Source organism: Pogona vitticeps, chromosome 3 (assembly GCF_051106095.1).
Source record: "Pogona vitticeps strain Pit_001003342236 chromosome 3, PviZW2.1, whole genome shotgun sequence".
Taxonomy (NCBI): Eukaryota; Metazoa; Chordata; class Lepidosauria; order Squamata; family Agamidae; genus Pogona; species Pogona vitticeps.
Window position 1 is genome coordinate 260,712,849 of NC_135785.1, and position 107,200 is coordinate 260,820,048.

General features: G+C 45.0%; 2 protein-coding genes across 2 annotated transcripts; both read right to left on the reverse strand.

Moving 5' to 3' along the window:
- Positions 1-1,002: 1,002 nt before the first annotated feature.
- CAPN5 (calpain 5) lies at positions 1,003-77,930 on the reverse strand. Its single transcript, XM_072993465.2, has 13 exons — positions 77,799-77,930; positions 54,640-54,817; positions 40,448-40,579; positions 18,896-19,104; positions 17,620-17,812; positions 14,776-14,969; positions 13,633-13,710; positions 11,664-11,859; positions 10,498-10,620; positions 8,974-9,170; positions 7,538-7,653; positions 6,242-6,378; positions 1,003-3,344 (listed from the first exon to the last, which is right to left on the reverse strand). The coding sequence occupies exons 2-13, from the start codon at positions 54,799-54,801 to the stop codon at positions 3,162-3,164; spliced, it is 1,920 nt and encodes a 639-aa protein (XP_072849566.2). The 5' UTR covers positions 54,802-54,817; positions 77,799-77,930; the 3' UTR covers positions 1,003-3,161.
- Positions 26,325-27,478, reverse strand: OMP (olfactory marker protein). The gene has a single exon (XM_020777845.3). It carries the CDS (start codon positions 27,364-27,366, stop codon positions 26,785-26,787), a length of 582 nt encoding a protein of 193 aa, XP_020633504.3. The 5' UTR covers positions 27,367-27,478; the 3' UTR covers positions 26,325-26,784.
- Positions 77,931-107,200: the final 29,270 nt, after the last annotated feature.

Consider the following 107,200-nt stretch of genomic DNA (forward strand, 5'->3'; position numbering starts at 1 on the left):
TAAGCCTTTGTGGCTCTTTCTGAAAGAGATGTAAACAAAATGACTGAAGACATTTTGGTCCCCCGAAACCACGATGAAGGCGAATGCCTTCTACGTCTTTGCTGTATGGCTTATTTTCCCTGGGCTTAGTTCCACAAATGGACATACAAGACAGGGCTGGGTCAAGATGCTTGCAGGCTCCTCCTGCTTCCTGTTCCACAGAGAGCAGATGAGAAACCTGGTGGCTGAACTGCAAAAGCACAGGGTCCCGCCACCAAAGCAGAGGGCCAAAGGCTACGTGGGGAGTGCCAGCATCCCTGTGGAGGGGCGTATGAAGTCCCGCTCCAACAGAAGGCAATGCCAGGGGGCTCAGGAGAAACAGAGCCCTAATGTGGCTCCCCTTTCAGCCGCCTAAGTTGGTTGCTTCACTCTCCCCAGGGGTATGGCTGGATCTTGAAAAACAGACTTTAAAAAGCAAAGTGTGCTACTTGTATACCGTCCCATAGTGCTTCAAGCTCTCTCTGGGTGGTTTACAAGTTAATTATACAGGATAGACATCCCCCCCCCCCAGCAAGCTGGGTACTCAACTTATCGATCTCAGAAGGATGGAAGGCTGAGTGAACCTTGAGCCAGCTACCTGGGCTTGAACCCGGGTTGTGAGCACCGTCTTGACTGCAGTTTAACCACTGCGCCACAAGGCTCCATTCTGTGTGCACACCCATGCCCTGGCGTGTAGTGCTTCCCTTTTAAGTGTGAGGCAGCCTTAAAGATCCAACTCTTTCCCACTTCAATTTGGAGCTGCCTGGTGGGAGAAAGATGCGATTGTGCCCCCTTGTGGGAATGGACAGTACTTGGAATCCTGGGTAAAATAACTGAGGGCAAGAAAACACAGAAGCTGCAATCCTGTTGCGCAGCTTCATGTGGGCTACAATGATGATGTCATCAGCAGCCACAGCAACATGGATTAAAGACTTCCTTTGGCAATTGCGGAGTGCACACAGATTTGAGTACGAGTCACACACACACACACCCCAACGTGGCCTTTATTCAATGGTGATTTGCCACTGATTGTTGACATCATCGCTGTTGGGCATGGGGAGCTACGCAACAGGATTCTGGCTACTATATTGGACATTAACCCACCCACACACAATGAATTCACACTGCGTTAACTTGCTTATGTTTCTCAGCACAGACATTCATTCCTAGCACAAGGGACACAAAAGGTACCCCCACAAAAAAGAATGGGAGGACGGTTGACATTTTTGGGCACACACACCACCAAGTGGTGACAGGATCCTGTTGGCTGATCCTTCCATTCCAGAAGCACCACTGGATTGCTTCTAACATGAACGAAGGACAAGATTCTTAGCACCGCGGGTGGAGCTGACAACCGACATCATTATGTGGTAGAGCCCTTCTCTGATGATACAGCTTCAGCTTTCAGGTGGAAGAATTGCATTTTGTTAATACTTTTCCAAAAAAAATAATAATCCTTTGCCCTGAACCCTAATGCTTTTTTTTGGGGGGGGACACCAATCCTCGCATGTAGAAATCTAGCACATAGAACATTGAGAGGAAAGTCTAGAAGATCTTCTCTCCCGTGGAACCTGTTTCCTGCATACACAAATTTCATATACTGGAGGAAAACGTTAAAAATATCACCCTCCTCTCCCACTAGAGATAAGAGGGCTACATCCATGGGACCATCCCTCACTTGAAATGCTTGCAAAGCTACTTTGGCCCAATGCAGCAGCAAATTAAAAACAATTATACAGTAGGTGTTCATTCCAATTTTGGGGGGCTTGGTCTACTAAATTTCTATGGCATGGTTTGGAGGAGCAGTTCAAAAAAAAAATGCAGTGGCCATAAAGGGTTCAAGGATCACATGTAGCCCACCCTGATCTTGGTGGGACATTTCTCGTGCCTTAGGGATTCAGCCCAAACTTCTGGTTTCCCTGAATTCATACAAGATATGCTGAAATCCATAACCCTAACTGTCTAGGGAAGAGGGTGTAAAGGGGCATCTCCCATAATATGGCCTGATCCAAGGCCCAGAACGCATGCGATTCCACGACAGTCCATGTTGCTAAACTTTGCAGACTATATATACTGTGGGACCCCTTGTATCCACGGGATCAGTATCCACTGATTCACTTATCCACTGTCTCAAAATATTAAAAGAAAAATCTCCAATACGTCTATTTCTAATGACGAAGTTACCAGAATGGTTCAGGAAAAGAGGCGAACATCTCAGGAAAAAAAGCCTTTGTCTCCGATCAATATTGTCTCAGTGATTCCTGGGAGAGAATTTAATGAGCCATCGTCATCTTTCGTCCTCCCTTTTAACTTGCTGTTATGCAGCTTAATTCTGTTTCTTGCTACTCAAGAGGAAGGAAGAGAGGGCCGCACCGAGAATGGTTGTCTCTCTGCCACCCAAACGTGATATTCTGAAATGTTTGTTTTTTGCATTAATGAGGACTAGAAGCTTGATCCGTTGAAAAACAAAACAAGAAATCCAGGGTTGAGACATCACATTTCTGCACCCAGGGAATGGGACATTTCATCCTTTCCTGTACTGATATAAAAATCACAGCCATGCCCACATTCCTAAGCAAAAGTATGTCAGCTGTCAATCATTTATACAGAAAGGTAGCATCTAATCAACAGGATCCAGAGATTTTTGTCTAAGCTCCCGCAGGCCGGAGTTCCTCTCCCGTCCCTCTTCTCTCCTCGTCAAGAACTGGCAAGATCAGAGAAATTAAGAAAGAGCCCTTTCTTGAATTTGGCAATACGGTTTTCTGGGCCAGGGATAAACCTCATCCTGCCCATTTGTGCGCACTTGAGAGACCTCTCTCGCGGTAAACCTACACCCTTGAGATGCAGAAATTGCAAACTTTTGCTCTTCTCTCGGTACCATCCCTTCTTCCCCCCCCCCTTTTAAAACTCACCAACCACAAACATTTCCGCTTCTTCAAAAAAAGGCACATTTGTATAAAAGTTTAAAAACAATCCAAAGGTTTGAACACACGAGGGCTGGTCCCCTTTTTGCATGCACAAGACATATTAATGTTGGCAGGCAAATATATATATATATACATGGGTCTATATATATACTGCATACTGCAAGATTATATAAACATGTGCATATATGGCACCAGTGGGATTGTCCTTTGTGTCATTCAGATGTTCGTGAGGATGTTGCTGGTGAGCAGGCGCACCGTGAGAATTCCTGGGAGTTCATTGGCACGTTTCTGCCCTTTGTCTTGGAGGTGCAGGACATGCATGGGCTGAAGGTCATTGGGGTCCCCCGCCAGACGGACCTGGCCCAGAAACTCATCCGTTATAAGGTTATGGTTCCAGACCTACACGAGGGGGAAAAAGGCAGAAAAAACATGAAACACCCAAATGAAAAGTACATTCTCAGCACATTAGCTTAGACGCGGAGATGAATTAGGCTACATACTGTTTGTGACCACACATTTATCCACCTGCCATGCCTCCTAAGAATTACGGTTTTCCTTCAAATCTACACTCTTAAGTTTCCAGTCCTCATATAAAGTTTAAGAACTTGTGTGGAATAAAAGAGGAACTGTTTTAGGGATAAATCAGATTGTCCGTCCTAGCTAGAGCGGAATGAGGCTGAAAGAATGGGAGGTCTCAATTCAATGCTTACGTAAGTCCCACTGATTCAATGGGTTTACTCCATTTGGGGCTAAAAGTGGGGTTTAGCCCATCGTTTGTAGCAGCAAAAAGCAAAGGTGCATTTTGAAGGGGAGAAAAAATAAATTTTAAGAAGCTGAGTTTATTGAGACTGAGCTCTTACTAGGTGATCAAAATTTCATAAATATCTGCAAGGTTTCAAAACCTCTATTTGTCTGGTAAATCATAAAATAGGAAAGCAGAGAAGGGGTTATATGGTTGCATCTCAAGTTACGGAATCTGCATCTTAGATGAGGCATCCTCAGTCTCGAGAGACTATGGTAACGTGTTCTGTATGGAGGACTTTGAACAGCGTCTGGTGTGGCTGAAAAGGCCTATTCGAGAGTGACCATCCCTTCCACACTGAAGACAAACACAGTCTGTCCCCTGTCCAGCTCCCTAGATTTTGCTGGTTTCTCGACTGCCTCTTTCCTCGGCTTGCTGGAAAATTGTTTCTTCAAAATGGGAGAGGCTGTGATGCACCGCCTGCCTCCAGGCTGAACGCTCAGAGGTCAAGGTCTCCCATCTGTTGAGGTCCATACCTAAGGCCTTCAGAGGCCACTTGCAGATGTCCTTGTATCGCAGTTGTGGTCTCCCTCTGGGGCGATTTCCCTGCACCAATTCTCCATACAGGAGATCTTTTGGAATCCGACCATCAGCCATTCTCACGACATGCCCAAGCCAACGTAGATGGCGCTGTTTCAGTAATGTATGCATACTGAAAATTCCAGCTCATTCTACAACTACTCTATTTGGAACTTTGTCCTGCCAGGTGATACTAAAAAATGTGTCAGAGGCAACACATATGGACCATGTTCAGCTTCCTCTCCTGCCATGCACAAAGGGTCCAGGACTCACTGCAGTACAGGAGTATACTCAGGACACAGGCTCTATAGACCTGGATCTTGGTCTATGCTATCAGCTTCTTATTGAGCCATACAGTACTCTCTTTGTGAGTCTAGAGAACATGGTAGCTGCTTTGCCAATGCGTTTATCCAGCTCAACATCTAGAGAGGGTGTCAGAGATAGTTGAGCCAAGGTACCCAAAGTCATGAACAACCTCCAATTCTTGTGTGGAGATGGTAATAGAAGGAGGTGAGTCCACGCCCTGGCCCATGACTTGTGTTTTCTTCAGGTTGATTGTTAGTCCAAAGTCTTGGCAGGCCTTGCTGAAACGATTCATGAGTTGTTGGAGGTCAGCAGAGTGGGCAACAATGGCTGCATCATCTGCAAAGAGGAAGTCCCGCATGCATTTCAACTGGACGTTGGTCCTCGATCTCAATCTAGAGAGATTAAAAAGCTTTCCGTCTGATCTAGTCTGGAGATAAGACACCTTCTGTTGCAGTTCCAAAGGCCTGCTTCAGCATGACAGCAAAAAAGATCCCAAACAGGGTCGGCGTGAGGACACAGCCTTGTTTTACTCTGCTTCGAATGTCAAAGGGATCCGATGTTGAGCCAGTGACCTTCATATCCTCATAAAAGGACCTGATGATGTTAAGGAGTTGAGGTGGACATCCAATCTTGGGAAGTATTTTAAAAAGGCCATCCCTGCTAACTAAATCAAAGGCCTTTGTGAGATCTATGAAGGCCACAAAGAGTGGCTGCTGTTGTTCCCTACATTTCTCCTGCAGCTGTCTGAGAGAGAATACCATGTCAGCGGTGGATCTATTAGCTCGAAATCCACACTGAATCCTATCTCAAAATAATAATGCCAAGGAAGGATACAGAAACTCTCCCACTGGGCTTCTCCGATAGGTAGCTTTTATTCTTCAAAGCAAGCGAAAAGCTAAGTGTGCTGCTTATGTACCACTCCATAGTACTTCAATCATTCCTCTAGGCAGTTAAGAATTTAATTATGCAGGCTATGCATTATAATTCACCAACATCAGGAGGGGGAAGGCTGAGTCAACCTTGAGACAGGTCATGAGGAGAGTCTTCACTGTAGTTCTGCAATTTAACCACTGTGCCATTAGTTCCCTTGCACAAATGTCAGATACAAGATAATAATATGTGCAACAGAACACAAGATTTTGGACCTGAAAGGCAGAAAGCTAGAACAATTTGGCCACATAATGAGAAATGCAAAGAAGGCTGAGTCAACACTTTAAGCTGGCTACCTGAGTCCACTGGGATCAAACTCAGGACATGAGCAGAGCCTTGACTGCAGAATTGCAGTTTAACCACCTTACCACAAGGCTCCAATATGAGTTATTTATGCTGCTTTTATTTATAGCCCATCTCCAGTTCTGAGCAAATGTGTTCCAACAGAACAACACCGATTGTAGTCTCACGGTCCCAAGAATATTCCGGAAGGGATCTGAGGCAGGTCTCTGTTGCTCACTTATAATCAATGTTCCCTCTCATCTTAAGCCCTGCTGGGTTGAGGCTACAACCCTCAGGCACGCAACTCCATTCCCCCCCCCCACAGCGTACCCCTGCGACCAGAACCCAAGTTTAGAGGGAAACCTTATAATTCATCAATTTTTGTTAAAGACCCCGTTTTCAATCCTGGGGCAAACCCGCCCATCCGTCCCTCAGCACCAGCCAAAGAAGGCTTCACCTGAATCAGGATGGGCTGGCCGAGCTTCTTGCGGTAGAACAGGCCTTTCACGTCAAATTCCGGGGAGACCGTGTTCTTCATCACGGGCGAGCGGATTTTCTCGCCTTCGCACTTAATGATCACGTAGGGATCCACTCCTGGAGAAAGCAAACGTCGTTGCTGAAACTTCTGAAAATGTAGTTGCCGGAACTCTTAACACCCCAAGGTTCCCTGATTTCTTAAGGCATTGTCATCTCTCTGACCCTGCTGTTCCTCAATCTTGGAATTCCCTTCCAGGAAAATATACAGTACAAGGTCTGTCCTTTCATCCGTCCGTCCGTCCATTCATTCATTTATTTATTCGTTCGATCATTCATTCGTTTGTCCATCCATCCATCCATCCATCCATCCATCCATCCATCCATCCATCCATCCATCCATCCATCCATCCATCCATCCATCCATCCATCCATCCATCCATTCATTCATTCCCACCTTTCACCCCAAAAGGACCCAAGGTTCTTCAAAACTCTCCTAAATTTCTCCCACAATCTTCAAACCCCTCACATCATCCTAAGCAAGAAAGAGGGTTCCCCAGCTTATGCAAAATTCTCAGTATCTCTTGCTGACCCCCTTTTAGATGTGGTCCATCCATCTTCTTCAGTCTCAGAACATAAGCCTCCATCATGCTTCCGTCCCCTCAAGGCAGAAGAAAGGGCTTAAAAGATCAACAAGGGCCTCTAAGGAAGTGGGGTTTGGCCATAGGACAGGCTCTGATACCTTGCATCAAGGCTTCTGATTGGAGATGGGTGCGAATCTCGGTTTGCCCCACTCACCAGCCAGTGCATGCAACTGTTCAGCCAGTCTCTGGCAGGAGCACAGGCTTTTTTGCCCCGCCTCCTGGGCTGACTGCCCAACTGGACAAGGAGGTAGGACAGGCCACCCCATGTGCTCCAGAAACTTTGTGCTATGTGGTCAGTAAAGATGCTTAGGCTCTCTTAAGGGGCAAAAGTTCTCTGCCTAGCACAAGCTCAAGGGGCTGAAGCTACAAGAAGCCAGATTTAGGTTGAATATCAGGGAAAAAAACTTCTTAGCTGTTCGAGCAGTACAACAATGGATCCCATGACCTTGGGAGGTGGTGAACGCTCCAACCCTGGAGGCATTCAAGAGACGGATGTGTATCAGATATACTTTAATTTGCATTCCTGCCTTGAGCTGGGGGTTGAACGCAGTGGCTTCACAGGCCACTTCCAACGCCACGATTCTACCCTTTTGGCTGCGCTGGGTGAGAAAGACGCCTAAGCAAAGGCCACTTACCTTCTTCGGAGTTCTTCAGTCCTGCAGCCGAGATGACGTGGACCTGCGACACCAGCTGCGGATAGCCGCACATCCCACTCCAGCAGGTGTGGGCGGGTTCATCTAAGGCCAGCTCTCTTTTTTAAAAAAAGAAAAAAGGAAAGAAAAACAAAATCAGCAAGAGGTATCCGGATGAACAAGACCTGACCACCTAGGAAGGGTGCTCTTTTTTATCTGCTGCTAATCTGAAACAGAAAATCATGGAAGGGTTGGAAGGGACCTTGAAGGTCATCTAGTCCAACCCCCTGCCCAAGGCAGGAGACCTCATTCCACCCCCACGGAGTCCATGGGTCTACTCTAGTGTGACTTACTATGCTCAGCAACAGGATTTCAGCCTACAGGCTTCATGGAAAACGACCCGGTGATTAAAGTTCTGCCTTCAGGCTCTTGTAAGGAATGGCTCTGCTCTGCCCCTGGTTTTACTGCATGAGCCAGATTTTAATAATCAGGTTGTTTCCTCGCTTGGATTGTTTTTATTGCGTCTTTAATGTTTCATGAATTATTTTGTAAACTGCTCTGAGAGGACTAGGGAAGAGATATAAAAGCAAAAGAGTGCAGCATTCGTAAGGTATACATGATGATCATCATCATGCTCCTAGAACTGCAGAGGTGGACAGTTCGAGCCTCTTGTCAAGATTTCTATGGTTTTACCTATCAGAACATAATAAAAAGCATCTGGTCCTTAGCAGGTCTGAAAATCATGACATGGTGTAATACGTCATGTGTCTTGTTGTTCATCTGAGGTTGTATTTGCCTCATTTTCAGACCTGTTGAGGACCAGATGCTTTTTATTATGTCCTGATAGGTAAAACCATAGAATTCGAAGAAGGTGTACTTTCTTTTTTCAGTGACTGTATATTCTCAATTCTACTGCATGGCACGAAATCCCACACTTCAACTTAAGACAACGATCAAAAACACAGAAGCACTTGATATGTGGATTTATTTTGGGATGCTAAGGATTTTTTTTTTTGATTGAGAGGGTGACCCACAAAGAAGTACTAAAGTGAATGACTCAAGGTCAAGAAATCATAAGACACAGAAAGTGCAGAAAGCTTAGTCTGGCAAGAGACCAAAAGTACAGATTGTCAAGGCTGATCATTCAAGGTGCAAAAAATACATGGGAACAAATATCTTGACTGAAGGACCCAGGGGACTGCCATCTTGAATCATATGAATGTTGTCATTTTATTTTATACTGTTATTGTATTATGAAATTGTTGCTAGCCGCCCAGTTTCCATGGATTTACTCAAGGTAAAGACATCTTTGTTGTCCGTATCTTGAGACAGTGAACTACATAGGTTAATTCTGTGCTGTGTGATAAAAGCACTTCCTTTTCTCTGCCTTAAGTTCCCTGCATATCAGTATCCTGGGCAAGGAGGGAGGTGTCCCTTACTGGCAGTCGGAAGGCACATCCGCGAACTGTCTGAGCAAGAACTCTGCCACATGGCCTGGCTCAAAGGTGGTTGGGATGATGACATAGCGGCCTTCTTTCAGGTCCGTCCTCAGGAAGACGCTGCGGGAATTGATGTAGATGGAGGCGGCTACTTTGGTCTGCAGGCTGTGCATGCGGTACGCCCGATTCAGCTCCACCTGAGAAGGGAGTTATGGGCAATGTCTTCTGTTACCAAACTTATCTCTTTCCCCAGACCAACCAACCAACTAACCAACCAACCAACCAACCAACCGCTTTTCTCTTTTTTGGGACCTAAGGCAGCTCGCCACACATGTTTTTAAAAAAGGTACAGCTAAAAACACTCAATATGCCAGCAAGTTTAGAAAACTCAGCAGTGGCCAGAAGACTGGAAAAGATCAGTTTACATCCCAATCCCAAAGAAGGGCAGTGCCAAAGAATGCTCCAACTACTGCACAATTGCACTCATTTCACATGATAGCAAGGTTATGCTCAAAATCCTACAAGGTAGGCTTCAGCAGTATGTGGACTGAGAACTCCCAGAAGTACAAGCTGGATTTCGAAGGGGCAGAGGAACTAGCGACCAAATTGCGAACACGCGCTGGATTATGAAGAGAGTTCCAGAAAACCATCTACTTCATTGACTACGCAAAAGCCTTCGACTGTGTGGACCACAATAAACTATGGCAAGTTCTTAAAGAAATGGGAGTGCCTGACCATCTTATCCATCTCCTGAGAAACCTATATGTGGGACAGGAAGCAACAGTTTGGCCATCTCAGGAGAAGAGAAGACTCCCTGGAAAAGACCCTGATATTGGCGTGCTCTGGTCCATGGGGTCCCAATGGTTTCATTGCTGTTGTTGTTTAGTTGTGTCCGACTCTTTGTGACTCCACGGACCAGAGCACGCCAGGCCCACCTGTCTTCCACGGCCTCCCGTGTTTGGTCAAATTCATGTTGGTAGCTATAGTGACACTTTCCAACCATCTCATCCTCTGACGTCCCCTTCTCTTCCCTTCACACTTTCCCAACATCAGGGGCTTTTCCAGGGAGTCTCCTCTTCTCATGAGATGGCCAAAGTATTGGAGCCTCAGCTTCAGGATCTGTCCTTCCAGTGAGCACTCAGGGTGGATTTCCTTCAGAACGGATAGGTTTGTTCTCCTTGCAGTCCAGGGGACTCTCAAGTAGTTTTAAAAGTCACAACTTTTAAAACTTTGACTTGACTATTTTGAAAGAGAAAAGTCCAAACTAGTGACATTTTTTTCTTTATAAAAAACATGTTTTGGAGGAGAGAACCAGTCTACTCCTCCAAATTACTGCCAAATTGCCGCCCGCCCCCCCCCATATGATCTTGTACAAGAGAACTTTTTGGCGAAACAAATATTTTTTTAAATTTTTTTTAAAGAGGAGGGGAAGAGATGCTGCTGGTGGGCGGCTTTAAGCCCCAAAGGAGTCCCATGGAGAGCACTCACCATCTGCTTCACGGGGCGACCGTCTGTGCAGCTTACCTTAAAGATGTCAAATCCAATGGCTAGATTCTCTCCCTTGCCTTCCTTCCGACTCGTCCGTTTGGGCTTCTGTTGGATACAGACGAGTACTTCATCTTCCGTTTTCTTCACATCAAAAACGTACTAGCAGAAGGAGGACAGACAAAAGGACAAGTTGAAGGGCGGGAAGAATCCAGCTCCTCCTCCTCCTCCTCCTCTTCCCACTGCAGAATGTGGTCAGAGATTTGGAAAAGGGCAATTAAAAATGGGGGGAAAGGGCAGGTAAAGGTGAAGTCATGTTTTTTGGGGGCCAAGAGTTCCGGTCCTGTGTCATCGCCATCCCTTTGACATGAGTGTGAAGGCTAATCTCTGGACAGAGAAATGCGTGTAGATGTGTTATGTGTTACAGATGTGCACATTTCAGTTGTGTCCCAAAACATAACTATGCACACCTCTGGATTATGTGTACACACACACACACACACACACACACACACACACACACACACACACAGACACACACACACACACACACACACACACACACACACACACACACTCTGAACCATGGAGTTGGAAGGGGCCTCGAAGGGCATCAAATCCAAACCCCTGCTCAGCGCAGGAATCCAAATCAAAGCAGATCTGACAGAGGGTTACCCCGTTTTCTCTTGAAGGCCTCCAGTGTTGGGGCGCTCACCGCCTCCCAAGTTAATTGGTTCCATTGTTGTACTGATCCAACAGTTAAGGATATTTTCTTGATCTGCCTAAATCCGGCTTCCTGTAGTTGGAGCCCATTATTACATGCCCTGTACTCCAGGATGACTGAAATCAGATCCTGCCCCTCCACTGTATGACAGCCTTTCAATTATTTGAAAAGTGCTATCCTATCTCCCCCAGTCTTCTATTCTCAAAGCTAAACAAGCCTAGATCTTTCCATCTTTCCTTGGTTTCCAGCCCCCGATCATCCTTGTCACCCTCCTCTGAACTTCCTCCAGTTGGTCAGCATCCTTCTTGAAATGTGGTGTCCAGAACTGGACACAAGACTCAAGATGAGGCCTAACCAGTGCTGAATCTAAGGGGACTTCTACTTCAAAGGATCTGGAGATCGAGCGTGTGGCAGATGCCACGTTCCCCCTACGCTGTGTTGTTGAATGGCCCGGCCTTTCACGCTCCCCTTGATTCCTCACCTGGGGGTTCTGCAGGAAGGTGTCTCTGTGGTTGATGCAGCCTCCGGAGCGGTTCTTCAAAGGGTCTTCGTGTCTCGTCCACTCTCCTCTCAAGACTGCCTCTTCCCATGTCTTGTGGATGCTCAAGTAGGACGTGTTGATGAGGCGGCACTTGATGATATCGGTGAAGTATCTGCAGAAGTCCTCAAACGCCATCCTAGGAGAGAAAAGAGGAACCCCGGTGAATACAGAGTTTACAAGCACAACTTCTTGATTTCTAGCTGCTGGCAGGAGGAATCTGTGGAGGTCTTCAGGAGCAAATAGCGGAACGGACAGAGCAATGAGCTGCTGACGTTTTGTATGCAATGACTCTCAGCTCTCATTTCATGTCTTAGCCTTGGGCTGTTTTTCAGACTGAGCCATCTCTTCATGGAGGACAGTTAGGTAGACCCCTTGGAGCCACCAAGCGATGCTGCATCCAGAATGCTTGTTTGCTGGATTTGGCCCTCTGTCACACTATTGGATGGCAAGCATTCATACAGAAGCAGCTGGCTTCAGGATTTACCCATTTCTTAGCCCTTGGAGAAGTTACCGTATTTGCCGGCGCACAAGGCGACTGGCTGTATAAGATGACCCCCTCCAACGAGGAGGAGGAAGAGGGGAAACGGGTGGGTGGTGGATGAGCGAGTGTCCGGGTGGCTCAGTGGCGCGGGGCAGCGGGCAGCCCGGCGGCGGCTCAGGCATGGCAGCAAGAGAGCGAGGAAGAGCAGAAGAGGCTGAGTGGGCGGCGGCAAGAGGAGGAGGAAGAGAGAAAGGGAAACGGGCGGGTGGCAGGCGAGTGCGCACGTGGCTGGCTCAGCGGGGCGGCGGGCAGCCCAGTGGCAGGCTCTGGCCGCTCAGGCATGGCAGGATGTGCTTCCCTCCCTCCATCCAGACCGCCTGCCTGCCTGCCTTCCTCCCCAGCCAACGCGGCCCCGCGTCATTCAGTGCACCCAGCATACAAGACGACCCCTCCACTTGGAGGCATGTTTTTTGGGCCCAAAAAGTCGTCTTGTACACCGGCAAATACGGTACTTTTTGAGACTACAGTACCTTTCCACAGTTACCACAGCCCCTGGTTTATAGTAACAATTCAAAAGCCCACATTTAAAAGCTTTCCTCCTCATCTATTTATCCATCATGGTGGTCTTCCCTCCTGCCAGTTCCCTAGCCTGGACCCACACTCCCATCCCATCATCATTTCAGTACTCTCCTTCCTTTTGGGATTTTTCACCTTCACCCTTTACGTCTGCCACCCAAGTGAAGATCCATCACAAGGTCTCAACCGTACACTTTTCGTGGAAAAGCTTTGGGAGCCTTAAAATGGGGGCAGGGTGGGGCTTTAATAGTTAAAAATCACCAGCAGGTTTACTGATGCCAGGACTGAGACCACCGCCACCAAACTGGTAGTGATTTTGGACTTTTAAAAATTCCCCAACGCTTCCTTTGGGCAAAACGGAGCCTTAAGAGAGCCTCAAAACCTAAAGTGTGGGTACAGGAAGCTTTTAAGTATTGTAAATTACAGTACAACCCCCTTATGCAAGGGATCCATATCCACTGATTCATTTATCCACAGTCTGAAAATACTGAAAATATTAAAAGAAAAATCCTAGAAATATGTATTTGTAAAGATGAAGTTACCAGAAGTGTCCACTAGAGGGTGAAATAGACCATGCTATGCGCAACATTCACTAGAGAAATAGATTTCTATGATGTCAATATCAGAACAGACCACTAGAGGGAGCCCGAGACCATGTTACGCATAGCGTTCACGATAACCCGCCTTTTTCAGCATCAACAGGGCGGGGCCTGGAACCAATCCTTTGCACTGGGTGCAAAATTACACAGTCAATTTTACTGAATGCATTTAATTACTGTTAAGACACTTTGGGTGTTTTATTGGGTGGGAAATTCAGGGCTATGTAAAAATTCATTTGCACACCATACTCACCAGAATTCCCCATCATCCTGCACAGTCATTCCCAGTTTTTCTCTCTCGCTGTTGCTGACCTTCTGCCACTCTTCAGAGCTACAGGAGTCAACAAAGGAACATTCTCAATTGATGCGGGGGAAATGCAAAGAACATATAGAAGAATCATCATTAGAATTTTCAAATATTTGAAAGGCTGTCATACAGAGGAGGAGCAAGATCTGTTCTCAGTCATCCCAGAGTGCAGGACATGCAAAACACTGGGCTCAAGTTAAAGGAAGTCAGATTTTGGTTGACTATCAGGAAAAACCGCCTAATAGAGCAGGAGGACAGTGGAAACCGTGACCTCAGGAGTTGTTGAGCGCTTCAACCCTGGAGGCCTTCAAGAGAAAACTTAGCTATTTTTTGATTATACTCCTGCACTGAGCAAGGGGTTGGACTAGATGGCCTCGTAGGCCCCTTCCCACTTCACTTTTCTATGATTCTGTCTGATTTTTGGAGGCAGTGACAGATTTTATCTTCCTGGGCTCCATGATCACTGCAGATGGAGACAGCAGCCACGAAATTAAAAGACGTCTGCTTCTTGGGAGGAAAGCGATGACAAACCTAGACAGCATCTTAAAAAGCAGAGACCTCACCTTGCCAACAAAGGTCTGCATAGTCAAATCTATGGTTTTTCCAGTAGTGATATATGGAAGTGAGAGCTGGACCATAAAGAAGGCTGACCGCCGAAGAATTGATGCTTTTGAATTGTGGTGCTGGAGGAGGCTCTTGAGAGTCCTCTGGAATGCAAGGAGAACAAACCTATCCATTCTGAAGGAAATCAACCCTGAGTGCTCATTGGAAGGACAGATCCTGAAGCTGAGGCTCCAATACTTGGGCCATCTCATGAGAAGAGAAGACTCCCTAGAAAAGACCCTGATGTTGGGAAAGTGTGAAGGCAAGAGGAGAAGGGGACGACAGAGGAGGAGATGGTTGGACAGTGTCATCGAAGCGACCAACATGAATTTGACCCAACTCCGGGAGGCAATGGAAGACAGGAGGGCCTGGCGTGTTCTGGTCCATGAGGTCACGAAAAGTCGGACACGACTTAATGACTAGACGACAATTACTGGAACAGTAAAAAAAATCAAACAAATGGCAAGCTTTCACACCCTTACTCACGTGTCGCTCCATGGGCCATTCCATTCTCTCTCCCCCCAGGGGTTCCTCAGCCGGATCATGTCGAGCTTTTCCGATTTGAAAAAGGAGAGCAGGCCGTGGCCGAGGCGAACTTTCCTCACGTCGGTGACCGCGTAGGCGTGTCCCTTGACGAGACCGCAATCCAGGCGGGCTTCCATGTCGGCCGCGGAGGTGGCCTTTCCGAGGAAAGAAAGAGAGCAGAACAAAACGAGGATACCATGAGAAAAGAAATGAAGAGCTTTTAGCAATGTGTCCCCCCCCCCCAGTGATCCCATCACTTAACCACTGGAGCAAACGAAACTTTCCCCAGAATAGTATCCCCCCTACACCTTTCCAAACCTTCTCCTTCTGGTGTTGGGAGGATCGCTCTGTTTGGGTCCATTTCCAGTATGTAATCGCTGGGAATGGATCAAAATCAAACGTTCCCAGCTGTCAAGGTTCCTTCCAGTTAGAATTTCCAATATGGTGAAGGGGCTTAATAAGTGAGCCACTTCAGGATACTAGCTAATTGAACGTTTCCTCTGCTCCTCGGTGGAGGGGCGGAGGAAGTAAGAGTTCTTTTAAGAATTTGGTAGACTACTGCTGATGTTAAGAAAAGAAAAAATAATATACTGTATATATTTGCTTCTTTTAAAGGACAAGTCAAGAAATTGGTCACAATTTCCTGTCCGGCCCTTTAGACAAACCAAAGAAAATATTATTATTATTTTTTAAATTTATTATTTATTTTATTTATTTATTTGATTTATACCCCGCCTTTCTGGACTACCAGACCACTCTAGGTGGCTAGAGCTTCACTTATTGGTCTACCAAAACCTTAAAAGACATTTCATCTCCCTGCCCTTCTAACTGAGAAGCAGAGGATGTGTTCAGTTTGCCAGTATCCTGAAGTGGCTATCTTATTAAGCCACTTCACGAGATCAGAAGGAGCTGGACCAATAAGGATTGCTTGAACTCTGATACAGCCTTTGGACCTCAAAACAACCTCAAAAGAGCACTTGCAGATGAGCCCTAAGTTTTTCCTCTGAGGAGTTGCCCGTTTTTTGGCTATTGAGTACACAATGAAGTTACACTGCCAAAGTAATTCAGTAGTCATGAAATCATTACTTTAACTAGCAATCTTTTTCTTGAACAGCTAGCAATTTTTAAGAGTGTTTTCAGAGCCCTTTGGAAAAGAATTGCTCACAGGGTATACCATTCTCATATCTATTTTATGAAATGTTTTTCAACATAAAGCCCCAACAAAAATTTGCAAAAAAAAAAGCAATGATTAATGAAATAAATCATTTTGCAGACGTTATAATGGGGGATGGCTGGAATGGTCCAGATCTATTTTTATGGGACTACACTACTCAGAATCCCCAAAATCCACAACTCTGTGTACTTCTAATAGCACTGAACTACTTCTCAGATCCTATAGTGGGAGAGTCGAGTGAGAACAAGTTATTTCTCGAAAGTAACTTTCCAAGTTCCAAGTTCCAAGACGAAAAAGCAATGGATGGCCACCATTTGTGGCTCAGTATCAAAGACAGTTTTGCATCTAGTATTCTGAATAAACGAGGCAGAGGGCCTATTTGGTGGTAGCACCAATTCCACAAAATGTCCTCTCTGGTCTTGTCACACAGGATGGCTCCGGGCACCCAGCAATGTGCTTGTTCTTCTAAGGAGCCTCGTTGGTGTAGTGGTGAAATTGCAGTGCTGCGATCAAGACTCTGCTCACGAGCTGAGTTCGATTGGGACGGGCTTGGGTAGCCAGCTCAAGGCTCACTCGGCCTTCTATCCTTCTGAAGTTGGTAAATTGAGTACCCAGCTTGGGCGGGGGAGCAAGGTGTAGCCTTTCTAATTAAATTATAAACTGCCCAGAGAGTGCTTTAAGTGCTATGGAGTGGTATATAAGCAGCACACTTTGATTTATGCTCTACTTTTTTTTGAGAGGCATTTAAGGGAAACACAGATTAAGCAAACGGTATTTGAATAACAAACACTATCCACTGCATGGTCTCTGGCTCCCTCTAGTGGCCAGTTCTGGTAACATTCTCTTTAAAAATATATACAGTGATGCCTTGCAAGACGAAAATAATTTGTTCTGCAAGTCATTTCGTATTGCAAAAATTTCATCTAGCAAATTTTCCCATATGAATGCATTTCAATACATTTTCCATAGGGATACATTGAAAAAATAATTTGTCTTGCGAAGCACGGCCACAGAAAAATTCATCTCGCGAGTCACCCAAAAAATTGCAAAACGCTTTCGTCTTGTGAGTTTTTTGTTGCACGAGGCATTCGTCTTGCAAGGCGTCACTGTACAGGCACTCCTCACTTAACAATCTACCTGTTAAGCAACAGCTATTTCTGATCCTTGACAACCCTCATCAACGCGGGTTTGCGTCTTCGCCCTGCCCCCTTCTCCACAGCTCGTGATTTATTCCTCTTGCATACAGTTGATTGCTCCTCACTTATTGACCAATTTGCTTAACGACCTGGTCGTAGGTATGGAACTCGGTTGTTAAATGAGGAGTGCCTGGATTTCTTGGATTTTTTCTTTTAATATTTTCAGACGGTGGATAAGTCAATCCGTGGATACCGATTCTGCGGATAAGGGGATCCGACTTTATAGGATGTCTTTATCAGAAGATTTGGGGGATTAAGACCTTTTAAAGGAGCCGGTGATGGGGAAGCTCCGGGCCATATATGCCTGGCCTGTGGTCTCTAGGGTTTCCTTGTCTTTTACCGAGATCAAGGTGCCAATCGTGACTCTTTTAACCCATGCATGCACCCACCCACGCCCCTGCTGCAACGGTATAGCAACACCTGCGGGTTTCTTACTTTGATGGAGCAGCTGATGAGGCCCCCCCGATTATGGACTTTGAGAACCCGCTCAAAGAGGAGGTTCCGTTTGGCTTCGTCCTCGGCGTAGCCGCCCTCGACCAGATCGATGGGTTCCGAGACACCGCCGGTGAAATCCACCAAGGCATCGCCCGTGTTGCCTCCGTCTAAGGCTTCGTAGCATCCTGAGAGTCTAAAAAGAATGGGGCGAAACAGATGCGGTTATTACAGATGGAGCCGGAACAGCCAATATACCCTCTAGCTAAGGGTAGGGTGCGATGCCTTCTCTAACAGAGGAAGAAAGCGTGCCATGAAGCCAATATTCTGAGTCTCGATCTGCATCCTAGTAGAGACACCCTTCAGTTTTGCAGGTGAGTGTCAATAGGCCTGCAGGTAATCGAGAAAGCTGCAGAGAAAGAGATTCAGCAAGCTCAGGGGAAGAAGGAAACTGAAAGTTTTGCAGAAATACAAATGACCAATGGTAGGGAAAATTAAGAGGCTATACTACCCTCCCAATAGATTAATGAATCTTTAGCATATTCAGCAGATACAGAATGACGAGGGTCTGTGGGTTGGGGGGAAAAACAGGATGGGGGAGCAAATGGAACAGGGTGTCCCTCCAAATGTGCAGGGCTGAACTCTGGCTAGCTGGAAAAGTGAACAGAAGCCTCTCACGCTGCAACTGTTTGTTGCAGTTCACACTTATTTACTGCAAAGGGCTTTGTGCCACTTTATAAAGTATGTCCACAAAACATATGCCTGTCTGTAACGTATGAGTGGTTATGAGGAGCTCATCCCATAACGGACGGATGGATAAGCATGATCAGCAGATTAATTGACTTTTTTTCTCTGGTCATGGACAGCCTCAGTATTTTCCCTGAGGGTTTTATTTTATTCTATTTCATTTCTATCCCGTCTTTCTCCCGGTTATATGGGACTCAAGCCACTCTAAATCCAAGAGTTTAGAGCCAAGTGCTTACCATCTCCCCAATGAAACCCTGGAAAATGGATTTCAGCAGGAGGGGGAGTGATCCCTAATAGCCAGAGAGCTCTGAAGCCGGAGTGGGTGGCCATGGGACCCCCATCTTCATGGGCCGCCCCGATTCCTTCAAAGGATTCTTCTCGAATTTAGCTCCAGGTTTGGAAAAAAGAGAGATTCTTGCAGACTTGAACTAGGTCATCATCATCATCATCATCCTAGAACTGCAGAGCTTACTTTAAGGGAGAACCCACAACATGCCACCGTGCTGGTCTCACACCCGGCAAGTCTACTCACTTGGCATAGGCTTTCTCTACCAGGGCGCACCATAACTCATTCTTCGAGTTTGAGTGGCAGTAGATGAGCTGGTTGTGGAGGGTGGGCAGGCGGTCGTCAATCACCACGTCCACCCACTCCCCAAATCGCCAGAACTGGAAATGGAAAATGCCCGCATAGTTTTCCGGCTTCTCCGCAGACCACTCTTGCTCCTTCCAGTCTGGGATGACCTGCAACAGGAAACGGGAAAAGAAAAAACTGCATCAGTCACCACCGCAACGCGGCCAAATTATTAATATATATATTTTTTAAACTACATAGTAGGACCCCCTGATCCCATGGGATTGGTATCCATGGATTCATTGATCTACTGTCTGAAAATATTAAAAGAAAAATCCTAGAAATATGCAGATGAAGTTAACAGAACTGGCCACTAGGGGGAATCCAAGAGATCACGCTATATGTATAGTGTTCATTATTAAAATGGCATTCAGTATAATCCACGATTTTTAGAATCCGGGGACAGGCCTTGGAACAAATCCCTAGCAGATACAGGGGCCTGATCAAGTTCTTTGAGAGTTCCTGTTCAATGGTTTGAAGAATAAAAACAGTGAAATATTTTAACCAGGGGAAAATAAGTTACAAGATCAGGGTGGACGGATGGAGGGGGATAAAGAAGGGGGGGCAGACACACTGGTTTCTAAACATACATATACATTTAGTATATATTTTACTTTATCTATAGGCTGCCTTTCTCTACATTAGGCAATCACAATCAGTTAAAACAACACCATAATCATAATCAAAAACACCATGAGAAATATTAAAAAATATTTAGCACACAACAATATCAAAAACCATCATTAAAAATAATTTTTTTAAAAAATAATTAATTTTCTGAATTTGATACATGGAGCATTCCTAAAACCTCCACTTAAGAAAATTAGACATAAGACATAAGACATAGACATAAGAAATTTATTTGTCATTGCGCTCACAAGTGGGTGCAACGAAATGAGGTGCTCTTCCCCAAGGTAAAACTGGACAACACTACAAAAAAAAAAGTTAAAATATACACAACTTTCACCATCCAAATATAGATACCCCGTTTTCTCTCAGCAATTAAAAAGTCCACCAAAAACTTATGGCCCCGCATTTAAACTCAATACTGCACTTGGGTAAAAACTGTTCTTGAATCTGCTTGTCCTTGCTTTCAATACCCTGAATCTCCTTCCTGATGGTAATAGTTTAAAGAGCTGATATCCCGGATGAGAGGAGTCTTTCAGTATGTTAGATATCTTCCTCTTACATCTGTTCTCATACAATTCTTCCAAAGAGGGGAGTGAACAGCCAATGATGTTTTGGGCCGTCTTGATCACCCCTTGAATTGCCTTTTTCTCTGCCACTGTGCAGCTCGTGAACCATACACAGAGACAGTAGGATAATATGCTCTCAATCGAACTCCGATAGAAGGTGATTAACAAACTCTCAGTCAATTGTTGCTTTCTAAGAATCCTTAGAAAATACAACCGTTGTTGTGCCTTCCTGATTAACGCAGCGGTGTTAATAATAATAATAATAATACTAACAAAATTAGCTAAAGTTTGCCTAAAAAAGAAAGGTTTTTGCTTGCGGGCAGAAGGATAAGAGAGAAGAAACCAATGTGTTTTCTTGGCCATTCCACAACATGGGAGCAGCCACCGAAAAAGTCCACAGAAAATCTGTCCGTCCGTCCGTCTGTCCGTCCGTCCATCCATCCATCCATCCATCCATCCATCCATTCTCACCTCATGTGAAAAAAATGAAGAGTCACAGGGCTTCTGCTGGTCGCAGTGGGAGTAGACCTACTGCCTCAATAGGATTTACATGAGTACGACTTCCCATCCAGCAGTTGAGTCAATGGGTTTACTCGTAGCTGGCACGAATGATAGGATAGTAGCCCAGGAAGAGTACCAGGGTGTACAGTCAAGACCAGCCCTAGAGCAGCTGTCTCGGGTGGACACTCATATCCCACCATCCTTCCTGAGCTGAAGGTTTCAGCATAAACATATGTGGCATCCACATGTAGGATGGAAACACATTTTTGGAGAAATGACGGCTGTCATTCAAAATAGCAAGAACAGTCAATACTTCAATGAACTCTCAAGGCAAACTGGACAGAAAACAAGGCTAACCACAATGATATATCACCACTGACCACATGGATGATACACGAGGGACTACAGCCATCCTTTATTTTAATAAAATGCCTTTTAATGCTCGGCCTTATAAATCACAAAACGACAACAGAGATGTTTTTGTTTATGAGTAGCAGGGATGGAACACGGGGGCTGCGTTCTCCCCTCCTCCCGTTCTCTCTCCTCTCAAAAATCTGAGACCGATCACACTCAAGGCTATCTGAAGAACAGTGTCTCCCCACCACGGTCCTTAAGATGTTCAGCGGAGGCCCTCCTCTCTGGCCCCATGGCCATGCCGAGAATGTTTGGTGGGACACGAGATGGAGCCTTCTCAGTGGCAGCTCCCGGGTTGTGACGATGCTCTCCCTCGGGAGAAACGGCTGGTCCCCTCCCTGCTCTCCTTCCACCCGACAGGTGAAGACCCACCTTTTCAGGCAGGCTTTTAGCAATCACAATAGAGTCCCCAAACAGTGGTTTTCCGCCGGGTGTGTTTTTAAAGTTTTTAATGATTTTGAGAAGAGATGGGCACAAACCACTTTCCTGCCCCGCCTCCTCTGTGCGCCGCCTCTGAGTGGGTGCCCGCTAGAGGAGGCAGGGCTTCAAAATGTGAAACACCCCCATTCGGCCACTCAACGAACTGGCACGAACTGCTGGATCGGGGATTCCTGCCCCGTCTATTTTTGATCATTCAGTGTATTTGGAATTGCTATTCGTGTGTCATTGTTTTAAAGGTACAATCCATTGCGGTTTTAATTTAATTTTTTTTTTAACAGGGTCAGCTGCCTTGAGTATTTCCCCATCAGGAGAAAGATGGCCTATAAAGGAGTCAAACAAATAAATAAATAAAGCCAACTTTGCTCTTGGCCACTGCCAGATGTAATATAGCAAAGATCATCTTGAAATGTCTCCAACGTTCTCCTTTTTCCCCCCCCCCCAGATAAAAGCTACTCAGAAATCAGGAATGGCTTTCCTGCGGTCTTTGGAAAAGGGCAAACTCATCTGTCAGATAACCCTGAAAGTCCATTAGCGGCTGACTCATCATAAAGGCAGATAAAATATATTCACTCAGTGCAACAGAGTGGCATATAAAATACAAAATCATCTAATATTTATCCCCTTCTTTGCCTCCAAGAGCCATATATTAGTAAAAGGGGTCAAAGAGGGTTACATCCCGCCTCCAGACAAAGTCAAACAGAACTATTAAGATTTGCTTTTCTCAGTCTGCAAGCCCTCAAGTAAAGGGAGAGAGGCCCATTTTCCTCTCAAATGAAGAGTTTCCACAGACAGCCTCTCGTAAGATGTAGAAAAGTCGGGATTTTAACAAGACCCACCTGAGTCAGTCTTTAAAAAGGGAATAAACCAAGCCCTGGTTTTAAATGCTTTTTTTTAAAAAAAAACAAGATCAAACTTGGAAAGTTTCCATTTTTAAAAACGACTGGATGACCCATAGGATCCTTTCCAGATTTGAGGTTCACAGATTAACAGAACAGCTGGATAGCTGAGTGGTTTAGGAGAGAGGCTGGGAGTTCGAATCCCACCCCCCTGGGGCCTCCATGACAGGGGCCGGACTCGATGGCCCCTTGCAGGTCTTGCAGTTCAAAATGATTATTGTGATTATCCGACGATTTGCTAAAAATGTGTTTATAGACACTATTAATTCTTTTTTTTTTTCCTGGATGAAAGTTGGAGGGAAGGAGAGATGAATATAATCTGGGGACATGATTCTCCTGAAAAACAAAACATGGGGCCAAAATCTGTTCTCCCCCTCCCGTGCAAAAATGCCCCCCCAAACCAGAAATTATCTGTGTCAGGAGCTGTTACAGCCTCTGGTGGGCTGCAGACCGTGCTATAAATGAACAGATTGAGTCTTTCTCTAAAAGTCTCTGTCCTAAGTGGTGCCTAGCCCTGACCTGCAAAAATCTCCTGTACCTAAAGCGAGACACCACATGGAACTGGTAAGACTCACTGAAAAAGACAATAAGGTTAGGAAAAGTCGAAGGCAGCAGGAAAGGAGGAAGACCAAATATGAGACGGATCGGCTCCCCTGAGGAAGAAAGCTTTGCAAGAGCTGAACGGGGCTGTTAATAGGCTCTTTTGGAGGTCACTCATTCATAGAGTCGCTATAAATCTGAAGTGACTTGACGGACAGGAAACAACAACAAGGAAATGAAGGGTATTTTACTGTCCAGGGAGTTGTTGCTGGAGTTTTTTACAACCTCGCATGCTGCTGGACGACACGGTTCTTGGCCAGCCTTCCCCCCAACTTGGGGCCTTCCAGGTTCCGACTTCCCAAAATTCTTCACCTCCCCCTCTGACTGCATTTTATACCATAATAATAATGATACCACTCTGATGGCAGAAAGTGAGGAGGAATTAAGGAAGCTTGTAATGAGGGTGAAAGAGGAGAGTGCAAAAAACGGTTTAAAGCTCAACATCAAAAAAACTAAGATCATGGCCACTGGTCCCATCACCTCCTGGCAAATAGAAGGGGAAGATATGGAGGTAGTGACAGATTTTACTTTTTTGGGCTCCATGATAACTGCAGATGGAGACAGCAGCCATGAAATTAAAAGACGCCTTCTTCTTGGGAGGAAAGCGATGACAAACCTCGACAGCATCTTAAAAAGCAGAGACCTCACCTTGCCGACAAAGGTCTGCATAGTCAAAGCGATGGTTTTTCCTGTACTGATGTATGGAAGTGAGAGCTGGACCATAAAGAAGGCTGACCGCCGAAGAATTGATGCTTTTGAACTGTGGTGCTGGAGGAGGCTCTTGAGAATCCCCTGGACTGCAAGGAGAACAAACCTATCAATTCTAAAGGAAATCAACCCTGAGTGCTCACTGGAAGAACAGATCCTGAAGCTGAGGCTCCAGTACTTTGGCCATCTAATGAGAAGAGAAGACTCCCTGGAAAAGACCTTGATGTTGGGAAAGTGTGAGGGCAGGAGGAGAAGAGGATGACAGAGGACGAGATGGATGGACAAGGTCATTGAAGCGACCAACATGAATTTGACCCAACTCCGGGAGGGAGTGGAAGACAGGAGGGCCTGGCGTGCTCTGATCCATGGGGTCATGAAGAGTCGGACACGACTAAATGACTAAACAACAACAATAATTTTTTTTAAAAATCACAAGGACCATTTCAATTTTTTTCTGCTTTTAATTTTTTTTATTATAACACTTTTTATACAGAAGACACTTTAGCTTTAAGAGTGCAGGGGGTCACCCTCGTTTTTACGTCCCTTGACAGAGGAAGACGATTTTAAGCCCGAAGCGCCAAAAGTGGGTGGTAACAAAAGGGACACAACGCGGTGCGCTAAGGAGTAGCGGTTACTACAGAAGGTACAGCGGAAACCAGGCCACATCAGTGGAAAATTACAGCGTTATGCCTGAGCCACCTTCAGGTTATGTGGGAGGCCATGGCCATAAGACCGGCAGTTTCCAACCTTGGGTCACATCCAGATGTTTTCTTGGACTGCAGCTACCAAAAGCGCTAACCCACACAGCTGGTGGTGAAGGCTTGTGGGAATTGCAGTCCAAAAATACCAGGGTCACTCCAGGCTGGGAACCACTGTGAGAGATACTGGTACCGACAACCAGCTTCAGAGCACAAGATCTGCAGAATTTTTGCTTGCCGGACGGAGGGTTTCCCAGGAATCAGGGGCCGCTGGCTCCTGAACCTCCCTAACACAGCTGTTTTTGCATGCAGTGAAGGCCAGCTCAAAAGGTTGAACCTTTAATCCCTCAAAAGGTTCTGGAGAACTTTGTCACAGTTTGGACGAAAACCCGGAGTGGATTCACACCCTCCCAAGGATTCATTGCCACCCACCCATAGTGTGCAGACACAAATATGGGCAGACACCAAGGTGCACAGGTGCGTGGAGATAAAGCAGCATTAGGACCAAGGGTGCGTACAATGTAGTCAGCTGGTGGGTGCTTCTGTAGCTATGGATTAGCAATGCAGTGAATCCAGGATTCCTGGGGTCAAAGCTGTGGGACATTCCGAATGATAGAGATAATGATTTCATATTCCCCACCACCACCATTTCACTCCAAGCTTAATTGTGATCCTCACAGGATCTTTGCCATGGAAATCCTAAAAATAATAACCGTACACCATCAAATCAATTCTGACTTATGGTAACCCATTTCGGGTAGAGAACATACAGAAGCAGTTTGGCATTTCCTTCTTTTGAGATGTGACGGCAAGAGGAGAAGGGGACGACAGAGGAGGAGATGGTTGGACAGTGTCATCGAAGCGACCAGCATGACTTTGACCCAACTCCGGGGGTCACTGGAAGACAGGAGGGCCTGGAGTGCTCTGGTCCATGATTATTAATTGCTGTAAATTGTGGTTAAATTGTTTTATATGTCAATTGTTTTTGCTTTGATTGTTGTGAGCCGCCCAGAGTAGACCAAGTCTAGATGGCCAGCATATATGCCGCCCATCTAGACTTGGTCTACTCTGGGCGGCTCACAACAATTAAAGTAAAAACAATAGATAAACACAGATAATTTATTTATAAATAAATAAATAAATAAATAAATATATACAGTATATATATACAGTGTGTGTGTATGTGTGTGTGTATACACACACAGAGTGTATATATATACATACATATACATACACACACACACTATACACACACACTAGATAGATAGACAGACCGACCGACCGACCGACCGACCGATCGATCGATCGATCGATCGATAGATAGATAGATAGATAGATAGATAGATAGATAGATAGATAGATAGATAGATAGATAGATAGATAGATAGATAGATAGATAGATAAAAAAACCTTAGATTAACATGCACACCTGGGGGAAGTTTTTTCTTTATCTGAAGGTGGGAAAATACTAACTGGGTTGGAACAAAGGGAGGAGAACAAAGCAGGAATGGATTTGATTCTGCGACCTGAGTTCAAATTCAACCCCATCAACAGAGACCCAAAGGAAAGCAAATTGTGTCCAATCCTCAGTTCCCAATATACTAAACCTCTTTTACAAAGATGGTGTGTGTGGGGAGGGCAAGGGATTCAGGTAAAAGAGCCCCTCAAGCCTAATCTTTGCTTTGCTTTCTAATTTAATGGTTAACAAAATATCTCCATGTTTCCTTTGGCATTCATAAGGATTAGACGCTTGCTTTGAAAAGGCAAACAGACATTTAAATCCTTAAGGTCCCAGGAAAAGGTATCACAGAGAATGGATTCCATGCTCATCGCTGAGTAAACAACCAGGCTCCTGTTGTAAAGCATCGGGTGGGAGAGATAAGGTTCCCTCGGTTTGTTGCATTTCTTTACATCCAGCCACGCTGCGTAGGCTTCTGGGGTTGTCGGAGGATCTTGTCCACAGGAAAGGAATGGCTCTTCTCTTTCACCAGGATGTTGGTCACAGAGGAAGTGTTGCCCGTTGCCTTTCAGAATTCTCCGGATGGCTGCAATTAAGCACAGCTAAAATCGCAAGTCTGCCTCCTAAGCTAAACAAAGATTCAGCCTTCCCGGTTCTCTGACATTGGGGAGACTTCGCCTTCATGGAAGCAGCTCTTAAAATGAGGCCAGGCGTCTAATTTCGGAAGGACGAGGGAGACTGGAATCCATCCTACATCAGGTACGGCTTCTAAAGCACCAAACCCTACCCCAAGAAGCAGGACCCGCAGAGCTGAAAAGCGGAAGACAAAAGCTGCCAACATAGGTGGACTGCCATGGAAATCAGGATGGGTCCCACGTCAGACTGTGAACACCACCGAGCACTTCAGGTGCGCCGGATCCAGGCCGTCCGCATAGACCAGGAGAAAATACATCACCTTCCGGATCCTGGCTAACTCTGCCAGCCGTTCTCCAAACTCCAGGGCATCGGCTTCATTGCATTCCACTTCTTCGGAGCCTGGCTTCTTCCAGAAGACGCCCACGGGCTCCAGCAGCTGCCTCCGCATGAGGTTTGTGAGATCCGGCGTCCAGTGCTGAGAGGTGCCGATGACCGTCACCTTACCCGGTTTCCCCAGGGCGACGTGCCAGCGCAGGAACCGGAGACCCCGCTGGCGGGCGAAGTCTACCCGGTAGACAAACTCATTGGGCTGCAGAAGCTTTTCGCCCTCTTGGGCTTTCTCGTTCTTCTGCTGGAGGCTCTGCGCCCGCAGCCTCATGCACCGGGTCAGCGGAACGTCCTGCACCAAAGGGAGCTCCAGCTCGGAGGCCCCCGAAGCCATGACGAGGCTCAGACCAGCAGAGAAGTCAAGCCTCTCTGGGCAGCCGGCCGGAACAGAGCGGGGAAAAAAAACAGTTTCAAATTCGCTCTCTTTCTCCCCCATCCTCTCTTCCTGTCCCAGCAATGCTAGGCAACCCAGGCTGGTGACGTGGAAGGCCTTTGGGGGGGGGGGTGGTGTCTTTTTCCTCTGGGTGCCCTCCTCTCATTTACAGGGAAGAAAAGTGTCGGATAATCTATAGGGATGTACTCTCTGCAGTCAATGCTCCTGACAACCTGCCTGACAACGGTGCCAGGGCAACGCAACACACACACACACACACACACACACACACACACACACACACACACACACACACACACACACACACACACACACACACACACACACGGCACTCTCCGTGGGTTGCAAACGAGGCCTCTGATCTGCAGGGAGTCTATTTCTGATGTATGTGCAAGTGTGCCTCAAAAGCCGGCCCTTTGGGAAGCCGTGGCAGTTGTGGGTATGGGCTGCGAGGGATGAGAGAAGGACATTTCCCCCCCCTTTTTTTTTAAATCCCCAACTGCAACAGAACCTATGATCCACCAAAACACACATCGCCAACCCTTTTACGCTAGCTGCTTTCCTGCACTTCCGCTGTCTGATCTTGCTGTTTCCTTCTCTGGTGAATTTCAAAAACTGGAAGCTCCTTGCAGGCAGGGACCTGTGAGTTCACTCTGTAAACACATCATGGTTATGGCCGTGGCAAACGAGAGGTTGAGAATGGCTGCTCTGGATCTTGCCGGTCTCCATCCGCCCTGACCCCTAGACCTCGCTGACAGGACTACAAGCCCCATCAGCTCCTAATCAGCGACTGGTTCTCCACCCTTGTTACCAAGGCACCTCAAACGTTCTGGAGGCATTTGGTTAGCCACTATGGCAAAGAGGAGGCTAAACTAGTTGGCCTTTTTTTGGTTTGTTAAGTTACAATAAGAATAATAATCTTAAAATGGCAGAGCTGGAAGGGGCCCGATGGATCATCACGTCCAGCCGCCGCCAAGGAGACGCAGCGGGGAATCGAACTCCCAGCCCTCTGGCTCCGCAGCCGAGCTCTCCAGCAGATTCTCAAAAAGTTCACAGAATTATTCTAATCCACGGGACAGTTTGGTGGGTTATCGCTCCCATATTTCTTAGCTGCTTTTTCACAACTGCCTGGAAATAATATTCCATTGTACTCATTTTTGTGTTGTATTTTCAGATTTTTCAAAAAAAACAACTACAAATTTTCACTATGTATTTTTTTTTAAATAATTGCTCAGGCCCTCGGGCACTTAACTCAAAGATATAATAAATCATTTTAAAAATCTGTTTGAAATTTAAAGTTTACAAATTAATTGCTTTAAGTTTGCAGGTTCCAAATAAGGAATCATAACAACAAAATAAGTTCCAAGGAATTTTCCCTAGGCCCCATTTACTCCTGCTAGGGTTGCTGCCATGCTGTTTACTTCAACCTCTTCGCTGGCTAAAAGCCACTGGAAACAATGCCCAAATCAACCCAGGTTTTTTTAAAAAAGAATTTACAAATGCATGCAATTACCCTGAGGAGCAAAGCCCTTTCTGACATAGGAAACACACAGACCCGGGAGAGACACTCCTTTGTATCAAGAAAACACACTGAAGGATGAGCGAGGAAAATGAGCGAAGGCGGAAAAGAGGTTAAGTGAACAAAACATACAACGACAATGTAGTTAGCATGCCATTCGTAATCCTAAAGATGACACAATGTGTTTTCCTTGTTGAAAACTTTGACTTTTATTGTTTTATCAAAGTTTTTACATGGAAGCTAAACCTGTGAAGTTTTTAAAGCTCATTCAGTTTATTTGACCGGAATTGGTCCTCTTTTTCTAAAACGGCAGTGCTTGATTGTACACTTGTACTATGAGAGACAGACTTGTACACTACAACTCCCATAATCCTGCAACCCACATGGGGGCAGTCATCTGAGAAAGTTAACTTTTCTCAGCGCTTGAAGCTACAGTGGTGAAGTTCAGCTTCCTAGCTTTCTCATAGGAAAATACTCCCCTCCGCACATCTCCTGCATGACTCCTTTCTCCGGATCCCATCCCTTTCCACCTGTTCAAAGAATACTTTTTTTCTGTTTATAAGACTATACTTTTGTCTGTAAGCTTTAGGCTAAAAATTGAGGGTCATCTTCGGAAGTAAGCTGAGGAGAGAACAAAAACAAGTGGAGGGGAAAGCAGGGATCAAAGCGATCCTGCAGCGCTTTGATCCCTGTTTCTCTACACTTGCTAAGCCCCACTTATTTTTCTTAATTTTGGATTAGAAAAATGGGGGGGGCGTCTTATACATGGGGGCGTCTTATACATGGGAAAATATGGTAATCATCATCATGTCCCATTAAATCAATTCTGACTTATGGCAATGCTTTCCAGGGTTTTCAATGTAGAGAAGTGGCTTTCTATGCTCCCTCTAAGCGGCGCACGCAAGCTCCGTCGGTTGCTACCCGTTTAGTTCTGGTTGTATCTGAAACCCTGCACACCTGCACATGGGACAAGGCAGAAAATCAGAGGGAATGTTGGACTGGTTTCCTATTCCCTTCTTCTTCTGGGGGCACCCAAGACTGTGCAGTTGGCCCAAGGCCACCCAGGCTGGTTCTACTCTCAGGAGGCACCGTGAGAATTCACACTCCTATCCTCTGGCACCCCAGTCAGAGACCTAAACCCCTCAGCTACCCAGGCAAAGTAAACAAGCTCCCCTTGTACACATCTTGAGCTAAGCCTTTGGAAAATTAGCAGGGAACAAACAAACGAAGACGTACAGGCTGAGAGATAATGAGGCTCCCCGGGGGGGACTCCTCTTCCGCTTAAAAGGAGACTCTCAGGAGCAGAACGGAAGGCAGGTTGCAAAATGCTTCCCCGGCAAGTTCAGTTGTCCTTACGTCACCGTGTGGTGCATTGGTCCTGCCTTGGAAATTTGGAGAGAGCTTAGAAAAGCTATATATATATTTTTAGACATCTCCTCTCAGAGGCTCACAGGCAATCCAACCTGGGGAAATCTGGGAATTGCAGTCCAAAGTATCTTTTTTCAAACCTCTGGACTCTGAATAATGCCGGTTCAAGGCATCTGGTGGATAAGCTGTTCTCTCTAAGCTTGGCCTTCCTCACAAGACCGGGGTTGAAAAGAAAATGGGGAGAAGGAAAAGAGTCACGCGTGCTGCCTCGAGCTTGCTGATAAAAATCACAGGTTATTAATGTGAACAAGCAATGTTTTGTTGTTGTTGTTTAGTCGTCCGGATCTTCGTGACCCCATGGACCAGAGCACGCCAGGCCCTCTAGTCTCCCACTGCGTCCCGTAGCTGGGTTAAATTCATGTTGGTCGCTTTGATGACCCTGTCCATCCATCTCGTCCTCTGTCGTCCCCTTCTCCTCTTGCCTTCACACTTTCCCAACATCAGGGTCTTTTCCAAGGAGTCTTCTCTTCTCATGAGACAGCCAAAGTATTGGAGCCTCAGCTTCAGGATCTGTCCTTCCAAGGAGCACTCAGGGTTGATTTCCTTCAGAATGGATAGGTTTGTTCTCCTTGCAGTCCAGGGGACTCTCAAGAGTCTCTCTTCCAGCACCACAATTCAAAGGCATCAATTCAATTACAACAATTAACATTAGTGTCAAATAAAGATGGAAGAAGGGGAATCGGGTTTGCCCTCACAGACTACTGGAATAGAAATGGGGTGGGGGTGGGGGGTTACACAGTGTTCCTTAAGTAACCTTACTTAAGAATTGCCAGGTCTCTGGCCACTGGCCAGAGCCTCAGAGGATTGCTTTTCTCCTCCGAATATCTGAGACACGTCTCGGAGAGAATAGCATAAAAGGATGACCAATTAGCTTTTTGCAAGCAAGGCGGCTTTAAATCCAGGACACTCATCATGCCAGCATCAGAGCCCTGATGCTGGATGGCCATGAAACCTCTTGTCACATTTCATTCAGATCTTGAGCCCATTCACGGCATTGCCTTCATCGTCTCCTCACCTAGAATCAATGAAACATCAGTGGCATCCTTCAGTCTCGAGAGACGATGGTCACCAGCTCTGCATGGAGGACTCGGGAAAGTGTCTAGCACGGCTGAGAAGGCCAATTCGAGAGTGACCCCATCCCTTCCACAGTAAAAACAAATACAATCTGCCCTAGAATCAGCTGGCCCAGAAATGATTCTCCACCTTTGCCTTCCCAGATTCTGTGACATCACAAGGATTTCCCCATGATATCGCAAGACCCCACCCCCTGGTCTCATGTCTAGGCCCTGGCATGCAGCGGTCCTATACAATGCTTCCTCCATCAGATCATAATAACCACACACTAACATACAAGGCATCTCTGTACTGAATCGCTCAGGGTTGCTCCTAGCCGGTGGAACTCCCTGACAAGGGAAATTAGCCTGGTCCCCCCCTCCCCCGATGTCTTTCTGCCAGCAGGCAAATACTTTTCTAATTGGGCAAGATTTAGGCAATGCACTGGCTGCGACAGAAGGCTTAGGTAACTGACCGGGGAGCCAGAGGTTGGGAGTTCAATTCCCCACTATAGCTCCAGGGAGAAGAACCAGCCTGGGTAGCCTCGGGGAAGCTGCACGGTCCCAGAAGGGAATGGGAAACCATTTCTGAGTACCCTCTACCTTGAAACCCCTGAAAAGGGTCGCCAGAAATTGGAATCAACTGGACGCCACACAATACACGCATGCATTTAAAAAGAATAAGCACCAAAGTTCTTCCAAACTGTTTTTCATTCTGTTATGTCATACTATGATAAATTAATTTAATTGTTTTTTAGTTTGCAGCTTATTGTGATTTCATCTGCACCTGGTTTAAATCTTGTTGTATGCTGGCTTGAGTCCCAGTTCTGGGATAAAGGCCAGTGAGAAACCAAATAAATAAATAAAACACACTGGCGGCAGCAGCTACTCTGCATGGTTTTAAGCAGACGGCAATCTTCCCAAGCCCTGTTTGCTAAGATTTTCAACTCCCCAAATAATTTTTACCCGGAACTCCTGTCCACCTATGTGAAGACAAAGCTGTTTTATAACAGGTAAAACCCTCCATCAAACTGGCCCGTGACACCTACGCTAAACAGTGGCAGCTTTCTGAAATAATCTTAACCAGTGATGTGGCTTTTTTCCCCTGCTACCTAAATATCTTTTCCTTAAAAAATAAAAAAGCCAGTTAAAAGAAGCAGATCCTTTTAAAAGAGAATGGGGAGTTTTTTTTTACCGAGTCCTAATTTAAAGCCTCTCGCTGTGAGATGACTCAGGATCCATCATTTTGAAAAAGCAATGAAGTCTCTAGTCCTTTTTGTTACAGGAAAGATGAGTGTGCAGAAAATGAAGCCAGGATTTCTGGCTCATCAGAGTCTAGGCACTAGGCAACTACCTGCTGGCCTGCATGTTTTATTAAAAACTGCATTTTAAAATTAAATTATAAAGGTTTAAATTTGGGTGGTCCCTCGTCCCCTTTCACATGTGCCCCCACAATTCTGCACCTTCACAAATCCTCTGGTTATGGGTGTGGTTTTTGCCACGTCCTCAGAGCATGTACAGAGTTCATACAGGCCATTGGATCCTAAGAAATCAAATTTGTGGGTAGACAGAAATTCAGGCAGTCTCCACCAGAGGGCAGCATCTGCCATTAGCGGCCATCTCTTGAGCCAGCATTCTGCTTGCTAATGACTCAGCTTTTTAATTGAGTGGTTCAATATATAAAACAAAAAGACAGGACATTAAGTATTTTATGTATATAGAAATATATTTAACATAAATAAATACATATATGCATTGCATAGTTTCTCTGATTCACAATCTCTCCGTAAAACAGGATTACTCAAACAGTTATTTAGTTTTTAAAATATTTTTAATGACACCAGTAGACTCGAGTTCTTTTTAAGGAGAAAGGCGGGATAAAAATATTTTAAATAAATAAATTGAAAAAAAATATCTTTAGAAGCCATTTACTCTTGCTACATGTTACTGTGATTAGCAAGTGATCTGTTGTTGCTACTTATCGCAATATTTGAAAAGCAGCCTGCTGGTTTCCTCTGTTTTTGTCCAATCAGAAAAAAATGGTAGAAACGAAAGAGAATGTGTGTCCCCCCCCCCAAAAAAAACCTATTAAATTGCCTTTTAAAATAACTTTGGAGAGTAATTTGCAATAGTATTCATTACAGTAGCTCCATTCCCATTTGTTACGTCACATTTGAAATGTGCGGCTTTGTGCAAGACAGTAACGCACGACAAAGTCAACGACACTATTTATAAATCATGCTGACCAAGCTCTACAAAGTATCATCCGCTTTTGATTTTGTATTTTCCCTTTTCTCTAGGAGTGACGTGAGATTTAACAGAGGAAAACTCAGCTTCCTGAGTGGATTCCTACAGTTTTATTTTATTTATTTATTTATTTATTTATTTATTTATTTATTTATTTATTTATTTATTTATTTATTTATTTATTTATTTATTTATTTATTCATTTATTCATTTATTTAATTATTTAATTATTTAATTTATTAATTTAATTTAATTTAATTTATACCCCGCCTATCTGCCCCACCGGACCACTCTAGGCGGCTTCCAAATATAAAATCAAATAATAAAACATAGACAAATACATAATAATCAAACAAGAACAGCAGCAAAAATAAAAAGGAAAAGTAAGAAAAAATCAAGAGTTGGCTGGAGGGAAGGCCTGAATAAACAGCCATGTTTTTAATTGGGTTTTAAAGGTGCCCAGCGTGGGGGCTGCGCGAATCGCCAGAGGGAGATTGTTCCAGAGGCGAGGAGCCACCGCCGAGAAGGCCCGGTTTCGTGTCTTCTTCTTCCGGGCCTCTCTCGGCGTCAGGCTCCTTAGCCTCACCTCCTGACTCACGCGGGTGATCCGGGTAGACCTTGGTGGGAGCAGGCGTTCCGCCAAATATCGAGGACCTAAACCGTTTAGGGCCTTATAAGTAGGCATTAAAACTTTGAAGTCGACACGGAAACAGATGGGCAGCCAATGCAATGCGGCCAGCGTTGCAGCAGCTACAGCGGGTGAAGCTGGCTAGATCGCTTGGTGGTGAATAGAGCCAGCCTGGGTAGCCTTGGGCCAGCTGCACACTGTCCCAGGGCACCCCTAGTGGAAAGGAGTGGTAATACACTTCTGAGTCTTCTGTACTCAGTTAAAATCACCGTAAGTCAGAGGTCTCAAACTCAATTTACCTGGGGGCCACTGGAGGCAGAGTCTGGGTGAGGCTGGGCCGCATCAGATTTTCCGCCAAGCAGAGCAAGAGCCCGAGGAAGCCACCCAGGAGTTTCCTTAGCCCGGCTGGGGCTCCGAGGAGGAGGAGGAGTGTGTGAGCCCTTGTCACTGGCCACGGCCCCCTCCGGCTCCTTCTTCACTACCACCACCAGCAGCAAGATGAAGAAGCAGAGAAGGCGACCGCCTAGCCGGGGAGGGGGAGGGCACAACATAAATTTTTTTTAAAACCGCTCAAAGAATCAGTTTGCCAAAGGAGAAAAACCCCCATCTGTACCCATGAAATTAAACAGAACAGGGCGCCCCCCACAGGTGCTTGCAGGCACACGCACACACAGGCACACACACAAAGAGGTCCAGCAACCTTCCTCTGAGGGCCCCCTCAAAAAAAGGCGCATGCAGCAGCTACCCCCACAACGACAGAGGACCAAACTTTGCAAGGTGAGCCCAGGCAGCCTCCAAAGCTGAGGCAGCTGAAGCATGAGGAGGAGGAGGAAGCACCACCGGATGCTGAGGCGGCCGCTGGCTGGGCTGGTGCTAGGGGTGCCGAGAGAGAAAGAGCCAGAGCGCTGCTTCCCTGGAAGAGGTGGTGGCGGCAGCTGCTGTTGGCGGCTTGGAGGCACTTTTCGAGGACGGGACGGGAGCGAGCTCCACTCTCAGGCATCGCTTGGCGGCAGCTCGGGGAAAAGGGCTGGCAGCGCGCCTCGCTCGGTGGCTCTCCTCCTAGACAGCGCCTCTTGCACCCTCTATCCAGTGCAGGCTGCCAGCCAGCAGACAGGCGGGCTGGCTGGCAAGCTGCAGTTCCGGATGGAGAGTAAAAGAGGCGCTGTCTTGGGAGAGAACCGGCGAGCAAGGTGAGGCTTTTTTTTTTACTCTTGACAGCAGAGGGCGCTTGGATGCTTCGGGGGCAGGCAAGGTGGGGGCCGCAATCTATCACCTGTCGGGCCGCAAATGGCCCCCGGGCCGCATGTTTGAGACCCCTGCCGTAGGTTAAAATCAATGGCATCCCATTATTATTATTCTGAAGGCCAAGGTAAAGGTAAAGATTCCCCTTGACATTTAGTCCAGTCGTGTCTGATTCTAGGGCGTGGTGCTCATCCCCATTTCCAAGCCATAGATTGAGTGTTATGTCCGTAAGACAGTTTCTGTGGTCACATGGCCAGTGCGACTAGACACGGAACTCCGTGACCTTCCCACCGTGGTGGTACCTATTTTATTTACTTGCATTTTTACATGCTTTTGAACGGCTAGGTTGGCAGGAGCTGGGACAAGCGACGGAAGCTCCCTCCGTCGCATGGATTTGATCTTACGATAATGGGTCTTCCAACCTTGCAGCCCAGAGGCTTCTGCGGTTTAACCTGCAGCGCCACCATGTCCCCATTAGGCCAAGGGAGAGATCAAATCAGAATTATGAAAGAAAGCTTCCTTGCTTTCCCTCTCTACTGCTTTCTTTATTAAAACACCCTTCCATCAAACTTCCATTCCTGCCCCCCTCGCTCCAAGGAAAGAACACAGGGCGTTCTCAGTATGGGGTTAAAGTGTTTGTTTTTTGTTTTGTTTATCACAGTTTTTTTTTGCAGGATTATAGATATCTTTGAAATGACATTTCTTTCAATCTTCACGGCTGTCTGCACATCTGTTTTAAAATCTGATGTGTTCAGGTTTTAGGGTTTGCTGCTTTGCAAATTTATGATTCTTTTCTGCTATCCCTTTGCTATGTTTTTCCCCATTTACTGTACTGAATTCCAACACACACTGTTTTCTGTATCAGTAAGATCCTACGGCGACCACGCACAAGTCTGCCTGTATCGCCCACATTGCAAATAGCATCTTTAGTTGAGGATGTACAGTATGTGCACACAATTTTCAACTGGAGAATAACACAGATAAACAGTTGACTTCCCATCCCATCTAAAGGCAACTTTCCCACTCCAAGGATGCAATTATCATTATTTTTTAATAAAAAGCAGGAGAACAACCCTGTCAGATCTCGGTACATCGTGCTTTCCCCATTGGCCCACAGTATTCAGAATGGAGCATAGCTTTGGAAGCTGGCCATGCTCCCTGGGGATTCTGGAAGTTGTATTCATAAAAAACCGACTTGCAGGGATGATGGCAGATGATGGCAAGTCCTTGGGTCCCAAGTCCCAAGTGCAAGACTGAGGTCTTCAGCATCAAGTTCTGAATCCTAAGCCCCAAGTCTGAGTCCTCATCAAAAAAATTAATTAATCAATCAATCAATCAATCAATCATTCCCACTCTTCTAGACATATGTCTACTCAAAGAGGCTCACTATAAAATTATTCATAAAAACTATTAAAACAACCATTTACATTGACAATATTAGCATTAATCAAGATGGAAAACATGAAACAAAAGATTAAGTAGAAAGTCAAAGTCAAGTATTGACAGGAGTTAAAGCCTGCTGAAAGAGTCAAGTCCTTAAAAACTTTAAAAAGTAAAAAGAGAGAGGTAGGTCGGATCAAGTCCAAATCACTGGGGGAAAAAATGCAAGTTGAATTTGAATCGAGTCGCTAGGCTTAAGTCTGACTTGACAGCCTGTCCCGCGAAGCGTGTCCCCATCGGTGGGAAATTCTCCAACTTTCCCGCAGAGGTCCGTCGCTTGAGATCTAGGATCTGTACGGTCCATGAGGATGATGATGTAACACATGGCAGCTGTTCTGACTAACTAGTTCATCCTCCATGATGGTGCTGAATCCCTCTTAAAGCCTTGAAGTTCACAACCGGGATGTGACAAATTCTCACCAAGACAGCCTGCCCAGAAACCACAGAAGCTCTCGAGACGTCTCGCCTCAAGCGTGAGAATCAAGCAAAGAGTTCTCACATTAGGTTTCCACTATTTGCATGAAAACCTTGCATTTTATCAAAGGGCAAAACCAAGCAAACACACATGCTTATGGTAAGCTGGTTGATTGATCAAAAAGACCCAACTAACCCATCTGAGGCTTCTGATGTTTTTTTAAAGTCCAGGCAAATAGTCCATGTGTAATTTGTTCAGAAGTCACTGTTGCAAAGGCAGAAAAATTCTTACCAATATAACAGGATCCCCATATCTGCAGGGGAATCAGTTCCAACTCCCCCCCCCCCGAGGCTGAAAAAGACGAATTACAGCAAACAGTATAATAGCAAATGTTATAGACAACATGGTCTCTTGCTCCCTCTCATGGTCAGTTCTGGTAATGACAACATGAAAACCTATTTCTGTAGTGAACACTATACCTACCATGGCCTGTGACTCCCTCTAGTGGAGAGGTCTGGTAACATCACCCTTAAAGTATATATTTCTAAGATTTTTCTTTTAATATTTTTGGACCACGGAGAAAGGGGTTCCACTGTATTGGCAGAAAATATATCACTGTCTTGCAGGCAGGCTTTTTGGGGAGGACAGTTTGTCATTCTCTCTCTCCCCATCTCACATATGTATGCAAGAGCAGGAAGAATTTACATCACTTTACACCCTACCTCAAAAGACCTGCAGAGACTTAATTTAATGGTGAAGCTGAAGTTTTCTGTGAGCATTTCTCCCACGAGCATATACAGCAGCCGGCTACCCCTAATGTTCTGCAAATCAGCCGGCCTTGAAAATTCATCATCTGATGCTTATCGCCGGCTACAGGAAAGCCGTGTTTATAGAGTACATTAAAACAATGAGATTAGTCCATCTACATGTGTGCACATGAATCAGCGTGCACCCACTCGGCACCTACTTGACTTCCCTATTCATTCAGAAAGAGGCTGGTTAGCCAGGAGGGAAAGCCAGGTGCCAAGATAAAACTCAAGTGATTCAGACAGATCCTGCAGGGAACGAGCCGAGAGGAAATGCCGGCATGGGCTCCACAGGAGCAAAAGTGAAAGTGGAAATACAGGAACAGCAGGAGATGGGATCATAACTCACTTTCCTTTTTTTAAAAAAGACATTTAAGGGAAGCACAGTGATAAATCAGATTTAACTATGACTGGGGATGGCTTGGTGCATCAACCATTTCAGCTACAACTTCAGACCCTGATTATAAGACTTCTCTAGATACCATGAACAGTCTTGTGGCATCTTAAAGGCTAACAGGTTTTACCGAGCATAAGCTGCTGTGGATCAGACAAAGCGGCCTCTGATTCATGGACGCTTATGCCAAACAATGCCTGCTTGCCTTTAAGATGTTATCAAACTCTGGGTGGTAACGTTGACTCAGCCAACCCCTCCGTCCGCAGAAATCTCAATAAAACAACTACTGCCTCCTCAAATGTTGTAGTAGTAGTAGTAGGCATCTGTCTCGAGAGATGATGGTAATGTGCTCTGTATGGAGGACTTGGAACAGCGTCTAGTGTGGCTGAGAAGGCCAATTCGAGAGTGACCGTCCCTTCCACCCTGAAGACAAACACCATCTGTCCCCTGTCCAGCTCCCTGGTTTTGCTGCTTTCGGGACTGCCTCTTGGCCTCGGCCTGCTGGACAAGGGTCTCTTCAAATTGGGAGAGGCCGAGATACACCGCCTGCCTCCAGGCTGAACGCTCAGAGGTCAAGGTTTCCCCTCTGTGGAGGTCCTTTAGATCCCGCTTGCAGATCTCCTTGTATCGCAGCAATGGTCTCCTTCTGGGGCGATTTCCCTGTACTCATTCTCCATACAGAGAAAACCTTTATTTTTTCACATACACTCTCTTAGCGTCCTTTCTCATTCTCTCCTCTAAATCCACTCCGTAATTATTCATTTGTTGAAGCCGCTTTCCCCTCTGCATTGGTTTATTCTGTATTCCTTTGTCATGTGCTGGGTTTGGAAGCACAATGCGCAATGTTTGCAGGAATAACAGTGAAAATAAAATTTAGGTGAGATCTTGGTCAAGCTAAATTCTGCATTCAGTTATGCAATGTGTATTCATTCGGACTATGGAGTAAATATAAGTTAACTTAAATTGGTCAGCATATTTTTCCAGCAAGAAAAATCAACTGCCAACAAGTTTCTAGAACTGAATTTTCTACATTAAAAAAACTGATGGGATGGCAAATTCAAAATAATTTAGCAAATTCTGGAGGTAGCAAATGCGGAGACTTAAAACCTGCACTCCAAATGAAAGGTGAAGAAATTGAAGGTGCGTTAGGTTTCTTTTCTTCTTAAAAAAACAATAATAGAGAGGAGGAGGAGCATTTGAGCAAAAGATTAATGGAATAAAAGACTAGAAGAAAGGTGGGATCAGAAAACTATAAAAAGTGCACAGGTCCTGTTTTGACACGTACACCAAACAACATTTGTTAGCATTTTGAAGCATCACGAGATCTTTTCCTTTTTCAAACTCTGTTTTTCTGCCCTGTAACATTTTCCTAGCATGGGGACCCTTTCAACAGTTCTACAGTTTCCATTGTGAGGCCTAGGGGATAATTTTCAAGAAAAGATCTGTGGGAGATCATCTTCCACAAGATGGTCAACTGGCACTTTCTCCTACCTGGATCACAATGGCTTGCAAGTAGCTGAAAACGCAGCATGCTACCTAGAAACTATACACTCCTGGGAGGAAGGGATCTGTAATTCCCTATACGAGCCACTAGGGGAAGGAATGGATCTGTAATTCCCTATAAGAGCCACTAGGGGGAGGAAGGGATCTGTAATTCCCTATAAGAGCCAGTAGGGGGAGGAAGGGATCTATAATTCCTTATATGCTCCACTAGGGGGAGGAAGAGATCTGTAATTCCCTATAAGAGCCACTAGAGGGAGGAAGGGATCTGTAATTCCCTATATGAGCCACTAGAGGGAGGAAGGGATCTGTAATTCTCTAAAAGAGCCACTAGGGGGAGGAAGGGATCTGTAATTCCTTATATGCTCCACTAGGGGGAGGAAGGGATCTGTAATTCCATATAAGAGCCACTAGGAGGCGGAAAGGATCTATAATTTCCACCAATTCATTACCTTTTGCCAGAGGGACTCCCTGGACGCCAGGGAGGAGCAAGCCGCCACGAACCAGCAGTTCCCCACCTGCCCCTGGTGCAAATCGTGGCAGCTGATGCCATCCACAAAGAGGTGGGGGTCATCGCAGATCTCCTGCAGGGAGAGAGGAAACAGTAAATCACCCAGTGAGCATAATCATGGGAGGTAAGGCAGGTGGGGTGGGGGCATCCAAATACGACATATTTTGGAAACAAAGGCATTCTTAGCATCTTTCCTCTTGGCTTTCCTTAGGATGATTATGAACAGCCCTGGCGTACCAGAAGGATGCTACACAACGAACCAGAACACATAAAATAAGCAAACGTAATTTGCTAGTTCAATTAAAAAAACAGAGACAGTCGGACACAAAATAATCTGCCCCTTATACTGCCAAGACAAAAGCTTTGTGGACAATTTGGGTCTTGGTCTCCAGGGAAACTTGACGATATTTTCTAATTCCTTCATTGTTGCCCTTCCGAGTTAACCATCTCCTTCTGATTTCTTGGCTCCAGTCCCCCTTTGGTCTGATGATCGAACCAAGCTATACAAAATCTTTTAACTATTGTATTTTGCAAGAATAAAACTTATTTTATTTTGTAGCAATATTTTTTCTTTCTTTCTTTCCAACTCTGGGCGTTTTACAACGTTAGGACATAATATAACATAATCAACAGCAATATAAAAAACAGCGAACGTAAGAACTATAGAATTAAATCACGTACACAACCGACACAATATTAACCAAAAAAAATTTAAAATAGTATAAAGGCAAGGCGGTGGAACTGATCATATACAGTATAAACATGGAAACCACTTCTGTGTTAAGATGTCAGAAGGTCTTGGAAGGCCTGTCTGAAAAGCAACATTTTCAACAATGGCTTAAAAATTTCCAGGGAAGGGGCAAGGCAAATTTCTAGCGGGAGATTATTCCAAAGCTGGGGAGAGATCGGGTCTTCTCTTTCCGGGCCTCTCTCGGGGTCAAGATTCTCAACCTCCCAGGCCTAAGAAGATTGTGTAGGGCGAGCAAATCTCATTGGAAAGAGGCATTTTGTTACAGTAGTCATTTTGTTTTGTCAGCAGGAATCCTAAATTGCAATTAAATATATTATTTTATTAGCGATGACAAACCTAGACAGCATCTTAAAACACAGAGACATCACCTTGCCGACAAAGGTCTGCATAGTCAAAGCGATGGTTTTTCCTGTAGTGATGTATGGAAGTGAGAGTTTGGACCATAAAGAAAGCAGCCCGCCGAAGAATGGATGCTTTTGAACTGTGGTGCTGGAGGAGACTCTTGAGAATCCCCTGGACTGCAAAGAGAACAAACCTATCCATTCTGAAGGAAATCAACCCTGAGTGCTCCCTGGAAGGACAGATCCTGAAGCTGAGGCTCCAATACTTTGGCCATCTCATGAGAAGAGAAGACTCCCTGGGAAAGACCCTGATGTAAGGAAAGTGTGAAGGCAAGAGGAGAAGGGAACGACAGAGGACGAGATGGATGGACAGGGTCACTGAAGCTACCAGCATGAATTTGGTACCAAACTCCGGGAGGCAATGGAAGACAGGAGGGCCTGGCGTGCTCTGATCCATGGGGTCACGAAAAGTCGGACACGGCTTAACAACTGAACAACAACAAGAAGCTCCAACTCAACTCTTCTATGATTCTATCTACAGTTACCTCTCGGTATTGGAAATGGAGGATGCAAGAGTAGATTTATTTTACCCTTGGACATAAGTTTCCCTTGCCTACTTTAGGACAGGACTGTGGAACCTATGGTCCACCAGCTCCTTTGGACTGTAACTCCCATAACCCTCTACCACTGGTAGTGGAGGCCAAGGTTTCTCAGAGGTAACATCAAAAACCTTTAAATCATGCTTCGGGAACACTCTGCAATGCCTCCTCTGCCCTCTACCAAGCAGCGTGAACGCATGGACTCATTCCAGCCCTTTTTTTCCCCTGGTCGCCCATGCATGAAAGCACCCAAATTAACACCGTGCCCAGCCCTTTGCTGAACCACATGGCTTGGCTGATAAGGCTGCTCTGCTTTCATGTCAAGGGAGCTCACCTTGGCTTCCCTCTCTCGGGCAAAGCGCAGCGTGCTCAACAGCCGAAAGAGAGGAACTCAGTGCTCAGAATCCAGAACTTGTCTCCCCAGGAAAAACAGCAGCAGCTAGGGGTGGTTAAAACACCTAATCAGGCCCAGATCAGGTCAAAATAGAGCGGTCTGTAACACCTCCCAGAAGAGCCAGCCTGGGTGGCCTTGGGCAAGCTGCACAAAGACCTAGAGTGCCCCCAGTGGAAGGGAAGGGTAAAGCAGTTCTAAGTCCTCTCTACCTGAAAAGGGTCACCATAAATCAAAATTGACTTGATGGCACATAATTGCTATTTATTTGTTCCTTTTACTATTTACACAACTATTATTTCAGCTTTAATACTGTCTTTTCATGACTTAAGTCTCATTTGTACTCATTCTTAGTTTTAAATATTGTCTTTTAATGATGTAAACCATCTTGGGTCCTTTTTAAGGAGAAAGGCAGGGTAAAAGTATTTTAAATTTATTATTATTATTATTATTATTATTATTATTATTATTATTATTATTATTATTATTATTATTATTATTATTATTATTATTATTATTATTATTATTATTATTATTATTAGGCTGGCTAGATATCCCAGGAGTTTAGGTCTCTGACGGGGGAGTTGGAGGTTGTGAGTTCGATTCCTCACTGGACCTCCTGGGAGAAGAACCAGCCTGGGTAGCCCTGGGCCAGCTGCACAACAGTCCCAGGGCGTACCACGGAAAAGCCTGAAAAGGTTTGTTGTGAGTCAGAATTGAGTTGAGTACATCATCATCATCATTTAGCATATTTAAATATGGTGCAATCAAGCTGGCTTTTTATGGGCAAGTGCTACATGGATCCCGCTCTTTATAAAAATAACTGAAGATGCGGGCCTCTAGCCACTTCAAAAGTGGCAGGTGATGAGTAAACCTGGACTTCACTGACGTCTATAAATGACTGAAATTGAGTAAGCTTGTGTAACTTTCTCTCTCTCTTTAGTTTTGCTGCTTTGCATAACTTATGCTGATTTTTCAGTGGATGATCAAGGACAGGCCCCTGGGGAAACGGGTTTTAAGCTTTCTCTCTTTCCTGTTTCGATTGACAAGTTTCTCCTGCCTCTTTCAAAATAAAATTTGAGAGACACAGGCATCTAGTTTGCAAGCATCTATGGTCTGGTCCAGCTTCGGGATTCGGCGAGAACTGATCTAAGCAGCAAAAAACTGCATCGCAGGCTGGCTCTTCGCTCGCTTCCCCACTCGTCATATCTAAGTTTTATATTAACCCAGTCCCTACCCGAATCACCTTCCGGAAAAACATCAGCCAACAAGAGACTCATCATCTTGAATTTCCCTTCCCTAGAAGCTCCTGCCCCAGAAATAACCTTGAAAAGATAGTGTTTTAAAATAAAAATAATCAACGGCGTGCGGTTACTGTAGGCGGGGAGGCTATAAGAGAGAAGAACGCAGAAAGAACCCAACGGTCTTATTTTGAGATAAAAGCTAAACTGTCGCCCTGGCAGTCTCCACATAGACCTTGGAGAAACCGGTTATTTGTCTCTTAGTCTCAGACACAACCCTGTTTATAAAATAAGAAGATTCAGCAGGATGCAGATCACACCAGCTCTCCCTCTTGTTATCTCCTAGCTTAAACCCAGGCCGAACTTTAGGGCCGAAAGAGAGCTGCGTGGAAATTAAAAGGCTCTGGAGGGCAAAAAGAAGCGAACAGTTTCTGTCGAGGAGAAGGAAGATGTGGTATCCTACACCGCAGACACTCGGAAAGTTACTGTTTTTGGACTACGATGCTCAGCAGTCACGTTAGCTGGGGAGTGCTGGGAGTTGCATTCCAAAAAAAGTAACGTTCCCAACAACATAGGCCATAAGGGCTTAGGGATTCTCAGAGCCGAAGTCCAAAAAAAGTAACTGTTCTACAGTAGCAGCTATGGTGACTGAAAGAGACACAATCAAGGGTGTGACTATACTGGAAACCTGCACCACAGCGATTTGATTCACAGCCTGTATTGATTTTGGCATGGCCATCAGCGCTCACACAAGGGCTGCGAATTGGTCCAGGCGTTCATCATTCATACTGGATGTGATTCACATTCCTTCCTTCCTTCCTTCCTTCCTTCCTTCCTTCCTTCCTTCCTTCCTTCCTTCCTTCCTTCCTTCCTTCCTTCTTCCTTCCTTCCTTCCTTCCTTCCTTCCTTCCTTCCTTTGGTCCCACCTCTGACAGTCCTTTTATGGGGCATAAATATGGAAAAGAAAAAAAAAACAATGACTCTGTTATAAGGTGATAGGGTGATCTAGCGCTAATCTCACACATTCGTGCCTCGCTTAACGATTGCCCCGCTCTACGACGAAATTGCTGTATGATTAGGTTTTTGCGATTGCAAAACGATATTTTAAATGTTTTTTTTTTCATTTGACAATGATCGGTTCCCTGCTTCGAGAACCGATTTTCGCTTTATGACGATTAGCAAACAGCTGATCGTCGGGTTTCAAAATGGCCGCCGGCTAAAGAAAATGCCCCCCCGCTGTTTTCTAGGACAGATTCCTCGCTTTACAGGCACTGAAAATGGCCGCCGTATGGAGGATCTTCGCTGGACGAGCAGGTATTCAGCCCATTGGAACGCATTGAACGGTTTTCAATGCATTTCAAAGGCGTTTTTATCTCACTTGACGATGTTTTCGCTCTACAGCGATTTCGCTGGAACGAATTAACATTGTCAAGCGAGGCACCACTGTATATGTAAAAAAAAATTAAATGATTTTTTAAAATTCAGAAGATGATCAGGGGAGAGGAAAGAGAAATATCAAAATGTTCATGATGATGATGTTTTGGTTTGCCGTTTTTACGTTTAAAACGCTTAGAGTAGTGCTGTGTACTAAGTCAGAAGTGGAGAAATAAATGAATGAACAAACAAGCAAACAAATTCTATGTTATCAATTTGAGCTGGCTGGATAGCTCAGTGCTTTAGGTATCTGGTTGTGGAGCCAGAGGTTGGGAGTTCAATTCCCCCACTGGGCCTCCTGTGGGTAGAGTCAGCCTGTGAGGCTTTGGGCCAGCTGCACGGTCTCAGGGCACCCCCAGAAGAACAGAATGGGAAATAATTTCTGAGTTCCGAATTCTGTGTCTGAAAAACCCTGAAAAGGATTTCCACAACTCAGAAATGACTTCACGGTTCATGGTGATATTATTACAGTGGTGCCTCGCATAGCGAGGTTAATCCGTTCTGGATTAACCCTCGCTATGTGAAAACATCGCTAAACGGAACATAAAAACCGATTGGAACACATTTAACGTTTAATGCGTTCCAATGGGCCTAAACTTACTGTTCAGCAAAGTTTCCTCCATAGCGGCAGCCATTGTCGTGCCCTCGGTAAGCGAGGGGAGGGCGTGAAAATGCTGCATGCGGCCATTTCGGGTGTCCGGCGGCCATTTTAGAACCGCCAAACAGCTGATCCGCGGGCATCGCAAAGCGATGATCGGTAAGTGAAACGCTTACCGATCGTCGCTATGCGAGTTTTGCCCATTGGAACGATCGGTATGCCTCCGCATTAGCAATCCCGAAAAGGGGATCGCTATGCGGATTCGTCGTTGTATGGTGCGCTCGTTAAGTGAGGCACCATTGTACTTTACAAGATTGATCTAACTACATGGGGGAGGGGGGTTTTAGGAGGCTGGAGGGTGGTGTTGTGGTACCCCATTTTGCCCCCTCCCTGGCAGACAGCATGAGAATCGCTCTTCAGAACACTTTGCATGGATGGACGAGGCGATTCTTTTCTGATTCTACCGATCAAACGGAGAGGAAAGGTGTTCATCAAGTGACCGCAAAAAAGTAATCAGCATAGTATTTATGTGTTCATTTCCCCATGGCCAGTTTCGGGGAATGATTCGCTCTTCGTGTTTTGTTGCTACTGATCTAACTAGATTTTCTGCATGCCTGAATTCCGGGAAACTGGGCTGACCAAGTAAACACTGGTCCCTTCGCCCCAGTGTATGACAAGGGGGAAAAACCATAAGCCACAGTGCAGGCTTTGATGGAAGGACTGGCAGCAGCCTACGATCTAGAGCAGCGAGGGGTTCACGTTTAAGGCAGGAGGCTCCACGGTCTTCTTGACAGAACTCCAAAATCCGCCACCTGTCCTCTAACACAAAAAGCATACTTTGGGGTTGAAACCCAGTTCCGAGTCCCAGTCAAAGCAGACCCATGGGGATCCACACGATTTATGCAAGTATTGACTCACTATTTTGCACTTGGTTTAATGGGTCTACTTCAGCTGGGTCAAGCAACTGAATTAGGCTCAAAAATTTAAGAATTCAGAATCAAACTAAGCTTAAAGTCCTTCCACATTAAAAAAAAAAACACATTTTGGGTTGTGTAGGCATCCTTCCGTCACGAGAGACGATGGGAATGTGCTCTGAACGGAAGACTTGGAACAGCATCTAGTGTGGCTGAGAAGGCCAATTCGGGAGTGACCATCCCTTCCACACTGAAGACAAATACCATCTTTCCCCCGTCCAGCTCCCTGGTTTTGCTTCTTTCGGGACTGCCTCTTGGCCTTGGCCTGCTGGACAAGGGTCTCTTCAAATTGGGAGAGGCCATGATGCAATGCCTGTCTATTTCTTGGTTCTTTCATAGAATCATAGAAAAGTGAAGTTCGAAGGGGCCTACAAGGCCATCAAGTCCAACCCCCTGCTCAATGCAGGAACACCACCAAAGCATATCTGCCACGTGATGATCTAATTTTTTCTTGAATGCCTCCAGCGTTGGATCACTAACCAACCACCGAAGTCACTGGTTCCACTGTCATACTGCTCTGAGAGTGAGGAAGTTTTTTCCTGGGATTCAACCGAAATCTGGCTTCCTTTAACTTGAGCCCATTGTTGCGTTTCCTACACTCTGGGATGATAGAGAAAAGATCTTGCCCCTCAAATATTTGAAAAGTGCTATGGTATCACCCCTCAGTCTTCTTTTCTCAAGGCTAAACATGCCCAGTTCTTCCAGCCTTTCCTCCTAGGGCTTAGTTTCCAGCCTCCTGATCATCATCCTTGTCGCCCTCCTCTGAACTTGTTCCAATTTGTTAGTATCCTTCTTGAAGTGTGGTGTCCAGAACTGGACACAAGACTCAAGGTGACGCCTAGCCAGTCCAGCAATACACTTCATGCAAAGGTAACAGCATTGCATTTTAAATGGATCCCATTGGATTACTCATTATTTCTCAGTAGCCAGGTTGCTATTGTCATGACTAGAGGAAGGATTTCTATGACATGTCACCTTTTTTCTGTAGCTTATGTTTTGAACTGCAATTATAAATGGATTTGGACATTGTATTCACGAAGGCTTTCACAGCCGGGATCTAATAGTTGTTGTGGGTATTTTGGGCTCTTTGGAAGTGTTCTGAAGGTTGTTCTTCCTAACGTTTCTCCAGTCTCTGTGACCGGCATCTTCATGAGCACAGAGTGCTGTCCTCTGAAGATGCTGGCCACAGAGGCTGGCGAAACATTAAGAAGAACAACCTTCAGAACACGGCCAAAGAGCCCAAAATACCCACAACAACTATTGGATTTGGACATGTTTATGAGTAATCTGGTGAGAAAGGCCAGATTATCCATAAATATGTTTAAACCTGCTTGTGGGTTTAAGTATAGGTTGCAGAGAAAGTGTTAAACGTCAGTAATTTGTTGCGTTGTGCTTTACGAACAATTTGTCATTACCAAAGGGCAGCAATAGATCCTCTGAATCCCCCTAGTGGTCAATTCTGACATTGCACATTGGAAATATTGTGTTGTTTGTTATGATGCCCAAAAGGTGAAGGCATTTAAAAGCGTTGTTCTGGTCTTGCAAACGAAAAGCCATTACTTTCTTTATGGAGTTAATCTACCTAATCTGGCACTGTGCCAAGATATCCTACAACAACTTCCATCTTCCTCAGTTTGTCCAGCAAGGGATATAGTGGGTGTTGTAGTTCAACCCAGCTCTGAGGGCACCACTTGTTGCAGAGTTTGAATTTTGATTTACATTCCTCTAGCTGCACAGTAGAAGCACAGGGATTCACTGAGCTGAATAGCCTCAAGTTCCCCAGACTGGTCCACTCCTATTTCTCATCACTTCAAGAAGGATGCTGACAAATTGGAACAAGTTCAGAGGAGGGCAAAAAAGATTATTAGAGGGCTGGAAACCAGGCCCTAGGAGGAAAGACTGAAAGAACTGGGCATCTTTAGCTTTGAGAAAAGAAGAGTGAGGGAAAATATGATAGCACTTTTCAAATACTTGAAAGGCTGTCACACAGAGGAGGGGCAGGATCTGTTCCCAGTCATCCCAGAGTGCAGAGCAGTCACACAACAATCGGCTCAAATTACAGGAAGCCAGATTTCGGTGGAATATCAGGAAAAACTTCCTAACTGTTAGAGCAGTACGACAGTGGAAGCAGTGACTTTGGGAGTTGGTGAGTACTCCAATGCTGGAGGCATTCAAGAAAAACCTAGATAATCATCTAGCAGATATGATTTGATTATATTCCTGCCATGAGCAGGGGGTTGGACTCGATGGCTTTATAGGCCCCTTCCAACTTCATTATTTTATGATTCTATGATCCAATGGCATTTAAAGTCTCAGTAATTCACTTTGAGACATCAGTAAGAGAAAGAATAAAAATGCTTTGTTACTTACAATGAACAGTTCAAACAGCCAACCGACAGACATGACTGCTTCCAGCAACAGGCCTGAACAGACTAACAGATTCCAACAATTTTCCCCAAAAGAGGAGAAAAGCTCAAGAGCAGAATGGAGGGGCTCTCTTCAAATTCGAAGGCAGGGAAAGAATAACGGGTTACTGCTGGACAGACTGACAGTCACCCTGGCCCAGAAAGGCCCCTCCCAACGAAAACTACTAAAGGCAGCCTGCGAGGCTGCAAAAACTGCATCACCCCTTGAGTGGCAGGCTGCCATAACACTTTTTCAAAAGGGAAAGCAGTGCAGGAGAAAAGAGAGAAATGAGACGGGAAGAGCATTTTTCCTCTAGGCTGTTGACAAAATAAACTTGATACAAAATGGGTTCATTCACACAAGGCCAGCTTTGCCTTCTGTCAGTCTCCTTGTTTATCAGCCTCTTTTTTAAAAAAACAACAACACCAAATCGGAGAACCAAACCATCGTCCTCCTAAAAATTCGAGCCTTTTCCCTCCACAGGAACTGCAGCTGTAGCAAGAGTGGAGAAGACAGAGAGCGAGCTTCTGTTCTGAAAAATGCCATTACATCGCCTTCCAGGAAAAGCGAGGCCTAGGAGGGATTGCGATTCTTGCATTAAGACCCTTGGGATGTTCCACGTCCTGTGAAGATGTCATGGGTAGATTTATGGATTGCATTTCTCTGCCGTGGCAGTGGGAATCAAAGAGGCCCCATAAAGAACAAGAATGAAAAACAACACACAGCCAGCCATTAAAAATCATTAAACAGGGAATCATTAACCAATTAAGAAATATACAGTAAAAACATTTACAAACACAATAAAAGGATATACTGGCTGTGAGCGCAGGGCCATAAGCAATGCTAAAATCAGATATTAAACACCCAAAGTCTATTGGAATAAAAATATGTTCATTTGCTGCTACCCCATTTTCCCGAAAATAAGACTTAACCTGAAAATAAGCCCTAGTAGGATTTTTCAGGATGGTGGTCATATAAGCCCGACCCCCAAAATAAGCCCTAGTGAAGTGACACCCCGCCCTCCGCCCTGGTGCAGCAACCCGAAGAAGATAACATGACTGTCTTTGAATAGATGGTTGTACATGAAAAAAAAATAAAACATCCCCTGAAAATAAGCCCTAATGTGTTTTTTTGGAGCAAAAGTTAATATAAGACCCTATCTTATTTTCGGGGAAACACGGTAAGAAGAGAGAATAGGAATATGGCAACTGTTATATTTTGGGCCATATCCAGCAACCAGATCCTCCATACCCTGCTCCATGTGATCTGTAGCTTGATGTGACACATGCCAGGGATACCCAGTCGCACCCCACACCCATAACAAAAGGACCACACAAGTGCTCTGGAGCGGTGGTCCCCAACCTTGGGCCTCCAGATGTTCTTGGACTTCAACTCCCAGAAAAATCCTGGCCAGCAGAGGTGGTGGTGAAAGATTCTGGGAGTTGTAGTCCAAGAACATCTGGACGCCCAAGGTTGAGGACCACTGCTCTGGAGGAACTGGAGACCTCTTTGCCTAAGTCCGGAAAAGGCCTGACCCTTTTAATTAAAAAACGAGGACATTCCCCGTAAGCCAGAGGAAATATCTAGCATTAAAAACAGCTGTCATAAAGAACACCGTTTCTGTTCTAATCAAGGTGGGCTGTATTCCAATTGCCTGTTCATTTCGCCATACTGGATTGTCCATCTCTATTTTCACGGATTGGCTGCACGTCCATTTTAGACGCGATTCCATTGCTCTCCAATGCATCCTCCAGCCCCGACCGACGGCCAGTCGCTTTTCTCTGCTCTGACTGATTGGTGTATTCAGAGGAGAAAGCCGTGATTCATTCTGGTGACCACCGAAGGTCACTCTGTGTGCTGGAGACAAAGGTGGACGGGATCTTTATTAGCCCACTAAAATCTCATTACAGGAACACTCACCAGGCTGGGAATGACCGAGTCAGGAGTGATGCTACTGCAGACTGCTAACAATATCTTTCTCTATGAGTGGGTCCCCAGATGTTCTTGGACTGCAACTCCTGGCCAGCGCAGCTAGTGGTGAAGGCTTCTGGGAGTTTTAGTCCAAGAACATCTGGGCTACCCAAGGCTGGAAACCACTGCTCTAACTATTCATTAATATTTTTAATTTAGCTGCAGCTGGCTTATCTAGTGGCCAAAATCTTGCTGCTTAACATGATACAGTAGGACCCTCCTATCCACGGAATCAGCATCCACTGATTCACTTAACTGCTGTCAGAAAATATTAAATAAAACCCCAGAACTGACTTCTACAGGAAGCCAGAGACAATGGCATGTAAAGCATTTGATACTTCTGCATTTTTTGACATCCGTGAAACTGATTCCTTGTGGATACCACAGTCCTACTTTAACTCACACTATGGTAGGCCCACTGAATTAATAGGGATTTAGTGCATCGACTGCTCCGTAACTTCCATTAATTCAAATGGGATACTCTCACTGTGATTTACTATCCTAAGGCTAGCTATAATTAGAGTAAGCGGGTTTGACTCAATGGAACTAATGGAGGAGTTGACTCAAAAAATCCCCATTGAGTCAATGGGCTTAATCGAGAGTGAGTAACTACACTAAGCAACAAAAATTTAGCCAAAGTGTAAAAACTCAGTTTTATCCCAACTTCTTTGATACGGCATTTGGCATGCCTCGGTCTCTCTCTCTCTCTCTCTGTAAAAAGGAGCGGAGTTCCCAGATATGAGGCAATGGGGAGCAGCTCTTTGTCTGACAAAGGTCCCATCCTGACTGGTTGTTCCTCCCGTCTCAACAGCAAACAACCTCTTGTAGCCCAATTGGCTGTCAATTAAGTGCTTCCCCTGATCATCTGCAGAGGATCAGGGGAATTGAAAAAAAATTTTTCCTGTCGTTCCTCTCTCCCTCTGTCGCTGACATTCTATTTTCTCCCTTCCTTTCCCCTCTGTGTCCCTTCCCTCATTCTCCCCCCGCCCCCTTCTTCCCTCTCCCTCCGAATCTGCAGCCACAACGGGTGGTTGTTGGAAGCTGAGGCTCTATTCAGGGTGTGCACAAGTGACTGTGCTGGCGATCAGACAACGAGGGATTGAGATAACTCATGGATGTCGCAGCACAGAAAAAGGACATGAGACATGCTTCCCTCAGGACCTGAGCCACCCCCTTCTCCTCTTGTTACTCCTTCAGAGAAGTGAGCCAAGCAGCCGAGCCCAATGTCCAACTCTATGTGATTAGAAATATACAATTTAGCTGCCTGGCTAAACAAGGAGCTAATGAATCATGCCAAAAAGAAGGCATGCCCTACCACTGGGCCAGAAAGGTGTGGAACAGCTCTTAAAGGGGAAGGATGGCTCAATCTAAATGCAAACATTTATGGATGAGGTCTCTCCCTCCCCCCCCCAATCCAAACCATGCCATCTGCCATACGTACAATCATCTCTAGACCAGTGTGGACACTCTCAAAGACTGTGAGGAACTTTCTAATCTACATCTCCGAGGGTGACATTGGAACAGCCAGTCATACGGAAGTGTTTCACATTGCAAAAGTATTGTGTGTTTGTTGCTCGCTTCTTGCCATGCCTACGTGCATGGGTGTATGTTTCTGACATTCCTTAATGCTGTTATGTAGTCTGTAGGAAGAGGTAGAGGGGCCCCCCTTGTAAGGATCTTTGTTAAGGGCTTTTGCTGGCCTTGAGAGGACAGCCACTAGCGTGTTATCTCGTGACTTCCATACAACTATGTTGCACCGCAGTGGTCTCCTTTTCTTGGTCTTCCACCAGGGACTTCCCCACCAAGCGAGAGAACAATCAAATCAGAACCGACTTGTAGCAACCCTAATAAGGCTTTCAAGGTAAACTCAGTCATGCCATTTACCTGCTCCATTTATTGCCAATGGTTTCCATGGATGAGCAGGGATTCGAACCCTGAGCCCAAGCCTGTCATTTTATCCATTAGACCACCCTGGGTATTGACTCAAGATATTTTAGTGGTCTCAAAAAGGTACCACCCATCCTTGTCTTCAGATTGTGTATAAGGATTACACAGCTTTTTCCCTCTAGTTTCAGTTTCTCTTTCTGCTTTCTGCCACCCTCGAAGCTCATTATACGGAGCAAGAACGCCTAATGTTTAAGCTGGATTTAGAAAAGGAAGAGCCACTGGAGACCGTATCGTAGATAGGTGCTGGCTACTGGAGCACAGCAAAGGGTTTCAGAAGAAGATCAGAAAGCCCTTGACCATGTGGATCATGAGAAGCTATGGGTTGTTCTGAAAGAAATGGTCCGAGAGCAAATTAAGTCTGAACTACCTACGGAGGCAAAACTGGTGAAACTGAGGATGTCCTACTTTGGGCGCATCAGGAGAAGGCAGGATTTTCTGGACAAGACCATGATGCTGGGAAAGATGAAAGGTAGTGGACTGACACCCTAAAGGAAACCACAAGGTTGAGTTTACAAGAGCAGGGCAGGGCTGTTGAGGACAGGGCGTTTTGGAGATTGCTCATCCACGGTGTCACCATGAGTCGTTGGTGTCTTGATGGCATATAAGAACAAGGAAGAATGAGAAATGTGAATAAATGTGAATTGCACTTCCTATTGTGCCTGAGTGCTGGCGATTCTGGGGTTGATGCCCATGAGAATTTCAGTCCAACGCAGGGAGGGCCACAGATTCCTCCTCCCCACTTTCTTTTAAGGCTTGTTTCTTATCTTCCCTCTATATAAAGCAACTTATAAGAACAAGCAATTTTGTAAAAACAAAGTACAGTGATGCCTCGCATAGCGATCGCTTCGTTTTATGACAAAATCGCTTTGCAACGCATTTTTTGCGATCCCAAAAGCGATCGCTTTGCGATGTTCCCTATGGGAGAATTTCGCTTTGCGATGATCAGTTCCCTGCTTTGGGCACCAATCATCACAAAGCGATGATTTTTTAACAGCTGATCGGCGGTTTCAAAATGGCCGCTGGGTGAACAAAACGGCTGCCTGCTGTTTTCTGGGACGGATTCCTCGCTTAAGAGGCACTGAAAATGGCCGCGCTATGGAGGATCTTCACTGAACGGTGAGTTTTAAGCCCATAGGAACACATTAATCGCGTTTTAATGCATTTCTATGGGCTTTTTAATATCGCATTGTGACGTTTTCGTTCTGCAGCAATTTTTGTGGAAAGAATTAACGTCGCAATGCGAGGCACCACTGTACATAAAAACACACTTGTTCCCTACACAGAGTCCTCTACCAGAATGTTTGAAAACAAAACCAAGAGAGTTTGTGGCACCACTAAGACCACTATATAGGACAGGCCAGTCTTCCACAACCTCCAGATTGGTTGGATTACAACTCCCATTCTCCTAGGGGGCTGGGATGATGGGCATCGTCGTACAACCACCTAGTAGGAGGAAGGCCTCTCAAAACTCTGCTCTCACCTTCGGCCGCTTCCACTGGATACCCTGAATCCTCGACTTGTAGAACAGCGAGTCATCATTGGCTGGGAACAGCAGGTCTTCAAAAAGCACCTTCCTCCGTTGGCAGTCCTTCTTCAAGGCCGCGTAGCGCTGGTTTTCGTACGGCTTTGCCGAGGAGAACATCCTTCCGGGCAGCCCCCTAGACGGACCCACATCAAAAGAGGAGACCAACCATCAGTAAAAAGCCGGATTTTGCCAAGAAACCAGAGAGGGACCGTTCCTCAGCAACACAGCGCATGCTCTGCAGAAACAGGGTCTAATCCTGCTCGGCCCCCTTTTTCTAAAAATTAAAAAAAAAAAAAGCTTTGGCTTGCAAGACTGGGAAAAGCAACCAATCCACCCTGGGAGGGAAAAATCTTTTTTTTTTTAAATGGCCCACGCACTAATTCTAATTTGGGGTCTCCAAAGCTGCATTTTAGCACAACTCCGTGGTTGAGGCATCTGGCTGGAGAGCCAGAAGTTGGGAGTTCGATTCCCCCCAACTTGACACCAGGCTGGACTCAATGATCCATAGAGTCCCTTTCCAGCTCTGCCGTTCTAAGATGACTATGATTCCTAAGAAACATCTCAAGCCTCCACAGGAAAGCTCAAGTCTTGGCCTCTCTACTCAAGAGTAAGCTCAAGCACAACGGCTTCACAAGCAGCAAGCTGCAGCTCAATGCAATGCAATAAACCTCCTCCTGGGCTTTAAATTGGCTCCGATCTGTTTCCTGTTTTAACTTAGGGCCATTTAATAGAGCCAAGAAATTAGTATGTCTAAAATAATTAACGGGGGGGGGGCGTAGATAGAGAAAATACAACCCTGAAAACGTACATGGTACTTTAAACATGAGCTTTGAGTACGGAATTCCCCAGCAGAGTCTGAAAGGAAGGTCAATATAGAATAACCCTGCCTCGTTAAAGTATGTCTTCTTTGTTTAGCTGACAGTTAAACAAATGATAAGGATGTAAAAAAAAAAAACTGAGAAAAAACTAGTGACTTAAAATGCGAATAGAGAAAATTGGAACATGACCGCATGAGTTCACCAGCACTGTAGGATCGTGGCATTTTTCCCTACCCAATAAAAAAGTACCCTAGCAAATAAGAACCGAGTCAAAATATAAAACAAAGGACTTGCTCCCTTGCCAGTTTGCTACCGTAGCAAAAGCAATAGAGATTTCCATTACAAATTTTATTTCTAGAAATCAGCCACTTAAGATACTGGCAAAATACAGAGGCTTACAACTGAAGGGAAAAGTTAACATCTCAGAGAAATTTAAATGAGAGGCAAGATACACACAGCACTACACACAACAGATACTGACAACGCAGATCACAACGGACTGTCACGTATTCTCTGCTTTTTGATTGTGCGTTTTAAAGGCTATAAGCTCCTGTATTTTTGGACTGAAATAAGTTCTTGTTTGTAAGTTTGATAACTAAAAGTTTATGACTGAAATCTATTTTTTCTAAAATAAAAAAAAAACATTGCAGACAGACTTTATTTCTAACATTTATATACTGCCTCATTTAGTGGAGACCACTATTCTGGGCAGTCTTACACCATCAAATAAACTTTAACCCCCCTCAGTTCACACAGACATACCCCCTCTGCCCAAAAAAACCCAAAAGTAATGAAGGGAAACAGGCAACAAACCACTAACACACACACACAAATAAATAAGCAAGCTAAAAACTAAGTGACGTGGTGGCGCTGCGGGCTAAACCGCAGAAGCCTGTGCTGCAGGGTCAGAAGACCAGCAGTTGTAAGTTCGAATCCATGCGACGGAATGAGCACCCGTCGCCTGTCCCAGCTCCCGCCAACCTAGCGGTTCGAAAGCATGCAAATGCGAGTAGATAAATAGGGACCACCTCGGTGGGAAGGTAAACAGTTCCGTGTCTAAATCACACTGGCCATGTGACCACGGAAAGATTGTCTTCGGACAAACGCTGGCTCTATGGCTTGGAAACGGGGATGAGCACCGCCCCCTAGAGTCGAACACGACTGGACAAAAATTGTCAAGGGGAACCTTTACCTTTACCTTTAAGACTGGGAAAAGTTATGTTTTCCATATTCTTGGATAGATTGTATATGGACAGCAACCATGTACATAAATAAAGCTTGTAGGAAAAAGGCAAGCTGATGTTGCCTGGAATCATTGCAACAATATAAAGACATACTGTAGTTTGAAACCCGGATGAATTTCATTATGATTGGACACAGTTGTCTGGTTTTGTACTGGAACTAACCCCTTCAGGGATAAATGCCAGCTGTGATGAACCCAAGCTTCTGGTTTTAACTAGAGGTCTACCTGATGATACTATTGATATCTTTGGGTATTGATTGGTAGGTATTCTTCAGTTTAAAGGACATTTCAAGCTTCTGTACCTGGGACAGGATTCAGAAACTTAAAAACAAGCAAACTAACTAACTTAGCCCTTGTCCTTAAACAGGTTTCTAGCCATAAGCCTACATCTTCAAGGATATATTTTGAATGCTAACAGCAAACCTATGTGGACGCAGGAGGCAGAACGGTGTCCCTTGCTTTCAGAAGCACAATAAAAATGTACATCCCAAATAAATGCAGTGCTATTGATATATGTGATTTCTCAGAAGACATTTTCCTAGTTCAAGATCTTCGGTTCTTGTTAATGGAATGATGTGCCAAAGGATTCTGGATTTCCTTGGTACAGAGAGAGCTCTGATTCTTGAATGGAAGCTGAACAGAGTCCTGTTCAATCCTGTTGTTAGTTCCAGGTAGGAGACAGACCCATTATATCAAGGGCGCTTCTGTAAATACTGATCTGCTCCAGTGGCATAGTAATAGACGTACTGGTGAAGGTCACATGTACCCTGTCAATCAAGTGTCCCTCCCCAGCCGCCAACGGCATCAACAAAGAAAAGGTGCAACAGGAGGCCTCGTACAGATGGAGAAATTCCAGGTCCCTTGATTCTCTTCACCCTCTTCCTTTGCATGCTGTGTGGATATGAAATTATGATTTCCTCTGGGCTGAATAAATTCATGCCTGCGTCTGTTGTGCCAGCTGCTTTTGAGAGAAAGTAATTAATCAGAAAGTTCTGGGCTTGGATCCAGGAACTCTTTTTTTAATTAAAGCAAAGAAAAAGGCCAACACACCCGAGATTTGCAGTAAAACCTTTTAGTTTCCTGTGTGGTTGTATATGGCAGATTGCCTACTTCTGGGGAGACCTTGGAAATTGTCCTTTTTTGGGACCACAATTCCTAGTATCTCTTTGTTGGGATCCCCATAAGTTGGAATTGATTTTATGGCACATAATCATTAATTAGTGCTAATTTCTAGATTCTTCTAGCTGTGCAGAAGTACAGAGATTCATTGAGTAGAACAGCTTCCCATTTCCCAGATTAGTCAACCCCTTTTTAAAAAAAATCAACTGGCACTTACAATCTCAATAACTCTTGAGACATTAGTAGGAGAAAGAATAAAAGGTTTCATGACATACAGTGGTGCCTCGCTTAACGACGATAATCCGTTCCAGCGAAAACAACGTAAAGCAAAATTAGAAAGCCAAATGAAACACATTGAAAACCGTTCAATGCGTTCCAATGGGCTAAAAACTCACAGTCCAGCGAAGATCCTCCATACAGTGGCCATTTTCGGTACCTGTATAGCGAGGAATCCGTCCCTAAGCACAGCAGGGAGCCATTTTAAGCACCCAGTGGCCGATCATCGCTAAGCGAAATTCCCCCATTGAGACCATTGTTTTGCCATCGCAATTGCAATTGCAAAAACATCGTCGTAAAGCAGATTCATCGTAATGTGGGGCAATCGTTAAGCAGGGCACAACTGTACAACCGAACAGCTCAAACAACAAACTGACAAACTGCCAGCAGAAAACAGAGAAGGAATAAACACAGAGCAGAGAGGCGGGGCTTTCTCTGAATTTAGAGACAGCAGAGAGAACAATTGGCTACTGCTCGCTAGATTGACAAGTCACCCCAGCCCAGAAAGGTCCCTCCCAGCCAAACCTACTAAAGGCAACATGCAGGGTTGCAAATAATCCAACAACGACCACCGGTTAAATACATTTACCTATTGTTACCTATGTTTGCAGGATGCCCAGTTCTGAATGTAGTCTGTGGCCAACAGGAGGGCAAATCTGGATCGCCCCAGAATGGGTGCTTTACACTTTTTTCTGCTGTTTTTTTCTCTCGCTCTCCCTTCCTTCCTTTTTTCACCCCCCCCCGAGTGCCAGAAAGTGTGGACACAGACAGGCAGGCAGGGAGACGGAAGCTTTCCTGCCTCTACCAGCCTTTTCCAGGCAAAAGGTCACAATATTTTGGCAGGCATAAAAGAATGGGAGTAATTTTTGCAATTCTTGTCTTTACAGTGCACATCCTTTCCTGCTCCGAAAAGATCAGTTTGACCAAGGATATATCCGAGTTCCCATGTGTGTGGCTTTTTAAATCCCCACTTCCCTTAATATTGACAGTAGTGACTGTAAGAGTGTGCAGCTATGTCCCAAAACCGTAACACGGTGTTCCATAACATAAGCACATAAAGTGGTGCATCGCAAGACGATTTTAATTCGTTCCGCGAAAATCGTCGTCTTGTGAAAAAATCGTATTGTGAGGTTCCCTATGCATCGGTCTTAAAAAAAAGAGTCTTGCAAAGCATCGGTCTCGAAAAAAAGTCTTGTGAAGCACAGTCATAGAAAAAAACATCTTGCGAGGCACCACAGTGATCGCAAAAACCAATCATCTTGCAGGTTTTTCATCCCACGAGGCAATCGTCTAGCGAGGCACCACTGTACATGCTTATGATACCTATCAGCACATGAAGCATATTTGTGTGTGGGTGTGCGCATGTGCATGTGCATGTGTGCGCATGCATGGCTTTGGTTCTCAAAATAATCAAACATTTCTGCAGCAATATCTTAGAATACAGGAGTAGATCCGCGTTTCAGAGACATATGCAAAGCTGTCAGAATGTGTGTTCATCATTTTAGTAATACATCTTTGCCTAATCAGAGGAAATTTGCTTGTCTGTAACTATACCCATGGGCCAGAAAATTACTGCTGATTTATGGCAGAATAAGGGAAATCACCCAAGCCTTGGCAGTAAGCAGCTAGTTATTTATGAGCTGCTGGTTACATTGCTGGTATGTATATGTTAGGTGTATGACCAGGATTGCAAACAGCAACTCACCGATGAGCATCTATGTGCAGCTGCAACTTGCATGATTTCTCTGGCCCAGGGATGAATCAGCAATAGGATTCTGGATAATAAGTGGTAAGTAAGCCCCAAAACGAGCACCGGGCCATCCTTGCGTTTGTGTGCTTTCTATCAAGCTGCTAGGAAATAGGAAGAGAAAAGCTGACCTAACTTAAGACGAACAAACTATGGGAAAAAGTGAAACCTCAGCAATGTGATTAGCTGACAATGAAAAAATCGATGCACCATATTTTTCCGTGTATAAGACTCCCCACTTTTCTAACCTAAAATTAAGAAATCTAAGTGGGGTTTAGCAAGTGGAGGGGGAAAGCAGGGATCAAAGTTCTGCGGGATCGCTTTTCTTGTCATCTCCAAGCCCAACCCCCTCCACTAGTTATCTTCACTGGGGAGAACTGAGAAGACACAGAAAGGTATAAAATGGCTTTACTCAAAATTTGGTGCCCTCCAGACATATTCAGCTATAAATCTCATGTTCTCCGAGCTGTTAGTCTCATTTGCTACAGTTCTACCCCATATTTCCAGCTCGGCAAAATGTTCAGGGCAGTTTACAAGCATAATAAAAACCTCATAAATCAAAGATAGTGTATAGACATTCAACCATGGTTTTTGTTATGTGCCATCACAAAGGCCACAAGGGGGCGCCTTTGTATGTTACATACAGGGATACGGGAAACTGTGGATAAGTGAAATCACGTATACTGATCCCGCAAATACAGAGGTCCTTCTGTATACAGTGTTCACCAGATGGGCCACAAAATGTCATTCCATCTCCTGCATCTTTATTTCCCAGATTCACGTCTTTTCCCAGAATCGATACTGAATCATTCGGATGACACAAGGAATCCATACGATCATCCCCTGGAGATAAGTAAGCCAAGAACCCACATTTCAACAACTTGCTAAAGCGAATACCTTCGCGAATACAACTTTCTAAAGCTGTTATTCGCCTTCCATTCATTTCCAAAGGAACAGGATGGCATTTTCATCAGCTTTCCATTTCCACACCGGGGGGAAAAAGAGATTACGGTACGACTCAGTTCTTCACAAAGCAGGGGAACGAGGAGACGCATTGCAAGCCAGGGAGGCAGGAGGAAAACACAGCCGGAACTGCTCAGATGAGTGAAGAGTTTACAAGACAGACAGGGAACCATGAGATGGCAGTTGGCACCCATACAGTACATGAAAAGTGCTGCTTCTTGTTGGGACTACAGTTCCCAGAATCCCCAAAGGGCTCTCCTACAAGTCCTGGGGAAATCAATACGCACAGACCAGAAGCCTTGCAACATTCATTTTGTGTGTTCTTAGAATTTGCAAATGGTGTCTTTCTTAGGCGACGGCTTTCCATGTTGGACTACAACTCCCAATGGCCAGCGTATTGTGGGAATTCTAGTCTCCCCAAATACCTCCTCCGAGCTCGGAGTGTTCTTAAGGCAGTTCTCATTAAACACGTTTAGAGACCTATTCGTCCAAAATGGCAGCAGTTCAGTATCCAGGGCCCAATTCAGAGTGCTGGTTTTAACCTATAAAGCCCTAAATGGCTTGGGGTCCAGGATGACTCAAGGACTGCGTCTCCCGTTATCGGCCTTGCCGGGGTGTTAAGATCGTCAAGAGAGGCTTTTCTTTCGGGGCCCCCACCCTCCTAGGCGCGCTTGGGTGGGGACACGGGAGAGAATCTTCTCTGTGGCTGCTCCCAGAGACGGCGGAACTCCCTCCCACTAGAGGCCAGCCTGGCCCCGTCTTGGCTGTCCTTCTCCAAGCAGGCAAAGACCTTTCTCTTCAGGCAAGCTTTCCCTCAATGGCTGGCTATCTGAGTGTGATTATTAAATGGATGGATGGCTGTGCCTTACTGCATTGAGTGTGTTTTTGGTACTGCTTGTGTTCACCGTTCCTTAGAGTGGTATTTGTTCATTCCTTAATATTTGCAGACTCTTTGTTTTTAGCTTGAAATACTGCCTTTGTAATATGATGCAAGCTGGGTCCTTCTTAAAGAGAAAAGTGGGGTTAAAATATTTTAAATAAAACAAAAATCAAAAATCTTCTGCATTTCACAGTATTTGCAGTCAGGAGCAGTGGGACAGACATGCATCCCAGAGGCTCATTTTAATATTTTAACAAAGACATCACTCTTCCACATGACAAAATGGTCCATATTCCCAAGTAAATATATTTCACCTGGGGGGGGGTTGCTATAAAAATGCATTTGCAATGAGGGTCCAGTTTGATCAAATAAAATGCTATTAGAGGTTTTTAATTGTTCCAGTAAAATTAACAGCCTTCCTGTTTACAGTTTCAGCCCACTTTGCTGCTTCACCCCTTGGCCGGAAGATTCGGTGACCTTTAATTTAGGCTCCCCCCCCCCATCCACCGAGACCCACCCCTCTGGGGCCAGAGAAGCTTCTTAATTGTTTCCATTACAGTTTTCTCCTTCTCTTGCTTTGACGTTTCCCTGCATTTTGATGGAAACTAATGAGTTTTTATAATACAATATTTTAGTATCACTAAAAGACAAGAAAAGGAAAATTATAATAATAAAACAAGTCATAAAAGTGATTAAATACAGGGTGGTTCCATACTTTGACTAACGTTCCCGCCCTGATGACTAGGAAGACATCCAGAACCAATTCAACTTCGGACATAAATCCTCTTTTATTTTGTTCTTGCAGGCAAGAACAAAACATTTAGAGACTTTCCTCCATACCACACTCCCGTCACAGATTAGAATAGGGTTTTTTTTGTATTTTTCACTTTTTTGGACTTTTTCTGGGGAAAGTCAGCAGAAACGGCTGTTATGCAAACCCTTGCATTTTGCATACAGAAGCAAAAACTTGTTGTTTGCAAAATGGCATTTCAGAATCACAGAACCGGTGTCTTTTGTGCAAAATACAAATACAAAATACGCATGGTTCTCGTGTACAGTACGATCCTCTTATCCACGGGATCAGTATCCAATGATTCACTTAACTACGGTCTGAAAATATTAAAAGAAAAATCCAAGAAATGTAGATTTCTAAAGATGAAGTTAGCAGAACTGGCCATGCGAGAGCCAGAAACCATGCTATGTATAGCATTTGCTAGAGAAATATATTTCCACAATATTATTAGCAGGAATGGCCATCACACACACACACACACACACACACACACACACACACACAGAGAGAGAGAGAGAGAGAGAGAGAGAGAGAGAGAGAGAGAGAGAGAGAGAGAGAGAGAGAGAGAGAGACATACAGAGTGGTACCTCGGTTTACGAATGCCTCGGTTAACGTAATTTTCGTTTTACGAATGAAAATCCACTGAAAATAATGCCTCGACTTACGAATTTTTTTCGCAATACGAAGCAAGTTTCCCCAGAAGGCATTGCACCTGGGAGGTTTATAGGGCCGTCCCCATGCGTTTCTGTTTGCGAATTTTTTCGCAATACAAAACATCCCGGAGGAAGCATTAAATTCCTAAACAGAGGAACCACTGTAGTGTTTTTCAGCATCCACAGAGGGGTTTGGAACCAATCCCCCATAGATATGGGGGTTCTACTGTACCACCAAAAATACTGGCAGTGGATGATCTTTTTTTAGATTGAGTTCAGAGACTAGTTTTGCCAAAGACAAGAACATTCATGCATGTTGATTACAGCCTTACTGTGAACAGGAAGCTTTCAATTAACATTAGTAAGAACCTGAAGCAATGGGACCTGTTTGCAAGTCACACAGAAGAATCATGGCCAGGAAGAAGATAAGAACTGATTGATATCACGGCAACATAACTCAGAGGACATTCTCTTCCAAGTATGAGTTGGGCTGGATTTGTGACCTTTGTGGCTACTCTTAGCTAATGAAACATTTTTGCCTTAGATATCTATTTGCATAAGGAAACACTACCTAAAATGGCCACTGCCTTAGTACTTGCAGTTCACCAAATATTGTAGCAATGGATGAAAGTTTTAGATATGGTAGTATTGACATGTTGTTTTTAATGAATTATGTCCAGAATCCAGGCTGGATAAAAACCAATGATTTTTTTTTTAAAAAATCAATTTGATTTAAAACACCATTTAAATTTGAAAAATTGATTTTTAAACTTTAAATTGCAAAGCAAATCTGATTTTTTAAAAAACAATTTAAATTGTGATTTAAATCAATTTGATTTAAATCAAATCTGCCCTTGGCAGAATCTATTGCATTTTTAACACGTGTTGAAGATGTGGAAGCTGCAGTGGTAGCTGGACCTAAGGGGGAGGTGTTGGGTGTAATTCCAGGTAAGCACTCAGCATCTTCTTGATTTGTTGTGCCAATTTCTGCAATTCCTTTTCCACATACCCGAAAAAGCACAGAATTCTGTATTTTAATGATTCCCTTTGAAGTTCTTTAAAAACAGAAAAATGGGCCAACTTGCCCCATGACCTGTTAAGAAGTCAGGAAGAAATATGATCCATTCCACCACACAACACAGAACTGCAAATGTTGAACTGTAAAAAAAGGGAAATTACAACAGCCTCCCCAGTACATTATTTCTTTCACCATGTTACTTACAGGGTGAATTTGTTTAAATTTTAAAATTCAGATTTTTTTTGAAGATTTAAATAAAACATTGATTAAAAAAAATTAAATCATGATTGAAACCAATTTTACTTTTTAAAAATCATTGATTTTTATCCACCCCGCCTTCAAAACTTTTCCTCCAAGCCTGGACTTCACTCCCCACCATCACAGGTAAGACCTAGACCTGAGTTTAGAAACATGTTAATTTAAGACATGTTAAAACAAGTTACTTTGGTATTAAACATGAGGATCACAGTTTGGCAATAAGTTTGTTAGGTTAAATGTATGAACATTTGTTTGGTTGTTTATTTGTGTTCTTCTGTTCGAGATTCAAGTAACAATTAATTACTTACCTACCTACCACATGTGATCCAGATAAACTCTTATGCAGACAAATTTCAGTGGAAATAATAAGCAACTAACTTAGGTAACAGATTGAACTTTCTTGGGCTCCGTGATCACTACAGATGGTGACAGCAGCCATGAAATTAAAAGATGCCTGCTTCTTGGGAGGGAAGCTTTTTTTAAAGACAGCATCTTAAAAAGCAGAGACATCACCTTGCCAACAAAAGTCCACATAGTCAAAGCTATGGTTTTTCCAGTAGTGATGTATGGAAGTGAGAGCTGGACCATAAAGAAGGCTGACCGCCGAAGAATGGATGCTTTTGAATTGTGGTGTTGGAGGAGGCTCTTGAGAGTCCCCTGGACTGCAAGGAGAAGAAACCTATCCATTCTGGAGGAAATCAACCCTGAGTGCTCACTGGAAGGACAGATCCTGAAGCTGAGGCTCCAATCCTTTGGCCTTCTCATGAGAAGAGAAGACTCCCTGGAAAAGACCCTGATGTTGGGAAAGTGTGGAGACAAGAAATCCGGGAAATCCGGTGGAGGTCCCGGACTGCTCATCAGCTCGCTGTGATGAGTTTGCTATACATTTTGAGGGAAAAATCGCTCAGATTCGCAGTGGGTTGGACTCCACAGTTACTGCAGAATCAGAGGATGTGTCCAGTGCGCCGTGCTTAGGTCCAGTATTAATGGATGAGTTTCAATTGTTGAGACCTGATGATGTGGACAGGGTGCTTGGATCTGTCCGTTCTACCACCACTCCGCTCGACCCTTGCCCATCCTGGCTAATTGGAAGATCAGCCAGGGGGGTTCGCACCTGGGTCCAGGAGGCCGTGAATGCCTCTCTGAGAGAGGGAGTGGTCCCTACCGCCTTGAAAGAGGCGGTGATTCGACCACTCCTTAAAAAGCCTAACCTGGACCCAATGCTGGTGGTCAACTACCGACCAGTGGCGAACCTCCCTTACTTGGGCAAGGTGTTGGAGCGGGTTGTGGCCGGGCAACTCCAGGCGCTGCTGGATGAAACGGATTTTCTGGATCCATTTCAATCGGGTTTCAGGCCGGGTTTTGGTACAGAGACTGCCTTGGTCGCCCTGTACGATGACCTTTGCCGGGAGAGAGACAGGGGGAGTGTGACCCTGTTGATACTCCTGGACCTCTCAGCGGCTTTCGACACCATCGACCATGGTGTCCTTCTGGATAGGCTGGCTGGGTTGGGAGTTGGGGGCACTGTTTTACAGTGGTTCCGCTCCTTCCTGGCTGACCGTGTCCAGAGGGCGGTGCTGGGGGACAGTTGCTCTGCCCCATGGCAGTTATGTCATGGGGTTCCTCAGGGCTCAATACTGTCCCCCATGCTGTTCAACATCTACATGAAACCGCTGGGAGAGGTCATCAGGAGGTTTGGGCTGAGGAGTCAGCAATATGCTGACGATACTCAGCTCTACCTCTCGTTTTCCACCAATCCAGGTGAGGCAGTTTCTGTGCTGAACTCGTGTCTGGACCTGATAATGGACTGGATGAGGGTTAATAAATTGAAACTCAATCCAGACAAGACGGAAGTGCTGTTAGTGGGTGCTTCGCCGGACAGGCTGGAGGGCCATTTCCCCGCCCTGAATGGGGTTACACTCCCCCTAAGGGACAGGGTCCGCAGCTTGGGGGTGCTCCTGGACCCCAGTCTAACACTGGAAGCCCAGGTGGACTCGGTGGCCAGGGGCGCCTTCCTTCAGCTGCGGAAATTATACCAGCTACGGCCCTACCTGGACGAGCGGAGTCTCATGACAGTCACACATGCACTGGTAACATCCCGCATAGATTACTGCAATGCGCTTTACGTGGGGCTGCCTTTGAAGACGGTCCGGCGATTGCAACTGGTCCAGAATCGAGCTGCGCGGCTGGTGAGTGGTGCAGCTGCCACGGAACATATCAAGCCGATTCTGTATAAGTTACATTGGCTACCAGTTGCTGCCCGGGCCCAATTCAAAGTGCTTGTTTTGACATATAAAGCCCTAAACGGCTTGGGCCCTGGATACCTGAAGGACCGCCTCCTTCCATATGAACCTACCCGGCAGTTAAGATCTAGCCAGGGGGCCCTTTTGAAAGAGCCGTCCCTTAAGGAGGTAAGAGGGACGGCTTGTAGACAAAGGGCCTTTTCGGCAGCTGCCCCCAGACTATGGAATGCCCTCCCGACTGAGATTCGTCTGGCGCCGACGCTGATGACATTTCGGCGCCAGGTCAAAACCTTCCTGTTCCAGAAGGCTTTTAATTGAAATTATATTAGCTGTGGGTCTGATGGCAATTTTAATTGTATTTTAATTGTATTTTAATTATTTTATCTTTTGCTATATTGAATTTTAATTATTGTAAGCCGCCCAGAGACCTCTGGGTAGTTTGGGCGGCATATAAATTGAATAAATAAATAAATAAATAAATAAGAGGAGAAGGGGACTACAGAGGACGAGATGGTTGGAAAGTGTCACCGAAGCGACCAACATGAATTTGACCCAACTCCAGGAGGCCGTGGAAGACAGGAGGGCCTGGCGTGCTCTGGTCCATGGGGTCACGAAGAGTCAGACACGACTTAATCACCAAACAACAACAACAACAATCTTAGGTTTGATCCCGCTCGGTAAACTGACATCTTCACGCTACCCCTCCTGTCCGTGAAATATCTGTGCTTCCTCAGCCTTGGCACGAATCACCACAGGACCACAATCAATGTTACAATCAATGTTGTTGCGACGTGGCTGCAAATATTTCTTATCCCCTCCTTCTAGTCAAACACATGTCGGGAGGAGGAGGAGGAGGCGCACTGTGTACACAGAAGGATTGTCCCTCTATGCTTTCGCTCCGGCTCCCACTGCCTTTCAAACACAGAACAATGGAAATCAGTGAGTCACGGCGTTCTTGACCCTGTTCCACAGGAAAAGCTCAAGAGTTTTTCCAGATCAATAAAAACCCAGTTAAGCAAAGCCTCGTCGTCACCCTGTCTTCAAACAGAACGAATCACAACTCTGCGGAGGATTTGCACGAGTATCTCAAAAGCCATCAGCCAAGATTTCCTGGTTGCTAGAAACCTATTGAACGCAGAGGTAGGAGAGCTGGGCGCATCTCTGGAGTTCTCCGTCAAACTTACAATGTTCGCACAATCTCTTCAGATTCGTATCGACTTGCATTATTAGAAAAAGGCATTCATGTTCTTACAATATTTTTTTTAAATTGAAAAACTGGATAAACGACCACCTCCTTCCTCCACTATCCAAGTTCTGAACACTTCTTATTGTAAATCATTGTAAATTTTTAAGTCAACCCAAAATGCCACAGAGTTCCCCCCCCCCCCAACGCTGAGATGCAAGAACCCATAGTTGGGGCACCATTTTTATGAGCTGCCCTAAAACCCACAGAGACCAAATTGCTAGCATGCGCTGGATTATGGAAAAAGCCAGAGAATTCCAGAAAAACATCTACTTCTGCTTCATTGACTACGCAAAAGCCTTTGACTGTGTGGACCACAGCAAACTATGGCAAGTTCTTGAAATGGGAGTGCCTGACCACCTTATCTACCTCCTGAGAAATCCATATGCGGGGCAGGAAGCAACAGTTAGAACTTCGGCCATCTCATGAGAAGAGAAGACTCCGTGGAAAAGACCCTGATGTTGGGAAAGTGTGAAGGCAAGAGGAGAAGGGGACAACCGAGGATGAGATGGCTGGACAGGGTCACTGAAGCGACCAACATGAATCTGACCCAACTCTGGGAGGCAGTGGAAGACAGGAGGGCCTGGTGTGCTCTGGTCCATGGGGTCCCGAAGAGTCGGACACGACTAAACAACAACAAAACCCACAGCATCCATATCGTACCCAGCAATTCTTACAAGTGCTTTAAAACTATTCCACATTGTGTGTGCGCGCCTCCATGTGTGTATTTATGTACTATGCATTCAGTGGCGATTATCATTCTAGTTTTCTTATTCTATATTCCTTTAAAGAAATCTTGCCTATATCTGGTATCCCCTATTAACTATGCTAACTAAGGATGATGGGCCCCAGGGCCAAGAAAACTTAAAAAGTAGTAAATATACTGTACTATATAATTATGCACCTCTGGATCCCAGTCCAAATATTGAGAATCTCCATAACCAAGATTAATAAAAGGCTGGATAGTTCAGTTGTTTAGGTCTCTGGCTATGGAGTTAAGAGGTTGGGAGTTCGATTCCCCCACTGGGCCTCCTAGGAGAAAAGCCAGCCTGGGTGGCCTTGGGCCAGCTGCACAGTCCCACAGCGCCCCTAGAGGAAGGGAAGGGGAAACCATCCCAGTCCAAATTTTTCACAAGTGAGGACTGGAAATTACAAAGCTGGTATTTGGCTATACTGTAAAAACAAACACTGGTGCATCTCCAAGGGCCTGAATAGAAATCAAGACTCGCTTAGTGCATATATTAAAAATCCAGCTTCTTGTCATATCATATGTCATGTCATATCGAAACAGATCCCTGCCTCCCTTATCAGACTGTGACCTCCATCCTATCAAAAAAAAATCCTAGTGTTGCTTAGACAGCCCAGTCCTTCTGGCCTACAGCTACAGATCTCCCCTGAACCCGCTAATTAAATCATTTACAGCTTGATTATCCCATTCCTACATTAATGAACCTCTGTCACTTTGTCGCTGACCTGTATCCTCCTCTGGTTCAGGTGATATATAAATAAATATACAGGTCACGAATTAGCACTCTGGCATCTGTGGAAGTGGGTTTTGATCCACGAAAGCATACTGAAATAAAATTGTATGTGTCTTCAGACTGTGACAACATTTTGGCCTCCCCCCCCTTCTCCTTTGCTCAAAACCAGAACTGTGTTCTCTCGTTAGACAGAACAATAATAAAGGCCATACTGTTCAGCCGCCACAGTGTCGAGATTAACTACTTGCCACGGAAATAATGACCCACTGTGTTGATCCGGTCCCTGACCCCCAGTTGTGCAGCCTTTTAAAAACAGAAGGACTCATTCATGTGATGTTTTTGATAAGGATCTACTTCATACTGAGTGCTTTAAGTGAATAGTCTAAAACAGGGGCGGGAAACCTTCGGTGGCGCCTCAACACTGGCCATGCCGATGGGAATTTTCAGGCAGTCAAAGACCAAAACATCTGGACTGGCAAAAGATTCTCCATTCGCTCTGAAATGAAGTCTCAAGACAATACAAATGTGATAAACACACCACAAACGAACAAGCCAATTGAATATTTATGCTGGTGCACATGTAACTTGGAATGGTGAACAGCCGATAATTAATGAGTCCCCGGTTGAAATCTCAGCAGTGTGCTGAATCATGCAACTGGTCCATGGCTAGGAATTCAGCAGTGGACTTGTTAATAGGCAGCTGTTTCTCACTCCAGGGTACACCATTACACTTAGGTTAGGCAACCTTCAGTCTCGAAAGACTATGGTGACGTGCACTGTATGGGGGACTTGGAACAGCTTCTAGTGTGGCTGAGGAGGCCAATTCGAGAGTGACAGTCTCTTCCACACTGAAGACAAATCCAATCTGTTCCCTGTCCAGCTCCCTGGTTTTGCTGCTTTTGTGACTTCCTCTTTGCCTTGGCCTGCTGGACAAGGGTCTCTTCACATTGGGAGAGGCCGTGATGCACTGCCTGCCTCCAGGCTGAATGTTCAGATGTCAGGGTTTCCCATCTGTTGAGGTCTATTCCTAAGGCCTTCAGATCCCGCTTGCAGATGTCCTTGTATCGCAGCTGTGGTCTCCCTCTGGGGCGGTTTCCCTGCACTAATTCTCCATCCAGGAGATCCTTTGGAATCCGACCATCAGACATTCTCACAACATGTCCAAGCCAACATAGATGTTGCTGTTTCAGTAATGTATACATGCTGAAAATTCCAGCTCATTCTAGGACTACTCTGTTTGGAACTTTGTCCTGCCAGGTGATACCAAAAATCCTAGGGAAATGGAAGCAAGCTCCAGGCACTTCCCAGTTCAAACAAGTAGGCCCTCCCTCTTGGCCCATGTGATAATGGAGAAAAAAAGCAACCCCCCCCCACAGAACAAAGGCTTCAGCAAAACACCCATAGAAAACGCACCTGAGCTTCATCCAGGCCTAAACCTCCTAGGGAAATGGAAGCAAGCTGGCTTGGATGAAGGAGAAACTGCCTGCAGCCGAATACATCAGCAGGAAGGCTGCACTTTTTTCTGGTCCGTGTTATCCACCTTATCCCTCATTTTCCTGTTAAATCCCTTCATACCCACTGTGGGCCACAAGACCCTAAGGATGTCTGTGCAAGATACTCATCCGTGTGCACAATTCCATGTTATATTGGGGGGGGGGGGAGAACGAGTGAGTTGTGCCATGCACTTCTGTCTGGATGCCAGCGAAGAAAAACGAGTGATTTCAGATAACAGACAAGGTTTTTTTTTGGTGGTGGGGGGAGGTTGGCCACTCCTTCCTTTCTTTCTTTTTTTCTCTGCTTCAAACCAGAGCAGGCAGGGCCGGAAAGGACTGGATTCCCAGTTGAAACCAAAGTCTGCAGAGGTGGGGGCTAATTGTACATTTTGAAGTTCTCCGAGTGTGTGCAAATGTTCACGCACGGGACAGACGTTGGCAGTGAGTCTCCCTCTGTGCTCCCTTGCCTGGCGACAGAGTTGTGGTTTGACGCAGGGTGCCTTTCCAAGTTGTGTTTCTACAGCTGTTGTTTGTGTGTGCTTGCATGTGGAAAACAGAGAGAGAGAGAGAGAGAGAGAGAGAGAGAACCGGAGTAGGTGTTTAAGCGTGTAATTGATTGCCTTGTAAACTGAAGTAGTATTTTCCCTCTGAGGTGTCACTGAGCATGAAGGGGGCTTGTTCTGCTCCACTTTTTGGGGTGCAGAGTGCACTTTCCGCTCTGCTCGGCTCTTGGTGGTCCTGCTTCCACCCCCCACCCCCACCCCCGTTACTTTGTAAATCTACTTGGCAATAAACTCAATGAATAAGTGTATTCTCAAAGTCTTTCACGGCTGGGATCCGATGGTTGTTGTGGGTTTTCCAGGCTGTTTGGCCGTGTTCTGAAGGTTGTTCTTCCTGACATTTCACCAATCTTTGTGACCAGCATCTTCAGAGGACGGGAGTCAGAAGACAGAGCACAGACAGAGTTCTGGCTCCTGTCCTCTGAAGATGCTGGCCACAGAGACTGGTGAAATGTTGGGGAAAAAAACCTTAAGAACAGCCTGGAAAACCGACAACAACCATCAATGAATAGGGTTGATTGAGCCCACATATGCCATTCGGATACAAAGATGCACCAAACAGACTTTCACACCCTTATCTGACCCCATGTTGACCCTATTAAGCCTGCACCAACCCACTCCAAAAAAGCTGCATGGGATCAAAAAAAAAAAAAAACCCGAGTCACTGAAAAGTTGCAGAAAACATGGCAAGCCTGGGACATTTTCCAAAACTATTCATCAGGAAAAGATAATATAAAATTTGGGGATGAGAAAGAAGTGGGACGTTCAAGCATTGGCCCAGAGGTGAGATGCATCGCCCCTGAATGCAGACTGCTGGTACGGAAAGACAAAGTTTGTAGATTTATCACTGAAAATATTTGGTTACAGTTCATCCTCCCTCAGCAGACAGAAAGCTTGGCTGGCTTGACTATAAATCTATCCATAGCCTTGAGCGAGAGACAACAGACCTCTAGAAGAGAAACAGGCAGGCACAGAAACACAGAAGATTTAAGCAAATTTGGCATCACACTCAGTTTAGGAAAAAAGAATTAATCAAATACATGGTGATAGATATACCTGGTGGTTGAAGGTACAGTACTGCTATTCTTTTAAACTGATAATTTTTAAAAAGTGATATAAAAATTTGACTATTAACTGTCCATCCCAATAATCGACTACCCATAATAAACCCCTGGAAGACACTGGTGCCAGCTAACTGGGGAGGATAACCTAGTCCTACTGGGGCAGAATGAGTCACAAAAGGTGACAGGTTACTTTTTTTTTTAACGCTCCTCCTTAACAACCAAATACAGCAACCTGGGCAACAGGTTGGTGTAAACTATTTTAAACAAACTGGCTAAAATCAATACTTTACGGAACTATCCAGGTTAAGCAAACAGCGCTGGGATGGTTAACACCTTTTCTAAACAACTCTTCTGTCATTCCTCTCTACAAAAAGCATCACACCAAGGAAAAGCTGGCGTGGTGTTCGACATCGCACTCCTGTTAGCAGCTCCACGGGACACATATTGCGCCGGCTGAAGTTCCTGAACACTCTTCAAGGGCAGCCCCACAAAGAACACATGGTTGTGTTCAAGACGGGACGTTACTAAGGCATGCATGGATGGCCAATGCTCACCGTATAAGCTTTAACGCGACCGATACGGTTATCTTATCTCACACTAAAATTAACCTTTTCAGGGATAAATGTCCGCTATAACAGACCATAGAATCCGGCTATCAAAGAGTATGACCACTCTTGAGTATCTGGCTGCGAAGCCAGAGGTTTGGAGTTTGATTCCCCGCTGTGCCTCCTTGGCAGGGGCCGAACTCAGCAATCCGTAAGGCCCCTTCTAGTTCTACAAAGATTATTAGAACCACTGGATAGCTCAGTAGTTTAGGTATCTGGGGCTGCGGAGGGAAAAGGTTAGGAATTTGATTCCCCATTGCGTCTCCTTGACAAGGGCTAGACTTGTTATGCCCTTCCAGCTCTAAGAGTGTAATTAACTTCAGAGATCCCACCAGATGTTGTTTTTGAAGCCAGGAGGACCAAGATTGAAAGATGCATTTCAGAGTAACAAGACAGGTAACCAGAGGACTTCACAGCTCCATACTTGCACACGGGGGCCGGGTTCACCGCTGGCCATCCTCACCAGCGTCTGTCGTCAGTAAAATACATTGCCGAGAATGAAATCTGAACTTTCAGCAAGCCAACATCCAATCTTCCCTCCTCACTTTTTCCTTTCTTTGGTTCTGTAACTCTAAGGATTTGTTGCTTCTTATTCCTCTAATTTTTCAGAAGGACATTATCACTTTATGGTTGTTGTGGATTTTTTGGCCTATTTGGCCATGTTCTGAAGGTTGTTCTTCTTAACATTTCGCCAGTCTCTGTGGCCAGCATCTTCAGAGGACAGGAGCAGCACTCTGTGCTCTGGTGCAGTTTGTTTGGGAGCTGAGCATTTATAGGTGTGGGGTCAGCTTTTGTCCTTTTCAGGAGATGGGTGATTATGGTGATCAGTGTGTTTTTGTTGTGGGTGTATCTCTCCTTATCACAACAATACACCCACAACAAAAGCGCACTGATCACCATAATCACCCATCTCCTGAAAAGGACAAAAGCTGACCCCACACCTATAAACACTCCCAAACAAAATGTACCAGAGCACAGAGTGCTACTCCTGTCCTCTGAACGTGCCGGCCACAGAGACTGGCAAAACATTAGGAAGACCAACCTTCAGAACATGGCCAAAGAGCCCGAAAAACCCACAACAATCATCAGATCCTTTTTATTACTTTATTTCACCCATGTCTACCCTTCAATGCGATCAAGGTGGCACATGAAGCTCTCTTACCTGTCATCGTCTTTGAAACCTCCAGAAAGGGAGGATGTAAACGGTAAGTAACACCAGCAGAACTTATGGGAGAGTAAGTCCCCAAAGCTTTCTCTCTGCAGTCCCTAAAACAGGGTTGTGTGGTGGACCCCATTCCAATTTGGGAAGGGTCCCAGAAGGCCCATTCCAGCGAAAATCACAGAGTTCAAAATTTGAAGAAAAACAGGAATGTTCGTGTACAATCCTCAGTACTTTGGAGATTTTCCTAACAAGGATGAAATACGTAACTGAATCATATGCAGGCCTGTTTGTGAGTAAGCACCCATGCAACAGCACTGCTGCTTACAAAGCACAACCCAATGCCACTGCGCACAAAACACAGCTCAGTTCTGTGCAATATGCCACCAAACTACGGCTCATTTCCGTGAAGGATATTTAAAGTTAGGTACTTTAAAAATCAGGAAAAACTTCCTAACTGTTAGAGCAGTAAGACGGTGGAACCAATTACCCAGAGAGGTGATGAGTGCTCCAACACTGGAGGCATTCAGGAGAAACGTAAGACAACCACCTGGCAGATACACTTTGATTTGTATTCCTGCGTTGAGCAGGGGGTTGGACTTGGTGGCCTTATAGGTCTCTTCCAACGTCACTATTCTATGAAAATATCTTCTTATCTCCAATCACTGATTGGAGATAAAAGCAGCAGCAGGAACAGCTGTCTGGGGAACCACATCTATCAGAGCTTCCCCATTCCTAGCTGCAGCCTTCATCCTTTCCAAGTAAGAGGCTCAGCAATTAATTCTCGAGATTCGGCAGAGACCAGCCTACTCACTTCAGCCCCGACGGAACCATACATTAAGCACAGATGCAATGTGGAGAGGGAATCCCAAGGGCAGAGGGGTCCAGCTGGCTCTAAATTTGACAAGCCAGAACCGGTGGCCAACCATCAGCCCATCACCACCAACATCAGATTCATCTGATGCGCTAGACAGAGCACGCCATAGATCAGTTTCTCTGTTTACACCTCACCCTATTATCTTCTAAGGCGCACAGCCCAAGAGTCTTAAAAGAAGATTTAATGTGCTGGCTTGGAGAGATAACTACAGTTCTTATGGCCCTGAAAAGTAACTTTCCAAGGTTCCAGCTCTAGCACCAGCAGCCTCTGATTAACAAACATTTTCTGGGAAAATCCCTCAATAAATTCTCTCTACAATCTCTCCCGCCTCCAGTTAAAAGGGAGAAGAGAAACGGAGAGATGACGTTTTGGAGAGCCATAATCCAGATAAAAGGTCACCAGCGCCAGGTTAGGAGGGTGGACAAACAACCTGACTAATACACGACAGTTTCACCGATTCCACTGAAAGTAGTTATGCAATTTTCGGTACTCACGCACGCGATGCTGGAATTTTCCCGAGTGCACCGCTACGGACAACCAAGGGTCCTCTGTGGCCAAACACATTAATTCAGGCAGGCTGGAAGTCTGCATGGTTCTCCTCAAAGCCAAGTTTCTAGTTCTCATGAACACAGAAGAAAAACCCTCACTGTCCCCATGCATGGGCGGAATAAGGCTTTTGTTTTTCCAGGTAAGCAGGCTGGGAAGGTCTTTGAAGCCCATTTGAGTTACAAAGAAGGAATATGGGCTGTTAAACATGAAAACATAGGAACAGACCAGGAGGCAGGCCAGTGACGCTTTTCAGAAACAACAGGAAGCTGAGAAGCATCTCCTGGGAAGTGCACGGGTGAAACACACATAGCGTCACATACCTGATCCTGCCTATTTTCAGAAACTAAGCAGGATCAGGCCTGATCAGAGAGAGTAGCCGGTATTGCACTGGATCTGATTTCTATCAGACAACTTCCTAATCAGTGCTGACATATCCTGGCTGCAAACAGCACCTCTTCAGGACCAAAAAAGAAAAAGAAAAGGTGGGTGTCTTCCTCACAAGGACTAGAATCTTGACTTCAAACACTCTCAGCTACAGCGAACAGCTCAGAAGGCTCTTCTGCAGGTTGATGCAGAGGGTAATTCAACAGAGTGAGGCTGGAGTGGGACTCAATGACATCATGCTCGTCCTGGCCATAGGTGGGAGAGAGAACACATCTCTGCTTCTACTAGAGGCAGCTCAGAGAGTTAAGACAGAGGTTGGGAGTTCAAATCCCCAGCGTGCCACTTGGAAGAGCCAACCTGGGTGGCCTTGGGCCAGCTGCACAGAAAATCTATTTCTATTTCTCTACCTGGAAAGCCCTGAAAAGAATTGACTTGGTGGCACATTATTATTATTATTCGAGATCATCCAAGCCAGTGTGGCAGTGGACAAAGTGAGGAGACCTGGGTTCGAATCCCTTCTTTGCCCTGGAAACTATCTGGGGCTGGCAGTGGGAAGTCCCCTGCTTAAAGATCTCATGTAACTTGAAAACCCCGATTAGGGGCACCTAAAATCCAAGGTGACTTGATGGCCATCCATTTCTGCTAGGATTTTCTGTAGCGGCAACTAAAAAAAAAGCAATAGAGTGAAGAATGAATGGCCTCCAGCTTGGTTGTGCACCTATATGTGTGAAAGAGCACCGGAATCTCATCCCCTGGTCTTGGAGGCTCACCTGCTCAACCTGGGCTGGACTACAACTCCCATGCAGGCTGGGGAAAATGGGGGTTGTAGTCCACACCCTCTGAAAAGCAGCATAAAGGCTAAGTTTTAGATATTTCTTTGCTCACCAGCGTTTTTTTTGGAATTGACATCGAGAGCTGTTAATCGAGCCTGGAAACTTCTTGCAGAAAAGCCCCCAAAGCAGGGGAAAGCATAGTTGCCTTGAAAGAGAACAAGAGGTGGAAAAAAAGCAGGCTTCAAGGAAATCAACCCCCCCCAAAAAAATATGTTTTCTGTAAACGAAGGAACCGCAAGAAACCTACGATTCCAGATACCCGCCCATGGTTGAAGAGCGAACGCTTCCTTGCAGGTGCCAATCTTGGGCACGCTTACCCGGGAGTCAGTCCCACTGAGCAGAGCAGGGCTTACTTCCGAGGAGGCACACAGGAGCTTGCACACACACACACACACACACACACACAGATGTAGTCACAAGACAGAAAACGGAAGAAGGTTTTCAGATGTGTGCAAATCGGGGGGAAAATCGCTCCATCGTCCCTCGCCTTCCACGGGCTGGTGACCAAAACCCACATTTCCACCCCCACCGGAATGCCCAAAGATGAAAGCCAACCATCAGCCCTAAATCACATTATTCTTATTTTTGCAACAACAACAAAAGCCCCACTTTCTCCAAGGCGCACCAGCACGCACTGCCTTTTAACATGCCCGAAAGGAAAGACGCCAAAGATACCCCCCAAAAGGGCACAGCGGGATCCCCCAACAAAACCAGCAGCCCTTTGCGCCCGATCCCCAGCTGCAAAGGATCGCCCGGCGTTGCAATCCTGAACTCCCCGCTCCCCCATCTAGGACACTCCTGCGCTCTCCCTCCAAGAGGCAACGGCTTCACGCGCTGCCAGAAAACGCCGCTCACCTCCGCGATCCTCGCCGGCTGCGCGCGATCCTAACCGCTGGTGCGCTCCCGTCTCCGTTCTTTCTCTCCCTCGCCGCCTCGCTCCCCCCCCTTTTTTTTCCAGCGCTTGGCTTGGGCGGGGCGGGGCTACGGGAAGCAAGGGGAGGGGCTCCGTGGTGGGGAGGGAGCGCATGCGCAGGAGGCGCAAAGTGGGGGTGAAATAAGGGAGGGGAGAGTTACAGTATCATTTGGAAAGTTCATTCATTTATTTGTTCCGTCTTCGGGGACCTGGTGGGGGGTTCTGGTGGTAACGTTTCCTCTTTACTCACTTACCCAGGAGTAATTCCTACTGGATTTAATTCCAAGGAGGCATAGCAACAGCCCGATCCTATGCTTAAGATTCTTTTCTTTATTTAAGCGCAAGTAAGTTATAATAGTTAATTTATTAAATAAATAAATAAATAAATAAATAAATAAATAAATAAATAAATAAATAAATAAATAAATAAAATAAGTTCTGTTCAGATCAATGGAGTTGACTCCTTCGTAAACATGCCAGCAAAAGCCTGCCGTTTTTTAAGAAGTTGCACAAGGTATAATAATCAAGTCTTCTTCCTTCGTTAAAAAAAAGGCATAATCAAAATCACTTCTGATTTATGACAACCTTATGAAGTCTCAGAATGAACCTGCCATGAACCAAAGCTGTGGTTTCCAAGACGGAGTCAATCCATCCTGTATTGGGTCTTCTTTTCCTGCTGCCGTCAACTTTTCCTGCATTACTGTCTTTCGCAGGAAAAGAAACCTCAAGTTTTCGAACTCAAGACGTTCTTGAGCGAACATGAGACACCATAATGCGAGGCATGCATGCTTACTCAGGCGTAAATCCCACTGCGGCCAAGATAATTTATTTGCTTCAGGGAACAGTGTCCCTCCCTTACCTTTTGCAAACTTTCTGGCCCTTTGCTTTATGTCAAACTGGCCCTGCCGGTTTGGCTTTAAAACAAGTGTAAACACCACAGATCCATTTGTATTTATTAGCAGACCAGCTGCAGGGCCCAGGCATTCAACAGCTTTTGCCATCCGGACCCATTGATGTTTTGAGATGCAGTCCTAAGCACACTTAGGTGAGTTTCTGGTTACAAGCCTACGGGCAGCCTGTCTGAGTTTTAGGATAAGCTTATTTTTGTAGACAACAACTTCCAGTCAGATATTCCAGGAGCCGTATAGCTGTAGTCAAAAAGTCCTCTTTTCAAGCTCCCAAAATTAAGTATCTTAGAGCAGTGATCCCCAACCTTGAGCCTCCAGATGTTCTTGGACTACAACTCCCAGAAGCCTTCAACCCCCCCTCTGCTGGCCAGGATTTCTGGGAGTTGTAGTCCAAGAACATCTGAAGGCCAAAGGTTGGGGACCACTGTTTTAGAGCACTGGTTCTTAACTTTGGGTTACTCAGGACTTTTGGACTGCAACTCCCAGAAGCCTTCACCACCAACTGTGCTGGCTGGGGTTTCTGGGAGTTGCAGTTCAAAAACATCCGAGTAACAAAGGTTAAGAACCACTGTTTTAGAGCATCTTAAGGCATTTTGGGGAGAGTTACTGTATTCTATAGTGATTTTTGCAAACATTTGCAATATCAGAAGTGGCCACTAAGGGGAAGCAGAGAGTATCCCTCTCTCTTTTGTGCCGGCTTCCACATACAGAAGAAATACAAATTATTTCTGCCATGAGAACAGCAATAAGGACAACCTGGCTGCCCTGGGGCAAAAGCTAACACAACACATTTCTGCCTCCAGAGAGCAAAGCCAGCCTGTGTGGCCTTGGGCAAGCTGCACAAAGCCAATGGATGGGATTAGAGGCTCCATTTGATTTGAAACTCTCCTGGATGCTTGCTGGAAAGTAGGATTTTTTTTTTTTTTTGCAGAACTGATTTTAAGCTGTTTCTTCCCCATTACTAGAGTCTTATCTCATACCAAAAAAACCCCTTTCTTCTGAAAGCAAAACACCAGAATGCATGTGATTTGCTGAAGCCAATCATCATCATCATCATCATCATCATCATCATCATCATCATCATCATCATCATCATCATCAATAATAATAATAATAATAATAATAATAATAATAATAATAATAATAATAATAATAATAATAATAATATTTATTTATTTATTTATTTATTTATTTATTTATTTATTTATTTATTTATTTATTTATTTATTTATTGGACTTATATACCGCCCCATAGCGCTACAAGCACTCTCCGGGCGGTTTACAGTTTAATGACGCAGGCTACACATTGCCCCCCCCCCCCAGCGAGCTGGGTACTCATTTTACCGACCTCGGAAGGATAGAAGGCTGAGTCAACCTTGAGCCGGCTACAGTACCTGGGATTTGAACCCCAGGTCGTGAGCACAGTTTTAGCTGCAGTACAGCGTTTTAACCACTGCGCCACGAGGCTCAATAATAATAATAATAATAATGGCCTAAAACCCTTTGGGAGAGCAGCATGGGTACCAGTAATTCTAGCACTTTTAGTTCAGAGCCATATACATTTCCCATGTGACGTGATGCTGAACATCTGCTTGAGCAAAATGATATTTAATTTAATTTTAAAGGGAAGCATCTTAAGTGCTTTCCTGGCATAGGGAAAATAGAGCTATCAGAAGAGTTTATTGCCTCAGCAGAATTTGCAACAGGGAGCCTTCTGGGCTCAATAAAAGCTGAGAGAGGCAGGCCACACCCGACTCACAAATTCCACTTCCTCCTCATTCTTTATCTTCTTGTTGACATTTGCACATGTTGTGGCCATTTGGGCGTCAACAAAATACAGGGACAAGAAGTTTTGGAAAAAAACACTGGCGCAGAAGACAAACAACCTGAGTTAGAGGTGAGATGATGGACAGCTCTCTTGACTGCCTTGTCTTATCTTTTCCAGGTCTATATGCAGATTGCTTCTCTTAGAGGTCCCTTCCCTGCTCCTTTTCTTTGTGAGATCATTTCCTCCTCCTCCTCCTCCTCCTCCTCCTCCTCCTCCTCCTCCTTCTTCTTCTTCTTCTTCTTCTTCTTCTTCTTCTTCTTCCCTTTGTTAAGGAGAGGCAGAGGAACAGCCGTCCGACTAGTCCTGGCAAGCATGGAAACCGTTAGTGGCTTCTGTGTGAAAATATGTTTAGAATTTAATTTCTTCCAGCATTATCATTGAACAGATTTCCTAGAAAATAGTCAGCGGGCGTACCGAGAATCTTAAATTTCCCTTTTTGTCATTCCACTAATTTCTAGAGTGCCCACTGAAGCTTAGCACCTGGTCTTTGCACTCTGCCAGTAAATACAAAATGATCCTGACTGGTGCATCTTCCTAATTTTTAAAAAAGAATAGTGCACCAGGCCACACATTTATTCCCCATGTAATAAGAGCTGCTCACTTAGGGGATCGCTCGCTGGAACAGAGTGTGTCAATTTTTCTCTCTGTGCTCATCTCGGCCACACATGAAGACGATGTAAAGCACCCAAGATATTTTACCACCTGAGGCATAATAGCCAACGCACTTCCCTCTGTTGAAGTTTTATTTGGAACCTCATGTGCTGTAGTTTGTGTCATGAGGGGGACTTTTCTGGGCTGACGTGATTGTATATTTGTTGAGTATTAACCAATAATTCCTTCTGAACTTTGAATTCAAAGAGAGCCCCATCTCTCTGCTGAATTATTTCTTTCCCTTTCTTTCCTCCATTGGTGTTGCAGTTTGTTCGCTGTTGATCTCTTCGGTTGGTTGCTAAGTATGTGTCCAGTGAAGCAGTGTGCACAAGTCTGCGATTTCAAGCAATGGAAGGAAAGAAATGCTTTTTATTCTTTCTCCTACACATGCTTCAGAGTGAGTTATGGAGACTCACAAAGTGCCTTAATGAGAAAGGGGTGGACTATCTGGGGAACTTGTAGCTGTTCTCCTCTGTACTTCGACTGTGTAGCAAAAAGGAATTTTAACCAGAAATTCAACACGCTGCAACACTCTCCACCTCAAAAGTTAAGATGCATGGCAGTAAATGCCATAAGAACAGTTCCCCTTGCCTGATAGCGAAAACACTGTTATAATTAATTAATTAATTATGAATACCCACCACTTTACTACTGTTTGTGACACTGCAAATCTTCTACAGGAGATGGTGTCCATGCAGGGGAGGCGAGGAAGAATCTTGCATTTCTTTATTATTTTACAATCAGCAATAGGCAGCAATTTGTTGTGGTGTGCACAATGGATGCCAGTTATGCTAATAAGCCCCTCTCCAAATTCGCCTCCAAATTTGCCTTGCCCAGAAAAATTCCTGCAGCCACCCATGCCCTCTGTGTAATGCCAGGGTCGGCCATGAATGCACACTTTATTTTTAAAATACTACAGAAATAATACAACGGTACCTGGATAGCTCAGCGGTTTAGGTCTCTGGCGGTGGAGTCAGAGGTTGGGAGTTCGAATCCTGCACTGTGCCTCCTTGACAAGGGCTAGACTCGATGGTCTCAAGGGTGCCCCTTCTGGCTGTGCAGTTTTAAGTTGATGATAGCGATGTGATGTTGTGGAATCATCACACAACATAACATTTCTGGCCTAATGTTTTCCCCCACCTTTCTGACTTTACAATGCTTGGTCCATTTAAATTTGGTATCCCCTGGTCTGTTTGAAACAGTCTCAAGGTCAGGTTACAAATTGACTACGGAATGCATTTCTCTTTATTTGCAAGAAACCAGGAAGGGACTTGCTTATTGCATTAATTCAAAGGAGAGCAAAACACCACACAGGGAAGTAGCAAAGTTCTGGGTTTGGGTCATAACTGTATTGTGTCACTAAAGAGTTACAAAAAAAAAAAAGGCTAGCTTTTTGAGTCTTCCCGAACTCTTCCTTGGGGAAAGACAGTATAAAATGAGAGCGCTGGAGTAATTAGTTCCATTGTTGTACTGTTCTGTTTCTGGATATTCAGCCAAAATCTGGCTTCCTGTAAATTGAGCCCATTATGACACATCCTACTTGAGGATGATCAAGAGAGAACAGATCCTGCCCCTCCTCTGTAGGACAACCTTTCAAGTACAGTATTGAAAAAGTTATATTACAACTACCCCCGTCTTACTTTCTCAAGACTAAACGTGCCCAGTTCTTTCAGTGTTGTCCGTCCGTCCGTCCGTCCGTCCATCCGTCCGTCCATCCATCCAAGAATTGGAAGTTGTTCATGACTTTGTGTACCTTGGCTCAACGATCTCTGACACCCTCTCTCTAGAAGTTGAGCTGGATAAACGCATTGGGAAAGCAGCTACCATGTTCTTTAAACTCACAAAGAGAGTAGGGCTCAATAAGAAGCTGATGACATATACCAAGATCCAGGTCTATAGAGCCTGTGTCCTGAGCACACTCCTGTAATGCAGTGAGTCCTAGACCCTTTGTGCCTGGCAGGAGAGGAAGCTGAACACATTCCATATGCGTTGTCTCCGATGCATTTTTGGTATCACCTGGCAGGACAAAGTTCCAAACAGAGTAGTCCTGGAACGAGCTGGAATTGTTAGCATGTATACATTACTGAAACAGTGACGTCTACGTTGGCTTGGGCATGTCGTGAGAATGGCTGATGGTCGGATTCCAAAGGATCTCCTATATGGAGAATTAGTGCAGGGAAACTGCCCCAGAGGAAGACCACTGCTGTGATACGAGGAGATCTATCTGCCAGCGGGATCTGAAGGCCTTAGGGATGGACCTCAACAGATGGGAAACCCTGACATCTAAGCGTTCAGACTGGAGGCATGCGGTGCATCATGGCCTCTCCCAATTTGAAGAGACCCTCATCCAGCAGGCTGAGGCAAAGAGGCAGACCCGAAACCAGCTAAACCAGGCAGCTGGACGGGGAACAGATTGTATTTGTCTTCAGTGTGGAAGGGATGGTCACTCTCGAATTGGCCTTCTCAGCCACACTAGATGCTGTTCCAAGTCCTCCGTTCAGAGCATGTGACCATAGTCTCTCAAGACTGAAAGATGCCTAATGTATCTATCCTATAATGTTATCTATCTATCTATCTATCTATCTATCTATCTATCTATCTATCTATCTATCTATCTATCTATCTGTCTGTCTGTCTGTCTGTCTGTCTGTCTGTCTGTCTGTCCGTCCGTCCGTCCGTCCGTCCGTCCGTCCGTCCGTCCGTCCGTCCGTCCGTCCGTCCGTCCGTCCGTCCGTCCGTCCGTCCAACCTAGCAGCCACGGTAATGTTTCTTCACAGGGCTTGGTTTCCAGTCCCCAATCATCCTTCTTGCCCTCCTCCAGTTTGCTCCAGTTTGCCAGCATCCCTCTTGCAGGGCCAGGGGGTCAGCATGACTGCCTCCTTTGCTGAGAGCTGGCTGAGAGGAGCTGAAGCCCCCCCCCCAGTGCCCTCACACCAGCCTCCGCGAGGACAACATGGAACGACCGAGAGGTAGAGACTGAGCCGCTTGGGGTGAGGTGGGAGCGTCCAGTGACAGGAACTCAGCGACCCCCTAGGACTGGCATGGTGGGAGGGAACTCCTGCCCCTTCGTTCTGTGTTCGGCCCTCCCTCCCTGACCCCAATCAAGCCGCATTTGAGTCTCGACTTTTATGGTAACCCAGGCCGAGAGGCAGGAGGTGGGGTGCAGTTGCGCTCCCACCCATCTGAAATACTGCCGTGATGGGGGAAACTACACCAAGGGGAATTTCCCCACCCCTGCCCCCTTTAAAGGCAGAGGGACCCCACAGAGCAGTCCCAATATCACAGATGCTTCCTGCAGGACTCCAGCAACAGTCTGTTGGGACTTCAGAAATATGACCTCCAGAGATCATCAGTGTCTCTGCTAGATCTCTGAGAAATTACAGGCAGACCCCTGTGTCCATGGGGAAATGGTGCCAAGCCCCCTCTGCAGGGGGTGAAAATCATCCATTATAGCACACACTATTTTCATAGCAAATGTGGTCCATAACATGGTCTCTGGCTCCCTTTAATGGCCAGTTCTGCTCACTTCATCATTAGAAATATATGTACAGTATTTTGGGGATTTTTCTTTTTAATGTTTTTTAATTTTATTTTCAGACCGCGGAGAAATGAATCAGCACATACAAATTTCACAGAGACTGGGGTTCTTCTGCTGTACTGGCAAGAGGAGGGCTTGGCCACCTGAAAGGTTTTGAGCACCTGGTTCCTGGAAGCCAACGGAGTGGATTGGATTGCAGGTTGCATCTGATGAAGTGGGCTTGCAGTCCACGACTATTAAGCCCTTAAGGTTCCACTGCACTTGTCATTCTTGGATTTACCACTTTTTATAAAGAAACACACAACATTCTGTGCTCTTAAATCAGAGATGAGCAAAACTTGGCCTTCTGGAAATGATTGGACTGCGAGGCCCATTAGCCACAGGCAGCACAGCTAGTTGTGAGAACTACGCTGGACGCAGCCCAGCATTGCCCAGAAGGCCGCACTTCTGTCCACGAAAGCTGCAGCATGGAACTGAACTCTAGTTCGACAACTATTGGTTAGCCTCCAGTGTAACCTGCAAGAAAAGACAATAATGCTGGGAAAAGTCTAATGCAGCAGGAAAAGAGGAAGACCCAACGTGAAATGGATGGACTCCCTAAAGGAAGCCATTGGCTTGAGTTTGCAAGGACTGAGCAGGGCTGTGCAGGAAAAGACATTTCAGAAGTCATTCGTCCATAAGGCAACGTGACGAGCCAAAACAACAGCAACAGCTGTTGCTTGGTTTTCAAAGGCTGGTCAAGGCTGGTCTCCATTTCTGTAAAATTGTATACCAAATATTTCCATGTATATTTACTTAACACTAAATCCTAGGTAAACCTGTATAAGATGTTTATAGGTGCGTAGATCCAACAACTCTGTGGCAGTCCTAAATATACTCATGTATATTATGTATACTCAAGTGTCCTTCAAACCTGTATTTGCTAACCCCGACTAGAGTAGGCCTATTGATGCCATTAGATTTACCTAAGTGTTGATTTATAATTCAGGTTGTGGGTCTGCCCTGTAGTTGGGAGAATAGTGGCTAAAGGGATTTGAATATTACATCTCATGTTTAAAATGCAGAGCTCGACAAGAAGAACACGGTTATGCTCCAATCACCATTAAATAATGTTATTAAAAAGTCAACCTAGTAAATTAAGTTTTATCCACGAAGAATGAATGAGCGGAGAAGCGAGAACTGTGTCAGGCTGGGCAGTGGATGTGTGGTCTGCCAGATGTTCTGGTGTTACAACTCCCATCAGCCTTAATCTGTATAGCTGATGGTGGTGGATTTGGGGAGTTGTGGTCCAATAAGATCTGGAAGGCCCTGGCCATACATTGCATAATATCATCATCATCATCAGCAGCAGCAGCAGCAGCAGCATCATCAGCAGCAGCAGCAGCAGCAGCAGCAGCAGCATCTTCTACCAAAGCTATTCTGACTTATGGTAAGTCTTTTCAGGGTTTTCCAGGTAGAGAACACTCAGAAGGGGTTTCCCCTTCCTTCCTTCGTTCCTTTGGGGGGAGCCCCAGGACTGTGTGCAGCTTGCCCAGGGTTACCTAGGCTGGCTCTTTGCCCAAGGAGGCCCGTTGGGGAATCGAACTCTCAATCTGTAACTCGCTGAGCCATCCAACCAAGTACATTACATAAGTCACGTCACTCATTTCCCCACTGTCCAGCTGAATGGGTAGTTATTGACTTGTACTGTATTAGAAATATACCGTTTCCCCCAAAATAAGACCTAACCTGAAAATAAGTCCTAGTAGGATTAAGGATGTTCGTCATATAAGCCCTCCCCCAAAAATAAGCCCCAGTGAAGTGAAAGCCACCCTCATTATGTGGTAACCTATTTGCACAGCAGGCAGAAATTCAAGTGGTACAGCTTTGCCCTTTGCTGTCACCTGGAGAGGAAGCAATGAGCCAGAGTTCAAGAGTGTAAGACATGGACCTCGGTGCGACAAGATGGCTAGGATTCTTGGAAACAATTTATTTATTTATTATTTATTTATTTATTTGATTTTTACCCCGCCCCTCTAGACCATGTCTACTCGGGGCGGCTTACAAAATAAAACAAAACAGTATAAAAATATATAAAATCATAAAAATTACAACTACAGTTTCAATTTAAAACAATTAATTTAAAGAGAGGGTTACCAAGATGGAATAGCAAAGAAAAAGAAAAAGAGAAATACTTAATTGACTGGAGGGAAGGCCTGCTTGAATAACCAAGTTTTTAACTGGCTTTTAAAAACAATGGGAGCAAAATGCAGGGTGTTCCGTAACCCCGCTTTGATGAGCGACGGGACCCCGTTTTCTTCTGCTTTGCATAGCAGAAAAAGCAATTAAACTCACCGGGCCTGTCTGGTCAGCTCTGCCAGTGTCACAGCATGAAGATCGCACAAACTGAGCCCAGCCAGGTTGAAAACAGCAAAGGTGAGCCGACAGCTGACTCAGCACTCTGTGCTCTTTCTGCTGAGTCAGGGCAACCTCCCATCTTTCTCCCCATCATGGCGGGATCGGAAAACGTTGGCACAAATGGGTTCTGATTCATGGATATAACAACCTAGAGAGATAGAGGACAACGGTTCCTAAACTTTTAGGCATCGTCCTGCATTTTGCTTTCTGTTTTAGAGAAATTCTCATGCCTCCCCATAGATCATCTATTGTTACGTGCTGTTACATCATTTTTCATTTATAGTGATCCTGTGAATGAGGTGCCTCCGAAAGGTCCTCTCAGGTCTTGCAAAATATTGTGGTTTCCTTTAGTGAGTCAATCCTTCACCTACTGCGTCTTCCTCTTTTCCTACTGCCTTCCCCTCTTTCTCTGGCATTACGGTCTTTTCCAAGGAGTCTTGTAATGAGGCAGCCAAAGCATTACAGCCATTTTTGCTTCTAGCGGAAATTCAACTTTGATTTGATTTAGAATCCATTTATGTGCTTTTTAAAAAAACAGCTCTTGATATTCCAGAACTTATTCCTCCAACACCTTGTTTTACATCAATCCCCCTTTTCCCCCGTTAGCTTCCTCAGCTGTCCAGTTTTCACATCCTGCTCCTTCAAACTTAAGCCTGTGGTTTCCTTTAGGGAGTCCGTCCATCTTGTATTGGGTCTTCCTCTTTTCCTTCTGCCTTCTACCTTTCTCAGTATAATTGTCTTTTCCAAAGAATCCCGCCTTCTCAGGAGGTGCCCAAAGTAGGACAGCCTCTGTTTTTATTATTTTTGCTTACAGAGAGAGAATTCAGGCTTGATTTGATCTAGGATCCACTTGGTTGTCTTTCTGCTAATCCAGGGTATCCTCAAAACTGTCTTCCAGCATATTTCAAATTAATTTTTTTTTCCTATCAGCTTTCTCAACTGTCCAGCTTTCACACCCATACACGGTGATTGGAAATCTGATACTGTGGATGAATTTGCCCTTAGTCACCGCTGAAACACCTTTACACCTCTTGATATTTTCCAGTTCCTTCACTTTCTGCCCTTCAGTCCTTGTCTTTTAAAAACTTTCTTGGCTGTAGTCTGTCTCGAGTGATGATTGAACTGAGACATTGAAGGTCTTTAACAAATTCAGTTGAAGTTTTGTAATTATTTTGTCATCATGATCTTTCGCCCTTTTAATGTTCCACTGCATTTATATTGAGCAGACTGGGGGAAAACGTGTCTGACCCCTTTGCCTAGGGGAAACATATTCTGTCTCTCCATATTCTGTCCCAATGGTGGTTTCTTGTTCTCAATACCAATTATGCATTAGGACAATCAAGTGCTGAGGCACACCCATTTCTATCAGAACAACTCTGAGTTTCTCATGATCCACATTGTCAAAGGCTTTGCTGTAGTCTATAAAACACTGATTAATAATCTTCTTTGATGAGCTCCAGTAGCCAGCGGATATTTGTAATATGATCTCACGTGTCTCTTCCTTTTTGGAATCCAGCTTGAACATCAGGCATTTCTCACTCCATATAAGGCAAATGCCTTTGTTGCGACAACTTAAACATCACTTTGCTTGCACAAGAAATTTAAGCAATGGTCCTATAGTGATTGCACTCCTTTCTTCGGGACTGGAACATATAACAAACGTTTCCAGATTGTGGTCCGTTGTTTTATTTTCTGCATTTATTGCCATATTCCTGTCATAGCCGCCTAGAGTGGTCGAAATGACTAGATAGGCGGGGTATAAATACAATAAATAAATAAATAAAAATATTTATGATAGATCTGGTTTTTCTTCTACTTTTCATAGACTTCTTTTTACAACAATCACAACAATTCACTTTCTAAAATAACATAAACCCAAAGATGGAGTCAAAAATGAATTTAAATTAAAAATAAGAGGGAAAAGCTTTGTAGTCACACAAAAAACCTATATGCAAACGTACACTGAGAAGAAAAAGAAATATGAAAATGAGATTTAAGCTGCTTAAATACTTTTGTTATGAGATTCTGTTAGCTCTGTGGTGCCTGTGGAATGTTTTCTACATGTAGCATAGTTCCATTCCACTGTCTTGTTATATCTATTGGATGCCATACATTAGGCATCCATCAGTCTCGAAAGACTATGGTAACGTGCTGTGTATGGAGGACTTGGAACAGCCTCTAGTGTGGCTGAGAAGGCCAATTCGAGAGTGACAATCCCTTCCACACAGAAGACAAATCCAGTCTGTCCCCTGTCCAGCTCCCTGGTTTTGCTGCTTTCCGGACTGCCTCTTGGCCTCGGCCTGCTGGACAAGGGTCTCTTCAAATTGGGAGAGGCTGTGATGCACTGCCTGCCTCCAGGCTGAATGCTCAGAGGTCCAGGTTTCCCATCTGTTGAGGTCCATTCCTAAGGCCTTCAGATCCCGCTTGCAGATCTCCTTGTATCGCAGCTGTGGTCTCCCTCTGGGGCGATTTCCCTGCACTCATTCTCCATACAGGAGATCCTTTGGAATCCGACCATCAGCCATTCTCACGACATGCCCGAGCCAACGTAGACGTCGCTGTTTCAGTAATGTATACATGCTAACAATTCCAGCTCGTTCTAGGACTACTCTGTTTGGAACTTTGTCCTGCCAAGTGATACCAAAAATGTGTCGGAGGCAACACATATGGAAGGTGTTCAGCTACCATAATGCAATGTTATACAGATGTTCAACGGACCTCATTCAGGCCTCTTTGTTGACTTTCTGCTTCTCGTACAATCCTAGAATCATGGAGTTGGAAGGGGCCTCTTAAGGCCATCCAGTCCAACCTCTTGCTCAAGGTAGAAATCCCAAATCCAAGCAGATCAGACAGAGGGTGGTCCAATTTTCTCTTGAATGCCTCCAACCTTCTGAAGTAATCAGTTCTATTGTCGTACTGTTCTAACAGTTGGGAAGTTTTTTCCTGATATTTAGCCTAAACCCGGCTTCTTTTTCAATCGTGCCTGGTTCCCTGTACCAACCTTCTGCAATCTGATCCTCTCCCGCTATGTTAGATTTGCACCTTTCCCCTTTCACAGCCTGTCTGACAGATGGGGATGGTGAGAACTGTTAAGAGGAAGGCTAAGAGAAGAGGCAGAGGTAACTTGTTCTCTTGGACTCATGTCTGCTCCCAGGGCTTTCTCCTCCTTGCTAATGCACATTCTTGTCCCAAAGAGACCAAGTCTCAAATGTTGGTGGGAAATGAGTTTATTAGAGTTTAAAACCTGCCCATTGCATTTTGTTCAAATCACTCTGTGGCCTTCTTGTGGGGCAATCATTTAGTGATATGTCATGAAGATTACTTCCAGTCTTGTTCCCCTGTCTGCGCCATTAGCAATGATGTAAACTGGCTGCATAAGCAAATTCCAGCCATTAGTAGCTTTGTGGAGCCAAGAACCAGCCCGAAAGAGATATTCATTACATAATGCTAAATTATTTTCCCTGCAGAAGGCCTCCGATCGATTTGGATGAAACACATCAGGCCATTTTTCAACTATGAAAAAACTTTTTTCCCCAATATCCCATAGGATCCCTCTCTTATATACTGTATCTCTATTAATGTTTACTCTCTGCTTTCTGATCTTTCACCATCACAGGACTTTCCCTCTTATTCCAAGACACATTGGCCCAGGGAGTCTTTAAGAAAAAAAACCCAAACCCTTGTCAAAACTATTTGAATCGTCTAAGTACACCGTGGCGGAAATCTGGGAGTAAAGCCATGCATTTTGCTGTTTAGTCATTAAGCCATGTCCAACTCTTTGTGACCCCATGGACCAGAGCACGCCAGGCCCTCCTGTCTTCCGCTGCCTCCTGGAGTTGGGTCAAAATCATGTTGGTCGCTTCGGTGACCCTGTCCATCCATCTCGTCCTCTGTCGTCTCCTTCTCCTCTTGCCTTCACACTTTCCCAACATCAGGGTATTTTCCAGGGAGTCTTCTCTTCTCATGAGATGGCCAAAGTCTTGGAGCCTCAGCTTCAGGATCTGTCCTTCCAGGGAGCACTCAGGGTTGATTAGAGTAGACTTATTAAATCAATGTAACTGAGTTGCTGACCCTTCCCAATCCCCAATGATTCAGGTGGTCTGCTCCATTTTTCATTTACTCCTGGATTTCAGCCTGTATTTATCAAATATTTATTGGAGTTTTGCATTACACATTTCGCAACCTCGCATGCTCTCTCTAGTTTGTGTGACTTGGGGAGGGGGGAGGACTTTTCAGGGCTGAGATGATTGCTTGACTATCCAGCACTAACTAATCATTTCTTCAAAGAGTTCAAAAATCCTGTCATGCTGCTAAGACTTCTTTTCCCCTCTCTTTGGAGTCGGTTGTTTGTTCACTGTTGATCTGTTTGGTTGCTAAGTATACAGAAGCCTGTCATTTCAAGCAAGTGTAAGTAAAACAAATGTTTTTATTCTTTCTCCGACAAATGTCTCAGAGTGAGTGATTGAGACTTTAAGTGCCAGTGAATGAGAAAGGGGTGGACTCGTAAATATCCTTCTCTGTGGATCTCTGTACTTCTACAGCATAGCAAAATAGAATTTTTCTAGAAATTCAAAACTCTCCAACATCATTTGTATCTACTTGCTTAGTGACACTTTGAGAATACTGAAAGGCTTGTGAAACAGGACTTACCTTTGGTGGAGCCAGGAAACAACAGATGATCTTTGTCCTTTTCTTAAAAAACATTATCCTGGAGGACAGGGTACTGTATTTTCCCACACAAACCCAGTGACTGGGTTAATCGACTAGGAAAGGGATTTAAAAATGAAAATAATTATAGACCATGGAGATAATTTGTGGAAATGTAGTGCCCTCCACTGGTCACTGGCAATTATGACCTACATATATAGAAGTTTATATTTATTTAGAAGGCTCGATACACCATCCTCTGGCAGACAATCTGCAAGTTACAGATATGTTAAAAACATCATGTCCCAGATCACCTAAAAAGTCAGGAAGGAAAAGGAAGAAGACATGAAGCTAGCATATGGAAAACACAGAGACCAATTCTTTGTGCTGTGTGAATGATTAGGTAAAGGTAAAGGTTCCCCTTGACATTTAGTCTAGTCGTGTCTGACTCTAGGGCACGGCGCTCATCCCCATTTCCAAGCCATAGAGCCAACGTTTTTGTCCGAAGACAGTTTGCATGGTCACGTGACCAGCGTGACTAGACACGCAATGCCGTGACCTTCCCACCAAGGTGGTACTTATTTATCTACGCACATTTGTAAGCTTTCGAACTGCTAGGTTGGCAGGAGCTGGGACAAGCAACGGGAGCTCCTTCCGTCGCGTGGATTCGATCTTACAACGGCTGTTCCTCTGACCTTGCAGCACAGAGGCTTCTGCAGGTTAACCTGCAGCGCCACCGTGTCCATGTGAATGATTAGTAACCCATATAAAAGAAGAGCTGTGATGGAAATGGGCTTGTCACAGTTCAGCTGGTTGTGGATAATACAATTTGTAATCTAACACGCCTAGCGATTCCTCTACTTTCTCCCTACACGTGCATAATCTTCCCGGCTGAAATGACAAGGCAGCCGAACCCCAGCGGGGACCAACATGGCTGGTTAGTGAGAGCTCAACCACCGAGCCCGTCATGGGGAGAAGCGCAAGGCATGTTACTGTTGGGAGGTGCACTCAGACACCAGACTGGTCTGGTTTACTGCTGGATAGCTCAGTGGTTTGGACATCTGGCTGTGGAGCCAGAGGTTGGGAGCTCAATTCCCCGCTGTGCCTCCCTGATAAGGGCTGGACTAATCCACAGGATCCCTTCTGGCCCTGCAGTTCTAAGATTAGTAGTATTACAAGATTATTTCCAAAAACTGAAGGGCAACAGGTCTCAAAGTCTCAGGCCGTGGAAGTTTGCTAGTACCCTAAGCTGGAAAGTCAATAGACGGAAGCTGTGTGAATCATACTACCAAAGTTTGGCAAATATCACTGTTATTATTATTTCTTTTAAAGAAATGTTTCCAGGCTCTGCATATGCTAGCTTCCTGGCCTTTAAACAACTCTTGAACGCCTAGACACTTATTGCGGACAAGAGAAGACAAAACATGTAGTGGAGGTTGCATCTAATAACTGCTGGATAGCTCAGTGGTTTAGCTATCCCGCTGCAAAGCCAGAGTCTGGGAGTTCAATCCCCCTCCCGGTGGCTCCTTGATAGGGGTTGGGCTACATGATCTCAAGGGTGCCTCTTCCAGCTCCTCAATGTTATTGTGTTTTGAAACCTCTTGGGCCAGTCCTGACCCTGGGGCTTCAGAGAAATTAAAAAGAAATCCTCGTAATTCCCCCCCCCTCCAGTACAATGAACATAGATGGCTACTGCAAAAATAGGCAATACCTTTATAGACCAATAAGAAATAATTGCACAATAAACAAGCGTTCGTTGATCAAACACCACTTCATCGGGATTGTACCCGTGTGAAGAACTTTAAAAGTCCAAAATGTAATTTTTTTTCCTTTCAATAGATGGCAGCAGTGACCAAGAAGCTGATAAAATGATTGGGCGTGAACTAGTCCACAGCCAACTTGGGAAAGCCTTCAAATCTGCAGGAATCCCAGGATGTCAAGCCTTCAGTCCAAAATTTCACCCAATCCAGTTCTTTTCTGCTCCAAATTTTACAGATACAATGCAATAGGAGGAGACAGAGGACAGCTCTGAATTGGACACAGATATTCAGTACTCAGATCCCTACACTCACTCATCAGGGCTATTTCTAACTTAATAAGGGTGGTTGCGTAAGGCAAAACAGAAGGAACTCCTGTGAAGAAAGATGGAAAGATTTGAGAATAGAAGACTGAGGGAGATAGGATAGCACTTTTCACATACAGTGGTGCCTCGCTTAACAGGATTAATTCGTTCCAGCGAAATTGCTGTAGAGCTAAAACATCGTAAAGCGAAATTTTAAAAGCCCATTGAAACGCATTGAAAACCCCTCAATGCATTCCAATGGGCTGAAAGCTCACCATCCAGCAAAGATCCTCCATAGGGGCGTCCATTTTCGCTGCCTGTAAAGCGAGGGATCCGTCCAAAAACACAGTGGGGAGCCATTTGAAGCAGCCGGCGGCCATTTTGAAACTGTTTGCTGATTGTCGTAAAGCAAAAATCAGTTTACGATGATCGTCGTTAAACAAAAAAACCATTTAAAACATTTTGCGATCGCAAAAACCTAATTGTCAAGCGATTTCATCGTAGAGAGGGGCAATCGTTAAGCGAGGCACTACTGTACTTGAAAGGTAGCCATACAGTGGAGGGGCAGGATCTGATTTCAATCATCCTAGAGTACAGGACACGCCATAATGGACTCAAGTTATACAAAGTAGATTTCAGCTGAAAACCTGGAAAAACCTCTTTAAGTGTTAGAGCAGTACAACAATGGAACCAGTTACTTTGGGAGGTGATGAGCGCTTCCATGGTAGAGGCATTGAAGAGAAATTGAACCACCATCTGCTTTGATTTGGATTCCTGCCTAGAGCAGGGTGTCGGACTTGATGGCGTTATTAGGACCCTTTCAACATTTCAATTTATTTTTTTCTATCCTTTGCACTTCTGTGTGCACACACAGTTATGTGGTTCCTTTTAAACACCTGCAATTATATCACAACTCTGGATGCACTTGAAATCCTTTTTTAAAAAATTAAGGGGGAGCAGGAGCAGGGCGTCTCATTATGTGCTCCCTCACGGCCAGCAGTATTTGTGGTCACTCACACCCCATTTGTCCAAGTTGCTTGGTTGAGTCCCTAGTAGGGATGGGCCTCCTGACCTGCTCCTGCTCCTGCCACTGCCACCATCATCCTAAGAGGCAGGAGGCCTGGCTTCCCTTCCAGGAGCTGGCTGCTGCCTCCACTCATGCGTCTGCACCCCAGCTCATAGGCAAGCACATGCGCAGAGGTAGGAGCTGGCAATGGGAAGGGAAGTTAGCACACTGTCTCTGCACATGTGCCCACCCGGCTTCCCTTCCAGTCCTGCTGTATGTGTGCATGCACCACCTTCTGGGGGGGGGGAGTAGGGCAAATGACTCAAGCCTCAGGCCCAAGGCTTTGGACTCAGGACTTGGACCCAAAAGCTTGGATTCGGTACTCAGACACGAAGACTTGCCAACATCCCGACTTCTTTCCCAACCCGATTATTTTCCACTCCTAAGGCAAGAGACAGCATCTTGAAAAGCCCAGACCTCACCTTGCCGACAAAGGTCCACACAGTCAAAGCTATGGTTTTTTTCAGTAGCAAAGTATGGAAGTGAGAACTGGACCATAAGGAAGGCTGCCTCCCGAAGAACTGATGCTTTTGAATTGTGGCGCTGGAGGAGACTCTTGAGAGTCCCCTGGACCGCAAGGAGAACAAACCTATCAATTCTAAAGGAAATCAACCCTGAGTGCTCAATGGAAGGACTTTGGCCATCTCATGAGAAGAGAAGACTCCCTGGAAAAGACCTTGATGTTAGGAAAGTGTGAAGGCAAGAGGAGAAGGGGACGACCGAGGATGAGATGGTTGGACAGTGTCACCAAAGTGGCCAACATGGATTTGACCCAACTCCGGGAGGCAGTGGAAGACAGGAGGGCCTGGTGTGCTCTGGTCCATGGGGTCACGAACACTCGGACACAACCTTAACGACTAAACAACAACAACAAGGTAAGAGAAGAGCATGAAGCTTTGATCACCCCCTGATGGCCTTAGCACCAGCTGTCTGCCCATCAGCTGCTTTTTTCCTTCCAAATCAATGTGGCAGCTTTTCAAACATTTGTGTCTCGGCATATTGCACAGAATATGCTGTTTAATCATAAACTGATCCCAGGCAGGGATAGGGCTGGCGAAGGACTCTATGTCCTCCTAAATATCAAATGTCTCCAGGAAGATGGACTGCAAATTTTCAATGCTGCAAACCCGTCAGAGATCAGATTGAGAGTATTTGCATGTGCCAGCCTCTCCTGGGCAATTCTCTTTTGACAAATTGGAAAAAGAAGGGTGATGGAGATTCCTCTGTAGTCGCATTGCAGGAAATGAGCTGTTGTTTGCAGCCTTGAGGACGACGAAAATAGCATAGGTTTTGTTTGGAAAGAGAAAACGAGGTGCTTTTCAATGCTAAATATGGTACCCAGTCTAACTTTGCAGTCTTGCAGTGGTGCAAAAATTGAGGATGCTGTACAGCTACTCTTTGCCAGCCTGACGGATGGGCTCTCAAAAGACCAACCGGATGCACTTCCCTTTTGCCACTGTTTGAGGAAGCCTGAGATGCATTTCTAAAAACATTCCACAGTTCAGGATGGGAGTTCTCCTGTTTGACTCATAACTGTGAGCTTTGTCTGCCTTTGTCATTGTTTAGTCGTTTAGTCGTGTCCGACTCTTCATGACCCCATGGACCAGAGCACGCCAGGCCCTCCTATCTTCCACTGCTTCCCGGAGTTGTGTCAAATTTGTCTGCCTTAGATTTGGTTTTTCTCCGTCTGTCAGAAGGCACAGAAAACCAAATCTATTTTCAGGAAAGGAAGCTGTGCAAGATGCATGAAATAAGTCCAGGAGCTCCGTGCTTTATCACATCCCATTCCAATACCGAGTGCAGCTACTGCGTGGTGATGTTCGAAACTGAAGCATCAAAGCAAGGGTTGGGAGGGTTACCAGCAAACCCCAGGGAAAGCTGATAGCTTTCAAGGGCACCAGTCACCACAACTGATTGTGACCACATACAGTGGGGTCTTGACTTGAGAACTTAATCCGTATTGGAAGGCGGTTCTCAAGTCAAAAAGTCTGTAGGTCAAGTCTCCATTGACCTACAGTGCATTGAAAACCGATTAATCCCGTAACAGGCCGTTTTTGTTCCATTTTGGTTTTTTTCTGGTCTGTAAGTCAATTCTCAGTCTGCAAGTCAAACCTAAATTTTGCGGCCAGAGAAGTCTGTAACTCAAAAAGTCTGTAAGTCAAGCCGCCTGTAAGTCAAGGGTCCACTGTACAGGTTTGAAAATCACCCTTCAACAACACCCTTTCTCAACATACTCCATTCCATTTCCCCACCCTGGGTTTATCGCCCCACGCTGTTCTTGGGCCATAATTTCACGTTTTTAAGTAGTCTCTCATTTCTGCCCAGTGGTTCCCTCCTCAATATTTCTTGTACCCTAGCAAGGCGTGTATGGTGCCCCAAGCCTGCTGGTACATCTTCCTGCTCTTGCACATAGACAATCCTGTTCTAGTTGCTGGCGCACGCTCAGCGCACCTATGTGAACTTCTAGATCTTCTGAAAATGCACACCTGTAAGGGGTCTTTGAATCCTGGTAGCAGTGCACTGGGCTCACTAAATCACAGCCCCACCAATCTATTCAACAGAGAAGAAGGGCTATTGGATCAAGCAAAACTTTAAATATATTGTGTGGCATAGTGGTTAGTGTTAGAGTACAGCTCTGGAGACCTGGGTTCAAATCCCTATTCAGGCATGAAACTCCTGCGAAGCCCACGGACCAGCATCAGGCCACGGACCGGGACGTTGGGGACCCCTGGTGTAAGCCACTGATACCAGGATATCCCCAAACTCAGTTTTAATCTAACTGCAAATCCTTCTGTATAGGCCTCATGTACCCAACATAGGCCTGGAACATTTCCACATAGTATAGCGGTATTGAGACACTTTTACAAGTACAGTGGTGCCTTGCATAGCGATCGCTCCATTTACGAAGAAATTGCTTTGCGACTATGTTTTTGTGCTCGCTTTTGCAATCCCTTAGCGATGGTCCCTATGGGGAAAATTCGCTTTACGACGATCGCAGGGAAGCGATCATCGCAAAGCCCCCATTTTCGGGGGCTGATCGGCGGTTCCAAAATGGCCACCGGCTAAACAAAATGGCTGCCCGCTGTGTTGCCTTGCTTTAGAGGCACCGAAAATGGCCGCCCCTATGGAGGATTTTCGCTTAAGGTTAGTTTTTAAGCCCATAGGAATGCATTAATGGCGTTTTAATGCGTTTCTATGGGCTTTTTAATATCGCTTAGTGATGAAATTGCTTAGCAGCTATTTTTGCTGCATTGATTAACATTGCTAAGCGAGGCACCACTGTAGTATAGACTTTCCTTGGTACAATGGTGCCTTTACTTACGACTGTCTTGACTTGTGACCCATTCGAGTTACAACCAGCTCTGGTCGCAACATTTCACTTTGACTTGTGACTGGCGCTTTGAGATATGATCGGAAAAAAAAGGCAGGGAAATTTGAACTGCTAACCGTTGGTCAGAGAAGAGGCTGCTTCTCTCTAGCTCCTTCACCTCAGCGGTTAGAGAGTGTGTTCGCAGAGAGGCTTTGGACTGCCTGCTACTGCTTTTTGCTGTTTAAAGTTTTAAAAACTGCCTGTTCTGGGTGAGTACTCTACAGGGTTTTGCAGCGTGGGTTTGGGCTGGGGGGGGGTTATGTTTCCGTGCTGTAATGGGTCTTGCAGTGTGTTTTAGTCCCTGCTGGAATGGGTTTGTTTGATTCTGTGGCTCCTAGGGTTTGGGCTGGGTGTGGGAATGATGATGGGTCTTGTAGTGCATTTTAAAATCTCTGCTGGAATGGTTTTCCCCCCGGTCGGAACGGATTAATCGCGTTTCAGCGTACAGTGGGGTCTCTACTTAAGAACTTAATCCGTATTGGAAGGTGGTTCTCAAGTTGAAAAGTTCTTATGTTGAATCTGCATTTCCCATAGGAATGCATTGAAAACCATTTAATCCGTATCTGCTCTTTTCCGTCCATAGAAACTACAGTGGAACCTCTACTTAAGAACTTAATCCATTTTGGAATGGTGTTAAGTTGAAGCGTTCTTAAGTTGAAGCAAAATTTCCCATAGGAATGGACTGAAAACCAATTAATCCGTTCTGGCTGTTTTTTTGTTATGTAGAGGTGCGTTCGTACATTGAAGCATTAGTTCCCATAGGAACTAATGCAAAGCTGGTTAATATGTACTCTACCACTAGGGGGAGATTTTTTTTTAACCTAAGATGACCTAAGCAGGAAAGGTTTTTTTTTCCTGTTCTTATCTTGGATTTCTGTTCTCAAGTAGAACCAAAATTTAGCAAATGGAGCTGTTCTTAAGTTGGATTGTTCTTAAGTAGAGACGTTCTTAAGTAGAGACCCCACTGTATTCCAATGGGAAATGGTGCTTTGAGTTACAACCATCATTCTGAAGCAGATAAGTTTGCAATTCAAGGTACCACTGTAACTGTAAGCCAACCAGAGCAGACTTCGGTCTAGATGGCCGGGGTATAAATCTAATAAATAAAAATAAAAAATATATAACTCTATTCCTTTGCCCATTCACCTTTGATCTAGCAGATGGCCCAATTCAGGAATGTGGGCAGGAAGAACCAGGCGGTGATAGTCAAAACATAAACCCAGCATGGGAGCCGGAGGCTGAAGGCCATCATACATCGGGGCCCAGGAAGGATACATAAACATGCCAAAATATAAGGGGAAACGGATACACTTTGCTCCAGACATCGAGGCACATCCCAGTCATAGGTCAAAGGGAGATGGGGAACCACATATGCATATCTATAGGGAGCCAATAGGTAAAGGTAAAGGTTCCCCTTGACATTTTTAGTCCAGTCGTGTCTGACTCTAGGGGGCGGTGCTCATCTCGTTTTCAAGCCGTAGAGCCAGCGCTTGTCCGAAGACAGTTTCCATTGCCACGTGGCCAGCGTGACTAGAGAATGCTGTTTTACCTTCCCACTGAGATGGTACCTATTTATCTACTCTCATTTACATGCATTTGAACTGCTAGGTTGGCGAGTAGCTGGGACAAAGCGACGGGAGTTCACTCTGTTGCGTGGATTCGATCTTACGACTGCTGGTCTTCTGACCCTGTAGCACAGAGGCTTCTGCGGTTTAGCCCACATCACCACCACGTCCCTAGGGAACAAATAGATTAGTAAAATTGGCATCATTATCCACTAAGGGACTGGACCCAAACGTTGGGTTAAGATAGCCAATAGAAAAGTAGACCTTGATGACGCTTTGTATTATTATAAAACATCTGTACACTATACAGTGGACCCTTGACTTACAGATGGCTTGACTTACAGACTTTTTGAGTTACAGACTTCTCTGGCCGCAAAATTTAGGTTTGACTTGCAGACTGAGATTTGACTTACAGACCATAAAAAAATCAAAATGGAACAAAAACGGCCTGTTACGGGATTAATCGGTTTTCAATGCACTGTAGGTCAATGGAGACTTGACCTACAGACTTTTTGACTTGAGAACCGTCTTCCAATACAGATTAAGTTCTCAAGTCAAGACCCCACTGTATCTTCGAGGTCTTCTCTGCTTTTAAGAGAAGTCCCAGCTGACCTTTTCTCTGCTGTTTTCTCAATAAAACTGGACTTTGGTTCAGCTGACTGTGTCTGCCTGATTCCTTGCCGGAGAAAACTGGGTAACAGGTTTTGACCTGTCATACCACCACGAGTTCACTGGAGTGAAGGCAGGAGAGAAATGCAATGAAAAAATATTGGACAGCACGTGTTCTCCAACACATTTGATCGTTCGTTACGTTTTCGGCATCATCACAAGGAACATTAATGGTTTTGAAATCTTTCTGGAGTGTATGACGCCAGGTTTTTCCGAGGCCAGGCTCATCCGCCATAGTTTTCAGGTGCTGGGCTTTGGGCTTGTGTAAAATGTGGCCTGGAAATTGCATTCAACATTCATTCATAGTTGTCGACAGGTAAGTTTTGAGTCTGATCTCTGTAGTCTTTCTTCATTAGTGATGAGTGATCAGAGCTTACACAGTGGTGCCTCGCTTAATGACATTAATTCGTTCCAGCGAAATCGCTGTAGAGTGAAAATGTCGTAAAGCGAAATAAAAAAGCCCATTGAAATGCATTGAAAACCGTTCAATGCATTCCAATGGGCTGAAAACTCACCGTCCAGCAAAGATTCTCCATAGGGGCGGACATTTTCCATGCCTGTGCAGCGAGGAATTCGTCCCTAAGCACAGCGTGGGGCCATTTTCTTCAGCCGGTGGCCATTTCGAAATCTGACGATCAGCTGTTTTTGATCATTGCAAAGCGAAAATCAGTTCCCGAAGCAGGGAACTGATCATAGTTAAATGAAAAAATCCCATTGGAATCATTGTTTTGCGATCACAAAAGCGATCGCAAAAACCTCACTGTCAAGTGGATTCGTCGTTAAACAGGGCAATCGTAAAGCGGGGCATGACTGTAGTGCAACAGCATAAAGGGCAGATAATAACTGGACTAGGTATTAAAATACATTTGCTACTGTACAAAACAGGAAGCTGCTGTGGTGATAATGCTAGTCAGAGTCTCGCTGATCTTTATGTACTATAGAAGGCGCCTCAGAAAAAAACTGCAGCAACCAGGAAACAGCACAATAGCTTCCTCGTTTGTACCCTGCAAACAGGAAGTCAGGCTAGAGCCAGATGATGCAGTCATACAGCTAGGCCCGGGTCCAGGTGAGCAAAATGAATATGCTTGCAGGTGTAGGTCTCTCGGCTGGAACTCCCATAATGAAATACTGTGTTTCCCCGAAAATAAGACAGGGTCTTATATTAATTTTTGCTCCAAAAATGCATTAGGGCTAATTTTCAGGGAATGTTTTATTTTACTCATGTTATCTTCTAGTTGCTGCACAAGGGTGGAGGGCAGGGTTTCACTTAACTGGGGCTTATTTTTGGGCGTAGGGCTTATGTTACAAGCATCCTGAAAAATCATACTAGGGCTTATTTTCAGGTTAGGTCTTATTTTCAGGGAAACAAGGTATATAAATTAAATAAAATCAGGTTTGCTTCAGAAGGCATCAAGCCTTCAGTGAATTCATCCCAAAAGTAAGCCCAACAGTGATTCATCCAGCAGAAGGCCTCCAAAAGCAAGCGGCAAGAAGATTCAGCAAGCAGGCCCAGAATGATTAATACAGCAATCTCATGACTCTTTTTAGAATAATTTTGGTTCCCTCCTCTTGACTGGCTTGAAACCTTGCACAGATTGCTTTAATCCATCTGGATGGCCCTATCCTGCCGATTTCCAGAGAAACGGCTATGTTGTTCTTTCTCACTTGTATGTCTGAAGTTGTGGGCTTGTCCACGAAAGCTCACATTAAAAAAAAAAACAATCTTTAAGGTCCTATGGTTTTTTTTGTCTTTTTTATTTTATTATTATTTTCCCTTTGGGTTTTGCTTGATACACTTGCACAAACTAACACTCACCTCGTAATGTCTCCCTAACCCTAACCCTAGAGACGCCCAAATTACATCTCTGTACTTTTGGTATCTCTAGGTACCGGTGGTGGTGGTGGTGGTTAAAACCACGGTGAATAGACAAATTAGCTCATCAGAAAAAATGGTAAACTTGTGATTCATCAACCTATAAATTACAAATCAGGACGAAACACCTTTTTTCCCCCACTTCATGCCCATCTCTAATACACGTGTACAACCCTCCACACAGGCGTATTACATTACACAGAAATCTAACCTCGGTACTTTGCCATTACAATACAATAAGATATGCTGAGTTTTATGTAACTGAGCAAGAAATGGAATCTTAAGGCTTATGTCAAAAAACCCAGAAAAACACACTCAGTGACAAGAGTCTTACTTAAAAACAAAAATCCTTTAATAACAAGCACCATTATGCTACAAAGTCATAATGAGTGGTATTAGAGCAAATTGATTTAATACATCATTTAAATTTCAAAAAGCCACTTTTATTGCAAAATAATAGCATAATATATTATATATATAATAAGCTTATTAGTTGATGAGATTCTCATAGAAAGATTTCAGAGCAGTATATCAAAATGCTTGAACAATATTTATTACAATAAGCTCTATTTCTTTATACAGCCACAGTAGGTTCACCCAGAAAGGATTTTTTAAAGAAAGACAGACAGTGAACAAACCACAGATCTACAAGAACCTAAAGTGTTAAATTATAGTTTGGTCTCTTTACACATACACACACAAAATACCCCAATGTCCCTTATGGCAGACTGGATCCATTTCAAACAGTAAACACCACATTAATATCAGTGCATTAAAATATGCCTTGTAATCAACACTCATTTGGCAGAACAAAATGAAAGCGATGCTAATCTAGAAGATTTTGCCAACAGAGACATCTGAAGAATATTCCAACGGGCTACAAGTCTCGGGAGTAAGACGTGTCGCCAGGCAGCGATAACAAGGCAGCCAACGAGCACCCGTGGAAGGAGGTGCCTTTGGGTAAAGGAGAGAAATCCCAAACAAAAAGTGTGGGTGCAAGTTCTCTAGCATAGAAGGAAAACAACGCTGCTAGGGGGCTCAGCGATTCAGCTCAGACTTGATGCTTTTTTTTAAAAGACTGAATCTTGGGTCCATTTGTCCGAGTCATGTTGTAAAATCCCTATCAGGGATGGGCTTCCCTACCTGGCTCCTGTTGCCGCCATCATCCTCAGAGGCAGCAGGCCTGACTTCCTTTCCAGGAGAGGGGTTCTTGTCTCCAAAGATGTACCTGCCATCCAGCTGATCGGCAAGCGCATGCACAGAGGCACGGGCTGGCTCCAGGGAAGTCGGCCCGCTGTCTCTGCATAGGTGCATGCACCCACCTGGCTCCCCTTCCAGGCACACTGTCTCTGCACATGCGCCAGCCTGGGTAGCACCATGTGCAGTCCAGATCTTTGGGTCCAAGTCCCAAGCCTTGGAGGGGGGAAACGATTCAAGACCTGGGACTTGGGTGTAAAGACTCTGACTCCCACTTCGGACCCAAAGATTTGCCACAATGCCTGTTAATGCAGATGTGCTTCGGACAAGAAAAAGACTTATAAGCAGTCTGCAGAGAGCCCCGGGCCCCAAAGATTTAAAGTTGTAGAAAGAACAGAGGGCTAGAAAAAGCTCAGAAGCCAGGGAATGGTTCAATGTGGACACCATAGAAAGTAGTTAAATGTTTTCTGGACTGAACGACTCCAGCCTGGCATTTGGGATCACAGGAGCGGCACTCCAGAAAAACAGACTTTTTCCCATCTCTGGGAATGTGCATAGCTGAATCCTTCTCTAAATGCTGTGTGTGTGAGTCTTTCTATATGCAATCCAAAGTGGGATAGTCCAGAAACAGGTCGGTGATCTCACCTTTAAAAAAAGGAAAAAAAGCAAAGCGTGCTGCTTATATACTGCCCCACAGCACTTAAAGCACTCTCTGGGCGGTTTACAAGTTAATTATGCAGGTGACACATTGTAAAAGTCTGGGTAAAGCGTATTATATTTCTCTCATCTCTGACCCCCTTGGCCCGCTCTCCCTGTGATTATTCATGGCACCCACAGGTTCCAAGCACCCCATCCCAATAGTTATGCCTTTGCCAATAAATGGACCTCACACAAACAACTGCCCTGGGATATTTAACAGCACAATTTGGTTTTTGAAAACATGCCAATTGAAGTTCGCTGCCAGGTTGGAGCAGGACCTAAAATATTCAGAGAAGTAGTGGATAAAAGGGCAATTTTAAATGCAAAAAGTCTAGACAGGCAAATTAAAGAAAGAGGTCTACTTAATACTGTTTGGTATTCCTGCGCCCAATGTTGCTTTAAAGTCACATGTTGTACATTCATCTGTCAATGATTAAGCAGATGTTGCAACCTGCCTAACGATGCATGTGGCCATCACGAGCATTAGGAACTTTGTGAAGGAAAAAGAAACAAACAGGATTTGTGCATTAGTACAGAGACATTGTCGGATACCCAGACATGTCGCCAAGATTTTGGGGAGCCAAAAGCCACACTTGTAAGAGCAATACAAACAAACAGAACCCCACGATTGTTGCCAAATTGAGCCAAGGACAAACTGTATCATCAGAAGCCGAAATATGTGAAACTTCCAGAGAAGTGATTCAGGTAAGACCTTCATGACTGAGTAATCATTCTTATAAATAAAGACTGTGCGCCCCATCTGATGACCAATCACAAGATTAAAGCAAATTAATATGGAAACTACAGGAAGGATGAAAAAGCTCCCGTGTCAATCTGACATTCTGCAGCATTTAAAAAAAAAAAAACATTCTAAAGTTCATTTTTGTTGTGCCAGATCACAGAACAAGAAAAAGACAAGTAAAAGACAAAAGTGGGGAGGGGAAAAAAACAAATGAAAAGCTATAGGCAAATTATCCCTTTTTTTTTTTTTACAAAAGGGAGGGGAATGAAAGAATACATTATATATATAAAATCACACTGACCAAAATGAATTTAGGGATACACGGCAGCAATAGGTAACCATGTACAGTTGCTGTCTGTAAAAATTCCCCATTTCTGATGGTGGGCTAACCTTTAATGCTTACCTGGCACCAAAATATCATATGCTAGAGAACGGACTTGTTCTTTTTTCATTTTCCAAATTTTAGGGCTTGCAGATGCAAAATTATAAATATCTACTGATAATGCCACCCCACCCCACAAGCCAGACACTGTGATCATCCTCCTATTACCATACACCACTGCCCAATTCAAAAACAAAGGCAGCAAAGAGGCACAGCCTTAAAGAAGTACATTCTTTTTTTTCTCATTTTTTTTGTAACGTCAGTCTTTCAAAGAAATCTGGAACAAAGTTTAATGGCTGACGGAGGAAAAAAAGGTGTAATAAGCCACAAAACGTCTTACCGCCTAGAGGTAACTGCTAACTACTATAGACACTCCCAGAACAGCATTCCTACAGCCAGCTAATGTAGGTCTCCATATTTCATTTTTGCCCCACTTTTTTTTGCCCATATTTCTTTTACTTCAGGGAGCACACTCGTTTTAATTCTTCACAAGTTCTGGACATGATTCCCAAAGCAAGTCAGCCCCAGTTCCTCCAGTTACACTTTACATCAATGATGGGCAATTCTATATTGTTCCAGTCACGCAGACGTTATCTGCCCCTCAGCAAAGGGTGGCTGGAAAGATGCAGAGCCAGAACAATGAATCATGCAGAGATGCAGCAGACAGACTCTCTATGGGACAAGAACATTTCAGCTTACTTCATGTGGAACAGCTGTAGTCTCAGAGAAAAGGAGCTGATCCAGAGTATTATCTCGGTTACGATCCCATTGGGGGGGGGGGGAGGAATTCCTTCATCCTGGAAATGTGTTAACAGCTCCAAAACCACTGTGGGAGATTTCAGAGGTAGTGGCATTTATGTATAAGGGGATGGCACCAGCACATTTGCTCCCCAGCACTATCCTATCACACAATTACAGAATGGCTGAGGACACATCATAAAAAGCATGGGCGCCCTTCTAGGATTGGGTGTTGGTCCCCCAAACACGGCAAGTCTAGCCAGCTCTGCCTCTGTGTACAAAAGATAACTGTGCCAGGGGGTTCTTCTTTACTATGAAAAGAGGTCCAAGAAAAGAACCCTTTGGCAGGAATAGATTAGTTCCTTCCCCTTCTTAAATGTGCAAACGCACAAGACATTGGAATGTAAAGCAATGGAGACATCACACATGAAAACTGGAAGGGAAGGTGGCACGTCTTGCTCCCTTCCAATTCTTACAGAGAACAAAAGCATGATAGGGACAAAATGCTCTTTTTAAACCTATAAATCAAGGGCTCTTTGTCCAGGTTCCCTTATGTTCATATAATCTGGCACAGAAGCTGTATTCCTAAATTTTTAACACCACCAGATTTCCATTCTGTCCAGCCTTCAGTTCTCTCTCAAAAGATGCTTACGTTCAACCTGTTTGTTTGTTTTTTAATGTTGTGTGCTTTCTACACAACAAAGGGCCTGGCAGATAGGAACACAACACACACAACACACCTTGTTCGCCAGGCATTCTTGTGCATAAAAACAGGGACATGAAACATCATTTCTGGCAGGCATACCTTGACTCCTTGCTTGGTTTCCATGTTAAGTACGGTTTTCATCTCCTGGAACACTGGCCTAGGGGGCCAGAAGGCTATGAGTGTGTGGGGGGCAACACGGCTACTTCACTAGCCCACTGTGTTTCCAAGCTTAGTCCTGTAAATTTAACATGGAAACCAAGCAAGCTCGTAGCAGAGGCATGGATCGCTCCAGATCTCCGTTGTTAG

Bases quoted from the DNA above. Each gene is read 5' to 3' on its own strand.
- OMP (XM_020777845.3), bottom strand. From the start codon at position 27,366: ATGGGGGAGAAAGAGAGCGAATTTGAAACTGTTTTTTTTCCCCGCTCT.
- CAPN5 (XM_072993465.2), bottom strand. From the start codon at position 54,801: ATGTTCTCCTCGGCAAAGCCGTACGAAAACCAGCGCTACGCGGCCTTG. The intron at 9,171-10,497 runs GTAAGCTGCACA...CTCCCTTCTCAG, and splicing joins TTGGATTTGACATCTTTAAG to GTGGAGCTGAATCGGGCGTA. The intron at 7,654-8,973 runs GTAAGGGACACC...TTTTTAAAAAAG, and splicing joins GATGTGCCTTCCGACTGCCA to AGAGCTGGCCTTAGATGAAC.